Source organism: Herpailurus yagouaroundi, unplaced genomic scaffold (assembly GCF_014898765.1).
Source record: "Herpailurus yagouaroundi ecotype Mexico unplaced genomic scaffold, PumYag 182, whole genome shotgun sequence".
NCBI classification, from domain to species: Eukaryota; Metazoa; Chordata; class Mammalia; order Carnivora; family Felidae; genus Herpailurus; species Herpailurus yagouaroundi.
Window position 1 is genome coordinate 54,432,846 of NW_024412413.1, and position 144,179 is coordinate 54,577,024.

General features: G+C 34.4%; 1 protein-coding gene across 6 annotated transcripts; it reads right to left on the reverse strand.

Moving 5' to 3' along the window:
* Positions 1-1,094: 1,094 nt before the first annotated feature.
* Positions 1,095-120,778, reverse strand: USP15 (ubiquitin specific peptidase 15). Of its 6 annotated transcripts, XM_040491536.1 has the most exons (22): positions 120,617-120,768; positions 98,474-98,601; positions 90,712-90,842; positions 81,818-81,944; positions 75,412-75,557; positions 71,417-71,478; positions 51,249-51,335; positions 44,724-44,868; positions 22,476-22,649; positions 20,878-21,036; positions 20,574-20,798; positions 15,753-15,836; positions 15,568-15,662; positions 15,278-15,469; positions 14,020-14,135; positions 13,574-13,846; positions 13,122-13,192; positions 12,695-12,810; positions 11,925-12,074; positions 10,233-10,336; positions 6,137-6,225; positions 1,095-3,090 (listed from the first exon to the last, which is right to left on the reverse strand). In XM_040491536.1, exons 1-22 carry the CDS (start codon positions 120,703-120,705, stop codon positions 2,908-2,910), a joined length of 2,946 nt encoding a protein of 981 aa, XP_040347470.1. In that variant the 5' UTR covers positions 120,706-120,768; the 3' UTR covers positions 1,095-2,907. The 6 variants fall into 6 exon arrangements, with proteins under 6 accessions (XP_040347470.1, XP_040347471.1, XP_040347472.1 ...); XM_040491537.1 differs by lacking the exon at positions 51,249-51,335; XM_040491538.1 differs by lacking the exons at positions 51,249-51,335; positions 71,417-71,478; positions 75,412-75,557; ... (2 more) ...; positions 98,474-98,601; positions 120,617-120,768 and adding an exon at positions 45,091-45,539.
* Positions 120,779-144,179: the final 23,401 nt, after the last annotated feature.

A 144,179-nucleotide genomic window follows, 5' to 3' on the forward strand; every position in this document is an offset into this window, starting at 1 on the left:
AAGTCATGAAAATCAGGGCTGCATTTGCAGAAATACACAGAAGGGTGTACTTGAGTCAGATAAACAAGGAAAAAAATGCCATATTACACTTAAAATCAGTAATGAGTATACCACATAGTTTACAAAGCACCTTTCCATAAAATACATGATTTCATTTAGGATCTCAACAAGCCTGTGAGGCAGACACTGTAACAAAGTGGGAGGCAGTGCACATATCTGAGGGCAGAATATTGGCTCTATCACACAGTAATTGAATGAACTTGGGAATATCACTTAACTGCTTTGTACCTTGGTTTCTTCAAATGAAAAATGGTGATGATCAATGTCTGTCTCATAGCTACTGCGGGCATGAATGAGATAATACATATAACACTTTAATACACTATCCGGTCTGGAGTAAATGCTCAATGAATACTACCATTGTTATAATTTTACAGATGAAGAAAGATAGTTGGGGAGATTAACTTCAAAGTCATATGACTACCAAGTAGAAAAGCTAACAGAATTCTAGGTTGGCTGCATTATTACCACCTTTATTACCTATGAATATCTACTTTTAATTAGAGCATGGACTAGCCTTTTGCACTGCCTTTAGTTTTTTTGCAGCTGAAAATGTAATTTGAGTTTGACAAATCCCATGGTATTATTAACATCCTTTTCTATTTTAAAACACTTCTTTTAGTGGGAATAAAAGTTAATCGCAGGCATTAAAAAGGAATGGTCTCTATGGACAGTTAGGGTGGAGACTACAATTTAGGGCTGGAAAAGTTAATTTGGTTTTTCTTTAAACCTCAGAAAAATGGAAAGTCTATTAAGTGGTAGACAGCAGAAAGACTGCAAGCTCTGAGTGGAGGGAGGTTTGTTTACTGCTATATCTCAAGACTACAGAATAGTGATTAGTAGGTGCACAAATATATGTTTAATGCATATTTTTAAAAACTCAACTTTAAACACATCCTTAACAGGATTTGTTTAGCTGTGACATGCTTTCCTTTCTATTTTTTAACTATATGATAACTAAAAAGTCTATCATATAGTCACCTACCCACATAGAATTTTTATCAAGATTCAGAGTAAGAAATAAAAGACTTAAATAAGGCCTTAAATAGCTTTATTGAAATCTGTATAAATAAACATGCACATTTCAAATGTAAACTCAAGTGAACTCAAGTGCAGACAAAATTTTAACCTCTGTCATGCAGGAGGTTAGTTTACATTAAAAAAAAAAAAAAAAAGGAGAAAAGAAAAAGAAAAGAAAAAAGGAAAAAAAACAAAAAACAAAAAACAAAAAACAAAAAACAAACCCAAAGCAGCTTTTAAAATACCAGGATGAAAAACCAGCTTTAATATCAAGGTATAAAGCAAAGCCATGATCAACATACCTCATTTATCCTGGTCAAATGCATTTTTTTCTTTTTTACTTTTAAATGCTAACATAAATAAATAATTTACCAAAATGTGCACTCACAGAGTGAACTTTTATTTACAATACACAATTTATAATCTATTGTATTTGATTAGTTCAAGTGAAGAACATTATACTTTTTGCTTTAATAACAGTGGGACACAAAGCAATTTCTCAGGTAGTCGATATGTGAAATGTGCCCCAGCATTTAGATTTTTCTATTAAAGGCAGTATTGTATGCCAATCGACAATACATTCTTTCAACTAGATCAAAGGGAAAAAGCAGCAAATGAAAAATGTTTCAAATGTTCACACATATTTTTGGCATCCTGGATCCTTGAATGTGGTGAACTAAAAATCAAATTCAAGGTTTGTATACTTTATATACTATACAGGTTCTGACTCTAGAACATGCAAATGCCAATTCTCTTATAACAAGTTACCTTCTGAGAAAAGCTGTAAGGCTATGGTGAATTCCATCAGGAACACACAAAGAAAGTTAACAGACCTACCTTTAAAGCCAATTGTCCATTAATGATTTAAAGGCCAGTATATGAAAAAAAAATTCTCATCTAAGCTTGATGTAATTATTACTATGGACACAGAATACTATAAGTCTGTCCTTATATGTATTATAGCAATTGGAAGGGTTAAAGGTTGCCAAATTACAAAAAAATGGGGTAGAGAAAAACAGCAAAAATTTTAATTTTGGACCAACACCAGATTAAAGATATGCGTTTTAAAGCAAGTCAACAAAATTTGAATACTTAAGGAATAGATCTCAATAGCAGTAAAAAATACTTACATTTAACTGAAAAATGATTTTAGATGGAGTGTGAAATCTAGAACCTGTTTTTCACAGCGGCAGTAATATGAACATAACATTCTGGATTTTTAATGATTCTACAGAAGAAAATAACTTTTCCAAGATTGTTTCCTGTATCATGATTTGTTTGTTTAATAGGCCCATGTTGATTACCAGGGACAGATTTGAAAATTTGGTTTTCCAAGAATACTACTGCAGTATTTAAGCCACATTGATACCGCAGCTAAATATCATAGTAATATATGTGGCAGCCTAATGCACATGAACTAGATTATCCAAAAACTAAGTTCAGCCATAGTTTTCTTGCAGTATTATTAGAGCAAAATAAATGACCAACATCCACAAATTTAACATCTGTCATCAATTAACTCACATCCAAAAAATTAAAGAAAACATAATTCATCAAAACAGCAGCAAACTTAAAAGGGATTTATTTGTGATTTCCTATATATATTTAGCTTGTAATTACAAGACTGTAAATGTATTAAGAGACAATTTCTGTTAAAGTTTTCATTGTGTTTCACTTCAAGTACTGCACAAGTTAAAATCTGATAAAGGATTTACATTCGGTTATCTGAAACTCCCCATCTCAGACTTTTGTTTAATGTGGTGGTTAACCTCATCATTTCATACCACCAGCAGGAAAGTCTCTCTTTTATGGCTTCTAGGACTTTCATTAGTTAGTGTGCATACAGTTTTCGTTTTCTATATCATTGTCATTATCATTGCTATCTTCATCACTTTCTAACGGGATGCCTGTGGCAGCTGAAGCACCTTTAGTTTCTCGGTCAAGAGGAAAAAAGCCAGTTCCACTGAAAGTGTCTTGTCTCTGGTAGAACAGTACATATGCTGCTTTGGACTGTTGAAACAAACAAAGGATGTCAAAATGGGCATAAGTTTCAAAGATCATATTAAGCACAGTATGGATTTTTCACCTGGTAACTGATTTTGGAGACAGGGCATAAGTCAAATAGAAAAACTGTACATGGACAAACGAACTTATTTAAATTGGTTAAATACAAGATCACTGCTATATATAAAGGAATAAGAGTCACTAGAATGAATATTTTTATTCTTTTAAATTAGCTAAACAGATGAATAAATGCAACTCTATCACAGATTAACCTAGTTACTGCCACATGAAACAGTTCTATGTCTGCTTCCCTCCTGTGTCTAAGGAAAAGGGAAGCTTCTTTCTAATACTCATCCCTTCCCTCTCAGTTTGCTCCAGAGTCCAGCTTTTCCTGCTGCTTTCAGGGTACTGCTCCATTTGTCACCACTGCGTATATTTAGTGATTCCAATTGGACTTCTTGGCATAAAAAACACTCACGTCTCTTCCCATTATAAATCCCTCTCCACTCTACCACCTGCTCCAGCTGCCAGGCTATAGACAGAGCCACCAAATAATATCCATTTTTCACTCTCATGCAAACCCCTATATTCAGCATGATCTGTTGCGCCCATCATTCTACTGAAATTTCAGGCTTTCACTAGGGGCAATAACCTGCTGTAAACAAATTAAATGGATACTGTTTAAAGTTCTTTTATTCAGTCCAGCTGTAGCATTTAATGCTTTACTATTTTTCTTTCCTACATCAAACAATTTTTGGCTTTCATGACACTACTTTACCATAGATCTTCTATCTCCACGGTTCTGTCTGACTTTTTTGTGGGCTTAGTAAATCCCAACTTAAAAAAAAAAAAAAATCATGTTCTGTCCCCTGCCCACCACTCTTTCGTACTCTGTTATCTTCTCACCAGGTGACTCATTCAAACCTATGGCTTCAAGTATAAGACCAACAATGCAAAGTTATAACTTAGGCTGGTACTCACTCCTGAACTCATAATCTCATAAATCCATTTCCCTGTTGTTTATACCATACTACCACAACTTTATTTTTACTTGCTTACTTATTACTACTACCATGCTTTAAATTTAGAAATGTGTATTGCTGAAGTGACATGACAGCCTTGTTTTTGCTGGAGGCTGTAATAGCCTGCTTCTTGTCTCAAATTCCAAATTTAATAATGTTCTATTGCTTAACAATCACCTCTGATTCTCACAGTTTTTAAGAAAAGCTTTAAACTGTGAAGAATGTCATTTTCCTTGATCTGACTGCCACGTTTAGCTCTAGCCTAATTTCTGCCCCATATTCCTAACAGGTATTTCCTTTCAGTAATACCACATTGTTTGCTGTTTTGCTAAATACCATGTTTTATCATGCCTCCTTGCTTTTGTAGTACTGTTTTCTTTGCTTCTTTTGTTTAATTGTTCTATTTGTAGTTGCAGACTCAGGTCAAACACCACTTTATTATGCAAACTCCCCTACAATGGTCCTATCTCCTTACACCCCACATCAGCAGAGATAGCTGTCCTTTCTCCTTATAGCCAAGATATTTAATACTACTTATGATAAAATTGGTAATTTACTTCTCTCTCATCTCTGGACTGTAAGCCTCCTTAAGTTAGAGATAGCGGTCTTTTAATCTTGTTTAGAACTGAGTCCTACATGAAGAAGGTACTCAAATACTTGTTGACTAAATGAAGTATCATCATTGTTAAGATGTAAGGTAACATTAAATACACGTATTGTATAAAAATAAGATATATTGTTTATTTGAAGGCAAGATTAGGGCAGCACTGTCAAAGACATGTTGAAAGAGAATATAGGTAATTTCAGGATGTTCTGGCTGGGAGATTAAAGAGGAAAACACGATTGAAAAGTGACAGATGAGGGCTGAAATTAGAAGTCTAAATATAAACTGGAAATGTAATTAACTTAGGCACATACAGATTTTAAAAATATTAGCGTTCTAGTCTTTCTTTTATGTTATAGCTATAGGGAGATAAGCAACAGTACATAACACACACACACAAACACACGAACTTAAAATATCTGTAGAGAAACAAGTCAAAATTATTCCATATCTCTTCACCCAATGGTGAACTGAAACTATGCCAATAACAGAGCTCAGAAGTTTATTAATTTACTAAATTGAACAATATAAGTTGAAGACATTTAAGGCATTATGAACTCCAGAAAAAGCTGGTTTCTGCCCTCAACTGAAACTGGGAAATAAAGCAGTCAGTGCTCTGAACACCAAAAGAAAATCTCTATGTGGGAAATACGAGCTCTGTGCTCACAGGAGCAAATACTACATTTCTCACTCTTCATAATATTGTGGTCAAACAGTAAAATTCATAGAAGGCAAACTTTAATAGAAAAATAAACCTTTATCAAGTGAGTGTTAGCTTTCTTCTTAGAATCAACTCATCATCCCTTCACCAATCAATATTTGATAATAAAAATATGCTCTGATGGGAAGCAAAGCAAATGCCAATATTTTGGCTCCAGCTGTAGCTGGTTAACTGATGTAAATGTGAATAGATGTTACTTCCTCATTTTTCTACTATTCAGAAGATATCAAAGTAACAGATACACAAGGCTAATTAAAAAAAAAATCTCTAATTTGTTTTATCTAATCATGTAATTTTGAGTTTAAATGTTTAACTGTCATACAGGATAAGACTTTACTTTAAAAATCACAGGTATGGTAAGGAAGACCCTTAAAGGATTTTCTTGTTTTCTATATTAGTACTCTGATTTTAAATAGTCAATGTCCCAAAATATCTGAGCTCATTTCCCAAAGGAAGAATTTTAAATTCCAGTTTTCATGTTGAAAAGTCCCAGAAAAAATTTCATGTTGCAATTTATGTTTATGTTAGTGGGCAGATTTAGAAGACAAATTTCCATTTAGAGGACAATTTCACATTTCTTTAAATCAGAGCAAGTCTCTCTTAACAATTAGAATGGCTAGAATACAGACTAGAGTGTTCCATTCCATGGGCATCTTTAAAAAAAAATGGATCTTGTAATTTTCAGGAAGTAAAAGACACACTTACCACAATCTGGTCTTCAGATGCAGTTGAGACACTACTGTCATCAAAGTAGTACCATTTTCCATCATCTTTATTTTTTGCGAAAGCAGTATCTAATGAAAAATATAATCACTTCTGTGACTGGAATGATCTATGGTTTCTGGGGGGAACCTGCAAATCTTTACAATCATCTATATAAGGAATACATACTAAAGCTGCATGATAATCATGTACACAAGGCCTATATTTTACACATTCAACTGATTCCATCGATTATAGGTTTTAGCATAATTTCCTAAAATCTAAATACCTAAGATGGTTTTCAAAGAAGTTGAAATCTGTGACTTTTTTTTTTTAATCCCAAGGACAACAGAATAGATCTATTATTTTTTAGTGCACAGAATAACAATATAAATGACAATAAATGAGAATTAACATTTATGTAGTGCTTATTGCGGATCAGGCACAAAGCTCTGTACTTTACATGTATTATCTCATAGAGAAGGTATTATCTTATTCTTTTTCTAGTTTTAGAAATGGGGAAAGTGAAGCATGAAGAGAAATTTAATGTCCAAGGGTAAAGCTGTTAATTGGCTGAGTTAACATTTAAAGCCAGGTCTGTCCCTGACTACAGAGTTTGACATTTCAAACATAATTTAAATTTTGTATTTCAGTTATTTTTATAAATATTTACAATTTTTTTTTTCAATAATACTATCCCAGTAATTTGTAGTTTTTACATCAAAAAACAAAAGTACTAAGCAAGAGAAAAATAAAAAGTGATTAATCTGTAAAATTTTTAAAGATTCGCTTTATCAGGGCACCTGGCTGACTCAGTTGTTTAAGCATCCAACTCTTGATTTCAGCTGAGGTCATGATCTCACAGTTCGTGAGATCAAGCCCCATGTCAGGCTGTGTGCTGACATCACAGAGCTTGCTTGGGATTCTCTCTCTCCCTCTCTGCCCCTCCTTCACTCACACTGTCTTAAAATAAACTTAAAAAAAAGTAAAGATTTGCTTTAAAAGTTAAAAAAAAAAAATGCTCCCTCTCACATCCTAGGCTTTATATAAACTATCTAATAACCGAGGAAACAAAGTTACAAAATGTCCCCCAAACAATTATCTGCTGTCATAGCTTCTAAAAAGTGACACCTTACAGGTTGTATCTTCTGGATAATTCTACACCTCACAAAACAAAATTATTGCTCTTTTGGGTGGATCCTAATGTGGGTTGTAAGTTTGTCAACTGAACTGAATACCAATGCATCCACAAATTAAAAGAAACATATTGCCAGGCTGAATAAAAAGACAAGGTCTAAGAATAAAATGGTTTATAAGAGACAAATCCAACAAAAAGGCACACAGAGTTCGCAAGCCAACTGATACCAAAATAAAAAAAGTCAAATACTGGTAAAAGGAACGAAACAAAAAGAGCTACCCATTTTAAACATAAGTGCAACTAACAGTGCAAAACAACTAATAAAGTAAAAATAGATAAATCAACATTTTAGTAAGAATCCTGACAAATTCCTCCCAGAAATATAACAAATATATCAAAAATAACCAGAGATAGTAATGATTTGAATACAACTGATAAACAAGTTATTAGAAACATATAGAATTCTATGTCTGAATGAGAAATATATATATTTTTCCAAGCACACACACATTTAAGAAACAGACCCTGTATTAAGTTAAGGCACATGGAAGCTTTAATAAACTAATGATTAATATAATACAGGTAATATAACCAATTGTTCTGTAATAAAATTAAGACAAAAGGAGAGCTTTAAAAAAACTATGTTTTGAAAAGCAGACCATATGAAGTGCCTGGATGGCTCAGTCAGTAAACATCTGACTCTTGATTCTGGCTCAGGTCATGATCTCATGGTTTCTGAGTTCAAGCCCTGTATCAGGCTCTGTGTTCATGGTGTGGAACCTGCTTGGGATCCTCTCTCACCCTGTCTCTCTGACCCTCCCCTGCTTGTGCTCTTGCTCTCTCTCTCTCTCTCTCTCTCAAAATAAATAAACAAACCTTAAAAAAGTAAAAAGAAAAGCAGATGATTAAACGACCTCAGACTAACTGGAAATCATAAAGGAAATTAAAAAGATATATAGAATTTAAAGTCAATGAAAATACTACAACTCAAAATTTATGGAATAAAGCAGTATTTAGAGGGAAATTTAGAGCTTTAATTATAGCCTTCCAGAGAGCATGGAAAAAAGTGAAGCAAAAGGTAATAAAGTATTCAAACCAAAAGTTAAAAAAAGAGGAATGGAGCAAACTCAAAGTAACAAGAAGAAAATATAACAAAGTGGGGCGCCTGGATGGCTCAGTTAAGTGTCCAACTTTGGCACAGGTCATGATCTCGTGATTTGTGGGTTTGAGTGCCTCACTGGGCTCTGTGCTGACAACTCAAGAGCATGAAGCCTGCTTCGGATTCTGTATCTCCCTCTCTGTCCCTCCTCTGCTCATGCTCTCCATCTCTCTCAAAACAAATAAAAAAATAAACATTAAAAAAAGAAGAAGAAAATATAACAAAGAAATCAGTGAGAAAGAATACATTCACATAACAAAAAGAAAAATTTAATAAAGTGAAAAGCTAATTCTTTGAATAGATTAATAAGATAGACCTCTGGACCTAGAAAAAGAACGAAAAAGGGACAAAGACATCGCATAACTGTATTATATATAACGATTCTCAAATAAAGTGGAATACACAGATACGTTTTTAGAAAAGTAGAAAATGCCATAATGCATACATCTTGGGGAAAAGAAAAGTGAATAGACTTCAATAATCATGACATAAATAGAAAAAACTATGGCTATGTAAAAACTACATAAAACCAGATGGTTTTACAGGTGAATTCTACTAGACTTTCATGAATAGTTAATTCCTATACTATACTATCTGCTTTAGGATGGAGAAAAAAACTATCCCAGACTGTTTTATTAGGACAGACTGTAATCTTGATTCCAAAGAAAGAATATAAAAAAATTACAAGATCATTTCACTTATGAATGAAATCTTAACCACTCTAAATAAAATTAGTTAACCAAATTCAACTGTGAATTTAAACACAATTTTAAGTAAACAAAAATTAATTTCTAAACAAAACAAAACAAAACAAAACAAAAGGTTAAGTAGGAATGCAAAGATGGTCCAACAGAAAAATCTATCAGTTGGAGAGTGTGGACTAGTATAACTGTCCTGGAGAGCCATCTGGCAGTACCTAAATACTCTGTAACTCAGCAATCTCACTTCTGGGTATGTTGCTCAAAGAAATTCTCACAAAGGGGACCATAAACAACGATTTTTATCAGTCCTGTGGTGTTAGAAAGTTAAACGCAATTTGGATGTGGACCATGAAATGAGCACAGAGATAAAATATGGTAGATCTAAGTCCTAAGTGGTTAGAAGCAATTAACTAAATGGACACAAAGTAACATAGAGATGTCTTATGTGTTAAGAGAAAAATGTAAGATCTGTAACATACTGCACCAACCATGTAAAAACTAACAATGACACATGATTTATAACACATACATCAAGCATTTTAGAAAGGGGAAGAGAAGGAGAATGGAAATGGACACGAGTTCTGACCATGACGTCCCTTTACATTAAAGTGAAAGTATGATTAACTCAATACTTTACTCCTGATGTTAAAAAAGGTTCAAAAGCTAATTCATTCATTAGTCAAATTTACTGGACAACTACTGTATGTAAGACACGCTTTATATTTCCCCTTTAAAAAATTTTTATTTTAGAGAGAGAAAGGACACGAGTGGGGGAAAGACAGAGAGAGAGTCCTACGCAGGCTTCATGCCCAGTGCACAGCAGGGGGCAGAGATCATGCCCTGAGCCGGTATCAAGAGTCAGACACTTAACCAACTAAGCTACCCTGGCCTACTGCGCCCCCCCATCCCCGCTTTTTTTTTTAGAGGCTCCAGGTCCCAATGTGGAGCTTGAATTCATGATCCTAGATCAAGAATCACATGCTCTACCAACTGAGCCGCTAAGCACCCCATATTTTCCCTTTTAGTAGTAAATATCTTAAGAAAAAAAGTCTGCAGTTATCAAGCATCATAATTTTAGCAAAATGGTAACTGTCAACTTACAGTGTCCTCCTCCCATCCCTCCATAGTGGTTTGAAACAGCAATCAAATTATAGCGGCAAGGACCTGCATTTGGATTAATTAGGAATTCTGACATATCCAGGTCACTGTTTAACAAAGAGATCAAATTAGTTTTGTTTTCTCTAAATGTCATGAATTCTATTCTCTGTCAATGTTGCTTGACTCTCATTTATATAAAAAATAGCTCTTTCACTAAAGAAATCACTAAGAACCAAAGAACTGTAAAACAAATCACACAAACACACACCCTCTGAGATGTGAACATTTTGGCAAAATAATTCTTAAAAGGTTGGGAATTTCCAAATTCTCTACTGAATGCTGTTATTCAGATTAATGTTTTTGTGCTAATACATTTAACTTTCAGTATACTAGTAAAACAGTCATCACCCTTTACCATCTGGACCCTTTTAATTTTTTAGATTTTTGAAGTCATTTTTAGTAATTATTTATTTAAGGAAGAATAAAACAATAGTGAAAACAAACTTTCACAGAAATTTTATAATAATGTAGATATATCTAAACCCAATATTTATTCTATTTTCCTGGTTTTGATTATCTATATATCCTGAGTAGGCAACATTCTTTGAAATGCAACCAACTGTTTGTAATCTGTCATGCACAAAACTGTAACATGACCATTTTATAGCTTATCATTATTCATTTTTGGGTACTTGTGTCATCAAAAAGCAATAATGATCCTAAATTTCAAATATATCTCTCATAGATTCTAGATTATCATTACTGCTGGTTCTTCTTATACTTACACACTGTTAAAATGTTATATTTTTGAAAACTTTGATGATTCATAATTAAGGACAAAATTGCCATTGGTTTCTGGTAAAAAGCTGCAAAACATTTTTAACTTTGTAATCAACAATCAGAATAAGCAATCCAAAGAATGTTTTCAATATTACATCATCTATTTACTTCCAGTCATCTAGCACACACACCTGCCTACGGCAGTTGTCTACTTATTAACTGTCTCAAACTTGTGGTGCATAAATATCATAAAATATAGAAGAATACTATCGATTTTCTTTTAGCAAAATGGGAGAGTGCCAAGTTATTGCTGCAAAATGTTATGTGATGAAGTCCTTCCTGGACCACGTGAATGAGAATACACTATTTCATTTTTGTCCTTATGAATGCTCTATTAAATTTAGTGAAAGCTTAAAAAAAAAAAAAAGACTACAGAGATGCTGTCTCCAGACTTTTTAAAAAAGTGATGTAATACTCTGGACAATGTGATAAATAAACTGAAGTATGACACAATAGGAATGACTGATTACACTACTGTGTCATCTTTTTAAGCAATTACATTATTCTGTTTCACATTATTCCAGTCTTCTTTAAAAAGCATACCAAGGAATAACTGATGATTAATGATGAAATAATTCCTAGGAAAAACAAAATCACTAAGATCCCACAGAGTATGTTAGATATATAAACAGGGCTAATGAACCCGTATGATAACGTAACATAAAATTACTTTTATTTTGTTGTTCAAAAAGGTGTATTTTCTTTTTGTACTTTGAAAAATATCTAAAAACGAATAAAATTGCTACTGATCCTTACAAACTGCTAGAATGACTCACAAATACTGGATCTGATGCTACCTTATGTTTATAAAAACCTACAGCTGTCCAATGCTGATAAAGCACAATCAAAACTTACTTGATGGGAAAATCAACTAATGTATCCAATTTGTCTCTCATGTATCGACTATAAGAAAATCGTTTGAGATGTACCACAAGTACTGGAGGCAGGGACCATAAATCCAATTTCTTTGTGGCTTGCTGATGTTCTTTACAATTTGGACAATACCTAAAAATAAAGAGAAATCTTTAAAGCTTGATAGAGGTAATGAAAATAATAATTAAAAAATGCTTGGAAAGTTCTTTTATTCAGTACACCTAATATATACCAGACTGATAAACTCCTTTATCATTTTTATCTTCAAAAAAATCAGATAATGAGATAAATTAGTATGTAAATAGGTATCAAAGAAATGATGAAGGCTAGATTATTTACATTTTAGTATGCTAAAAGAACACAGAACTATGTTGAGAAATAAGCATTAGAAAATCTTAATACTTCTGGGCTCTAATGGAATTAAAGCACCACAAAACGTATGACTTTCCTAAAAAGGTTTCTATCAAAATGGCTGCACAGCAAAAAAACTCTTGGGAAAAAGTAACTAAAATTAATTATCCATTGTAAAACAGCTATTAGAGAGAATACAGTAATGAGATTAGAGCTTAACATTGTAATAATATTTTTAAAGACATTTTAATCACTTTTAACAGACTATTATCATATAAAGAAATGCTTATTATTTAAATTATCAAAGGGAATTTAGTACTTTTTCAACTTGATATATAGCACATACCTTAGTATAAATCCTTAAAACATAATTAGAAACATTTTTTAACTTTGTCTCTTACCAGGGATCTTCAGCACCTAGCTTTTCTTTTGTTGTAAAAAGCTCAATGCAATCTTTTAATTTCACAAAGGGTTTTTTAGGAGGTTTATATTCCACACTTTCATGTTTTTCAAAATCCTAAAGAGAAGTATTTCTTGAGTTAAGAGAACAAATGAAACAAAACTCATTTTAGTGATTCCATCTTACTATGAATAGTAATGAAAAACTCCTAAACTTTCTCTGAAGAATTATAAAGCTTTTTTCAGCTGAGATTTACACACGTCTAAAAAACTTATGATTACACACCTACATGGATGATTGAAACTGTTAATAGAAAGCATGTTCGAAACCAACAAGCCTTTTCTAGTCTATAACCAGCAAAATAAACACATCTCGTAGCAGCAAAGAGTGTAACAGTATGATCAACATGGGAATGAACGATGACTTACCTCAGCGGCATTTTCATCAAAATATCTTTTTTTCAAATCAGGATCCCAATCCAAAGCAAGAAAAGATCTTTCTAAGATGGAAAACATATTTCTCCTTTAAAACTTAATATGCTTTCATGTTAAAATCAACATATTTTAATATTAAGATATATGCCAGAATAAACAAATAGCCATCTTTTCTACTTGCACTAGGTGATCAGGATAAATTGCTATTTCCAAGGCATTAAAATATTTAAGCAGTTAAAGAAAAAAGATACAAGACTTAAGAATAAGTCCAACCCCCATTTAATAAACAGTGATGTGTTTAATATACTTAGAAATTAAGACTTTTCATTCAAGATTTTATACAGATAGGTAAAGGTTATTTCCCATGACTGTTGAATTTCATAGTTTTCACCTAAAAAAAACATGGTTTGCTCAAGTTCAGTGTTCAAGCCATTTTTCACACTTACCATCTAGTCTAAGCTGCCTCTCGTCAAATCTTATATGCCTGGTGTCATCTTTGATGTAGTTGATATCAGTATTGCCTAAATTGTTGAACTGGAATGTAAATAGTCTTTTTTTGTGTCCCGTGAGTTGACTTTTACAAGTTTCCTCAGTACATAATCCATTTTCAGAATCATTATCTCCTCCAACTGAATCTTCAGACTGACTGTTTTCATTCTCGGAGGGAAGTTCTTGATCCTGGCTGGATTCATCATCTGGTTCATCTGTTTCCATCTCACCTAATTTTAGACATTAGAAGTCTTTAAATAAACCCAATGCTACATTTCAAAATTAATATTAACATTATTTTTCCCAGCTTGAAGATATTTTTCAGTTCCTTAATCCCCATGTTCTTTTTTTCTGAGGCAATAATCCAAGTGAAAGGTGTTATAATTTAACAGGAAAGTCTTACTTGGTGAGCCTTCTTCATGTATGCCATTTGGGCCATTCCCATTAATATTTTGGTCCTTACAGCAGTGTAGGGATCCTTCGGTTTCTTCGGTTTCAGTAGATATTTTGACATACCGGCTTAAATAAAATCAGAAATCAAATTTAAGTTCTATGAAGGTAGAAACCTTAAAAAAACATTTTCCATTCCTTCAGTAAAACATAACTTTTTAATGGAGTAATGCTTGTCTTATACTACATTCAAGGATAAATTCAAACTCGGGATCTAGCACCATAAGTATAAGTGACTAATCATTTCTGTTTTGGTTGTCTATATAAAAAGAAAGACAGCAATTTGTTACTTCTAGGGTTTTAACATCTTTCTATGTTAAAAGTTTGTGGCAAATAATTTCTTGACTTAAAAAAATTATTATATAAATATCCACATTTAGATGATATGTATTATTGCCAAGATTACTTATAACTCTATAATATGATCTTTATGTATGGGTTCTGGGATTGCAACAATTCAAAGAGGTATGCAAGAAAGAATACTACATATGTCAGTTAAAAATGATAAAATAAAAGGGATCAAATGGAGTCTTGATTATATTATAATTCAAATCAAGGTTTTAGGAAGGCAAAAAAGGGGTTGCCTTAAAATACTATCAAGCATGAACGTTTATCCTTTTATTTTTTTTTTTATTTTTTTTTTCAACGTTTATTTTTATTTTTGGGACAGAGAGAGACAGAGCATGAACAGGGGAGGGGCAGAGAGAGAGGGAGACACAGAATCAGAAACAGGCTCCAAGCTCTGAGCCATCAGCCCAGAGTCGGACGCGGGGCTCAAACTCACGGACCGCGAGATCGTGACCTGGCTGAAGTCGGACGCTTAACCGACTGCACCACCCAGGCGCCCCACGTTTATCCTTTTAAATAAAACCATCAGTACGAGTTCTTAAACTAGCAATGTGTTTAACAAAACGAAATATCTGAAATTTGTTTTAATTTCACAGTGCTGATATGACAAGTTCCTATTTTCTTCCAACTGTAAACTTCCGGTGTAAAACAGCTAAAAGAATTCACTTTCAGGGTTTGACATTACCTCAGTAATGTGTTTTACATGATTAAGAGACAAAATTAAACTATAATTTGATTTTTTAAGTTGCTACCTGTTTAAACAAAGTTGAGATAATATAGGGTTATCAAATTATATTCTGATAGTATGCTGCATATTTTTTATTAACTATTTTATTGTCAATGAAGAACTGTCTGACACTTACCACATTCTCAAAAGCAGGAGATTATAAAGTTTATCTTCAGTGTTGTTTCGTGGTACAGCCATAAGAAAAGGCTGACCAAAAAGTGAGGAACCAGTATGGTGGGTATAACTTGAGTGTCTAAATTTTTCTCTTAGGCAAACAGGAATAATCACATGCTCTGTATCTTCTGTCCTATTGATATTAATTTCAAACCTGTAAGGACAAAACTGACCATAAACTCTGAAAACTTTTACGTTATTTCCTCTGAATTTTTCCCAAGTAATATTTTGCACAATGAATTTTATACTTACACATAAATATCATCCCGTTCCATAATACTACTAAGGTTTTCATCCATAGCGAATATTCTGTGAAATCTATGATTGTATATATCAGTAACTATCATCTAAAAGGAAATAAATTTCTATTAATCTGGTTTTACATCACTGAAAAACTCAACTCCAACTTACATACTTCAAACCCAGAAACATCTTACCTTATCTGCAGGTACTCCTGACAAAGCAGACAATGCTGTACAAAGATCAAGTATGTTTCCAATTTTGGGGACAACCACTTTGTACTAAAAAACAAAAAATTATATGAATTGATTACTTTGGAAAAAATATTCAGTAGTTGGAAATGACCTCATGTGACTTCCTCACATTCGCCTGGTACTTGGCTTACAGTGTCCGTCTCCAATCCTGCCGTCATCCTCGCCACCATTTTTCATTGGGATAATTTATCTTAGCCTTACTGTTTCTTGGCTCTTCGATACAAAGACCCACACTTACTTTCAACTGGAGTTCACTTCTTGCACCTTGTCATAAACTGGCTTCACCTCTGATATCTTAAACTCTTTTCATACTACTGACTAACCAACCACTACTTAATTTTCCTGGAAATTCATTTTTTCCTATTCTTGGCTTGCATTTAGAGCTCTAGTCCTTTTAATTCTCAATTTTCTCCAAGTTTACCAGCTTCCTAATGTCTTCATACACCTTCCATCCAGATCCCATATGATTGATTTATCACTTCAACTACTCTATTGCAAAACCTTTATTTTGTTATTCAGTTTTATTTTTGCTATACTTTCTTAGAGCTGTTTGGATATGCTGGAGGAACCTGACCAACTTTAGAGACTGGTTTGCTACAAATTCATAGTGCCCAAGTCTCAACAGATCCTTCAACAGTTGCCAGAAATTCTGTGCATCTCTTATTTGCTTTTTCTCTCATTTCTCTTACCATATAATTTACAAATCTCTCAAAAAAAAAAAAAAAAAAAAAAAGGAAACCAGTCTCTTATTGCTTTCCCTCTAAAAATTCCCCTCTAATTATCTTTCTCCTCTGCTTTCTAAATAACATTGTTAAAAGTAATGTCTACATGGACTATCTTAACTTCCTCACTTCCCATTCACTTATCAATCCATTCGTGGCTTTTGTCTTCATCTCTTTATTTAAACTGTAACCAAGGTTGTCAAACCCTGTTAGAGTTTGACCCTAGCCCTCTTCTGAATTCTATATGCTCTCTTTAAAGACTGTGATAATATATCCCAGTCTGCTTTGGCCAGTCCTGATTTAGTCCGCTGTCCTTGTATAATTATTAATAATGGCCCCTTTTATTTTTAAGAGTTCTGGTTTAGGTGACAGATTATAAGGTCATCCTAGCCTTGGGGACCTCATCCTTCTAAGATATTCACTATCATTTTCATAGACCTCACTACCCAATTTCTATCTCAAGAACAGACATCTCTTCTCTAGTCTAGATACATAAACTCAACACCTAATGAAAACTCTACCTAAATTTTCTTCATGCATTTCAGCATGTCCAGGACTACACATGATTTAAGTCATTATTAGGTCAACATATCCAATATTAAAACAGGTTTCTTCCTAAATCTTTCTTCCTATATATCCCATTAAAATAAATAACACCACTATTTCCTCAGTTTTACAACCCAGTAAGCTTGGCATCATCTTTGTATACTTGTAAACATTGTTATTTCTTATACTCAACTGGTTCTTCAAACTGCCATCCTGACACTAATATTAAGAGTTCAAGCGCTTTTCATTTGTCATCTGATCACTGCAAAAACCTCTTACATGGTCTTAGTACATCTGACCTAAGCTTTTCCAATTCAATCTTTGTACTAGCTTGAATCTTCTTTCTCTAATACAAATCTGTTTAGTAACCTTCGATGGGTGCCCTAGCTTTTAAGATGAAGTCCAACTTCCTATCATGGTGTCAAAATTCTTTGTGAGCACTTACCATATTATCTACTTATAATTTCCAGAAGTGGGACATGTCCTCTTTCGCCTTTAGCTCTTTGTATATCCAATCTCTTGGTCTACAATACCTTTATTTTCAGCTTTCACTTGTTTAAATCCTAATCATCCTTAAGGATTCAACACCGGCATTATTACCAGTTTGGGTATGTCACTCCTTCTATATACTCCTAAAGTACCTTATCATAGCACTTTTCACACTGCATGACAAACTTCTTGGGAACAAGAAACAGGAACACTTTTGTATTTCTAGGAACACTTTTGTATTTCTAGCACTTTGCAGAATCTTAAGTTCCAATACGTAATACATGTTCAATACAATTACTAATAAACTTCTATGACCTAAATCAACTTCGGTGATGGGAAAACTCATCAAGTAGGTTAACTCAGCTAATTTCCCTTTCCTCTCCAGCTGGTTAAAGCACATTGTTAATGAGGCTATCATTTTGTATTTGAGTTGTTACAGCCTCCAACTGGAAAAAAACCTCCCAATTCTTCTGTGCTGACCAGGACTCCAACCTCTACAAATCTGTACTTTTGGTGAGAAAAAAAAACCAAGTGAGAAAAGAGGTATACTAATGAAATTAATATTGCTGGAAAAATAATTTAAAATCCAAATCATGGGAGAATATTCAATACATGCCTCTGGGCTAATGTGTAATTTGAATGCAATCTGTCTCTACGTAATATAGATGATATTGTTGGCATGGGAGAATACGGTCTTTAACAAATGTACTGTGGAGAAACAGAGTATATTCTTTTGTTGTGATCAATTTTTACTTATTGTTTTATGCTGCTCTCTCATTCCACTATACTCTTTGGCATATACTTGTAAACTTACAAACTAGAGAGGTAAGGGTGTAGTTTAGCATTGCCATGATTTCCCTCCATTGAAAAGAATGTTAATTCTATACTTATTAAAGGATGTGATTTTAGAAATGTGAACACATCTCCCCCGGTCAAAAATAAAAGCGGGTCTTTACTGGCCTTCCTTAATATTCTTAGTACTACTGAATGAAATATTGACACGAGGGCATCAGGCTCATTGGCTTTAGGAAGAAAACATAAAAGCAGCAGCAAAAGAAATAGGGGGAATTTCTACAACTGAATACATGACTAGTCTCCACCACACTTTAATTACTTTGAATGAAAGGACTGTACTTTTATGGTGAACCTTCATTTACTGTGCCCTTGCTGACAATAAAACCAAACACTTTGACTAAATTAACGGTAAGATTGTAAATGCGTTAAAAGCAAATGTTTCATATTGATTTCATGACATTGTTATTAGCTGAATTGTGTCCCCTTAAAATTTATATGTTGAAGCCCTGACCACCAATGTAATAGCCTTTGGAGACGGGCTTTTAGAAAGTTTAGATGAGATCAAAAAGGTGGGTGCCCTTACAGATTACGTGCATACAGGCGGTCTCTCTATGTAAACACAGTGAGGACAAGACAGAGTCTGCACTAGAAACCAACCATGCTGGCACTCTTGATCGTTAAGACTTCTAGCCTCCAGAACCGTTTGCCAAACAGAGCTTTACACTCTCACTAGGCGTCCAACACATATTTGAATGAATAGAATTTTTGAATATTTCTCCATTAGGAATGCATTTCTGCAGTAGAACTCATGGTCTAGCAGAGAAATGATTAAGTAAACCAAAGTTATAGGGAAATTTGGTTAAGTGCGGGAAGAGAATTTTAGGGGAACTGAAGGTAGAAGAGTAAGGAACTACTTTTGTTAGGGTGGGTCATGTGTCAGAAAAGGATTAATAAAGGGAGGAAATATAGTGCTTTGCTTCACAAATTTTAAAAATAATCCTATAATACTAGGCAATGGAATCAGGCTGACAACTGATATTAAGGCCTTTTTCAGGGCTCTTGAATTGAATAACCAGTGTTTGATACTCCAAACTGTTAGAAGATTAGAACATTATTGAAGCAAGTATTTATAGCTGAACTAAATTTAATTTTTTTTTTAATGTTTACTTATTTTTGAGAGAGAGCATGAGTGGGGGAGGGGCAGAAAAAGAGAGAGAGACACAGAACTCAAAGCAGGTTCCAGGCTCCATGCTATCAGCACAGAGCCCAATGCAGGGCCTGAACTCGTGAACAGTGACATCAGGACCTGAGCTGAAGTCGGACGCTTAACCAACTGAGCCAGCCAGGTGCCCCCCTTTTTTAAAATTTTTAAATTTATTTATTTTTTTTGAGAGAGAGAAGGAGAGGGGTGAAAGGGGAAGGGAGAGAGAGAGAATCTTAAGCAGGCTCCATGTCCAGTATGGGGCCCGATGTGGTGCTCAATCTCATGACTGTGAGATCATGACTTGAGCCAAAATCAAGAGTTGGACGCTTACCCGACTGAGCCACCCAGGCATCCCAGCCCAACTAAATTTCTATTTCTCCTCCAAGTTGTTAAGATGCCTAAAAATTACAGGTATTTAAATATACCATTATCATAACATGAATCAAAATGTGTACTATTAGTTTTATTTTCAAAAGACACTAGAAAAAAATTACAATTAACATTAAAGTTGGAAAATAGGAAAAATATTTATCATAACATTGCAAAATTGAACCTCTCATTTTTTCTTTTGTAAGAAAAAGCCTTTGAGAATTTTATTTATACAAATGATACTTTACACATCCCTCAGCCTTTCACGATTCTAAAAAGGTGTATTAATTTCCAAAGTATTTAGCTTATAAAATCTCTTACATATATAAACTTAATTACTGAATTGTGCTTGAGACACAAGGTCTCAACACTTAAGATTTTGTTTTGTTTTTTTTAATTTTAGAGAGAGAGACAGAGTGCATGCGAGTGTGGAAGAGGGGCAGGATAGAAAGAGACAGAGTCTTAATCAGGCTCCAAGCTTAGCATAGAGTCTGACATGGGGCTTGATCCCACGACCCTGGGATCATGACCTGAACTGAAATCAAGAGTCAGACACTAGACCAACTGAGCCACCTAGGCACCCCTCGACACTAAGTTTTAATAAAAGCAACAAAGGCAAAGAAAATAATCATGACCTACCTGCATAGGTTTGGTAAGTGGATCCATTCTAACCAAATAAACTTCCAAAGTACGTTCTTTTTTCATGGGCAATGGAAGTGTCAAGTAACAAAAAGGATCAAATGTTACTGAAATCTTAGCACATTCAGGACAAACTAAAGTTGATTTGAAAAGGCCGTGAAATATATCTACTATGATAGAATCATTTCTTTTTAAATGGTTTTCCCAGGCTTCTTCAGCAACTATCTGTAAGAAAAACAGACACATATTACACAGAAATATCACATTATTGTAACAATGGTGACAATGATATTATTAAATTTACCTTATCTGGCCTTCCATCAGCATCTTTTAACTGTATATATGGTTTTTTCCTAATTCGATTCAAATCCTCATGCAGTCCATCTAATAGGAAAGCTAATAGCTCTTGACAGTCCTGCTGCTGGTATCCAGAGAACTGAGGTGCAAAACGTCCTACTTGCGTCTGTAAGAAAAGCAAAAATACAAAATCAGTTACGGGGACAAAATTGATTAAAACAAATATGATTCTCATTATTTATGGATTTTATATTTGTGAATTCACTGACTCTGTTACAATCTATTTGTAACCCTCAAAACAACTTGTGGCACTTTGGCAGTCATTTGCAGATATGGTAACTACAGACACATAAGTTCATACAGATAATTACATATCTAAAAATATTTTTAAAATTATAACTAATCTCTAATGTAGAAATGTTGACCTGAGGAAATAACAAGGAGAAAATGGTAGAGTTTTGTACAAAGGATTTGGAAATACTCAAACTTATTAAAATTCAATAATATTTCCGGGTCACTAGAAAAAATTACAACGTTCTCCTTTAGTTTCTGTGTATAAAAAAGAGGGTAAATTCCAGAGATAAAAGGAATGTTTGTGTTCATATATAATTTTCCTAGTCTTTGCAGTACTATTTTTTTATAAGACTGAAAAGAAATGTGAAAGGAAAAGTCAGATATCAAGAGCCTGTTTACACATAATTTTAAAAGAGAATAGCTGGCAAAATGAAACTAACTAGAATCCTGGGTAAGGATTGAGAAATAGTTTGTCTAAACTAGCTTGTTCAAAGCTTAGAAAGTTAAGATAAATACAGGAGTATTTTGATTTGTTGTTTTTATGGTTTAGGAACTAGTATACAGTTAATAAAATATGGCTTAGCAGATGTCCTATATGAGTGTCATTTGTGTATATTTAAAAATGGCTGAAAGCTGAGAGCTTCTTATTCTCTTTTAAGTTTAAAATTTCCCATAGATCTCACCTGTAAATAAATAGGAAAAATCTTTTAACTATATAAAACTAAATTTCATTCTTATTTGAATGACAAATTAAAGTTTTATTGGTTGTAAGAAACCACTTCACAAAAAAGAATGAACTTAAAAGTGTAAGGATTATATTGAAAGTAATTCATATTTAGCGCTGGCTATATAGACTAGTTTCATTTTAATAATTTTTCAAATTTACAAGGACTCTCAAAATAACCTGAGTGCTTAGACTTCAATGACATGCCCAAATTTAGCCTTTACATTTGTATAAATAAATTTATGTAGGTTTCTCATACATGTACTTATTATAAAGCAACCTGCCTATGCTCTGCTGTCTCTTTCTTGTCATTTTGTACCATAACAGTGTTTTCCAATCTTTATTTCAATATTTCCCTCCCCATCTCCCAGAGATTTTTTAGACATTTTAAAGTAATCGTCCACCACACCTCCCACCCAGAAAATTGAACAGCACTGATATACTGTGTATCTTTCTATTTGTGCTAGGTCCCTATGGAGTGCCATAAGCCAATGTAACAGCTATGATTTTTCAGGGCTTCCCCCAAAGAACACATTTTTGTTCTGGGGGTCATATAGCCCTAACAAAAATGTATTAACCATACTAACCTTAAAGGCTCTTGGTGTGACATAGCTAAATTTTCCAGACCACATTTGTTTGATCAATTCAGCGTAAGATTTAGCTATTTCACCTCTCATTCCTAAGGGATTGTCAAAATTGAGTTCTTCTTGATACTTATCATTGAGGAAATATTCAGTAAGTGGAGGAGTGTTGCTCAAACACTGCAAAGAATAAAACACATTTTCAAGTAAAAGTAACCACAGGTTAAACATGTAAAATGAAGAGAGAAACAAACGGACTTGCCATAATATATAGAGAAAAATTTAAATGATGGCCTCATGAACTAATAAATAACTGGTCAAATGAACACTCAAATGATGCACTCAACTATTCATTTCCCAAATTTCAAATCAATTACTTATAATAAATGAAAATGCTATTATTTGTTGCTGTAAAATCTGCATTAATTTTAACCACAGCAAACTACCTGTTAACTGGGAGAGAAGCTCAGAGTTTTCTTTCCTTCTTTTACTTGATTGGTAGAAATTATGGTTTGTCTACTCATCCCAGGCACCTGCAAATTAGCCTGAGTAGGTAAAAACTGAGATAGAGTGCAAGCAAGAAATTAACTTTAAAGAGGTATTTATTGCTTCCATTGTCAATTCCTTATGAAAGAGCGGCCTTTACATTTTCCATTTGGTCAACCAATTTTAGAAGGGACAGTACAGATTCGCTGAGCCTGAGGAAACTTAACTTTTGTTATGTGAACTCTGGCTAAGTGTGTTCCTACTTCCTCCAGTTCTTCAGTATCATGACAATTCAATTTTCCTTTTTGGCAAGATTAAAACTATGAATTAGTTAATTCTCCATCTCCTTTCTATTCAGAATGAAATAATTTAGGAGTTAAAATAAAATCGATGCCAGAAGTACAGTTTTTCCCTAACACTTTATCTCAAGATAGAATGATTTTAAGTTGATAATACCATATAATTTGAACCCAATGTTATTATTCTTTATTAAGAACCCAATATTACTTTATGAATTAGATGTCTAGAGTCATTAAATAGAATATGTAATGACTGACATATACTTTTCTTTTTTTTCTTTTTTTTTTTTTTTACTGCAGGAAGACATTGGTCTTGGGAGTCAAAGTTTTTCACAGCTTGCTTATCACTCAGTTAGGTTAATAGTCTGGGATTAAACAGTCTTGGTAGCTATGAAAAGTTCAACCTGCTGGGTTCATGCCAATAACTGGCATGCCATAAACTATGCCTATATACCATGTACTGTTTGACTAAAACTTCAAAATTAAGCATATTTGATTTTTTGAAATAAATTATGATGTTCTGTTTTGTGGTTTCAATTATGAATTAATTTAGGTTTACTTAAGTAACCATAACATCTATTTTGGTATTTTCAATGTAATAAAAATAATACTGCTCAAATTGGTAGTCTAGTACCTATAATAAGGCAAAAGGGAAATTGTTTATAATATCATGGAATTTGTTATTATATAATTAATTCTTAGGCAATGAAAGCAAATAAAAATGTTTAGAGTGGACTATGTGTCATTTACAAGCCATTTTCAGCAGATATCAAATTTTATGGGAGCAAGAGGAAGATAACGGTAGATTACAGTGTAGGAGGCGATTCAGGAAAGGATACTTTCCAACTTCTGAACTCCTTTTACATGTCAACCTCTCAAAATCTTACACAGCTTTTGAGATTCATTCTCTTTTCCTTTTGTATTATATGTTCTTTTAACTATAAATCCAGCACTAGAGGTAGGGTCAGGCAACCCAGAATGCACCATGGCTACACTAAATGCCACCACTTAGTAGTATCATCTGATTCAATACAAACAGGATGAACACTATATAGTCAATGAGGCAAAGGGGAGGTCAGACAGCATTTCCAACAATTATCAGTTAGTTTTCAAATCCTTGAATTTGATCAGTTCAGGGTTATACTAAGAATATGATATTCTACTAATGTAACACAATTATACAAAGAACCTAATTTATGGTTTTACCAAACTAAGAACCAAGTTGTACAGATGTGAATAATTTTTGAACTGTTTTCACTTAATTCTATGTATCCTTATCTTGCAAAGAACTTCCAAATATAATTTAAAATCTGTAGCTTTCCAGTAGCATCCGGAGTGATTTTTCTAAAATTTATATCACTTTCATGCTAAAAATAATAGCAATTTCAAATTGAAATCTCAATTTTTGAGAAGAGTCTGTCTTTTGCCCACCTATGTGGCCTCTTATCTTGCTAATACCTTTATGTGACTCTATCCTAGCCTCATTTAATTACTTGAGGTTCCTTGACCTCCATGTATTCTCTCACTCTTAAATTTGCAACATCAATCCATCTATGTGAAATATACCTTCTTTGTTCTATTAACTTCTACTAAACCATCAAGATTCAGGTATCCTGTCTGGGAAGTATTCCTAGATTTCCTTCTAATGTTTCCTTTGGTATGTTTCCATATTGCATAATGCTCACTTGTACTACACCACTTATTTTCTAATATACTGTAACTTTAATTTTTAGTTTATCTGTCTTGCCAAATGGACTGTGACCTTCATGAGAGCAGGAACCATAATATCAATTATATGTATATCTCCAGCACTCAGTATGTGTACAATAAACACACGTTTAATAAAACATGTTTTTGTCTACATATACAAATGTTTTTATCCTTTTGGCTTTTTAAATCTTTTCCTCCAATGTTTGGCACAGAGCAAATTTTTCTTGAATGAATTATTACTTAGGGAGGCAAAAATATATTAGCTGGTAATGGATAATCTCAAATCTTCATCAAGCACTCCCACCTGATTTAATGGTTTAAGTCACTTGGTTTAAATTATATAAACCAAAAGAAGGACAGCACCTATTAAAAACTTGCCCATGCTTTTGTGTGACTCTTGATCTCAGGGTTGTGAGCCTGAGCCCCACAGTAGAGATTATGTAAAATAAATAAACTGAAACATACAAACAAGCAAACACCAAAAAACTTTCCCATCCTTTTAACTTTCATTCAATTCACTATCTACTTTGTAGTGGGTCTCTGCTTAGATTTTTTTTTAGTCCTTGATACAGAGACCAATGATTATTTTCAAAGTGACACAAGCCATTTTGAAGATGACTATAATTGAACATTAACAAACTAAAAACAAAACACAGTTTTAATAAGTGCTTGTATTACTTATCAAGATATCATAATCAATATATTTTGAGGTAACCCTTATGTTTAAAATAAAAAAAAAACATTCTATTTGTTAAACATAATTTTTAAAAAATTTAAGTATAGTTGACACACAATGTTACATTAGTTTCAGATATACACCAGAACATACTGTGTTAAGAAACTCACAAGCTACATTTTTCTAAAAATTTATACAAACATATATAAATACAGAAATTCAATAGACAGTTTAAGTGTTCTACTAATGCACATATCACAGTAGTTTAAAAACTGAAACTGATGTCAGACTTTTCTTTCTCATATTGTAAAATACAATACTTTTCTCCCTCACCTTGAAATTATTATTCTGGGAATCATTATATTCTTGGACTAGTATAAAGACTACCTAAAATACTAAAAGTTCTCTTTTAATTTTTGGTATAAATTTCAAGGTATAATTAGAATACAGGTCAAACAACTAAAGTATTTCCATGCCTCAAGTGTTGTCAGTATTCAATGCCATCACCGTGGCAGAAGTAAGAAGGTAGTTTCTTAATATTGGTCATACTGCAGTTTGAGTTATAATTTATACAATTCATTCTATCTTTTAATATGGGGCTATCTTAGAAGAATGAACATCTTTGACAAATACAAGAAAACTGGACATTTGGACTAGTTGCCATTAAATACAATGTTTTAAAGAATAAAGATTTTGGTTAGTTCAATAATAAAAACAACAATAACCATAGTTCTGAAGCATCTCTCTCAAAGATTCCTCTGCTATAACAAGTATCACTTTTCCATCTGATTGGGACTGTCCCAAAACAACTCCTTTCTTAAGACATATACAGACAAAGGGAATTTCTCCTTTTAACCTGTAAGATACTTTATTGAGTGACATAATATGGACCTGAAATCACACGTTTTATGCACCTATGTGGATATATTTCTCACTCTCAATGATTCTTGAACTGCAGAACAGAACAAAACTCATCCTTTCCTAACATAAACGGTTTCTCCTAGCAAAACCTGAGAATACAGATGTAAATAAATCTATTGTAAAAACAAAAGGGATTACATAAATAGTATTAGTATGTTATTTTATGGCTACTTATGAGTTTTGTGATGTTCTACCAGTCATATGCCATTAACAAAGCTTCACCTTTGTTAATTCAGATTTCAACTACCTGACATTGACAGATACCAACACTTCAGTATTTCAAGGAGAGCTTCTCACCACCAAAAAAACTGAAGTTCAAGTATGAGGTGATGTGACTCATAATAAAACACAGATCTTAAGCCACATTTTACTTATATCAGAATGGTGCCTAGAGTGGTTCTTACAATTGGTAGAATTTTATCAAATACTATGTTAAAAATAAAGCAATAAACAGAATGAAGAGGATTTTGTACCAGTAGTCTCAATTCTTAATGTAAAAAGAAGTAAGTAAAAACTTACAGTAGTGAACAAGCAAAATTGCTTTAGTTAAAAAACTAAATTTCACATTTAGTAGATGTTAAAGAGTTTTGGCATTCATTAATTTAAATTAGTCTTTGTGATAAAACAACCAGTTGGTTAACTGGAAGGTCAGGACATAAGCTAGTATGAAAAACTGGTTTATCCATGAGAATGAGAATGCCTGGGTATGTGCAAGCCAGTCATTTTGTGAGCAGACATGACTACTAAGTATCTGTTCCTGAAAGTGGCTCTGTGTCTTAAGACATATTAGTCCTTAGTTTAATGTATTAAGATTGAACCTTAGCCATGTACTTCTTCCTCCCTTTCTTAGAATGTTCTTCCCCTGTAAGAAATTCCTATTCTTTAACACTCATGTCAGTATCTCTTACAACATTTTATCTTGCTCAGCACCTCAAGGAAGAACTAATATTACTTCTTCTGAGCAAACTCTATACCTTGAACTCACTTACACTGCGCTTATTTTGAAAGCAGCCTCCATGTCTATTTCACCTTTGTACCTCAGGGTCTACAGCACAATGCCTGACACCTACCTTAATAAAGGTGTGTTGAATGAATGAAAACTTGTATGACAGAAAGACTGGAAGCTGTCCTTACAGAAACTGAGAACAGTGGGAAAACACTAGACTAAAGAGACCTGAATTACACCCTGGGATATAACTATAACCTATCTAAAAGTTCTGTAAGTTCAAAAACAGAAGTCCCAGTAATGCCTAGGCAGGCTTTTCTAATGAAGAAAAACAGCTACTGTGAATGCCCCAAGCTATCAGGATAAATCCATATAAGTCAAAGACATGTGAAGGAAAAGTATTTGGAAATATATTTTTATCAAGACTCCTCACTAAATCTTCAACCTAGAATGAGGTATAAAAATTCTGAAGAGAGTTCTTCTAAATAATCGAATGTCTCAATCAGTGGACATTCTGCCATATGGTTCAATGTATATAGAACTTTAACCACTGCCACCATGAAGAACTATTTTTAAAAAGAATGCATATACCATTCAACTATTTTATAAAGTAATAATTCTCTATGAAAAACTCTCTGGTTACAAATTTCCATACATCTAAAATTGGAATATTATGTGAGGTTATGATTTTCTTTCATTATTTAATTAGCTGGAAAGGCTACAATGCTCTGTACATAAGTTTTCCTTATACACACATGCACAAATCCTATTGCTCTTACATTATTTTCAAAAAGTTCTTCCGTTAAATATGTTCTGATCAATAAGACTGATGTTTCTAGAGTTCTCTGGAAAAAATTAATGACTCATAAGAGTCTCAATTTTGTATTTCACTATAAATTTCTATATCATTTTTTAATTGATGAAGTGAAATAAAGTTCTACTATATAACCAAATCTCAAGTCTGTAATCAACATATTTTAGGAAATGAATAATTAATAGCCATCCCAATAACTTGTAATGAATCTGGAATTTCCCCAGTACCTGGAAAATAGCCAAAGTAATCCCCTTCAAAAAGAGAAAGTTGTCTTTTGTAATGCTGAATATGAACCACTCCCTTTCTGTTCAGGTGCTCCAGAAGCCCAATTTTCAAGTGATCATGTATGCTCACTATTTTAGTAAACCGGTAACTAGAACAGGAAAGAAAACAAACTTAATTTTTGATTACCTAAAGCTCTGAGTTGTGTAACTCATTCTGTAACTGATCAAAATGTAATGCCACTCACACCCTTTAAAAAAAAAAGTAGCTATACCTTCAAACTAACCAATACTAAAAATAAAAACCCAATCTAAAAAGAGGAAACCATTTTCTTTTCTTATAATTTAAAAAATTACACCTGAAGTGACCTTAGAATAATCCAATATTTTTTTCCTGGATTTTAATATTAGATGGATAAAGAATTTTCAGATTTGCCATGCTATCGTTTTTCACTTTGTCATGACAACAGTATAGACATTCTAAAAAGGTCTGAATTCTGAAGCATTTCTCTAAATACTGGGATATTGGCTCTAGTTCTGTAATGAAACAGTGGATGAGAAAGGAAAGTATGATGTAGATTTTTACAATGAAGAAGTATAAATATAAGCCTGCCCCTTCATCAAGTAAATTTTAAAAATGAGGTATTTTTAAGACACCTGATATTTTATTCTTCGTAACTTTTTCCCTTAGGAAAGGCCAATCTCGTTACATTTGAGAGATCAATTCTGAAGCTTCCCCACATATTTTGGGAAAGCATATACAATCATTCTATTTTGCTTTTCATTTCCAATCTCCCTCCAAGCTTTCTTTAAAAAATAACTTCAGGTAAGTAAAATATAAGTGGGAATAAATTTATTTATTTAAAAAAACCCCAAAAAACCAAAACTTCTGTTTTTCCCTCTCCCAACTAGTCAGAGAAGAGAGAACTGACATACACTCAACTTAAAATATTGGAACTTTACATAAAATAGTTTCAAAGGCTGCATTTTTGAATTGGACAAAGATAATGTTCTAACAATGTAATGTATGTTATTAACCTGGTCACTATGCTTAAGACATAAATTAAATTTCATTTAAGTTCCTGCTGTCACCCTTTCTTTCAAATTCTATGAAATTTCTTCTTCATACAATACTTAAATTCAATAAAGAATTATCATGAAAGCTCTGGGAAATAGGAGAACTAATGGGGAACATTTTGTGGGCTAACAAAGAAATAGTGTTATTTTTTTCTCTAATCTATAAAATTGAGGAAGGAGAATTCTAAGTTTGTGAAAAGGTCTACCCCGTTACTGGCAGTGAGTAAAGCTTATAACTAGAGATTTCAATGTTAAAAAAGCCATGATTATGTAAAGACCATTAATTTTCATACTAAAAGCTATCAGCAGAAACTAGACGGAAGATCTATTTTTAATATAAGTAAATTTGAAAGCTTCTGAGATGATTATACCAACAACAATACAGCAAGTTTCAGGCAGAATGTATTTTAGTGAGGTTTTCAAACTACTCAGCTATAGCATCAATTGTCTAGAAAAAAAATTTTTTTTTGGTAAGAGGCTATTTAATGAGTGATTTTATGTTTAATATTATTTATAGGAAGCAAGCTAAAATCAAATGGTTCTAATAATATTAATAAACTAGTATAAATTGCATTTGTTTTAAAGAACTAAAGCATATGAATTCAATTGTAATATTTAGTATTATTATCTGCTCTACACTGTTAATAATTCAAAACTGGCTCACAATGAAATGAATGTCACTATTTTAGGCAAGCAAGATGAAGGACTTTAGAAAAAGCAATGGTTCTTCATAATTTTGTGTGTGGTTCAGTGCCTTGCACATAATATTCAGTATAGAAACATTTTTGAAAAAATAAGTATCACAAATTTCTGATTCACTGATCTTTTAGTTTCCCTGTGAAGGCATACATGAAAGGATAGCAGAAATTTTTCACGAAGTTTAACTGAATTTTTACATTCTTTAAGGGAAATCACCAAGTCATGTACTTCTCTTCATTATATCATTACACTAGACCCCAAACTGACAATAAATACTTCAGCTGAGTTGAAAAAGAAGTTTAAGGACTATGTAATAGCATGAACTATGAAGGGTTTCTGATTATTTTCATAATCCAAAAGAACTTTAAATTTATCTAAATAATCACTCAACAGATATTTATTAGGAACAGAAGATTATTATTTGAAGAGTTTCTAGTAATATAAAAATAATGTTCCAAAAGGATTTTTTCCTATCATTCACTGTGCATTCATGGAACTAGCTGCGTGGGACTGGGGGTTGCTCTGCCAGGCTGGGGTTAACATAGCAGTCCGATGCAAGTGCCATCAGACTGGTTGCACCGGTGGAACGTAACGCTGTATTATTTCTTGAACTTTATATATAGCTGGGTTTCTGACTTACTTGGTTGCAAGAAGTAAATATATATATTATATGCTATTATTCTTTTTAAAATTAATGTGCTCTTTTGGAGTTAGACAGCTCCAGAAAGATCATTAACCTGGTCCAGGTGAAGTTCTAAACATTTCTGGTAAATTTTCTAATGCAGTATTTCTCTGTTTATGTGAAAGAACTAATTTCTTAACAATTTCCAAATCATCATAGACTGAGACTTTTATAAAGTACAGTAAAAATGAACCACTAGAAAAATGAAATAAAAAACGACATACAAAAAAACAAAGCCTCATCTTCTATTATGAGATTTAATAGATATAAAATACCCTGACCAAGTTGCTAGAAAAGTTTTAGACCACTTATACTTAATTTCTATGCTTATTTGTCAACCATGCTGTCTCATCCATAGACAGACTCTGAGAAATACTGTTCTAATCATTATCTGGCATTATGCTAAACATTGGGGATATAAAAGAAAACCAAAGACAGTCTCTACTTTCATGATTCTCACTGTGTAATAGGTATTTATCCAGAAGAAAGAGAGGAAAGGGGGGAGAGATAGAGATGTGGGAAAGGCAACGAGGGAAAAGGAAGGAGTATACACAAACAAGTTTGATACATAACAAATTCCAAGAATCTTTAGTTTTGGCTTAAGAGGTAGGAAAAGCCCCATTTGGGTTTTATCCTTTAGGTGATGAGAAGCAAGTTTTAAGCAAAGAGATAAATAATTATATTTGCATTTTAAAACAACGACTCTGAAAGCAATGCACTAAATGGAGAGGAAGAGGATAAATGAAGGAATAAAGATAGGAGTTAGAGATATATTTCAACAGGTCACATAAAAGATGCTCAAGTACTCAAATATTGTACTGACAGTAAAAGAGAAGATGGATGGAAGTGACACTAAGAGGTAGTGAAATGAACAGGATCTGGGGAGAGTCTCAAGTTTTTGACTTGGGTTAGTGGGTGGACAGTTGCAACTAAGGGAGTATGAGATAAAAGGATCAGGTTTCTTGGGCGAGTGTTTGGTCTTAGTAGCCAAGGTTAGTTTAAGTGTAATATTATCTAGACAGAAATGTCCATCTAATTGTTATATACTGGAAGGAAACTCAGGAGGGAGAATTATAGTGGAGACAGATTTGAGATTTGTCAGTTAAAGTGGATGTCAACATCTCAAAGGTAAAGAGTGACATCTCAAAGATAAAGAGGCTACAAACAACCCTGCAAACAGAAGGTCAAGAATGACTTTATCAAAAGCAATTTTTTGGGGGTGGTATGATGGTCACAGTGATGACATAACAATAGTTGATAACTGCATATTGTTTACCAGGTACCAAGCACTTGTTAAACAATTTATCTTCATTTAACAGATGAAGAAACTAAAAAGTTTCTTATTCAAGATCACACAACCAAGTGGCAGAACTAGGTTTTAAATCCAAGCAGTCAGGTTCCAAAACCTATGCTTGTAACTACTATGCTATGCTGCAGAGGACTACCGAATGGAAGATGAGAAAGTAGGAAGAAAGTACAAACCATTATTTTCAGTTTTCAAGGTTAAGAGTCCTCTTCACTCCTCACTTAGAAGAAGAAAAAAAAAAAAGACGATATATATATATGCTGAAAGGAACACAGTGAAAATGTGAGGTAAAAGGTACGTAACAAAGATATGATGATTAATGGAACAAGTTTTGGGAAGATAGCAGAGGTCCCAGGAAGATGGTGGTATAATCATGATGACACAGACACTTCAGGTATGGTACAATGAGAATAAGAGGAATCTTAAAATGTTCTAGCTTACTATTAAGAATTTCCTTATAAACAATTAGTAACATTTTGGTTAAAAATTTATAATTTCTTTTCAAAAGTTATTGAAAACTTTTTCTTGTCAAAGTATATAATAATTAGGTCCTGGGCAATTACCGAAGAATCATTCATAATACTTCAATTACATACCAAATCTGTAACAACTATATATATCTATTTATATTTACATATATGATATATATTTATATTCATATATACATAATGAATATACGTGTGTATATAGATTAGTGCATGTGTGTCAGTGATTCAGTTTATTTTCAAAGCAACATCTCTCTAAATGAAAGCCAGAGACAGACTTTCAATTTTTAATTATACACGACATGGTTATAAAGCAGTGATTTTCTAGTAAATCCTTCAAGTTCAAATGAACATCATCTTTGATGTAATCACTTTAGAAGGCTGTATGTTTTCTTGATACTGTCATTGCTCAAAATATTTTAGGTACTTTTCAATAGAGCCGGCACACATATGAATAAGCATTAATATCTAGCATACAGTGGGTGCCAATATGTGTTTCATGTGTGTATACTCAATGAGCTTTTTTGTATGGTAACATAGATTTGTTTTCATTTATTTTTTTAATGTTTATTTTTGATAGAGTGCGAGAAGGGGAGGCGCGGGGGGGGGGGGGGGGGAGGAGAGATACAGAATCTGAAGCAGGCCCCAGGCTCTGAGCTGTCGGCACAGAGACCAACATGGGGCTCAAACCCATGAACTGTGAGATCCTAACCTGAGCTCAAGTCAGACGCTAACTGAGTGAGTCACTCAGGCACCCCGTAGTATGGTAAAATAGATTTCTAATGTAGGGATTTTTGTGATAGAAAATTATGGGAACAAGCATGAGCTGTAATGTATTTGTACCTTTGGTAATTCAGTGTTATTTTTATGACCAGATGAATAAAAGAGAAGTCATTATGAATAGTGTACTTTATCAAATAAAATCAAGGCCTGACTCAAAAGTCACCTCCTTGGTGAAGCCTCACTTATTTCCCAGGGGCTCATTTTTCTTTGCTTCTGTAAATTTGGCTGATCACGCTTTCTATCATATCACATACTGTGTCTTATTTATTTATACGTCTATTTCATTCACAACACCAAGAACTTCTAAGAGCACAGGCAGTCTTTTTCAATTCTATTACTAATGGCTAGAATACTGTTTGGTACCCAGAGACTCAGCGGATGTTTGTTGGATTAGCTAAATAAATTACCCCGACAAAAACAAGACAACTAGTTTATCTGCTCTTAATTCCTTTGCCCTTTCTCTCTCCAACCCTAGATAAACCCAGTTACTTACTATATGAACCCAGTCATCTACTGTACGCACCATGTAGCTAAACACTGCTAGAGAAAATTTCAAGTGAATAAACCCACACCGTTCTAAATTGATCTCCAGACTCAAAGGAGATTTCAATACTGCCAAGCAATCTTACGCTTTCATTCTTTTTTTTTTTTTTTTTAATTTTTTTTTTTTCAACGTTTATTTATTTTTGGGACAGAGAGAGAGACAGAGCATGAACGGGGGAGGGGCAGAGAGAGAGGGACACAGAATCGGAAACAGGCTCCAGGCTCCGAGCCATCAGCCCAGAGCCTGACGCGGGGCTCGAACTCACGGACCGCGAGATCGTGACCTGGCTGAAGTCGGACGCTTAACCGACTGCGCCACCCAGGCGCCCCAATTACGCTTTCATTCTTAGCAAATAACCTGGTCTCGTATTTTTAGGATAATGAAAGTCAACACAAAATCTAGAAACTACAATCTTCTTTTCTCCTGTTGGCAACAGCAGTGTTTTTACTCCACTCAAATGTTACATTTTAAAGCTTAGTCTTGGGACCTCTTTTTCATAGATGCCCTCATTTAGATGCAACTATACCTGATATTAAATATCATCTATAAGCAGCCATATTTCCATTGCTAACCTAAGCCTCTGGTCTGTATTCCTTGTTAGAATATCCATCTGCCTATAATGTATCTAACTTGGGATGTTTCATGGTTGTCACAAACTGAATATGCCTAAAAAAATTAACTCATATTCTTCTCCCTACCTGAAATTTGCTCCTGCTACTGTGCCTCTCCTCCCATCACTCCAATTTCATTAAATGGCTATAATTATGATGCACAAGCCAGTACCTAGAGACAAACGTGACTTTCTTCACTTTTCATTAACTCGAGTTCCTTCTACATATCAAACATTGTTCTAGGTAACAGAAGTACAGCAGTGACTGAAAGCCCCTGTGTTAATGGAGGATGTATGTGAGAGAGAGGTAGGAGGAGGTAGACAGATATTTGGGGCTATAGCAGTGACTAAAACAAAGGCCCTGAGCTCATGGAGTGTGTGTGTGAGCATGCAACTCTGTGTGTGTGTGTGTGTGTGTGTGTGTGTGTGTGTGTGTGTGTGTGTGTGAAGTAGGCGAAGGCAGACAGACAACAAACCCAAATATGTAGAGAGCATATGAGGTGGTCATAGCTGATGTATGGAATGTGGAGAGGGTGGTTACTACTGCATATAAAGTGAGTGTGAAGGTTCTGACTGATAATAAGAGACCTAAGGAAGAGAGAGAACAAGGATATAATTATCTGGAGGAAGAAATTCCAGGGCTAGGAAATTCTAAGTTCAGAGATCCTGAGGCATGAACATTCTTGGCATCACAAGACTAGGGCTAATAAGGATGGAGAAAAGGGAACATGGAAGAAAGTGGAAGGAAATAAGATAGCATGCAGCCATATCATACAGCGCCTTGTATCTGTTTTAAGAACTTCACCTTGGTTGAGTGAAATACGAAAGCATTTAGTATTACAGACAAGGAGTAATGGAAATGCCTTAGGTTTGAACAGGATAGCTTTGGCTGCTCTTTTGAGGAAAGGTCATGAGGATGAAGAACGTAAGCAGATAAATCAGCTAGGAGATAACTGCAATAAATCAGATGAAATTACGGTAGCCTAACAATCTTTAATGCTTTCATAATACATTAAAATCCAAATTCCCCCTACATGATCTGGCTTTGCCTACTTCTTCAGACTCATTTTATACCACTCCCATTCAAATATTATTCCACAGGTTACTACTCATCTTTTGGCTCCTCAAACTTGCCTGTCCTAGAGGCTGTGCACACGTTATTGCTCTCCATCTAACTTCAACTCTCACCTAATTCACACCTAATTCATGAGTTCTTTGGTCATAACTCAAATGTTATTTATGGACAGTATGACATCCAAGATCAAGCAGGTATGCTCCAAGTTCTTGTTATTTTCTCAGAGCACCCCATTTTTCTTCTTCATGCTGCTTATCAGAATTCATGATTTATTTAACGTTTATCTTCTCTACTAGACTATGCTCCATGGAAACAAATACAGTTTTGTTCACAATGTTATAATTAGTGCCTACGAAAGGAACTTAGTAGGCCCTCAATAAATATGTGCTGAGTAAATGAATGGATGAATTCATAAGTATATTTGATTAAAAAGAATTACCCAGCTTGATCACCTACAATATTCTGAAGATAATGTTCTGAAAAACTTCAGGTTTTTGAAAATCAACCTCACCATCAAAGAAGAGAAATATCAATGATATTAAGAAAAAGGAAAGCAATTCCAAAAGGAGTTTTTAAAATGTTTTGAACACTCTATCAAATGAGTAAATGTGTATATAATCGCCTACAAAACTATTTTGATCTGTACAAAAGTAATACTACTTTTGGGGGACCATCTTGTATTAAGGGCACCATATACTTGGCCTAGATAAAAAACATTTTTAATGGCTGTACAATATGTATACTTAAGGCCACTGAACTGGACATTAAAAATGATTAAAATAGTAAATTTTATGTTATGTATATCTGACCACAATTAAGTATTTTTATGCATTTCTTACAAGTTGATTAGTATAATTTTGACAGATAACATTATCTCAGAATGTTTGGAATAACAACTGAGTTTTAACTTATTAACTTGTTCTAGACAAATCACTTAAACTTTCCTTGCCTCAATTTTCTCATCAGTGAAATAAGGATACCTTATGCCCTGACAGACCTCTGTGAGAGGAAATTAAGAAAGTGACAATAATATAAAAACCTGCACTCTGCAAAGAAGGGTACTGTTTTCAGAGGCTGTAGGTTCTTTACTGGGCTGTTAATTTTTAATATGAGTTTAGGGAAATGAGTAATTTATTTCAAATATTATTATTAAGTAATGGTTTTCAGTAACCAACTCACTGACCCTCTCCCTGCCCCGTATAGCATAGTTTACAAATCACTGTTAAGAATTTATTGATATTACTTAGCAACTGGTTTCCATACATGTATACACTACTAAAGGAATATGTAACTAAGCAATTATTTGTAAAGTGACTAATGAAGTGGTTCATGAGCAATAAGCATAATCACAAACTATTTCTACGCAAAAACTAAAATAGAAAGGTGATTTTAAGATAAAGGACATTAAAAAGAAAAAGAGTCCAGAAGATTAGGGAGGTTTTAGTAATAAATATAGCACAGCTTCAGTTGACTAGAGTTTATATGTATACATTAAAACAAATAGACAAAAGATAACAAAACAAGCCCTTAAGAGGGATTTAGAGGGGATTTAGTGTGCCTTTCCTTTTCTTAAGGCTCTATCAGTCCAATATCCTATATTTTCTAGTGACACTATTCCATAATAGCAATTTAGAATTTAGACTATAAGCTTGACACATTTTAGAATCTTCCAACTATAAAGTGTTGAATATTAGTGTATATTTAATAAAGGAGGAAATAGATCTTAGAAAACATTCTGCCATCAAGAAAATCAACTGTTTGATTTTTAGGTGATAGAAGTAAATCTGGAACCACTTCCACTTTGTTTTTTTTTCGGTTTTTATTTTTAGAGGGGAGGAAATTTGTAGTTATTGTTATAAATTATAGATTGACATTTCTTACATTTTCCTTTGATTACAAATAAACATCCTTTTTAAAAAAATGTTTATTTTTGAGAGAGTGAGTGAGCGAGGAGAGGGGCAGAGAGAGAGAGAGAGAGAATCTCAAGCAGGCTCCGTGCTGTCAGCATGAAGCCTGACGTGGGTCTCAAACTCATGAACTGAGAGATCACGACCTGAGCCAAAATCAAGAGTTAGATGCTCAACTGAGCCACCCAGGCACCCCATAAATACCTTTTTTGTTGTTTGTTTATTTCGAGAGAAAGAGAGCAGGAGCAGATTAGGATCAGAGAGATGAGACAGAGACTCCCAAGTAGGCTCTGTGCTGTCAGGACATAGCCTGGAACAGGGGCTCGATTTCACAAACTGAGATCATGACATGAGCCAAAATCAAGAGTCGGATGCTTAACTGACTGAGCCACCCAGGTGCCCCTACAAATAAATTCCCTTACAACAATTATTAAAATCATTACAAGAAGGGCACCTGGCTGGCTCACTCCATGGAGCATGTGGACCTTGAAACTGGGATTGTGAGTTTGAGCTTCATGTTGGGTATAGAGATTACTTAAAAATTAAAAAAAAAAAAAAAATCAATACAAGATATTTTAGTCTGATTGTATTAACCACTGCTATAAGGTGTGATCACTGTAAGTAATCCTACCTAGTGAGTATATGTAAATTGGTGTTGATCTTTTTATAGCCAGAATAATGTAGAAACAATTCTGTATTAGAATCAGTTGTAATTATTTACAACTCCTTGAAATCATCCCTCTATTTCTCCACAATCTATACTTAATGTCATTTCCTATTATAGAATTAGGGGCAGATAAAACATTTAAGTCTGTATTAATTCAGACGTTGAAGCATTAATCCTAGAGAAATTTGTATTTTCATTCAGAAAATGTGAAGAGCAGACAAATAAGTTTGATTGCTTCAGTATCTGGTTTTAAGAAAGGCAGCTTTTCTTAAGGAATCTACTCCTGAAATCATTGTTGCTAGCTAACTCGGATGTAAATTAAAAACTAAAAAAAAAATTTTTTTTAATTTTAAGAAGGCTTGTTTTCATGACAAAAAAATCACTATGAGCCAAGTTACACAGGCTCAAGTCATTCTTTTAAAGATACCATTTCTCCCCCAGTCATGAAAACTATATTCTTTCTTTTTTTTAATTTTTTTTTTTCAACGTTTATTTATTTTTGGGACAGAGACAGACAGAGCATGAATGGGGGAGGGGCAGAGAGAGAGGGAGACACAGAATCGGAAACAGGCTCCAGGCTCTGAGCCATCAGCCCAGAGCCCGACGCGGGGCTTGAACTCACGGACCGCGAGATCGTGACCTGAAGTCGGACGCCTAACCGACTGCACCACCCAGGCGCCCCTGAAAACTATATTCTTACAGAACTATGCTATATATATTCTTCCCCCAAATAAAATGCCTGACAAATCAGGTTTTCCTTTTCCACCCCCTTCTCTTTTTTTTTTCCAAGTTTATTTATTTTGAGAGAGAGAGAGAACGTGCAAACAGGGGAGGAGCTGAGCGAGAGAACTCCAAGCAGGCTCTGTGCTAACAGCGGGAACTCAAACTCACGAACCGTGACATCATGACCTGAACTGTAATCAAGAGTCAGACACTTAACTGACTGAACCACCCGGGTGCATCCCCCTTTCTCTTTCTGAAAGAAGGGGTGACTTCTCTCTTACCCTAGCTCAAACAAAGAGAAAAGTAAAAACATCGGTATCTGTGTTGAGAAAGTGAATGGTTCTAATATAAGTAAGGTCATTTCCATTTTACATCAAAATGGAAAGAAGACCCAAGTGAGCTGCCATTTAATAGATGATTCAACATATTTTTGATGATAGTGCCATGTAATTTTTGGCACATAATATGGGAGGAACTCAAATAACTGATTTTAATTTCCTGGATTAGATACGTCAAGTACAGCATACAGTTAATAATTTTGTAATAACTTTGCATGGTGACAGACAATTATTTTGTAATATATAAAAATATCAAATCATTATGTAGTACACATGAAACTAACATAATATTGTATGCCATTTATCATTTTTTAAAAATCTTCCCTACGAAGAAATATTTGAATTTTTAGCTATATTCTCTGTTTATTAGAAGAAGCCATTTCCTCAAGATCCTCAACTGTTTTTTTTAAATTCTTATGTCTCAGGGGTTAAATGATTCTTTTTTTGATGAAAACCATTTCATTTATTTAACTATAAATTTGGCTAAACAAAATTAGCTTCATGTTAAACCGGGCTTCTAAGAATTGGTGTTCCAATTAATGCAAAAAGAATGTCTCAGGGTGAGAGAAGAACAGCATTATACTTCATCATATGCAAAGCTATAAAGTACTACAACACAAAAATAATACCTTCAGTAATATCTTTTCCACTGTTTCACAGTATTATAGGATTTTAGTTTCTTAAAAAAAAGTTATTTCTGTGTATTACTCATTCTGTTTATTTGAAAAATAAACTTTAAGCTTTCTATTTAACATTCTTCTGAATTTATTGAATAGATTTTTTCCTAATCCAACAGATAATAATAATAAAAAAGTTGACTTTAAAAATGCTTGGAATCACAACTGATTTTACACTATATGACAGAACAGACCCTCGATTATTTTTTTTTCAATGACTTCCTACAGTAAGGAGCCCTATTACTTCCAAGTAAAGAGTTTGAAAACAATCCTCTTATGCCATGCTGCCTTCCAGTGGAAAAGACCATATCACTTCCCTGCTTCAAATCCATCTGAAGAGTTGCTTCTTCCAGGAAGCCAATCATGAGCTTCCTAGGCCTTGACAATGAAAAAGACAAGGGTTGGAGTGCTCCTGAATCTACTCAACTGATGCTAATTAAAATTACCTCCAATAATGCAAACTTTTATAACTAAACATTCTCTCAAAGATTTAGGACATTAGAAAACTATTTTGCTAACTTATTTGTACCACTGGGACATGGTGGTATATGCCTACAATCATAACTACTGAAGAGGCTGAGGCCAGGGATAACCTGATCTCAAGAATTTTGAGCTCTCTGAAGACTAAATATGCACAAAGAGTTCTTCATTATTATATTCCTTGCCTATCAGTTTGTGTAGGGAGAGTTAAACACAGTTCAGAAATGGAGCAGATGATAAATACCATTATTACAATAATACTGAGTGAAAAATAATTTAAAAATATAATTAATTCTTTCTTCATTCACTAGGTTCAACCCAAGTGGAATAAGACTTGTAGGAAAGGGGAATAAATACAGGGCTTATTGAAGGTAGACTTTTTTCCAGAGTCACTCTGCTTATTGAAAGAAAGAAAGAAAAAAGAAGATAAAATATTAACATAATGCCTACTCATTTATGATGTGCCAGTCACTATTCTAAGAGCTTTATATTCAACTCATTTAATCCTCATGAAATTCCTAAGATACAGGTACTATTATTTTCCTCAAGAGAAAAATGAGTTGTGGAAATAATGTAAACAGGGCAACACAGCTAATAAATAGGAGAGACATATTTTCAATCCAGACAGTGTAACTCTATAGTCTGTGCTCCTAATCTATATTATTAGTTTTTAATGTGTTCTTTTCTTTTTTTCTTGCTATAATATAGTTTTTAGACTGTTCCTTAGAGTCTTAGAATCCCATGAAAATGCTTCTGGGGCCATTAAGAAAAGAAAGTAAGAGAAAGCAGATGGGACTCCACATCCTTTACCCAAAACAACTTCACTGCATCTGTTTAAAAAGAGGATAGAATTAAACTTTTCATAGTAATAATTAAAAAAAAAAAAAGATTTTCATAATGAAATACAGAAAGTGTGAAAATCAAATTATCTAGACTATAATCTTCATGAGGTCAGGATTTATGTCCAAAAGTATCTCACATGTTTGATATTCAATAAATATTAACTTAAGAAATTAGAACTATATGGCAGTACTACTCTCATCAAAAAAATTTAATATTCATTCATACCATTACATCAGACAAAATCTTGAATACCAATATAATTAAATAACACTAATAATATTAAATTCATAATAAGATTGGTGCCACTTAGTTTTTAATAAGAAACCAAAAGATTTCATTACCTCAAGGCTACTGATAGCTTAATAAGCATAATCCATTCTCACAAAGAAAAAAAAAAAGGTACGCTTTCCACTCACATTTTTTAAAATATATCAGTAATTATACTGCCTGAGATACTAAAATGTCTATGCATTTTTTAGGATTGGTAAATATAAGAAGTTACAATGAAATTCAAATTATCAGGAGAAATATTGGAGTATTTCTGAAGCTCATGAATTGTCTTCAACTTCACAGGTATTACAAGAAAACTGGAAAAAAAGGATAATTGAGGAAATAGTATCTAAAAAAAATATTTAAAAAAATCTACTCTATTAGTTATCTTTTACCCCTTTCATCTGTAGACCTAACAACTTACATACGTGTTCATGAAACAGGGATAAAGGCTACCAACATTTTGTATTCCCTTTAATGGTGAGTTTTCAGGTTGAGAGTGGACAGCTAACCCATCAAAAATCACAAAAGCTTTAAGAAAATGAAACTAGTACTAGCTTTTCTAACTGTGGATTTAGATTAAAAGTCAAAAGTAGCAAAAATAAAAACTCATCTTTTTCTCTTACCCAAACTGATGTAGAGATTTTTATTTTAGAGAAAATACAATTTCCAGCCAAGACACAGACATGAAATAATATCCACTGCTTAAAAATTTTAAATCCCTTAAGTTTTCATCAAAAGTTTTCTTATTTTATGACTAGTACAAGAAAGTAACTATCACCCTAACAAACCTCACCCTCATGAATCTAATTTCAACTGAAATGAAATATGTGAAGGCGATATAACATTAAGAGACAGTCAGCAATAGACCTACCAACTTATTGTATTAACACTGCTTTAAAGGGAGGCAAAAACTAATAGAAATTTCTGATACCTTAAACATATACAAGAAAGTTCAACAAATGCCAAATCTAGCTCAACATAAGTGATTAGAAGATTTAATTTTAATACTCATTTTTGAGAAATTATAACCATCTGGAAACAAAACACTAAAGACTATATCAAAGGCAGAGGTAATTAGAATGTAATAATCCCTTCAAAGGAACTCAGTTTGAATGAAAGCCAGAGCTTTCTCTGAATGATAGCATGAACATGAACTCGTTCTCTTCTGAGAGACTCAAATTTTTTAGTGCCTATAGTGTTAAAATTATTTTCTTAATCCTTATGAGAAAGCATCAGGATTGGTTTTCTACACTATATTAAAAAGAAAACAAAAAAAATTTTCAAGTTTTCATCAAGTGCCTAGAACCAAAATAATTTTGGCAGTGCAAGGATAGGAGTTATACAAAAATTATGACCCGGTGACACAAGAACAGGGTTTTCTGGTACTGATGAAACCACCATTTATATAAAACATTTTCCAGAGATGGTATTAAAGATGATGTTCAGAGGTCAGGTAGAGTAGTCCAACAGATACCCAAATAAAATGAGAACCTGTCTGGCCTGTTCCTGTCTCTGCAAGCTCAGCACCCACACACTTTATCTAAATAGCTGTCAGGATAATAATATGTTTTGACTTGTTCTCAGATGATGTTCCCATTCTCCTCTCCCAGAAAAATAAAGGTAAATGTTTTAAAAAATTGCTAGGATCCCAGAAAAATAATTTTGAATAAAAAAATTCACATTAAAGTATAAGTAATATTACTCATCAAAGAGGGTTTAGGAAGAGTTTATTAACCTTACACAGTATATGCTTGAACAGAAAGGCTATTTCCTGAGTGGCTCAACTCTAAACCAAGAAATCAGAAATTAAGCATATTTATGTCCCCTATGCATTTCTAAAAGATTTCCAATTCCTGATCTAGAGAATTATGACAATTAAGTTCTAATTTTCCAAGAATGCTGCAAAGGCAATGGTTAATTTAGGAGACAAATTGATTAATGCCAAAGTACAAAAGGATTTATTTAGAAATTTGGGTGGTTAAGAGTCGTATACTATTCTTAGTGAAAAAGAATTTAATAATGTTCTTAATTAATCCATACTCTATATGTAATCTATATCTTTGTAGGATGACACGAGGGCATAGGAGATTTACTACTAAAATATGAATAGAGAACAAAAAATTCATATTTAAAAATAAAATTTCAGAATTTGCAAAACAAAAACAAAAAACACCCCAAACAAAGGACCAAAAGAAAAAAAAAAAAGGTTAAAATTGAAATATCAAAAATAGTATACCATTATTTTGGGCTTTTTGAAATACAGAATTCTATCAAAGGGGAATGAAACAACCAGCTCTAATTTTATAAACAGTGAGATATTAAAAAATATATAGATTATTGTCATTACTTCAAAGTCGATCAAAGACATAAATATTTAACAAGTTGGAAGAGGATATAGACAGAGCAGGAAGAAAAGGGGAGTTCCATGGAGACACAAAGGGAAAAAAGGGGCAGTGATCAATTATATCCCCAAATTAAAAGATCTTTAAGGGAAAGTGATTTGTTAAAATATGTACGCAAAAGGAGGTTCATAGAATTTTCTCATTAAAAAAAATCTTAATTTCATATTAAGTTTAAAAAAAAGATTTAAAAATAAATTTATTTAGAGTTAGAGGACTGGTGACCATAAAAGATTCATTCTCTAACATTCCCACAGATGTCCAAAAAACGCATGAAATTTCTACTGAATATGTAAAGGAGAGATCTCATGTGGTGTTTTTCTTTCTTTCTTTTATTTTAGGAGTCTAGGTTTTCTGTTTGAAATTATATTTTTGCATGAAGTGATAGTTAATCTTCCACCATGTGGTAATCAGTCATATGCCACCTAATTGAGGAACATGATAATGATACTAGTACTAGAATGAGTGAATCAAATATACATGCTTAAATCTTCCATGAAAACAAAAACTTTCAAAACATATATAATACTTATGTTTTGATATGTAAAAGTCTACTCTTCTTTTATTGCTGATTTCCATGAAACACATGAGTTTCACTTTGGAAAGGACCTACCTGAATAGCTGAGTTCATGAAACACGTATTTCCCAAGTTACTTAGGCCGCAGAGGCCTGGCTGTTCATTGTTTCTGCCAGGTTCTGAGTAATCATAGTTCTTATAAGCAGTATATGATGGGAGACAATAATTTGAATTTTTCACACTGGAAGAAAACAAAGAATATTTTTCATAATGCAGCTGATTATAATATAGTTATATGAACACAGTACTTTAAACATGAGATAGGTGGTCATTAAATTCTTTATAAAAAAAATTAACTCAGGTACTTTTAAAGATATGAATCTAAATCAAAAGAACCCCTCTAATCAAGATACATCCCATCAACAAAATCACTGCACACTATGCCACACCAACCAATACAAACCACTGTTATATCTTTCTACCCTTGATTAGCCGGAGCAGCTCCACAGCTTGCTCCATTCTTCATTGCTCCATCAAATTTAAAACATTCAGATTTTAAACACCACCCACAGCAATAAATCATCTCATTTATGTCCCTTTTACATCCTGTTACTGTAATTGAATGAGAACAGTAGAAACAGGAGTTGTGCTTTAGTTACAGGTGAGAGAAGAGATTTCCAAGGCCTCTGTGACATCACTGATCTGATGCACTGAAGATTCTATTTATAGTTTCTATGCTAGACCAGCAAAATCTAGTATTCAAATGCAGAAAAAAGCCTGGGCTGATCAAGGCTGCAAAATGAAATGATTCTACGCAAGAACATTCCAGTATTATTTGCCTTTTCTTTCTTCTGGCTTGTTAGAATAATGTAGTTTATTCAACTAGATGAATATAACCTTAGGATAATTTGGACTATCAGTAGAATAAGTATTAATCTTAAAAACAAAGAGCCAAAGTCATCTTCAACGTTAGGGAACCAGGGTAATTTTAGAAAGAACTAAGGAAAGTCAATCAATAAGTTAAATTGTCCTCTTTCTTTTTACATGTAATAAAAAATAATTCTGTGGAAAAGGATGGATTCTTCCTTAATTTTTAATAGGTTATTTTATAAAATATTTACAATGGACACTTTAGATTATTATTCAAAAGCATACTTTCAACCATAATTTTTTTTATTCATTAGAACAAACCTGAATGAGAATCAAGGTCATTGCTAAAAGCAAATGATGATTCAAATAAAAGTATACAGTGTTACAAATAAACATGATGAATCAGTAAACCTGACAATCCCAATTGGCTACACTTTATTCCTGGTATTCTTTTTTAAAAATAATTTTTACTTAAGATTTCAAATACTTTCTATTGTAGCTTCTATATTCTCACTTTTCTATTATAACACTTTAAGTGAACTATACTACTACCTGTTTTAACAAACCCTTTAGTAAAGACACATACACACACACAGACATACACACACACCCCAACAAGCTAAACAGTTTAAACAAAAGTACCTCAACCAAAAACTAAACATACGATGCTAACCAACTAATACTTTTGCATTTTTAAGAGCATATCCCCCCCCACCAAATAAAAAGACCAACTCCAAGACTCAAAAAAGCAATATATCCTAAGATTAAAAAAAAAAAAAAAAAAGAGGGCCCAAAGAAATGAAAACTTGATTAATTCAAATTCAGAATTTCTAGACTTATAACTATATTTACTTGTTTTAAACTAAAAAAAAGTATAAAACAAAAAACAAGCATCTTTTGGTTTTGTCAGATCACTAGCCTTATGATTCATATTTTATATGCCCAATAACTAATAAAGTACAAGACACCTATTAGCAATTCTTCAGTCAGTAACTGGTGATTGGATTATCAAATCTAACTTCTTCAAGGACATGTAACAAAAAGCTAAATTCTGTTTTTCTGTTAGTCCTATAAGTAGTGCTAAAAATCAAGGTCTCTACATACAAAAATGAAAGGCCTGTATTTTCTATACATTCTACATGTTCCAGATATAAAACTATAATAGAATTTGAGCTGAGTATATAGGGAAAGTATGCTCAAATGCATGCTCATGCTTAGGCGTGCGTGCGCGCGCGCGCACACACACACACACACACACACACACACACACGAAAAGACTAAAAACACATTTACATACATCTTCTTTAAGTATATATTCAGATATCTATCTCTGCCCACAAGTAACCTGAACGGATGCTGGAAGCTCTCCTCTTCGTAGTGGCAACAGGATGGAATTTGCTAGGATAGGGATTTTTATTTACTGAGAAATGAACAAAAAACTTACTTGCAGAACAATTTTTTGGTTTTGTCTTAAAAAAAATTTTTTTTAACGTTTACTTCTGAGAGAGCGAGAGAGAGACAGTGTGTGAGAAGGAGAGGGGCAGAGAGAGAGAGAGAGAGGGAGACACAGAATCCAAAGCAGGCTCCAGGCTCTGAGCTGTCAGCACAGAGCCCGATGCCGGGCTTGAACCCACAAACCAGGGGATCATGACCTGAGCTGAAGTCGGATGCTTAACCACTGAGCCACCCAGGCACCCCTTTTGTTTTGTCATTTAAAATTTGAATCCTTAAAGGATATCTACATTTTAGACTAAGTGACAGGATAAGTATAATTCTTGCTCAAAATCTGAAACAGTCTAGATGCTCAATGATAGTAATGAAAAGTGATAAATTTAAAATATGTTAATATTATATAGAGTGGCCAGTTATAATCCACATGTTATGTGCTTTGTGAATCAAATATTAAAGTCATGGAAAATACCAAAACTAGCAGTTCTTAAACACTTCAACAAAGTCCTGGAAACCTAGGCCTAAAGATAGCCTCTGTTATCTTTAATGACTATTTTTTTTCCTAGAAATTGTAAACTAATCCTTATCCTCTAAGGCTATGCTATTTTGCAAAAATAAATATGCCTGTAATCTTAATGGGAATTTTAGTACTTACTATACTATATAAATTCTGTATTATAAATTTATCACCCTAAATGAAGACACTGAAAAAAGTAAGTTGTTTTTTGGTAAAAGTGAGCTCTATCTATACAAATTTAAGACTGACTTTTCAATTAGCATTTACACTTGACATTATGAGCATTAAAAATCTATAATTTAATCCTCATAAGTACAATGATACCTATTTTGCAGTTAATGAATGATGCTTTCCAGAAGTAACTTGTAAAGAGCCATATGGCTGGCTAGCTCTGGCAGTCTCCAAAATCAAGTTCTTTTTCACAGTTTAATCTCTTACAGGGAGTCATTTCCATTTCAAATAAAAGAGCTTTAAATGAATTAACATAAAAATAGATATGTGTTCTGATGTGGAATGCCACGAGTTGGGACAACACACACATTAAAAAAATTTTTTTAAAGGCAGTATTCTATCAAGGCAAATGCAGCAAGACAGAAAAATGCAGTGAACAGCAAGAAACTGGTGCATATTAAAAATGTACTTAAATTATAATCGAGGCACAACCAAATACTGTATGTACGATCAGGCAAAATTACTACATCAGGGTGAACTGATTCTTCATAATACTAGTCTTTAGTAAAAGCTTTATTAAATTTATATGAAATAGTTCCAAGTATACTTTGTTACTATCTTTATGACCAGTATCCTTATTTCTGGTAGTGAAAAATTTTATTTTAGTAATGTATCCATTTAATTCAAATCTTGAAACTGTAGATAGCTTCATATAAACTTGTAAGTCATAACTACTGATTTTCATACATATTTTTGTTCTTGTAGAATATCTCCACATACCTGAAGTTTCAAAAATGCAATTTATCTAAAAAATGTCATTAGCCTTTTTACATACTTTTAATTAAATGAAGCATGCTATTTCCATATGAAGCCTTAAGCCACTACTTATTTCTACAAGCTGAATGGAAAGAAATCTTATGTGAAATAATTTAGATAATTATGACGATATTAATTTAAATTCAAATATTAATTTAAAATAACCAAAATACTAAGTCAAATTAATGTAAAACATTGTTTTCCATTTTATAAATTTTGTTCCACCTAAGAAAAGTAAACTTGACTTTTAAGCGTGGTGGTAACTCATTAGCTATTTGCTATAAAAATTTCCTAATATGAAGGACTATTTTAGTGTCTAAATTAAACAACTATAAATACCTAAAACTATAATCTATCCATGGGAGGAGAATCATTAGTTAATCATATTTTAAACTTAAGAAAATCCTCCAATTCCTCTCAGTATCTTCTGCAGTTAGAGGTTTTAAGATCCGATTGTAACATCATATTTTTACTACAGGAGGGAGATAAGACAAAAACAGAGACTCACCAGACCACATATACTAATAAGACGACTCCAGTCAAAAGGTCAAAATACAGTCTATGCTCAATACAGTCTACATACAATGTTAAAAGTCTCTCCAAAGAATAACTATAAACACATTATACCTGGAACTGCTTCTTTTACAGTAAATGTGTGAGCATCTCCAATTGGTAGAAATACAAGAAGTACTTTATCTCCTATGAAAAAATTACTTTGATGAATTTAATTAAAATATACCATATAAAATAATACAAACCAGATTATAAGGGTATTCCCTTTCACTTTTTTGCCTGTGGACATACATTTTTAAACAGAAAAGAGCATACTAAACTGCAATACTGGATATTCATAGAGTCTTTGATATTTCACTATTACAATACAATGTAATATTATTACACTATGGTACGTGTCTTTTTATAAACTACTAAAGGGGATGAATGTTTTAAATCTTGATACTCCAACCACGCCTTGCAAGAATAAGTATAATTACTTAATGTTTCCCAGTGAGACTGAGATGGAAAGAAGTGGATGGAGTTTTTTATGGTTTTAATTTGCACATTTCTAGTCAGTTGTGAATTTGAATATTTAAATGTTTATACATTTTACTTTATCTTATTTAATGTCTATTGATTTTTGAGACAGAGAGAGAGAGGGAGAGAATGAATGAGAATGAGCAGGGGATGGGCAGAGAGAGAGGGAGACACAGAATCTGAAGCAGGCTCTAGGCTCTTCTGAGCTGTCAGCACAGAGCCGGATGTGGGGCTCGAACTCAACAGCAGTGAGACGAACTGAGCTCAAATCGGACGCTCAACCAACTGAGCCACCCAGGCACCTCTAAATGTTTATATATTTTAATTATTTTCCTTTTATTGCCAGCTGCATCATTGCCCAGTTTTCTACTTATCTTAGAAAATTTCTCACTGATCTTTACAGCTTTGATATATTAAGAATATTTATCCTCTGCTATTTGTAGCAAGTATTTTTGCCATTTATTTGCCTTTCATTTTTTATATGCCTAACAATTTAAGTCAATTTAATATAAAGTTTTACAAAGAAATTCTCAATCGTGATCCAATTTTCCAAACAACATTTCCTGGATAATCTGCCCATTCCCCATTAGTCTACAATGTTTTCTGATCACATTAAATTCTTTTATGTATAAAGGGCTGTTTCTGGACTGTCTTTTCTATTTCATTGATTTGTAGATGTTATTCTTGGGTCACTATATGCTGCTTGAAACCTTATATCTTTATAACAGGTTGTCATTATTTAGTAGGGTTAATCCTTTCTCATTTTCCTTTCCAAAATTACTTTGGGTATTCTTTACACATTTATAATCTAGATGTACATTAAAATCTTTTTGTCAAGCCCTCTCCCCACCTTAAATATGAATTTTAAGGTCAAATGAATTTAACCTATAAATTCATTTAATGATGTTATTTTAAATATTATTTCACAAATAGCCTTATTCTTTTCAAATTAATTCTTTGGGAAACCAGATGCCCTTTATGAACTGGCCAAACAATGCAAATATTTAACTACATAAATACAGTCAACCTAAAAAATAAACGACAATGTAATGTATATATTCAAAAAATAAAACAAGGATAAAATTGTCTAGATTAAAGGTTTTCCCCTAATTTGACTGAGTCACAAACAATAAAAGGTTTCTTTTTATCCTTTTCTAGAAAACAGAAACCAAGCCAGTTTTCAAGGTAATACACTCATGTCAGATGTTATAGTGCAGTCCAAGTGATTTTTAACCTTTTTTCTTATGGCCATACAACACACACTTTCACGCAACTCTTACAAATTCCAAGATTGTGAATATTATTCATGATGGGGCAAAGGAATTGTTTCTCTAAACTTTTTAAAGAAAAAGTGATTGCCTGTTGATGAACGTGAAAATCTGTGTATGCTTTCCAGGTGAGAATCACTGATACACGCTTTTAAAAAATACTACATATTGTAGGTCAGTGACATCTGAAATTTACACTCTTCCTAAAAAATCGAGTTCTAACAGACTTCTATATAAATTTCAATAATTAGCGTTTAAAATGTAAAATTCTGAAAGTACTTTATTTCTTTTTGTGAATTACTATAGTGTATGTATTAAAGAAGTTTATAACTGCTTTCTTTCTTGTAAAGTTACTCCTAGAAGAAGTGATCTGTAATTTTTAAAAAAAATCAATTTTAATGCATTAAGACTTTATCCTAAATTTTAGATACAAGAGATTTTTTGCAACCACAATAGGGCGATCGATTAAACAAAGAGTTTTTAAGATTCAGTGCTTACTTTCTGTTGTTGATGTTGTTATAATTATTTGACAGAGATGAAGGAGAGATCTTTGGTAAAGCTGAAAAATTGGATGCACCTGGGGACCTTTAAAAATATGAAAATGTTAAATTAGATAAAAAATGCTGAATTTTGAAATTAATTATGAAATAAAGAAAAGACAGATGACAATGTATGTAGTAAATGAATGCTGGAAAACAGATTCATGAGCAAAATCACTGTATATCCTTTGTTTTTCTATTTCCTACGTACTCTTTCATATAAAAAATAATGGTACAAAAGGGAACTATTTTCAAAAGAAATTTACCAAATTAAATATACAACTTGATATTTATTATTCCTATATATCTATTGACTCAGTACACCCATTTCTGAGTTCAAGTAACCATTTTTAATATTTTACAATCAATAATTTCATTAAATGAGCAGAACTAAAATATCAGTTTTTTAAAGGAAGCACATAAAAGCAATCCAATTTGGGTCCCAGTGGGTACCATGGCATTCTAATTATACACAACAATGATACAGATATCTGAGAATTTAACAATTCTTTAACATCTAAGGCAATAGGGACAGAATAGCATAAAATAATTCAAAACTAAATCCCAAGAAGTAATTTTTGGCCAAAGTTATCTCTGCAAAAACTGAAAGGACATACATCTGACTATATATTACACACCTCATTAATTCAGAATCTTTTTGGAGAAATCTCAATTACTAATGGCTTTTAATCAACCAATATGCTTTAAAGGCATAACTTATAATCACAAATCCATTACATAGGAATGATTACTTTCTTAAAGATTTAATTTCCCTTGTAATTTTGTTAATAATTTTATTTTATGAGGTAACATCTAGTCTATGAGCTGTAAAAAGCTAACTTTCAGTTCAGCATCTCAGTCATCATAAATTCTAAATTAGTGAGGTCCAAAGTGAGTAGTTTTAAAAAATTATTTTATTTCCTTTACTTAGGTGCTAATGAACAATGAAATGGTCAATGGGCAGGAAAGTATATCTACAGAATCTGTTTGAAGTCTATAAATTTTAGGTGATTTGGATTTCACCCAATCTATATACTTGCAACATATTTTGGAGAATAAATTTTGGGCAAAAAAATGTCTTACACACAAAAATTTTATTTATCTTTTGAGGTTTTGTATATTATGAAATCTTGGTAAAGATTTTTTTCTTATTTTAAAGGTGCTTCTTTTTGTTGATACAGGTTGTATATAGGTAGATTACATTAAGTGAGACTTCTATTTAGAAGCCTTTCTGACAGAAGATCTTACAAGATACTATTTTACCGTGCTTAAGTTAAAAACATAAAAGACAATCAGCCAAGTTTTAACATAAAAGAGAGAACACATCTAAAATGTTATTTAATATTTTAAGGTACTAGTTTTTAAATATTAATAGAAATATAGAAGTATCCTGGCATTTTTGCTTTCGTGTTAAGAATGCTAAATTAGCGAAGTAAAAAAACCCCCGAGTTTATTAGAGATTGAGTTATAATGAATTAAAGGAAGTTAATTTTTCAAAATGTGATCCATTTACTGCATTTTAGTTTAATTCACTTCAATTTTTCAGAAACACAGAAATAAACTGAAATGTTCTCTTAAATTTTACTTGCAATAAAATTTTTGAAAATAAAGATTCATTACTGTATCCAATAAAGTGGCTGAGGCACATATATTTTTTTCCTTTTTCTGCCCATCTCTCCCCTTTTTTATTATTCATTAGCAACTCTATCCAAGGATAATATTAGAAGTTTCTATGAAATTCACTGAAACACTCAAAACATTTATTAAGTGACTACTATAAGCCTTGCTCTTGGTAAATACTAGGAATACAAGGAGAGACACAGTTTTTGACCTCAAATAGCTCACAATCTAATGGGAGAAAAAGACACATAAGCAAAGTAACTATAACATAGTGCAAGTCCTGTAACAAATTTCAAAATTATAACAAAATATAAAATTTTGTGGGTAGTAAAATGAAGTGATTAAAAATGATGTGCAGAGTTGGAGGGAAAGGTAGAAACTGGACGTGAGAGTCCTCCAGTAGAAAGAACAGCACATGCAAATGTATGGGACTATAGAAACCATGATGTGCTTAGGGAAGTATCAATAAATTCAGTTTGGCTTAAAGAACAGGAAGCAGGTAGTGACAGGAACAGAAGTTAATAAGGTAGGCATGATAATAAAAGACTTTTATATTCTATGAAGGAATTTATTTTATTTCATTATGCTGGGCACGTTAAAAGTTTGGAAGAATGTGTACCTACACAATCAGATTTGTATTTTAGATAGCTAATTCATGAGAAAAAGAAAGAAGACTGAGAGATCATTTAGGAAACCAGAGGTGATTAATAAAATTAATAAAGGATGGGGCTAAGACTATTGAGTGGGCAAGGGCAACATGTCTTGGATGTTTAGGAAGTGGTTCTCAATGGACCCTTAGAGGGTCGCACAATTCTTTCAGACTGTACATCTATGAAGTCAAAACTATTTTCATAATAACTTCAAGGTGCTATTTAAGTGTTATTTGACCTTTTTCACGGGTGGATATTTGCAATGATAGCACAAAAACAATGGTGGTGAAACTGCTGACACCTTAGCATGAGTTAAGGCAGCAGCACCAAATTATAGTCATTGTATTCTTCACTGCCCCTTGCAGTAGAAAATGGTCATTTTCACTTAAGAATATCCATGTTGAAAAAATAGAAAATACTGATTTTATTGAATCTTGACCCTTAAATACACTTCTTTTTACTATTATGTGACCAACTGGAAAGTTTGCAGAAAGCACAAAGGTTCTATACTGAAGTAACATGGTTGTCATGAAGAAAAAGACTTGCATAATTATTTGAATTTCAAGCAGAACTAGCAACTCTTTTCACAGCAACATTCTTTCACATAAAAGGCTATATGGTAGAACATCTTCTCAAAAATAAATGAAGGGAGCCTATCACTTCAAGGAAAACAAAGTATTTGTTGCCAGTGATAACATTCAAGTGATCATATAAAAAACAGAATTTTGTAAAACTTGACTTTGCCACCATGAGGCTTGACAGCTTCCCACTACTTGTAAGATTGGTAACGTTTTAACAAATGTGATTTAAAAATATTGTAGAATGAAATATGTCATTAATTTGGACTGTCTGCATAACTCAATTAGTATTTTCCAACTACATCAAGTTACACATGATAGATATTTCTTAAGTTTATGTATTTATTTAGAGAGAGAGGAGAGAGGAGAGAGGGAGAGAGATCATAAGCAGGGGAGGGATGGGGGGAGAGGGGGACAGAGAGAGAGAGAGAGAGAGACAGAGAGAGAGAAAATCCTAAACAGGCTCCACAATGTCAGCACAGAGTCAAATGTAGGGCTTGATCTCATGAATTGTGACATCATCACCTGAGCCTCAGATGCTTGACTGAGCCACCCAGGAGCCCCTACACGATAGATTTTTAAAATAACAGTATAAAAAGTTCACTGATAAGATTTCAGTTTCAGATTCCACATTGCGATTAAACTTTGACCATTAAACTACCACTGGTTGAGTTCAGATGTGGTAGCAATTATTTGAAATATTTCTCTCTGTTCTACCTGTGTGAGGCTCAGTATTCTCTGTGTACTTCAACCCAAACAATGTATCACAATAAACTGAATGCAGAAGCACATAGAATTTAGTTGTCCTCTATTCAGTCAGATATTAAATAAATTTGCAAAAATGTAAAACAATTCCACTCTTCTCAGTACAATTTTTTTGTTTTGAAAGTTATTTTTCATAAAAATATTACTTATGTAAAGATACAATAGTTTAGTATTACTATTTTTAAATAAATATTTAAAAATTTATTTTTTATTTCTAACCCATATAAAAGAAGTTCTTTGGGTCCTTAATAATTTTTAAGAATGTAAAGGGGTATTAAGATCAAAATATCTGATTTAGGAGGTAGAATGTGCAAGACTGCTAACTAATTAGATGAAAAGATTGAAGTTGAAGGAGGAATTCAAGATGGCTCTGAGATGGTACCTGAAGTAGGGAATACAGGACATGGATATAGATTAGGTTGAGGGAAGGGGAGAAGGTGGGGTAAAAAAGATTGTAGGTGAATCTTATATGGCGAAACCTATACCACATTTAGAAAAAGTCTGGAATTCAGAAGAGAGTTCTAGGCTAGAAATACAGAATGGGATGTTTGTGTGGGTTTGAGCTGAGGGACAGAATTAGCGTAGTCTTATCCACTGATTTTGAGAATCTATTATGGTATGAAAGGAGGGGTCATCTGATGGAAATTTGTGAAGTATCAATGCACTGAAGTTGTGAGCAGAGCTGCTGCATATAGACAAGCTGTACATTGCACAATTCCAAGGAGGTCCTTTCACAGAGAGATTACAATGTGGAAAATGCCCAAAAACTGTGCAGTACACAACCCACACAAGCAAACATGGCAGTTATGGAAAGGAAGAGCACCAGCCAGCCAGAGAATTGGTTAGAGAAAGTGAAAACACTCTTGAATCATAGACTCAAATTAAGAGAATTTCTTTAGGAGATAGTTAACAAAAAGAAGTATTACAGAAAGGTCAAATAAGATGAAACAAAATGAGAAAAAGTCAAATGAGAACTTTGTTACACTCTTATATGAGTGGCAAGGAATAATTAAGTACTACCTTTAAAAAGGTTTTTTTTAGGGGCGCCTGGGTGGCTCAGTCGGTTAAGCGTCCGACTTCGGCTCAGGTCATGAGCTCACGGTCCGTGAGTTCGAGCCCCGTGTCGGGCTCTGTGCTGACAGCTCGGAGCCTGGAGCCTGCTTCTGATTCTGTGTCTCCCTCTGTCTCTGACCCTCCCCCATTCATGCTCTGTCTCTCTCTGTCTCAAAAATAAATAAACGTTAAAAAAAAATTAAAAAAAAATTTTTTTTTAATGTTTATTTATTTTTGAGAGGAAAGAGAGAGAGACAGCATGAGCAGGGGAGGGGCAGAGAGAAAGAGGAAGACACAGAATCAGAAGCAGGCTCCAGGCTCTGAGCTGTCATCACAGAGCCCAATGTGGGGCTCAAACATACAGACCATGAGATTGTGACTGGAGCTGAAGTTGGATGCTTTAACTGACTGAACCACCCAGGCACCCTGTAAGTACTATTTTTTTTAAGTTGACCAACAAAGGAAAAAAAAAATAAAGAATGGTATTTGGAGTAAGTTTACGGTTTTCGTTTTTATTTTTGTTTTTAAAGAAAGGATAGATTTATATTTATAGGCTGGGGTGAAGATGACACTGGAAAAGAAAGAAAAGAATGAATTACTGTTACTTCTTACTATACATGTCTGCAGAGGCAAGGGAAATAAAAGCAAAAATGAACTATTGGGACTTCATCAAGAAAAAAACTTCTGCACAGCGAAGGAAACCATCAACAAAACTAAAAAGTAACTGACAGAATGGAAGATATTTGCAAATGACGCATAAAATAAAGGGTTAATATATAAAATCCATAAAGAACTTATCAAACTCAACACCACCAAAACAAATACTCCAGTTCAGAAATGGGCAAAAGACATGAACAGACACTTTCCCAAAGAAGACATCCAGATGGCTAACAGACACATGAAAAGATGCTCAACATCACTCATCATCAGGGAAATACAAATCAAAACCACAATGAGATACCATCTCATACCTGTCAGAATGGCTAAAATGAACAACTCAAGAAACAACAGATGTTGGTGAGGATTCAGAGAAAGGGGAACCCTTTTGCACTGTTGATGGACTGCAACTGGTGCAGCCACTCTGGAAAACAGTATGGAGAGTCCTCAAAAAATTAAAAAAAGAGAGGCGCCTGGGTGGCTCAGTCAGTTAAGCATCTGACTTTGGCTCAGGTCATGATCTCACGGTTTGTGGGTTCGAGCTCTGCATCGGGCTCTGTACTGACAGCTCAGAGCCTGGAGCTTACTTCGCATTCTGTGTCTCCCTCTCTCTCTTCCCCACCCCTACTCTCACTTCATCTCACTCTATCTCTCAAAAATAAATAAACGTAAAAAAAAAAATAAAAAAATTAAAAAGAGAGCTACCCTACAACCCAGCAATTGCACTACTAGGTATTTATCCAAAGGTTACAAAAATGCTGATTCGAAAAGGCACATGTGCCCTAATGTTTACAGCAGCACTCTCAACCACAGCCAAATTATGGAAAGAGCCCAAATGTCCATCGACTGATGAATGGATAAAGAAGATATGTGTGTGTGTGTGTGTGTGTGTATAATGGAATAGTACTTGGTGATCAAAAAGAATGAAATCGTTATTTGCAACAATGTGATGGCAATAGTCTATTATGCTAAGTGAAATAAGTCAGTGAGAGAAAGAAATATCATATGATTTCACTCATATGTGGACTTTAAGAAACAAAACAGACGAACTTATAAGGAAGGGAGTATAAGATAAAAACAGGGAGGTGAACCATAGGAGACTCTTAAATACAGAGAACTGAGGTTTGCTAGAGGGGTGTTTGTGGGGGGGATGGGCTAAATAGGTGATGGGCATTAAGAAAGGCACTTGTTGGGGATGAGCATGTCTACTCCTAAAACCAATACTACACTGTATGTTAACTTGAATTAAAAAAAATTTTTTTAATGTTTGTTTATTTTTGAGAGAGGGAGTATGAGTAGGGGAGGGGCAGAGAAAAAGGGAGACACAGAATCTGAAGTAGGCTCCAGGCTCTTAGCTATCAGCACAGAACCTGATGTGAATCTCGAACTCCCCAACTGTGAGATCGTGACCTGAGCTGAAGTTGGATGCTTAACTGACTGAGCCACCTAGGAACCCCTAACTAGATTGAATTTAAACAAATAAATTAAAAAAAAAATAAGAATGAATTACTGTTAACTGAGTGTCTACTATATGTGTGGTAGTATGGTAGACATTTATACATATGTAGAAGGGAGGAGACAGTGAAAGAAAAAGCAAGGTCTAGGAAGCATTGGGATATGCTCTATTTGGGATAAATAGCATTGGTAGAGAGATTGCTCTTAAAAAGCATAATGATCAGAAGAAAGAGAAGGATAGATGTGGTCCACAGGTAAAGCTAAAGTATATCAAGACTTTTAAAATGCCATTATAGACATTACTGATAAATGTTAACAGATCGCTTATTTATTCTGATTCCAGCTTCTGACATAAATTATACATAGCCCAATCTAGCTAACATTTGTGGAGTTAATTTAGGGGTTGACTAGCCAGTCTGTGGATTATAACCAGAGCTCTTGAGATCTATTTGTTTGAAGTAATTTAGAAATTACACCGTTGCTCAGCAACCCTGCTCTAGTGGATTTTTAAGGAGAACAGAGAGAAAAAAAAAGCACTTAGAATATCACTCATAGATTAGATACTAAGCCAGTAACCTAGTGTTAAACTAACTTTGGCTAATTTGGGCTAGGTATAATATAAAATAGGGATCCAAATCTTAAACAAGACAGAAAACAGTAAAACATCAATTTAACTGAAATTATTTCACGAAGACAGAAATTCAAACTTTATGCCTGAAAAACATAGTATCTGAACTGCCCTACTTCAAACTGGAGTTTCAACTAAAAGCATGCAATTCAAGGCTAAGTTGAACTTCTTCAACAGAAAAATACAACTCGATAAATTACCTGAATATTCTTGATAAATTAACTTAATAATTAAATTACATGAAAACCATGTAATTTAAAAAACCATTTTGAGAAACCAAAATATGGAGATGTTAAGTTTGAATGCTGACATGGCAAAACAATGAAAGATTTTATAGTTATTTTCAAATCTGACATAAAAGAACCCCATGTTGTAAAATCTAACATTGTAAAACAAAAATTATCTTATTAAGAAAAACAAGACCGATTTTAAACTTTCCCCATTTCTTTTAATTTCTTTTTTAGTGTTTATTTATTTTTGAGGGATAGAGCATCAGCAGGGGAGGGGCAGAGAGAGAGGCAGACACAGAATCCGAAGCAGGCTCCAGGCTCCAAGCTGTCAGCAGAGAGCCCAACGTGGGGCTCAAACTCATGATTCATGAGATCATGACCTGAGCTGAAGTCGGCTGCTTAACCCAACTGAGCCACCCAGGCACCCCTCCCCATTTCTAAAGATAAGTTCTTGGAGAAAAAGAAAAGTTTAAATCTCTCTAAAACACTTTTACTGTTGCAAGATACAGATTAATTCAGTTCAACAAGCATTTGCTGTGTGCCTCTCCTATGACAGGCAGGGTATTAGATATTTAAAGATAAATGGAAGAAAGTTTAAGGGAATTTATGTATAAATTGGTTCTCATAACTTTATTTTTGTTCCTTATTTTGACTACCAATGGTACTTACAACATAAAACATTCCACTTAAAAATAAAATTACAGTTACTTTCCTTTAGTCATTATGAATCCCAGTACCAAAACTGCAACCCATTTTTTTCAACTTATTATAGAAACTTCCAAATATATGCAAGTCCTCATGTGCCCAGTATCAGATCTCAGCTTCAAAAATTAACATTCTGCCACTTTTATCTGTATCCTCTCAGCCTCCTTTCCCCATGTTTTTGCTGGACTATTTTAAAGCAAATTCCAGACATTTATAATTTCACCTGTATATATATAATGGAATATTACTCAGCAATAAAGAATGAAAGCGTGCCATTTCTAACAACATGAATGGAGCTAGAGTGTTTTATGCGAAACAAAGAAAGTCACAGAAAGACAAATACTATATGATTTCACTCATATGTGCAATTTAAGAAACAAAACAGATGAACATAAGGGGAAAAAAAGAGAGGCAAACCATAAAACAAACTCTTAACTACACAGAACTATAGAGAACAAACCGAGGGTTGCTGGAGGAGAGGTGGGCAGTGATGGATATCAAGGAGGGCACTTGTTGAGATGAACACTGGGTGTTCTATGTAAGTGATCAATCTCTAAATTCTACTCCTGAAGCTAATATTACACTATATGATAACTAACTGTAATTTAAATACAAACTTAAAACAAACAAAAATTTATAGTATAGATCCCTAACCCACAAGAGATACGATACCAGTGCCAGTCCCAATTTAACAGTCAGTTCATGTTCACTTTTTTCTCCCCAGTTGGTTAGTTTGAATCGGGACCCAAATCAAGTCCATATATTTGCAGATCAATTTTGATAACTTCAAAAGCCCTTACTTGCTCCCGCCAGCTAACTTCTCCTCTGGCTTCACCTTACCGTGACTAAGTTTAGTTTACATTTGAGTGATTTCTGTATCCATTCAAATAGTTAACATTGACTTATACATGTTACCATAAATTGCTCAAATCTTTTTTGGAACAAACCAGGGAACAAAAAAGAATACATCCAATAATTATTTGTGAGTACCTGTGAATATTAAGCATCTATATGAGAACTGTAAACTTATTCATTTATGCATGAAATATACTAAATTTTCTAACTTCAATTAATGGCTTTTAAATAACTGGACACTAGGGGGCGCCCAGGTAGCTCAGCTGGGTGAACGATGGACTCTTAAATTTCTGTTCAGGTCATGATCTCGGGGTTCCTGAGTTCGAGCCTCATGCCAAGCTCTGCCCTGGCAGCATGGAGGGGATTCTCTCCCTCTATCTACCCCTCCCTTACTCATGCTGTCTCTCTCTCAAAATACATAAATAAATCTTTTAAAAATTTAAATAAATAAATATCTGGACACTAGTTAACATAAACTTGACTGTGACCATGCTGTTTGGCAAAACTTGGGAGACATGGTATTGGTACTAGGTTATATATTATTTTTCCAGAACAGGAAGCTGGTACAATGTCTAGAGGAAAGAAATATTTATTTAGTCCATGTGCATTTTCAGCATGTCAAAGGAGTGTATATATATACACTCAAGGGGCGCCTGGGTGGCGCAGTCGGTTAAGCATCCGACTTCAGCCAGGTCACGATCTCGCGGTCCGTGAGTTCGAGCCCCGCGTCAGGCTCTGGGCTGATGGCTCAGAGCCTGGAGCCTGTTTCCGATTCTGTGTCTCCCTCTCTCTCTGCTCCTCCCCCGTTCATGCTCTGTCTTTCTCTGTCCCAAAAATAAATAAACGCTGAAAAAAAAAATTTTATATACACTCAAGGTCTTAATGGGTGTTTTATTAAAATGAGAAACCTCAAAGTACAGTTATGAGGAGTGTATTTATGTGTAGGCACAAGCATTTCCAAAAAGAATTTAGAATTTGGACATCTAAAATAACCAGAAAAAAGCTGCTTATTGATAACCAGCAGCACACAGGAACTTCATTCTAACATCATTATGACGCCTATCTTTAGGTGACAAATACCTAAGAAAGATGTATATATTCAAATAACAAAAAGATTTATATATAGTTTCTCTTGGAACCCTGCCTTTCCAACCAATTTACCCTCTTAGTTATCTTTCTTTTGTCAGTACATTTCATGGTGAGTGATTTGATCTATACCAGCTGTTCCATTTTCTGACTATTCAATTCCTCTTTCCCTATCATCTATTTCTCATTCCCAACATACTGTTTCCACTTGTCAAATACACAGAATCTCTTTTGTTCCCCATCCCTCTCCCCAGTCTCTGCATCACTTAGCAATGCTGACCATTCGCTATCTTCTGAAAGTGTTTCCCCTTGTTCTCTTCGATATAATATGTTCCCAGTTTTCCTAAATGTTCAGGATTACTCTATTTGATCTTTTTGTTTTATATCATTTCTTAGGGACATCCTTTAAAATTCAGTATTTAGTTCTTTACATTTTTTATTAGATAATTCATATATGCTTATATTTCTCACTTCCAGGAATAGAACTCTGCACCTGCAGTTATTACTCTCCAAGCTTTGGTTCCTGATCTTTAACTGCATACTAGGCAGTTTTGTTTGGCTGTTCCATTATCTCAACTTAGAGTCTTGGAAAAAGTCACTGTATGTCTCTTACTGAAGGAGAACAAAATAGGAACAAAATAAAATGATATAAAGCATGTAAGAAAACTTACAAAAATTCAAAACGTCTTAAAAATGACAACAAACTGCAGATTTTGGAATACTACCCTAGATTTATGGCTCAGAGCTTACATTTTAAATAGAAGACACATTATTAATTTAAAATATGTGAATATAAATGAATGGACAAGGAATTGAAAGCTGGCTTATGAGCCATTCTCTCAACTCCCACAAACTCAAATCATTCAACCCCCTACTTTGTGTTTGAACAAGGTTAAGATTGGTAACAAGTTTGTATACTTTCATAGAAACTTTAAGGGTGCATTTTCTGTAAATGCTAATAAGTATAGCTTGTTTAGTACCCAAACAGAACTGTAATAACCAAATCTGTTTCAAATAAGCAGAACCTATCATGTACAAATACTTAAAAAGTCTCAGTACAATTTGTTAAAATGAAACCAATACTTTACGTGGTAGGAGTTTCCTAATATTTATTTTAATAATTTTCAGTCAAATAGGTCTATCCACCATTTCTGAATCCATTTATACAGTTAATGTTCTATTATTAAGCAAATTGGGCTTAATCACTCTCTAAAAAGTTCTAAAGAATTATGCATTTTTTGAATGTATTTAAGCGAATACAGATTTGAAAACGATAGTGTACAAAAACAAAAACAATACTGCAGAGTCACCTAGCTGTTTTTATTATTTATCTTGGGCAAAAAGTAGTATGCAATAGTTTTATTTATAAAATGCTCCCTCTCGCCAAGCAGAGCACTCAGGGACAGAGTGCTGTAAAAAAAAAAAAAAAAAAAAAACTAATATGGCACCAGATTAAGTTTATACTTAGTGTTTTGGTCACCAATTTGGAATTTGTTAATTAGAACAACACAGATGGCCGAAAGACAATGTATGAGTGAGAACTAACTTAGTTTTCCATTTGAGTATTTTTGGCCTTTCATGCATTATCTAGTTGATTTTGGATTCTTTCTCTGGATGTTTTCTTAGCCCATGAAAACTGCCTTTCACAATCATCAATAACACTTAACTTTTATTCACCCGATACTTAATCAACATGCCTTTTATCAATATTTGTGAGCAATTACTGAAAATACCTGAATTAAATCAGTTTCTTGGGCTGCTCTCACAAGAATTTTATTTCAGTAAAACCGTAAAATTTGGATCTTTTCATTTCTATAATATTAATAATCTCAAAACCATTCTTTGAAATAACTATACCTAAATAAAACCATAGAGAAAAAATTTGCATAATTTTTGAATGAATTCAAAATTTAATAAAGTTGTACTTCAGAAGCTATGGCTAAGGAAAAAAGTATTATGTTTAAACAAACTGGAAAGTAAGGGATCATCTGTTGGTCAGGTTTCTCTTCTTTTTAGGAACTTCTATACTTTTACAATTTATCTACTGTAAAATAATTTTTTAGAAATACAAGATTTAACTATACATCTCCACCTGAATAATTACACTATGTACCTGATGCCAACATCTTTAGAAAATAAATGGTCAAATTTAACAGAACAGAAAACTGTGGGTTAAAACTTCTCTAAGGTATTATTAGAAAAGATTGTGTTTTTAGAGGTTGTAAGAAATCAGCAAATCTAGATGAGAAGTGCAAGTTCTGAAGAAACTAAGCACTTAGTTTTTAAAAAATAATATAAATATGAAGTTGAAAATTTCAAATCACATGCTGGTATCTAGCAGAAAAATCCAGATGGAAAACTCCTGAGTATTTTTTAGGTAGGTTTAGATTTCTAACACGGATTTTGGGTTATTTTAGGGTATATGCATTTTTATAACTGCAGGACTACATATTTTAAACAAAATTATATTTTACCCTTAACATTTCTTAATATTTAGCATTTCTTCTCAATCAAGTAGCATAAAAATTTAGCTTCAGCTGAGGATATACAGGCTCAATTATGATAAAAATGGGCTCAGGACAATTTTAGGACATTCAGAGCACTTTAGTTCCTGTTTTCAGTGGTGTAGTAAAGTCAGACAATTAGATACTAACATGCTTTCTCTCAACAAACATATGCCTACTATAATGGTATTTTCTTGTTCATAAGCAGCACCTAAAATGAAGATTCCTGGGTCCACCATAAAGACTTATCTTCTGCTTATCTGGGGTGAAAACCTTGGAAGCTGCCACCTATGGTGTCCCACACAGTAAATATTAAGAAACATTACCTACAGAATATCTCAAAGTGTGATCCTTAGACAAACAGCATTAGAATCACCTGTGAGCTAATTAGAAATGTTAAATTCAGGAGCTCCACCCAACTCTACCAAATCAGAAATTCTGGGGATGGGGCCTAGGAAACCATATTTTAACAAATTTAACAGATGATTCTTCCTTCTATCACCCTATTACAACGTTAATGTTTTCCCCTCGACTTTTGATGCTCTATGTAGGAACCGGTTATGTGGTAAGCAATATGAGCACCAGAAAAATCCAGGTTAGTGATGTTTATTAGAACTAGCATCTTCACACCATCTTGAGGACTAGGAGTTGTCTCCTGACAGATATAATGGCAATAGAATGTTCTACACATTAATATGCTGAAATTTCTCTTGAGGGCCTAGGATTATAGGCTCTCTGCTGGAGCTGAATATGTTTAAGTTATATGTGCTTATAATGTGACTTCAATGAACACAAAGAATTCCCTTTTTAAAGCTGGCATTTGCCCAGAAAAAACAATGTGCATCCTTACTTTACTTATACATCTGTACTCCTATTTTCCTCTATACTAGGTGCTTTCTCTATGCTCTTAAATATTATAATTTTATGTAGTATGTTCTGCTTTGTTTTAAATTTATGTAAATGGTACTTAATTAAAATCTCATTTTGTTTTTTCTTTTCTCTCAACTGTATATTTATTTTAAACCTTACCCAGTTTTAAAGATCTTGTCATTGTGTACTTCTACCTGCCGCTCTCGTATTCCACAGCATACCATCACTCGTTTTAGCTAGGCTGCCTCCAAATCCCCACTACCAGCAACAATGCAGCTACAAAGCTTGTATCTTCAGGGACCTGCATAAAAATTCCCCTGAGTGCTGGGTCAGAGGGATTAAACAATTCCTGATTTCGGTGACACCGACTGGTTTATAGAATGGCAGTTCTAGTGAACACTCCCACCACTGGTTCATAACGCTTCTCCTACAACACTTCAAAACTCTGTATTAGCTATCTTTTACATTTTTGTCATTTTGGTGGCTGTTAGGTTGTACCTCGTGCGTCAAGCTTTCTGATTACAAGTGAGTTTGTATATCTCTTCATCTGCCTGTCAGCAATGGAGCTTCCCCTTCTTTAAACTATTCATATCTTTCAGTTATTTTTTAAAAGATTTTTGCTTTGTTTCTGTTCATTTATAAAAGTTCTTTGTACATTAAGGTATTATTCTCATGTAGGTTTTAGATATGAAAAAAACTGACACTTGACTTTTTACTTCATTTATGGTTCCTTTAACAGAAATACTTAATTTTGATGTAAGCAAACCCACTAATTTTCACATTATGTTCTCTGATTCTTAAAATATAGATATTTCCTGAAATTTCTTATTAGCTTTAAAGTTTTACATTTCATATTTGAGTATTCCTTCTGGAGTAGGTCTTTATAAATAATGTGTAAGCTGGTGATCCTGTTTTTCTCCAAACAGCTAGTTTTCCTAATAAAATCTAAGCATCTACCTGCTTTAAGCAACCTGTTTCTCATTGACTAGTGGTGCCACTTACCAAGTTCTCATATTTACATGAGCGTTTTTTTTGAGCTCATTAATTTATTCCAGTGTATTTGCCTTTCTTTTGTTAGCATCTTTTTGTTAGCATTATGGCTTTGTAGCAATTCTCACTATGTAGTAAGCTCAGAGCTTCCTTCCTCTTCTTTGTCAAAAGTGACTTAGCTAATCCTGGACCTTTACTGGGATATGTTAATTTTATTTTATTTATTTATTTATTTTTTTCAAATTTCATATCCTTTATTTCTGGATATCCATGGCACTCCCTATTTTTTTTTTTTTTTTGGCCATTCTCTCATGTGAGTTTTTTTTTTTTATTTATATATGAAATTTATTGTCAAATTGGTTTCCATACAACACCCAGTGCTCATCCCAAAAGGTGCCCTCCTCAATACCCATCACCCACCCTCTCCTCCCTCCCACCCCCCATCAACCCTCAGTTTGCTCTCAGTTCTCAACAGTCTCTTATGCTTTGGCTCTCTCCCACTCTAACCTCTTTTTTTTTTTTTTTTCCTTCCCCTCCCCCATGGGTTCCTGTTAAGTTTCTCAGGATCCACATAAGAGTGAAACCATATGGTATCTGTCTTTCTCTGTATGGCTTATTTCACTTAGCATCACACTCTCCAGTTCCATCCACGTTGCTACAAAAGGCCATATTTCATTTTTTCTCATTGCCACGTAGTATTCCATAGTGTATATAAACCACAATTTCTTTATCCATTCATCAGTTGATGGACATTTAGGCTCTTTCCATAATTTGGCTATTGTTGAGAGTGCTGCTATGAACATTGGGGTACAAGTGCCCCTATGCATCAGTACTCCTGTGTCCCTTGGATAAATTCCTAGCAGTGCTATTGCTGGGTCATAGGGTAGGTCTATTTTTAATTTTCTGAGGAACCTCCACACTGCTTTCCAGAGCGGCTGCACCAATTTGCATTCCCACCAACAGTGCAAGAGGGTTCCCGTTTCTCCACATCCTCTCCAGCATCTATAGTCTCCTGATTTGTTCATTTTGGCCACTCTGACTGGCGTGAGGTGATATCTGAGTGTGGTTTTGATTTGTATTTCCCTGATAAGGAGCGACGCTGAACATCTTTTCATGTGCCTGTTGGCCATCCGGATGTCTTCTTTAGAGAAGTGTCTATTCATGTTTTCTGCCCATTTCTTCACTGGGTTATTTGCTTTTCGGGTGTGGAGTTTGGTGAGCTCTTTATAGATTTTGGGACTAGCCCTTTGTCCGATATGTCATTTGCAAATATCTTTTCCCATTCCGTTGGTTGCCTTTTAGTTTTGTTGGTTGTTTCCTTTGCTGTGCAGAAGCTTTTTATCTTCATAAGGTCCCAGTAATTCACTTTTGCTTTTAATTCCCTTGCCTTTGGGGATGTGTCGAGGAAGAGATTGCTACGGCTGAGGTCAGAGAGGTCTTTTCCTGCTTTCTCCTCTAGGGTTTTGATGGTTTCCTGTCTCACATTCAGGTCCTTTATCCATTTTGAGTTTATTTTTGTGAATGGTGTGAGAAAGTGGTCTAGTTTCAACCTTCTGCATGTTGCTGTCCAGTTCTCCCAGCACCATTTGTTAAAGAGACTGTCTTTTTTCCATTGGATGTTCTTTCCTGCTTTGTCAAAGATGAGTTGGCCATACGTTTGTGGGTCTAGTTCTGGGGTTTCTATTCTATTCCATTGGTCTATGTGTCTGTTTTTGTGCCAGGGATATGTTAATTTTAGAATGAGTTTGTGAAGTTTCTCAAAAAACAAAACAAAACAAAACAAAACAAAACAAAACAAAACAAAACAAAACTCAGGATAGAATTTTTAACAGGAGTCAGTGACAGGATAGATTTCAAGAAACAGGCATCATCAGATTAAAACACATAGTACATGATAATCCTTTGTCTTCTAATAGGTTAGTTATTTACCATGAAGGTTTTATGCATTCCTAATTAGGTTAATTTTTGTTATACTATTTTCTGATTGGGTTACTTATGGAGTATATACTAATGATATTTGCAGGGGTCAGGAACCCATGGCTCACAAGCTAATTCAGTTTGCCAAATTTTTCTGTAAATAAAGTTTTACTGGAATACAGCCATAACCGTTTGTTGATATAATGTCTATGGCTGCTTTCAAGCTCTACTGGCAGAGTTATAGTTAAGTCAGAGACCATATGGCTCACAAGCTAAAATATCTAGTTCTTTATTAAAAAGATTGCTGACCTCTGGGTATAAAAAACACATTAATTTTTACAAATTAATCTTAAAGAATCTTGCTGAATTTTCTCAGTTCTAATAGTCTGCTGATGGGTTTTGGGTTTTACATAGATGACTGTATCATATGCAAATAGTGAATTTTTTCTTTCACTTTCAATCTTACTTGGTTTGTGTTCAAAATTTCTCAATATAATTTTTGCTACAGACTTTGGGTATACAGACTTTATTAAGTTAGGAGAATTTCCTTTTATTCTTAGTTTTCTGAGAGTCTTTTCCTACACTGATGCTAATTTCAAAAAACACATTTTTTTTTTTTTTTTTTTTGCATTCTAATGAACTATCATTGGGCAATTTAGGACATTCTGTTATATGGTATAAGGCATATTTTATAGTAAATGGATACTAGATCATAGGCTATAGTATATAATGGATACTATATAATATACAGTAATAGACACTATAATATATATATTATGTATATATGTGTATATATATATCATGTATATATACTATATATATATGTGTAATGTTTTCATGCTTTAACATTTGGGTTCTGTATTAAAATACTGGGTAATTCAGTGAAGAATGGAACTCTTAACTAAGCACATTTCTAGTATAGTACTTTCATTCACCAACACTTTTTATGTCTATGTTGTTAGATATTATATACGAGAAATTGTGTTTTCTCTTATAGAAGGACTGCAGCTGTTTAATAAAAATGGTATCGTGTGCTAGCAAATAGGGAAGAAAAGAAAATATATAGTTTTATCTTTCAAGTGAAAATCAATAATTTTAAGTAGAAAAGATCTCTAAATCCTTAGAACTCATGGTATTTCTTAAGGCACAAGCAACTTTGAAATTTCAAAAATTATTTAAAGCTGTTAAATACATAACAATCTAACAATAAGCTAGAAAAAAGAACATTTATCTTGATCTAAAGACTAAAAGTAAATATTCGCAAAGAAAACATTTCTAACTTCTAAGCTTCATCAATCAAGAAATTTACAATTATCTACCATGTGCTTTCAATATCTTCTTATTCTAAGTTCTACCCTTATATTACACCCTACTAAGTGGGAGTAATAATAAAATCTAATTAATATACTTAAGTGGTCTCATAAAAAATTTAAATAAAAAAACTTCACAAGATAAAAAGGACAGAGAGCCACTCATTAAAGATGCATTTTAGTTTTAAAGATAAAAATTAAGTACCAGATCATTTTTCTCTTTTATTTGCGAGGTTAACATTTAATAAATTACTTTTAATTTATTTAAGAATCATTATTTTAAGTATTTCAAACTATAAGTTTATAATCCCTTATGAAAATTCTGAAATTTCAAAAGCTCTGAAAATGTTTAAAATATTTCACAATTCACTTGAGGGAAACCTAACCTAAACTGATATTAAACTATTTACAGTCCTTTATCCTACTTAGTGTGAATATTTGCTAAGATTAATGTATTTGGTTAAGAGAGTCCCCTTGGATTCTACAGATATACTAAAATAATAGGCACCATATTATTTCTCAAAGGTTTGAAAAGTCTAAAATTGAAATACAACTGGCACTAAGTGTTTTCGATAATGTAGTATAAAACTGATCATTCTAAAACCTTTACAAATATTTTCTCCCAATTGGTTTGTTGTGTTTTCACTGTTTGTTTCCCTTACTGTGCATAAACTTTTTAGTTTGATGTAGTCCCATTTCTCTATTGTGTTTGTTGCTTATGCTTTGGTGTCATATTCAAGAAATCACTGCCTGGACAGATGTCATGATGCTTTCCCCCTAAGGTATCTTCTAGGAGTTTTATAGATTCACGTCTTATTTTTAAATCTTTAAACCACATATTTGCTAAGGGGATAATATCCAAGATATACAAGGAATTCCTACAATTCCATGGCAAAAAAACAAATAACCAGATTAAAATGTGGGCCTAGGACTTGCATAAACATTTCTCAAAAAGAAGGCATACAAATAGTCAATAAGTACAGATGTGCAACATCAGTAATTGTTGGGGAAATGCAGATCAAAACCACAATGAGATATTACCTCATACCTATTAGGATGGTTACTATCAAAAGAACAAATGATAACAAGTGCTCACAGGATGTACAGAAATTGAAACACTAGTATAGTGTTGGTAGAAACGTATAATGATACAGCTGCAATGGAAAACAGTACAAAGGTTCCTCAAAAAATTAAAAATAGAAGTATAATCTGATCCAGAAATCTCACTTCTGGGTATATATCCAAAAGAAACGAAATCATCTCAAAGAGATTCTCCATTCCCCTGTTCACTGCAGTACAATTCCTAAGACAGGAAAACAACCTGAATGTCTATAGATGGATGAATGGATAAAGAAAATGTGGCATATACTGCAATGAAATATTATCCAGACTTTTTTAAGGAAGACTGTGTTAAGTAAGGAAATCCTGCCATATATGATAACTTGGATGAACCTGGGGGACATTCTGTTAAGCCAATTCCAGAAAGACAAAAACTGCATGATTCCACTTACATGCGGTATCTAAACTTGGTCAAATACTCATAGAAACAGAGAGTACAAGGATGGTTGTCAGGGGCTGGGGGAAGGGAGAAATGGGAAATTACTGTGCAATAGAAATAAAGTTTCAGTTATACAAGATTAAGAAATTCTAGAGATTTACTACACAACTATGTGCTTACAGTTAACAATACTGTACTGTGCACTTAAAAAATTTGTTAAGAGGGTAGATCTCAAATTAAGGGTTCTTACCATGTTCAAACAAATGTTAAAACGATTTCTAATTCTTTCATCCTTCCTTCATTGACCATCAAAAGCAATTCTTATACTCCTCTATCTCTACTTGTGCTTTTATATTCTAAAACATTTAAATAAATAAAAATATTAACTTTATGTCAGACTCATTTTGATAGTGTTCTTTAACAGATACTTTTAAAAGAAATCACAAAAAGCTTGAAAAATAGTAAACAAAATGTTTAATAGTGATTTGATGTATTAGACAATTTAACAATATTTAGAACATATGTATATTGTACCTTATTCTAAAAGAGATCCGAACTGGAAGGCTTTTTAATTATAGCATATTAATTTAAATGCAAACTTAGAAAACGTCTATAATGGAATAAAATATTTAAATATAAAGTAGGAATATATACTTGCAATGTACAATTAGGTATCTTCTATCATTCTGGATTTTGTTATCTGAAATCAAAGGCTTTAAGATCATGCAATCAGCCATAAAAAGTGGGAGCACTTACTTAGGAGCAGAAGGACCCCTGGGCCACGTTCCATCTTCATTTTTCTGTTCTATCACTAACACCTGTAAATATGACACAATAAAAGAGTGTTTTTCCTTAACTCTGAAGTTAAGATAGCTTTAGAAGATTAGGTGAATACACTAAGAAACTACAGTCACTCTGGGATTAAAGGACATAGTAGACAAGGTGAAGAGGTATTTGAATTTTGATTCCAAAGCTGGGCAATATAAATAGAATATAAATTCCTTGAGTTTAGGGAGTATATTTTCTATTTCTTTTCTATTTATAGGTTGTGACATAGTAAGTACCATGCAAAAAAAACCCAGATGCTCAATAAAAGGTCAAAGTTGTTAAACATACTGATATATAAACTTAGCTATCATTACGCAAATCCTGGAAAATAGCCCCACAGATAATTCTAAATTACAGATCACACGTAATTTATTTGGGGCTTTAAAATTTGTCTTTATTTACGTTATCACTATGTAAATTATAGAATCTTTTAATGTGTAAATGATAGAGTCACATTTGTGAGATTCAGACTCAAGTTCTTTATTGCAGCATGGTAAAGGCAGACAGAAATCAATTCTAATAAATGTAAAGTACAGGGCAAGGGAACTATGCTTTATTCTAAAACATGTCAGAATCCTCCCCCTTATCTGCCAGTCTAAAAAGCCTTTCTTCCAGTTTTTGCTATGGGTAAATCTGTGCAAAGAAGAAAAACTAAGCAAAAATAACTAAATTAGCAAAAGAAATATGTGATATATCAATACGTTAATAACCAAATTTCCATGGGAGAACTATAACATAGAAAACATGTCTTCAAGTAAACTCAAGCATTACAAATTGTGAATACATCCTACATAATCACCTTCAACTCTTTTTCTTGAAATTGCAATTTTGTAACCTACTCTACATACTCTCAGTAAAATACTTTTGTGGACTGTATGTTTCAGGCCATTTGTAAGCTGGCATTTGGATCCTAATAATATAAAATGTAAGCCTGTTTCAGAGCACATACAACAAACAATAAAGAATCAATAAAAAAAAAAATTAATGGAACCAGGTTGTTGAGAGTATTCTAATTAAAATATAAAAGTTATCTTTAAGTGTTAATACTTCCTACATTCAAGGAACGTGTATGAAGTACATGTGTAGTATATAAAGAATAAAAGCACTCTACCTACTATCCTGATCTCTCCGTGATCATACTTTTCTCCCTTCCTATCATATACAATTTATCACTCTCCTCAATTTTCTGATATCATTCCGATATAATCATATATTCATATATTTTCACAGATTTATAAAACTGAATTTAGTAATTTTTAACTCCTGAAGTTTTTCTTTACTGCAACTTATAACTCTACAGACATCTATATATGAACTACACATAGAGAGAAAACATGTCTTGACATTACAAATTTGAATATATATATGTTTTGTTTTATATATATATATACACACACACACACACACATACACATACACATATGCACACACACACATATATATGTAAGCTTCAGTCATTTGGAAGACTTAAATTAGTTATAAAATGAAAGACTTCAGTTATAAAAATTCCAAAATTATGCATTTAGTTATCATTGTTTATGGTTTGCTTTCCAATGGAAGGCCCTACAACTGAAGAATCAAACAAATATTTAAAGGTGAACCATAATATTTTAATTCCTAATAGTGTGTGTAGTTAAAATTTCATGTTTTACAATCAGATATTAATTTTGAAGGCCATCAGAAATGTTAATGTTCACTCCTTTATTCAAATATATTATTTTCTGAATAAAGTTTTGCTCATGGTTAAAACTTTCAAGAAGAAAACTATTTCAGAAATATTTCAAAATTGAATTAAGCTGAATGTGTGCATGCACACGTGCACACACACGCACACACTCTTTTAAGGGAGAGAGATAAGAATCGCCCATTTTGGGAGGCAAACTCTTCAATTATGTATCTTTGTTTCACTTTCTGATGTTTCAGTTTACTTTCAATTTCGGTAAAAATTTTAAAAAGTCCAGGGCAATGTGAGTTCACTTATCATCAGTCAGAAAATAACTGTTTACAAAATCTGGAAAATTTAAAGCATGTTGTTTGAAACATCATTATTTCAAAAGATCAAATGTTCTTAAGGATATTTAAACTTGTTAAAATAATTTATCATCAGCTGCAAGCTGATAAGTGCATTCCTATCAGGAACATCAAATTATTTAAATTGTCTAAGTCTCAGTTTTCTAGTGTACGTGATGGATGGATAACAGCCATTACATGGGCTCAATCCTGGAAAACATTTAAAGAAATGATTCCATGTGTTTCAAATTGAACTCTTGGAGTTTAAGACTTATGGATGGTAACTCAGGAGTCAAAGAGGAAATTGGCCAAGGAGGGGAGTGTTGACTAACCAACAGAGTTCCAAATTCCTTATACCACCTTCAGTCAGGTTAACTCTGCTTTTAATTATAATACATGTTAGTTTCTGTAAGATTTCCCTTAAGACTATAGCTAAAATAAGTCTGAAAATTAATGTTTTTATAGCCCAATACATGACATACAGTAGACTTTTACTAAAAATTAATTTCTTCTGTTCTGAATTTTTTAACTTGGATCAAAATACCAATGTCAATAGTTATTTTTAATAAAACAGAACAAAATAAAACCCTCCATATATCAGAGCACCAGGCTCTGTGTTAGGTACTAAAAATAAAAACAAAAATAAATAGACACAAAGTCCAACTAAAACAAGGAACTCATAGTCTAGCTGGGAAGCTCAACATATAAATAAAGTACATAACAAATGACACAAAAGACCTATACATAAATCATTATAAAGTTAAGGGAATAATTTTTTCTCCAAAGTAGAAAACTCCTATACCTGAAATAGATACTGAGAAAAATAGACCAGGAAAGGCTGAAGAGATGACGTGACATTTGAATTGGAATCTGAAGGATGAAAGATTTGATCTGGTTAGACTACATGACAAAATGGAATGGTTAATTTGACTATTTTGATGTTTAAAAGGACTTTTTGCTGGATGGATGCAGGCATTGGGAAGAAGGGTATAACAGGCAGATGGAATAACACAAATGAAAACACAGGAGTTTGGAATAGGATAGTATGCTTAGAGAACTACAAGCAGTTCGGTTTGGTACTTGTCAGAGTACAAATCACAAGGCAAGGATAATGTAAGATGCTGGAAGACTAGCAAAAAGGTCAAACCTTGACTTGCATGCCGTGTTAAGTTGCCTGGACTTTATTTAATTGTTAAGGAACCAGGAAAGGTTTATAAAAGGGAAACACTGAGGTTTTACATTTCAGAAAGAGTATTCTAACAGAAATATGAAAGACTGAGAGTGGATATGCAAAAGATTGGATGCAGAGGGATCTGTTAAGACACTACTGATAGGGCTGAGAATGGAATAGAGAGATTAATTCAAGAAATATTTAGAGGGTAGAAGCAGTAGGACTTGTTGACTGTGTCTAAACATCTTCATTTTTCAACACATTCATTTCTTTGGATTGTATCATAAAGAAGGACCAAATTGGGGGTTGATACCTTAGCAGAGGTTGGCAAACTACAGTTCACTTAGCTCACTGACTGCTTTTGTAAATGAAGCTTGTTTACATATAGTCCATGACTACTTTGTTACTACAAAGGCAAAGTTGTAGTTGTGATAGAGACCATATGGCCTACTCAGCCAAAAATATTTACTATTTGATTCTTTATAGAAAGTTTGCTGACCTATATTTTTAGCTGTTTTTCGATGGAAAATCATTTCTTTTTAAAAAGTAGGTTATTCTCAAGCTCAAGGAGGGAAGCAAAAGCTATTGCCAATGAACAGCAGGACAGGGAAGAGATCAGTTAGAAAGAGGAAGCCAGAGAGAGTAGAACCCACTATAGATTGTCAAGATATTCATAAAGTTTGTGACTCCAAAAAGCTTCATGTATAGTATGCTTAAAATAAACAGTACTGCTAAACAATACCTGTCCTTGGTATAAACCAGCATCCTGAATGGTGCTGTCTGGTTTATTCAGTGGTTCAAATGTATTACTCATGTATTTGTTCCACAATCTGGTCTCCTTTTCATCTGGAATATTGAAGATTTTTCTTATTTCTTTTTCAATTGTATCTAGATTTAAGGAGGAAAGATATATAAATATAATACATATTTTAAAATATACCACATAGAGCTAAGTGCTCACCAGCATAAAAATCCTAAATTTAAAATACTGATATAATAGCAAGAATAGGTGAACAAATATGTAGGACATATATAAAGAACAAAAAAGATAAGACCGATGTGTTTTTTTACAAACAAAATGGTAATTATAATTCTGACAGATAATTACTTGGGAAAACAAAGATCTCACAAGGTAGAAAAATTTAATCATGTAACACTCCAGTATAATTTATATTATACAGGATGAAGTTTAAATTTTTACACATTATAAATTCAATGTATTTTTCTGATGATATGATGGACTCAGAAGAAGTATTAGTCACAGATACTACAGATAGAAAATTTTATTTTTAATTGTAACATAACCAATTTTAGGATAATTTATATTAAATTGAATATAACTTACAGTTTGAATAGTTCACTAAAATTAAACAGAATAAATGGACACAAAGGAAAGTGCCTTCTTGAAGGAATGTCTGTATTAGTAAAAATATCTTGTTTTCATAGTAAAGCCATATATTTTCCTTATTTCTAAATCAATTATGTGAGTAGAAAAAGTATTTTTAACCTGGAGCAGCTTAACCTGCTATACAACAGGAGTCCCCACATATGAGAGTAGAGATGTAATTAAATTTCAGTGCCATACAGTTAAATGAATCTTTAAAATTTTTAAACATGAGAGATTATTAGAAAATAGCATTAAAACTATTGAATTCTGGTCAGTAACTTGCCTACCTTAGACTCATGAAAAGTGTAAAATATCTTATGACATATGAAGAAATATATAATACTTCTACATTTTAGAGTACCTGGCTAGCTTTGGGAAGAAATTATTTATAAAACACTAAACCTATTAATACATGTTCTCTGAAGAACTATAAAAACCTATACCTATCCTACTTCATTAATTTTAGTCTAATAATATTGTTTATGTTCTACTTAGCTAAAATTCATTAATAGTCTTATAGTCAATGAGATTTTGATTAAGGCTTTAAATAAACAGGAAATCTTACAGTGTATCTGAAAACTTGGCGCAAATTAGCTAGAATATTTAAATAATTACACAAAATAAATATACTAACAGTACTGCTTTCTATTTTGGTGGGTTGGTCTTTTTCCTTTTTGTTCTTTTTATTGAAATATAAATATATAACAGAAAAATTCACAAGTCATCAGTATATAATGATAAATTTCCAAAGTGGATACACCCCGTAACTAGCATCCATATCAAGAAACAGAACATTACCTAGGAAGGAGGGTAGAGGAAGAAGCTGAGGAAGGGAGGTCATTTTCGTCTTTCTATAAAACTAAGTGCTCTTTTTCCTGATTGCATAAATAATTCTTGCTCATTGCAAAAATTCAGGAAATACAAACACCACTGTTAACATTTTGTTATTTCTTCTTTCAGACCTTTATCTGTTAATACACAGATACATAATACAATACATGGAGACACATATGGGAATTTCCTCTTCAATGAGTTCTGCAATCTACTCACATATAGGGGAAGAACATTAAAGACAGAAGAAAGGACTGCAAAGGCCCTGAGATAAGAATGCATTTGGCATGTTTCAGAATACTGTGGTGCAGCAGTGTGGCTGAAGTGAAATGAGCAAGGTGGAAATGGATTATATAGAATCTTGTGAGCTATGAGAATATACTATTTTATCTGAGTCAAGGGTAGGAGACTAGGCTACTGAAGCAATCAAAACCAAGGGAGAAGCAATGTTAAGTGGTCAGAATGAGAACAGATTCTGAAGGAACTGCTTAGAAGATACACTGCTTAGATTACATGCAGGGCATGAAACAAAAGAGAATCTGAATGATTCCAACGTTTTGAGCCTGAGCAATTGGAAGAATACAAATGGGGACTACTCAGATGGGGAAGAATGACAGGGTAGCAGGTTTTTTGGGGGGAAGGGACAGACTTTAGTTTTGTACATGTTATATCTTGAGATTCCTATCAGGCAGAAGTGAAGTTAGGGAATGATTAAAACTGGAATTAAGGGAGAGTTTTGGGTAGGAGATATAAATTCAAAAGATATTGATACACAGAAAGTATGTGAAGTCAGGGCACAGAAGGAAATCACCAAAGAAATGGGGAAATCCAAGGACTAAGCATGGCAATACCCTGATGTTTTGAGATCAGAAATATGAAGAGGATCTTTTCAGATTCTCTGAGAAGATGCAAGCAGTGAGAACTTGTGCCCTGGAAGCCATGTAAAAAGGAAATATTTGTAAATGGAAAAGTGAGTGAGTATGTATATTAATTTTTGCTGGCAGGTTAAGAAAATGGAAGACTGATATTACCATCAGATTTATCAATGTAGAAGTAGAGACCATCATAGCAGCAGTGCCAAGGGACTGGTAGGTCTGAAGGTCTGATTCAGCAGAGTCAAGTGAGAATGGGAACAGAGTAAGTGGTATCTAGAAAGCAGGATGCTCACATTGAGATTCACCAGGTGCAGCTACAGATAACGACAATCTAGGGTATAACTAGGGAATTAATGCCTCAAATTGGATACAGATTAAAGGTCACTTGAGAATGTCAAGGTATTGAGAGGGTGTGTAGACTTTTCCACATATGAATCTGACTGTGTCAGGCAGTTAATAAAAGCATAGAGGTAGAAAAATTATTACCTCATATAATAAAAACAAAATTGTTGTGACAAACATTTCTAGTAAGAATATTTAATAAAGTTAAGCAATTCTATTAATAAATTTTATAGAAACAAAGTACTTTTCAATAAATTTTATAACAAACATTGTTTTTTCCAGTGTATTCGTAAAGAAAAAATAAAAACCAACCTTTATGTTTCTTATTGGAACATTTTCTATATCCAAATATGTCAATTTAAGGAGAAAAATACTCAAAGGCAAGGCATTTTGGCTCTGAATGAGGTAAATTATTTAGATCCTGCCTGTGGCTACTATCATTATTATTATAAGTCAGTGTAAATAGTAGTAGCTGAAAATGAGTTTTGATTTGGCAAAACCAGAAAACAAATACTTCTATTTCTTAATTCTATTTACATAGCATATAGCTGTATTTTATGGACATAAATATTTGGATCATTTTTAATCAAGATGAGACCACAAGGGAAAAATATACATCCCATATTTCCTTTCTTATTATCCAAATTTTTTTATCATTTCAAAACTTACTTCCTTTAGAAAAACAAAATCAGCCCAATTAACCCTTGCACAGATTATATAACGCAATAATTAAGAGATGAGACTGTGTCCAGTTAGAATATTTTCACTTGGAACCAGGGTGATCCTAAATAAGTCTTTTAACCTTTCTTAGCCCCAACTTCGTCATCTATACAATGAAGATAAAGTATTGCTGAGGTTTAAAAAGAAATTTCCTACAAAGTGCCAAAAACATAGTCCCACAACTGCTAACTACTATGATAACTATTTTATCAGGTCTCTAAAATTCCCAGTTTAATTTTAATTTTTGTGAAGGTTTTACAAAATTTCAGTTTTTGTAAAACCTTTTGCTTAGAAAGCAAACTTGCTCAAGTACAGATTACTGAACTTTAAGACCTACAGTAAGAAATCGTGGCCCTATATACACGTGTTGTTTTCTATTGTGATATTTTCTGTTCCATTCTTTTCACTCCCAAACTACTTATACCACCCAGAGTATTGACAAACATGCTCTAATACAGTAAGAAACTTTGGCTGTACAAAAATTCAGGTCACTTACAATTTTAAGGTATATATCCAATGTATGCAGCATTTTAAAGTATTAGTATGTTGATTAAAATCTATACAAATCATAAACTTTTTGAAGTAGATTCTTTATAAATGATTTAACTCCATAAGACAAATTCTTATGTAGTACTTAATATGAGAACTCCCCACTGCTTGTACTGAAATCAGAAATTAAACCAGCTGATCTTCATATAATGAGCTTAAAAATATTATTCCGTGAACTAATGTTCTAAAATAAGATTTCTTTTATAAATATTTTTTTAATTTTAATTTTTAAAATGTTTATTTATTTTTGAGAGGGAGAGAGACAGAGCTTGAGCAGGGAAGGGGTAGAGAGAGGAAGACACAGAACCTGAAGCAGGCTCCAGGCTCTGAGCAGTCAGCCTAGGGGCCCGATATGGGGCTCCAACTCATGAACCACGACCATGACCTGAGCCGAAGTCAGATGCTTAATCAACTGAGCCACCCAGGTGCCTCTCTAAAAGTAAGATTTCTGATTGTCCCATATTTATACATAATTTTTCTACAGAAATAAGCTAAGGAGAAAAGGAAATACCAAACTCTAGTTTAAAATAACTAGAAAACATTATCTGTATAGTAGCTTCTCATTTATATTCCAACTAGCTGAACATTTCAGACATTATTTAATTTCAATAGACTACCCTTATTAGACTTTAGAGTCTTACTCTGCATATTTTAATATCATGATTAATGCAATTTTATATATATTGATAACTTAAAAAAATTTTTTTGAATGTTTTTATTTTTGAGAGACAGAGACAGAGCGTGAGTGGGCAGGAGCAGAGAGAGAGGGGAGACACAGAATCCAAAGCAGGGTCCAGGCTCTGAGCTGTCAGCACAGAGCCCGATGCAGGGCTTGAACCCATGAACTGTGAGATCATGACCTGAGCCGAAGTTGGTCGCTTAACTGACTGAGCCACCCAGGTGCCCCTATATTTGATAACTTTCAGTTTTTCGTATACAGAAGAAATGTTTTATTTTCCTGAATATGTTCCACAAATCTTGAAGTTCAAAAGTCAACTAACTGTACATATTAATATAATAAAATGACATTTACATATGGAATTCTTACTAAGTATTCATTGTATTTTTTTAAAGTTTGATTTTGAGAGAGAGAGAGCACATGCACATGCAAGCAAAGGAGGGGCAGAGAGAGAATCTCAAGCAGGCTCTGCACTGCAGCACAGAGCCCGACGCAAGGCTCAATCTCGCAAACCGTAAGATCATGACCTGAGCTAAAATCAAGAGTCAGATGCTTAACCAACTGAGCCACAGGCACCCCTTAAGCATTTATTTCAGAAAGATGACTTAATGAGTTTACTAAATTGCATCACAAGCTTATAAATGTTCTAGGTAAATAAAGAGGGGGAAAACAGAAAATCCATACATAATATCATATTTGTAAAAACATGAGGATTAACCAAGCACTAGGTATTGAAGAATGGTGTTATTTCATGGAAAATACAGTTTTAAAAGTATGTTCTGCTGTGAAATGGGTAAGTGGTGAAAGTCAAATATACTTGTGAAATTCAGAAATATTTTTATTTGCTTTTAACGAAAGTATACTTAATGACTGGTTTCAACAAAGAAAGCTATACATAAATTTGCAATTTTTTTTTTTTTTTGGCTGAGAAGTTCTGTTCATTAATTGCTATGTCTCCACTGTCTGTCTACATTTTCCAACAAGATCAATATTACCATTCATCTTGTTTTCCAATAACTTTATTATACAATAACTACCTTCTATAATTTTTATTTTGAGCTGTGTTCTATGAACTACAATTTTGTTATTAAATCCATAATCATTTATTTAAAAAATATCTTATTCAACATAGTCTGACCTTAAATTAAAATGTGACTTTAAAATACAATAAAAAATTGCATATATTTTAATATGCACTTATATGTGTAGATATATAAATATATAATGATATGTAGATATATAAATATACAGAGGGAGTTGGGTACACTCGAGACTATAATTTCCTAATCCACTCATTGTTAAACAAGAAAAAAATTAACGTATCATAAAAATGCTAACTCTACTAAGCCTACTGACTTATTTAAGTAGCTACTTAATTGTATTTAAAGTCCAAAGAATAAACAGGAAAAAAGAAAATAAACAGTTGTCATTTTCCATGTTAAGTAACAGTTTCCGTGTTACTTACAGTTCTCTACTTTAATTTATACTCATGTTACAAACATGGTATGTATTTTTTCAAATGCTAGATTAAAACAGTAATTATTTCATTTTTTTAAGTAAAATAACACAAATAATAAACTCATCTAATAATGTAAACTAGATCTAGACATGATAAATGATTCAACTCTAGGCTAAGGTTTGTTGCCTCAAGCTTGGAAATCTGTAATGTTTAAGTGTAAACCTTAAAAAAGTTATCATTCCAGAAGCATATAAGAAATAGAATTACAGTTAAATTTCTAATAGCAATGGACAGGATGTTGCATACCTATTGTGTCAGCTTTGCTAAATCTTCGAGTTACAACATTGTTCATGTTTCCATTTTCACAGAGCTTCAATTCTGTGAGATATACTTCTACTTTGCAGTGCTTTACAAACATACCCTGTTCAACCACCTAAAAACCAAAGGAAATCAGTTAGCCAAAGCTCAATATATTTCACTGTCTCTAACAGCAATCAATATATATCTCTAAAGAGGCTTTAGAAAAAAACTACGGATCTCCAATGAAAAACATCTATTAAGAACTGTCAATATAAAATAAAAGATACTAGATAGTTTGAAAAGCAAGAAACATATTTGGAAATTTTAATATTTAACAGAATATGAATAATCATTTTAGACATTAACTGGTAGTTTGGAAAGGCATTTACTGATCTATGAAGATATTTTGGTATACTATAAATAACAAATACATTCAATATTTATAATGAGAAAGTTTACCCCAAATGTAAATACAGCTCTGATTAATTATCCAGACCTACTTCTAGCTTTTAGTACTTGAGCTCTAGCAGAAAACCTTTAAATATGATAAGTTTTATAAAATCTCAGTTAGCAACAGCTAACTCTATATGTTAATTCACTCTATATGTTAAATCTTTTAAAATAACTCCAAATTACTGCTGCCAAAATATTCAGCTATGGTCTGTAACTGATACGTTAGTTTTCCATCCTAAGATGACTTTGTTTGACCTTTATATACGCCCTTAGTAATTCTATTCAACAAATGGAAAAAAAAAAAAAGCTGCTAAACATGCAAGCAACAAAGCAAAAAAGGAGTAAAAAAAAAAATATATATATATATATACATATATATTAGGGTCACCTTTTAAATAAGTATATTTCCTTTTGATCTTCTAAAGGTTAACTGTAGGATTTCAGTCATGAATACTGTTTCTGAAAATAGTAATTGGCCTGATATGTGATACATTAGACAAATATGGCAAAAGGGAGGCTCCAAAAGACTGTTGTACTCACAAGCTTAGCATCAGTTCAGTAAAGGACTTACAAATTTGTCTTTCACTTGCAGGGAAGTTGTTTTAGATCAACAAATTCAAATGTAGCTTAGCTAATATTTAATGTCCAATCCAACACTAATTTTTATGATACACTTTCATTTATATTCTCTTAATTATACTTGTTATATTCATATTTCTAAAACAGGCCAACAGCCTGCATCTCTCCATCTTTTAATTTCACAAACTTACAGTCTCTTAATTAATGAAATTTGTTTTAAATTCCTTTTGCTTATTTATTTTGAGGTTAAGAATGTAACAAAAGATACCATATCATTTAATTTTATAGGATTACTGGTAGCTATATTTAAGAGGAAAAATTAGAAATCAAATATTCCTGTCAATCAGAAATTTCCACTCTGGGACTCTAGTATCTGAGTGAGAATCCTAAAATAGTATTAATACTAACCATTGGCAGGTTGCTAAAACTGAGGTAGCTATAGGCCTCATTTTTAGGAGGGAAAAATGGAATGACCAATAATAGAATAGGGTAATAGGATAACAAAACAGGATAAAACTAACAAAAAAGAAAATCCCTCATTATGATTTATATTGAGATATATTTTCTTCTAAATAAGCCTATTCTTTAAAAAATGAGAATTAATTTTAGTAATACCAATAGATATTTTCCTGGAAAGAATCTGGTGATTCAACTATCAGAAACTCAATGTAAACAATGAAAACAAAACACCAAGATGATTTCAAAATCCACTTTATTGGGTTTCAGGATTTTTCTCGTCATTTTTTTTCTTTTCTCCAAAACTATCTTATATTATTAAAACCCTCATCATCAGTACTCAAAATACTACTGTTATATTTTACTTCCAAAAGTAGTGTAATAACAAGATGTTCTTTTAAATAAATGTCAGTTTGTCCTCTCAACTGTTTTTATTTGAAAGAACCATACTAGGGGCGCCTGGGTGGCGCAGTCGGTTAAGCGCCCGACTTCAGCCAGGTCACGATCTCGCGGTCCGTGAGTTCGAGCCCCGCGTCAGGCTCTGGGCTGATGGCTCAGAGCCTGGAGCCTGTTTCCGATTCTGTGTCTCCCTCTCTCTCTGCCCCTCCCCCGTTCATGCTCTGTCTCTCTCTCTGTCCCAAAAAAAATAAATTAAAAAAAAAAAAAAAAATGAAAGAACCATACTATATGAATAATTAAAGCTTGAATACAGTAGCTCCACGGCAGAGAAAAATAATTAACATATTTATGTATGTGTTATTACGGTTTTATGTAGATTATTTATTTACATAACATCTTATTTATATTTATTTATATAGTCTACTGCCTTATTAAAAATGCACAGAAAATAACCATTTAAAATAATGGTTATGAAGACTGTGCAACAGGAAGAAACAGTCTCATAAAAAACAAGGTATAAAGTTATATTTACCTCATTATTATAAACATTAAAATATATATTTGAAATTAAGACTGGAATGTGAATATTCAAAAGCAGTAGTTATGTTTCAGAATTAGAGATAACCACGGAAACATTTTTTTCTACGTGAATTATGTTATATTAATATGAATAAGAAGCAAATACAAGATGAAATCTGGCTCCCTGTCCAAAATTTAAAACTTATGGCTAAATAAAAGTAATTCCATTAATTGATATCCACAACAAAGGTAAAATCTCTTTACTAGTGAGGGAAATAAAAATTTATATTGAATTAAAATAAATATAATTTCTATTTGTTCATTTTGCTGTGAATATTAGCATTTTCCCCCCTTTGGAAACAGCAAGTGATTTCTAAGGAAATCTGGTATCTAAAACAAGTTGATAATACGGCCTAATGGACACATTTACTATTTTTGAGGAGTTGGCTGCATTCATTTTTGTAGCACTTACTGAGTACTATGCTTATCTAGTGGTAAAAACAGACAAGTAGTGAAGTCTAACAAAATTTCAAAATCATAGGTATTAATACATAAAAAAATCCTACATATGATATTCCATCCACAAATATTTCAGGACTTATTTGTTCAAAAACAAGAAAACAAGGACTCAGGACCATAATACCACATCACACCTAAAAAAAACTTTAAAACTAGGGGTGCCTGGGTGGCTCAGTTCGTTAAGCCTCCAACTTTGGCTCAGGTCATGATCTCATGGCTCATGAGTTCGAGCCCCACATTGGGCTTTGTGCTGACAGCCCACAGTCTGGAGCCTGCTTCCAATTCTGTGTTTCCCTCTCTCTGTCCCTCCTCTACTTAGGCTCTGCTTCACTCTCTCTCTCTCAAAATGAATAAACATTAAAAAAAAAAAACTTTAAAACGAATCTTTCATATCAAATATCCAGTCAATATTCAAACTGCCCCTACTGTTTCGTTTTTAATATACTGTTTGAATCAGGATCCAAATCAAGTCCATACACAAAAGTCTCTAAAATGTCTTTTAACTGCAAGTTCACCATGCATTTTTTTATTCTTGCAATTTTTAGTAAAACTACTTCATATTCTTGCAATATTCAGTAAAACTACTTCAATGAGATACATTCTAAATAAGATGCATAGTTATCTAGTTGCCCCTCTTTTTGTGATGTTGGTAGGCATTAATTAACCAGTGCTGAGATCAGGGATGGGGAAACTATGACCCCACAGGCTACATCTACATCTGACTTGCTATCTATTTTTGTATAACATTCTACTAGAACATAGTCATGCCCATTCACTTATATATCATCTATGAGTGCAACCAAAACAGCAGAGATGAATACCTTCCAGAGACTACCATGGCTTGCAAATATTTACTATCTGCTCTTTACAGAAAAAGTTTGGTGACACCACCCCCCACCCCAAGCATTATTTTATTTTTGATCAGTCTTGCCTGGACTCATCTTTATTTTACTGATCTAATTTTACTGTTCTTTATGAGCCAACTTTGTTCATTTAATATAGGTTTTTTTTCTATTTTATGTTATTATCTCTTGATTAGGCTTAATTTCCTTTTCATAACTCCTTGAGACAAAAGATTTTGACTTCTTTTCTAATATAAGTATTTAAGCTAGCACATTCTAAGAATGGCTTTAGTCATTCTTTCATGTTGTGTTATTATTATTCAGTTTAAAATGTTTAATTTTACTTTGTATTTCTTCTTTAAGGATTACTTTACAAGTACAATGTTCCATTTCTAGATAGCTAGGAGATTATCTAGTTACCTTTTTGTTACCAACTTCTAAATTCCACTGGGGACAGAAGTCACTGAATAATTTCTAACATTAGAAGTGCATTGGAATTTGCTTGATGGCCTCACATATGGTCAATTTTGGTAAAAATTCCACTCAGGAAGAATCTGTATTCTGCACTAAGTGCAATGCATGTCAATTAGGTCATGCTGTTTAACCACGTTGTTCAAATCTGCTTCCAAGCTCAATCATGTGGTTGCTGGCAGTTCTCAAAACCTCTCCAGCTGCTGGCAGAGAATTTAACTCCTCATTATGTGAGTGCCTCTATAGGCTGCATGGCAATATGGCTTCACTCAGAGTGACTGATCCGAGAGAGTGAGCGAACGAGCGAGGGAGGGAGGGAGAGAGTGACAGCACACGCGTGAGTGCACACACAAAAGAGCACTTCCCAAGTTAGAAACACCAGTTATCTTTTCTTTCAGAAACTAATCCCAGAAGTGACATACTATCACTTCTGCCATATTTTACTGGTCACACAGACTAACTTTGGTACTATCACTTCTGCCATATTTTACTGGTCACACAGACTAACTTTGGTACAACGTGGGAGATTACACAACAGTATATAAGTAACAGGAGGTGGCAGTCACTGGGAAGCTTTTTGAGGCTGGCTACCACAGTCCACTCTCTGGCTCCCAGTAAGTCACAGTCCCTCCCTACAACATGCAAAATACATTTACTCCCTGCAAAGCCCCCATTAGTATCACCTGATTATAATATCAACTCCAAGTTTAGAAACTTGTCATCTATATCGGATCCAGGTATGGATAAGGCCTTGGATATAGTTTCTTAAACATCTTGGGTATAGTTCCTTTTTATCTATAATCCTGTGAACTACGATATAAGTTTTCTGCCTACCATACACCCTAAATAAAATGGTGGGGCATACAGAAGACAATTTTTTAGATATTCCTGTTAAAAGGGATGGGGATGGGGTGGGGAGAAAAACAAAGGAGTCAACGGTCCATGGAAATTCTGAAATCCACCTGGGCAAATACTTAAAGTTCCTGATCAGGGCCTGAAAATGACTCTTTACAACATTGTTTGTTTCCTGAATCACACTTTTTTTCATGAAAGTTAGCACATGTGTGCAGTTGAGTAAATTCTTAGTCTGACCTCTGCTTGTAGAAGTCTCAGAGATCAAAGGCCTCTTTGATCTTAACACTGTTTCTGTAGTCCAAGATGGTAGCAGTTCGTGAAAACACCACAGGTCTCCAGTGGATCTCACTGGAGTCTCATTCCATTAGACAAAAGTCACATCCACAAACCCAGGACCACTACCAGAGGAGAAATCAAGAGTCAGACGTTCAACTGACTGAGCCACGCAGGCATCCCAGTTACTAGTTTTCTAGTGCTGCATAATATATCATCCCAAAATTCAGCAACTTAACATTAGTTCACATAGTTTCTGAGGGTCAAGAACCTGGAGCAGCTTAGCTAGGTTGGTCTGCTTGGGGTCTCTTATGAGATTAAGGTCAAACTGTAGGCTAAGGCTTCAATTATCTGAAAGCTGTAATGACACTGGAGGATTCACTTCTGAGGCCACTCACATGGTTGTTAACAGGTCTCCATTTCTCTCTATTGCCCAGAGATCTCAGTTCCTTACTATATGAGCCGTTCCACAGGCTGCCTGAGTATGCAGTTAAACTTCCCAGAATGAGAAATGACAGAGTGCAAGAGGGTGTGTGCACCCAAGATGGGAGCTGAGGTGTCTTCTATAATCTCATCTTTTCTATTTTAATGGGGTATTATTGAAATGTAACATTAGTTTCAAATGTAAAACAATGATTTGATATTTGTGTATGTTGTGAAACGGATCACTACAAAAAGTCTAGTCAATGTCTGTCACCCTACATAGTTAGAAACGTTTTTCTCTTGTGACAAGAACTTTTAGGTTTTCTCTCTTAGCAGCTTTCAAAAATGCAATACAGTACTATTAACTATAGTCACCATGCCATATATTACAACCCCATGACTTACCGATTTTATAACTGGAAGTCTGTACCTTCTGGATCCCTTTACCCTAAAATCTAATCTTGAAAGTGACACATCCACTTTAACTTCTGCCATGTTACTGCCACAAGGGACTACCCAAGGATATGGATATAAGGAGGTTGTCTTGGAGGCTACTGTCTTAACTTATATACTAATATGATGTATTTTAAGTTTATGTATATATTCATCCTAATAAGATATTACTACCATTTTAAATAGTCTGCCTTAAGATTTATTCACAATATTTACTTTTGTTAATCTACATTTTTTCCTGGGTCTCCAAGCTTCCATACGGAATAATTTTCTTACCATTCTGAAAACTGCTTTGTATTTCCTTTAGTGCAGGTCTGCTAGTAACAAATTCTATCAATTTGTTTATCTGAAAATAGCTTTCTTCACTACCCGAAGGATCCTTTTCTGAAGGATCCTTTCCTTGGATACACATTCTAGGTTGGCAGTGATTTTCTTTCATCATGTTGAAGATGGTTATTGTTATTTTTCAGATTTCATTTCTTCTGAGAAATAATTTCTTTGTTTATTCTTACTTTGAAGGTAAATAGACCTCTTTTTTGGCTGTAAGAGGAATATCTTTCTGCTTTTGCTATTGAACATTTTTATTGGGTATGGTTTTGTTTGTATTTTTTTGAGCATGGGTTTGTTTCACAGCATTTGATTCTGTAGCATGTTACCTTCCACTGGTTTTAGAAAATTCTCAGCTATTATCCCCAGCATTACTTCTTAAAATTTTGTTGTTGTTATTTATTTTCGAGAGAGAGTGTGAGCAGTAGAGGAACAGAGAGAGAGGGGGACAGAGGATCCAAAGTGAGCTCCAAACTGACAGCAGTGAGACTGACGCAAAGCTCAAACTCACAAACCACGAGATCATGACCCGAGCCGAAGTGGGACACTCAACTGACTGAGCCACCCAGGTGTCCCACCTCCAATGTTACTTCTATGCTGTTCTGCTTTTTCTCTCCTTCTAAGAGTCCACTTGTATGTATATTAAACTAATGCACTTTGCTCAAAGTGCCTTTGCTTATTTCTGTATATTCCATCATTCAGTGTCTCTAAGCTTCAATCTGTATATATTTTTTAAAGTTTATTTTGAGACAGGGAGGAAGCAAGAGCATGAGTGGGGCAGGGCAGAGAGAGAGACAAAGAATGTCAAGCAGGCTCTGTGCTGTCAGCACAGAGCCCGACGCAGGGCTCAATCTCACAAAACCTGAGATAATGACCTGACAGAAGTCAAGAGTTGGACGCATAACCAATTGAGCCACCCAGGTGCCCCAAGTCTATTTATTTCTACTGATGTTATCAGTTAGTTTACAAATTTTCTCTTTGGTTCTGCTTACTGTTTTACCCAAATACTGATTACTTACTTCTTAATTTTTTTCATATTATTTTAGAATTACAAATTTTATTTGGTTCTTAATAGTTTTAGAATTATATTTAATTCTTAACAGTTTTGAAGTCCTTCAACGGTCTTATTTTTAAACATAATAAGCACAGTATTTATTTATTCATATTTATTTTAGAGGGAGAGTGTGCGCATGTATGCACAAGTGATGAAGGGATGGCGGCAGGGTGGAGAATCTCAAGCAGGCTCCACGTCCAGCATACAGCTGGACTACGGGCTCGTTGTCATGACCATAAGATCATGACCTGAGCTGAAATCAAGAGTCAGATGCTTAAGTGACTGAGTCATCCAGGCTCCCTATAAGCACAGTATTTTAAAATTTCTGTCTGATAATTCCAGGGACAGAGAGAGAGACGGAGAATCCCAAGCAGGCTCCGTACTGTCAGCGCAGGGCCCGATCCCACAAACTATGAGATCATGACCTGAGCCTAAATCAAGAGCCAGACGGTTAACCAACTAGGCCACCAGGCACCCCAAGATTTAATTCTATACCTAAACCACCAATATACACATACAAATTGTTAACATAGCAACTCTGTAGCAGTTCCAAATAAATCCATGTATGGTTTGGTCTACTACAGGTCTATACGCTTGTGTTACCTAATTTGTTTTTTTAATTGTTTCTGGGTTGAAAAAAAAAAAAGATAAATAATTATATGCTCAGAGATTCTGGTCCCCAAACTCTTCCTTCCTCTCTTCCCCCTCCCTGCCTGATACACTATTAAATACTTGTGTAAGACTGGCAGACCTACTTTAAACATTCGGTATTCTGTTAAATGACAACACCCTTACTTTCATAAATGACTTTTTAGTTCCAAAAAGTAAAAACAATGGGTCTTTTTTTTTTTTTTTTTTTTTGACAGAGACTGAGAGAGAGAGAGGGAAGGGAAGAGGGAGAGGGACAGAATTTTCAGCAGGCTCCATAACCCAGCATGGAACCTGACACAGGGTTCAATCTCACGAATGTAAAATCATGACCTAAGCCGAAATCAAGAGCTGGAGGCTTAACCAACTGAGCCACACAGGTACCCTGATAATGCATCATTTTTAATGTTTCTAAACTCTAACTGTAAAACTTGCAGCATAGTGGTTAAGAAAACAGGCTGCCTAAGTTTTTAAACTGATGTGACTTTCTAAAAGACCCTGAATCTATCTCTGTCCTCATTTCCTCATCTATAAAATGAAGGTAAGAATACGTACCCTACAGAGCTTCCTAAACAAAAATGTGAACTGTTGGAGAAAAATATTTTTATTCAGTTATGCTTAATACATACCTTTCGTGCTATTGGTTCCTGACCTTCCATCAACGTGTACCAGCTGACAAGTTTATTCCAGCCCTCAGTTGGCAACAGTATGTAATCCAATTCATCAATAAGATGTTCCTTAAGTGACTGGGCATCACCATCTGCAAAAGAAAATAGTAAACTTGATATGCAAAAAGAAACAACAGTACATATATCTAATACTATATAGTGTAACTATGATAGGTTACTTAAATTCATGGAGACTAATTTAAATATTTAACCAATGAGTTCTGAAGAAAGCTCTGAAGAAATTCACATATAAATCTACATGTTTCAAAATAAACTGTTGCTTTAAAAAGTTTCAATGTGTACCAGTAGTCAATGAACAGCATTTAAAGACATAATTTTTTTATTAAGCTCTTAAAAAAAATACTAAGGTGTAATCTTAAAAAAAATACCAAGAGATCTGAAAGAAAAGTGTTTCCCCAATATTTCAAGTAGCAGATATTCCTCACGTGGTAAAAGTGATCATTCTAGCATTAGGTGATGAAGGAAATTCAGAAGCAAATCAATAACCTTTTACAATGACTCCAAAGCATACGGGCTGGGAACCATGATGGAAATCAAAAAAGGGCACCTTGAAAACCAAATCATTACTCCAGAAGGCCCATGATGTACGTTCCTCCCAAAATCTAAAGTAGAGGTAGTTGTTCTGATGTGGTTCTAATTCTATAATCATTTTCAAAATTCTGGTTAAATTAAAAACTTACTGCAGGGCAGACCAGATATCTAGAAGCAAGAGCATGAGTTACACCTGTATGACAGTTCTAATCTTAGACTCATTTTTTATTATCTGGTCCTGTTACCTGAATTTTCAAAGTGCAGAAACAAACACATATAGTTCATTGAATTACACACAACATAAAGATTTTCTCAATCTGAGCCAGTCTTAAACTAACAAACATGGAAAGCAAAATTGTTGTTAGTAGTATCTCAGTGAGAACACATATTCTTAATTAGACATTACAATATAAAACAAGAAGCAGGAAAAATTCTGAAAAGATTAAAAGAAAGTTATTTATTCCATCTAGCATCAATCTATGGTCAGAGAATCACACTGAACTTTGAGAAAACTTTCATGTAGAGAAGAAATGGTAAAACTCTAAGTTCTATAATACAAACTTCAATCGCAGATGCAAACTAAGCATTAATTTTTAAAACCTTAGTTGTAATTCTAAATTCTTTATGGAAACTGATCATTTGGAACATATTTTCAGAACCTGCTGAAGGTGAAAGAGACTTACACATTGTAAACACCTCTATGCATCATATCCTATGAGACATACTACAGGAGACAACCATGTTATCTCAGTTCTCAAAGCAATCCTGTAAGATAGGTATCTCCATTTTAGATTAGAAAATATTTTCAGGGAAACTCAGTAACTTTCCCAAGATCATACATACAGAAAACTGCAGGTACTATGAAAGGTGTTACTATAGAAAACACTGTTACGTGACTTTTCAAAACAGTATCATGAGGTAGATATCTCCAAATTAATGAGTAAACAGATTCCAGTACTGATTAACTCGCCAAAGGTTACACATACAGAAGACTGTACAAATTGGACTCAAATAGATTGGTTTACTTAAACATCCATTTTCTTTCTACTATTGACAGATTGCCCTCCAGAAAACTTAGGAAAAGAAAGAAAAGTTTAAAAATTAAGACTTATAAGCTGTTTTCCACAATAATTCAAGAGTTTGAGTAAATGATTTTACTATGTACCAGAATCAAATAGTAACTTTACATGTAGTGGACAATATTTGTTACTTCTGCAATTACTGACTCATAATTGATACACAATAAATTGCACATATTTAAGGTGAACTATTTGGTCAATTTTGACAGATCAATACAAATGTGAAACCACCACCATGACCAAAATGATGGATAGATTCCTCCCCATTAAAGGATTCCTAAGAGTCCTTTGTAATCTCTACTTTCTGTTAATCTAAGTCTACTGTCCTGTCCCCCAAAAATCACTTACCTGTTTATCCATATTTTGCAACTATAGACTAATGTGCACTTTGTAGTTTTATATGAAAACTGTCTTTTGTTACTACAGGCATTTTCTAGAATCTCATGTAAAAATTATATATAGTGTTTTTGTTTGGCTTTCTTTACACTGTGTAATTATCTTAAGAGCCATCTATGTTTCTACATATTAATACTTCACTGCCAGCACAGAGCCTGACATGGGGCTCAAACTCATGTAACTGTGAGATCATGACCTGTGCCAAAACCCAGAGTTGGACGCTTAACCAACTGAACCACCCAGGCATCCCTACACTTCATTCCTTTTAATTGTTGAGTAGGATTTCATTATATGGATATACTATAATTTGTTTATCCAGTTAGCTATTGATGGGCATTTGGGGTTGTTTCCAATTTTCTCTATTACAAATAACATTGCTATGCACATCTGTGTATAAGTTTTCATATGGATATATATTCTCATTTCTTTTGGGTAAATATGTAGGAGTGGAATGACTGGTTTCTACGGTAAACATGGGTTTAGGTTTTTAAGAAATTTCCTATTTCCAAAAATAGTGTATAGAAGCTCCACTTATTTCACATCCTTGTCAACACTTGGGTATCATTCTTTTAAATTTTAATCATTTTGATACACGTATCAAACAAACATACACATACACATTTGAAACCTCATTTCTCTAATGACTAATGATGCTGATAATCTATGCAATTATGCAGTTTTTGAAAACTCCATTTTCTTTTGTGAATCATCTGTTCAAATCTTTTGCCTGTTTTCCACTAGGTTTTGCTGTATTAATATAGTTTCAAGAATTCTTTATTCTGCATACAAGTCTTTTATCAGTTAGGTGATCTGCAAATACTTCTCCCACACTGTGGTTTGTTTTTTCATTCTTAACATTTATCATTTGAAGAAGATTTTATTACTGAGCACAGGTTTTTTTTTCTTTTATCAGTTTGCTTTTTGTATCACATTTAAGAAATCTGCCTAACACAATGTCACAAAGATTTTCTCCTATTTTTTACAATTTATACGATCTGTTTTATTTTGTATATAATGCCAGGTATGGATCCAAGTTCAGTTTCTTGTTTTTTTTTTTTGCGAACAGATACCTAAAGCTCAAGCAGTATGTTTAAAGACTATCCTCTCTTTACTGAAATCCTCTTACATCTTTGTTTAAAATCAATTGACCACATATGTGTGCATCTACTTTTGGATTCTCTAATCTGTTCAATTGATCCTTGTCTCACACCGTATACGAATATTAACTTAAAATTGATCAAAGTCATAAATGTAACAGCTAAAACTATAAAATTCTTAGAAGACAACATAGGTGTAAATCTTTTATGACCCTGGATTAGGGAATGCATTCTGACACCAAAACCACAACAAGAAAAAAATATAAACTGGATTTAATCAAAATTAAAAACTAGTGTGCTTCAAAGACACAAGAAAGTAAAAGACAATTTACAGACTGGGAGACAATTTTTGGAGATCATATATCTGATAAGGGGCTAGTATCCAGAATATATAAATAACACTTAAAACAGAAAAATAAAAAGCCCAATTAAAAAATAAGAACAGGATCTGAACTAACATTTCTCCAAAAGAGATACATAGACAGCACAGATAAGATACTTAACAGCATTACTCACTAGAGAAATACAAATCAAAATCACAATGAGGTATCACTTCACACCCAGCAGGACGGCTTTAATAAAAGGACAATGTGTTGGCAAGGATATGTCTGACTCTAGATTTCAGCTCAGGTCATGATCCAAGGTTATGGGATCGGGCCCGTGTGAGGCTCCATGCTGAGCATGATATTTTCTCTCTCTCCCCCTCTGCCTCTCTTGCTGTCTAAAATAAAATAAAAATTAAAAAGATACAATTGGGTTTTTAAATAATCGTCTTATATCCTATAAACCAATCTCATTTATTACTCCTTAGAAACTTTGTTTTTTGTAGATTCAATCAAATTTTCTGGACAACTAGGCATAGTAACCTGTGAATAAAAGCAGATTTATTACTTCTTCCTGTACAATCTGTATGCTTTTTACCTCTTTTTCTTGCCTTACTGCACTGGGTGGAACCTCTAAGGTCAGCTGAAGACCTAAATGGACACTCTTGCTTTTTTCATGTTACCTGTAGATTTTTTGTAGAAGCCCTTTATGAGGCTGAGGACACTTCCTTCATTTTATTCTTTTATCTTACATATTATCTTTAATTTTTTTTAATGTTTATTTATTTTTGAGTGAGAGAGAGAGACACAATCTGAAGCAGGCTCCAGTCTCTGAGCTGTCAGCACAGAGCCCAATGTGGGGCTTGAACTCACAAAGTGAGATCATGAACTGAGCTGAAGTTGGACGTTTAACCAACTGAGCCACCCTGGAGCCCTGATGTATTATCTTTTAAATATATTTTTCTATATGATACATATATATATAAAAAATATATATATATGTATGTGTGTGTGTGTATATATATATATATCTTACACATACATACCCATTTCATTGTTGGACTTTATTTACTAAACTTCTGTTCAGACAACATACGTAGACAAGAGTTTTCTTTGGATGTCTGTAAGATTTTGGTATCAGGGTAATGATGGTTTCATAGCATGAGTTGGAAAGTATTAGCTTCCAATTTTGGAAGAGTTTTGTAAAACAGGTATATATAAATATGTGGTGGAATTCACCAGTGGCACCATTTGGATCTGATGGGTTTTTCTGTGAAAAATTTTAAGCTACAAATTCATTTTCTGTAATTGATACAGGGCTATTCAGGCAATCTATTCTTTTGGAATGAGCTTTGGCAGTTTCACTTTTTTTCATCTGGTTTGTTGAATTTAACGACATAAAGTTCATAATAATTCTTTATTGCCCTTTTAATAGTTGTTGATTCCGAACTGGTGTTACCTCTCATGTTCTGATATTGGCAATTGTGCCTTTTCTTTTTTCTTTTTTTTTTTTATGTTTGTTTATTTTGAGAGAGATACAGTGTGCATGTGTATACATAAGAGTAGGAGAGGGGCAGTGAGAGAGGGAGACAGAGAATCCTAAGCAGGCTCCTGCTGTCAGCAGAGTCTGACACAGGGCTCAATCTCTCAATTTCACGAACTGTGAGACCATTACCTAAGATGAAATTAAGACTCAGATGCTAGTCAGAAACTAGATATGGACCCATTTTATTATTTCACAAAAAACGAGTTTATTTTTCCTTTTTTATAATTGACATATCATATTATATTTGTTTTGAGAAGAACCGATTTTGGGTTCATTGATTTTTTTCTTTATTTTTCTATTCTCTAATTTCTGTTCTGAAATTGCTTTCTTTCTTCTAAGTTTAATCTGTTCTTTTTTAGTTTCTTAAAAACTGTCACTGATTTGAGAGTCTCATTTTCTTTACTGATATATTATTTATGTATTATATATTAATACAGTCACTCCAGCTTTCTTTGGATTAGTGTTAGCACAGGTATTACTTTTCTATATGCTGTATAACAAACTAATGCAGCGGCTGAAAACCATAACCCATTTACTATCTCATAGTTCTGTGAGTTACAAGTTCGGGGGGCTCAACAGACTTCTCTATTTAGGGTCTCATAAGGCAGAAATCAAGACGTCAGATGGGCTGATCTCCTAACTAGAGACTCTGGGGAAGAATTTGCTTCCAAGCCCATCCAGACTGTTGGCAGTATTCAGTTCTTCATGATGCCAGGACTGAGGTGGTCTGCTTCTTTGCTGGCTGTGAGCCAGGGTCTCTCTCTGTTCCTAAAGGATCCCCTGCCTTCCTTCTCACATGGCCCCTTCCATTTTTAACCAGCAATGATGTACTGAGTAATTCTCATGCTTTGAATCTCTGACTTCTACCAGCCAGAGAAAAGTCTCTGCTTTTAAAGAGCACTTGTTGTTAGATTAAACTTGGTGGGATAATCTCCCTTTTGCCATACAACATAAATAATCCTGGGAATGGTATCTCATCCTAATTCACATGCTCTACCCATACTCAAAGGGGAGATGATTATATAAGAGAGAGAGCAGTCACTGGGAGTCAGTCTTAGAATTCTGCTTACCATAACATGCCATACTTTTTCAATTCTTTTAATCCATTTGTATCTTTATATCAAAAGAGGGGTTTCTTATAGACAGTACATAGTTAGGTCTTATTTCTTATCCAATCTCTACCTCTAATTAGGGGTATTTACATTTAATGTGATTATTCATAGAGAAGAGTTTGAATCTACCACGTTGCTAATTTGTTTTGTATGTTCCATTTGTTAATTTTTTCTACTTAAAAACTTTTTTAAACATTGATATTTCTCCTCATTATGCATATTTTCCTGCTTCTTTGCCTACCAGGTAATATATTGTTAGATCCAAGACATTATAAATTTTATCCTGTTGGATGCTGAATATTTCTGAATTTCTCTAAGTACTCTTGCATTTTGTTCTAAGATACAAAGTTTGATGCTTTCAGGATAAAAGGACAGGACGATTAATTTTGCCCTATTACAGTGGCAAAACTGTTCGCAGTATACTCCATGAATTATAAGGCTTTCCACTCTGTTATGAACACTTTATTCTTGGTCCTATATGAGCCCCAATAGATTGTTCCCTCTAATTCTTTTGGGCGCTTCTTTCCTTGGCCTTGGGTACCCCCTTCACATACATGAGCTAATCAACACTCAGTTGGAGATATGAGAGAGACTCTGTATATCTCTAGGTCTCTGTCTCTTTTTGCTGGTCATTCCTATCTGGTACTCTAAACTGAAAAGTCTGGTGGCCTGGGTCTCCCTGAATCCCAAACTCTTTCCTCAACTGGGGGGAGTGCCAGGCTCTACATGGGTTTCCTCTTTTGTGCCTTGTTTTGAAAACTGGTATCAATGCAGTAAGCTGAGGTAATCATAGGGCTTACCACATTTGTTTCCTATATCTCAAGGATCACTGTTCTTTGCTGCCTGGTATCCAATGTTTTGAGAACCACTGATTTGTATATTTTGTCAAGGTTTTAGTTTGCTCAGGTGGAAGAGTAAATCTAGTCCCTGTTACTCCATCTTGGCCAGAAATGGAAGCTCTGGTACTTGTGTTTTATACCCTTTAAATGTAATGAGAGGTACAGAAAACTGGTAAGTAGCAAGGGTTGGAGAAGATTGATGCAAAAATCCAAGAATGTAAACATTTATCAGCGCTCCCCAACTAAATAAAGAATCATGTGTCCATTAGGAATAATGTAGCACTATAGTGCTTTAAGATAGTGCTTTCTAACTTACATTCTTCATTTAAAGATGTGAATAATAAACATTTCTTACATAATAAATGAAAACAATCTGTCATAATACACAGTAATAACTAATTATGATAGAATAATCTGAGTTCATTAGGTCAAATCTATTATACAAAGAAAATTTTTTTTTAACATTTATTCATTTTTTTGAGAGACAGAGAGAGACAGAGCATGAGCAGGGGAGGGGCAGAGAGAGAGAGAGAGAGAGAGAGAGAGAGAGAGAGGGAATCTGAAGCAGGCTCCAGGCTCTGAGCTGTCAGCACAAAGCTTGACACGGGGCTCGAACTCATGAACTGCGAGATCATGACCTGAGCTGAGCTTAACCAACTGAGTCCCAAAGAAATTTCTAATATATCTATTTACATTAACATTTTCCATATTACGTACATTTACTATAACATATTCAAATGAACACATTTACAACCTAACTGAAGAAAAGAAATAATGACCTTTGAGAAGTCCAGAGTTATCAATGGGTCCAGGATATACATTTTGATCTCCCATCTGGTATTTGTCCCAGCTGTCAAAGCCAACATATTTTTTCCACTGTTTGAACCAGCGACTATCGACTAGGTACCTACAAAAGAAAAGAAATCAGTAAAGGAACTATAGGAATAGCAAAGAAGCTATTTTTGATACTTCATTTTATACTACAGTATATGCCTACTTCAAAGGATTATTGAGAATAACTGTAATGTGACTCAGTATCTGGAAAAAGAATATTTCATTTGTGTAAAGTGTTATTTCTACTGTTCTATAAATATCTACTATTTGAGGACAAGTATTGACATACATGTTAAAAAAAATCCTTAACAGTACCTCTTAAAAAATGCAGTAACTATTCAATAAAATATTTGACAATTGAACCAATTCAAATGGTAATCTTAAGAATCAATCAAAACAAACTTTAAAATATAACATGGTAAACAACATGAAAATGGTTCTTCTGCAAAAAACTTACAAACACAGTATGTTAATTTTATATATTTTACTCTATGTTTTTGGGGATAAGGAAAATGGATTATTAAAAGTTTGTAAGATCGATTATAATAACTATAATAACACCTTTTTTAAAACTATAAAAACAATTAGTTTCTTCACTAACAAAGTTAATAACAATAATACTGTCTCCATCTGTTTTTCATACAGTAGTAAAATCTGCTGGGGCAAGCAGAATTGTTTTTCTTTTTCTTTTTTCTTTTTTGGTGGTTTCAAAAGTGTGGTACCCAAGCACTATAAGCTTTACTTTATTGAAACTGTATTCATCTTATTTTCAAATATCTAGAATTGGCCTCTCATCAGATGGCCAGTGACAGAAGAAGTCAAATAATGGTGTTCTAGCAAAGAAAATATAAAAAAAATCATAAACGTAAAAAAGTTTACGAATTAATTCTGATTATATCTATAATGAAATACCACTTTGCCATGGACTCATAATTATTTTAAATTCTTTACCATAAATATTTTCCCCACACTTAATTAGGTTTAATCACAAACAAAATCAGGAGTAAAGGTCAACAAGATGTTTAAAGCCCACATGTGTACTAACACAGGTAGCCAAGTTTATTTGGAGACCATCATTATTATGTATCTGTGCTTACCACATGCAGCACTAAGTATAGGAATGAAATCCTACAGTTATATCTGAAAATATCTGAAGCAAATTCCTAGAAAATATTCATCAGCAGTTTAATTCCCTAAAAATGGGTTTTGTAGAATTATCTATACACTAGTACCCCAAACCTATAGTCAGAACTATGTAACAGAAAGTCCTCAAACTGCAGAACTTGAGACTTATGTGGAGAAAAAGTTCAGAGACTAAGTCCTAAGAAAACCCTGTCTCTAAAATAAATAGATTAGCAATAACTTTACATGTTAAATAATAAAGAAAATTATACTTAATTGTACCTCATTCACTAAACATCTTTTAGAGTGTCTCCTATATCTAAATAAAATTATTCAGATGTTTCATTTGCTTTGCAAATTAATGTCACACTAAATGGCCTTTCCTCTGTTTCATCTATTTTTTTGTTAATCACTGTGCCAATTTCATAGTATCTTTATTACTTTAATCTTAATCTTTATTTTTTTAGGGCAAGTTCCCTCAGCTTGCTGATTTTGCAAATTGCCTAAACTATCCTTGGCCATTTGCTCCTCCACATGAATTTTAGAGTCAGTTTACCAAGTTCCACAAAAACTATGATTAAGATTTTGATTGGAATCACACTGAATTTATAGATTAACAGTAATACTATAAATAACAAGCGATTTATAAAACTTACATTAAAGCTACTTGGGAAATACTACCAAATTCTACTTATATTTAAAAGATACTTCTAAAAGATGGCATTTTATCTGCCAAAGTATTTAATAAATCCTTTACTGTTATAGTGTAAGTTTGTACTGGGTAGTATTCATCTCATCTTTTGCCATAATATTTCTAGTTCAACTCTCAGATCATGAAGTGACTACTTTCTGTATAATACTACTACTGTAAGAGGATACTCTCCCATTTGATGGATATTTATCTGCTTTCAACACTACTTTCAATTAAAAAGTCCACCATATTTCTATTATAGGCTACCTATATCTTATTTGTGGAATTTTGTGGTAATGAAAGATGAAGGAAATGTAGGAAAAAACAGGAACATCTATTATAGAAATAATATGCAGACTTCTCCACTCTGGAAAAGAGTAAGAAGGTTCCTCAAAAAATTAAAAATAGAAGAACACTACAACCCAGCAATTGCACTACCGGGTATTTATCCAAGGGATACAGGTGTGCTGTTTCAAAGGGGCACATGTACCGCAATGTTCATAGCAGTGCTACTGACAATAGCCAAAGTATGGAAAGAGCACAAATGTCCATCGATGGATGAGTGGATAAAGAAGATGTGCGTGCGTGTGCGTGTGTGTGTGTATATATATATATACGTATATATATATATATATATACACACACACATACATACTTTCTTGTATACACACATACATACATACAATTGAGTATTACTTGGCAATCAAAAAGAATGAAATCTTGCCATCTGCAACTATGTGGATGGAACTGGAGGGTATTATGCTGAGTGAAATTAGTCAGAGAAAGACAAATATCATATGACTTCACTCATATGAGGACTTTAAGAGACAAAACAGATGAACATAAGGGAAGGGAAGCAAAAATAATATAAAAACAGGGAGGAGGACAAAACGTAAGAGCCTCTTAAATATAAACAACAGAGGGTTGCTGGAGGGGTTGTGGGAGGGGGGATGGGCCAATAAGGGGCATTAAGTAATCTACTCCTGAAATCACTGTTGTACTATATGCTAACTCACTTGGATGTAAATTAAAAAATTAATTAATTTAAAAAAAAGGAGGGCACTTATTGGGATGAGCACGGGGTATTAAATGTAAATGATGAATCACTAAATTCTGTTCCTGAAACCATTATTACACTATATGTTAACTTGGATTTAAATTGAAAAAAATAAAGAAATAGTTCAAAATTTAAAAAAAGTATGTAGACTTCTCAAGTATACTCAAGAAAGATAATAGTATTAGATGAAGTTGACAACTAAAAAAAAAATATTTCAAGACATATACATAGATGTGTTATACTATACAAACTTAACCCCTAATCTGCGTATCTGCCAAAATTTAAGACTCCTCAATGTGAACTGATTAAAGCCTACAACAGAATCAGTACCTCTCAACGATTACAAATAAGTGAACAAAGACAGGACTTAGACATTCTCAACAGCACTCATTTTTCTTTCTTTTTTTTTTTTTTAATTTTTTAATGTTTATTTATTTTTGAGAGAGAGAAGAGAGCATGAGCAGGGGAGGGGCAGAGAGAGGAAGAGACACAGAATTTGAAGCAGGCTCCAGGCTCTGAGTTGTCAGCACAGAGCCCGACATGGGGCTCTAACTCACCAGTCTTGAGATCATGACCTGAGCTGAAGTTGGATGCTTAACTGACTGAGCCACCCAGGTGCCTTTCTCAACAGCACTCTTAATCCTTGGTGTACTATTAGGATCCAGATGGACCAATTTCAGTTTCTGAGGATTTTTTTTTTTTTTTGAATAGCTAGAACCATTTGTAAAGATTTTTTCATGACTTTTATTCTTACACCGCTAAAAAAGAATAAAAGTCATGAAATAATAATCTTTATAAACTGTTATAACTTTGATTTTAAGATGAAGTCTAAAATCCTTAACATTGCCTACTAGGGCTTGCCTGATCTATCTACTCCTGCCTACCTATCTAGTCTCAACTGGTACTAATTTTCTTTGTGCTGAGATCTAACTACAAGAACTTTCTTTCAGTTGCTAGATACTCCATTTTTTGCCTTACAGCTCCATCTGCCTAGAATATTCTCCTATTGCTCCCAACATCTATTTAGTTCCTATCATCTTTCAGATACTCTACATGTCACTTTCTCAGGGAATCCTTCCATAAGCCTTTCCCATTTCCTCTCAGTTTAGATTAGGAAAAACAAGATGGCAATATCAGCCTACTAGTTATCAAGACTCTTTATTAAGTTAAAGAAATTATTTTAATAACAAAATAATTAACATTTGAGCTTTATTCTTGGGCCAGGTGCATATTTCTAAGCACTTTAATATATTCGTTCATTTATTCCTTTAACTACCCAATAATGTAGGTACTATTATAATTTCATAGGCACACAGAAATAACTTGCCCAAGGTTACAAAGTTAGTGCCAGATCTGTGGGTAAAAAATGTGATCATGGCATAGAGAGAAGCAAAGACACCAATGAAAACAGCACAAAGAAACAAGAATTGGACTCGTGTATGTGGAACTATGATATATGCCAAAACATGATTATGAATAGTGGGGAAAGATCCGGTTAAAAGTGTGGGGGAAAAAATTAGAGCTTTACCTCACATATGCAGTCTGTTCTACTCTAATGTTTGTTTTGAAAACTTGAAAATGTTAAATGTATTTATATACTAAACATGATTAATATATTTGAGGACAATAGCACAAATTTCAGTATATGTTAAAGCACTACTTTAATACACAAGCAGGGCTGGGACTAGGGTAAGGCAGGTAAGATGCCTAGAAACCCTAATAGGAAGCTTCTTCAATTCTGCCCCATAAATGCCTAGACTGCTTTACCATAGTCCTAATACTGAAACACACACAAGGTGACGTAGAAAACTACTCAGCTGCACTGAACGGCTTAGGAATGCACAAAGCACACACACTTCAAACCTTCATGTGTGTTATGAGTCACATTTGCCACATCTGCTGTTAAAACTTCTTGGCAGATTCCAGGGGCGCCTGGCTGGCTCAATTGGAATAATATGTGACTCTTGATCTCAGGGTCGTGAGTTCTAGCCCCATGTTGGGTGTAGAGATTACTTAAATAAATAAAATTAAAAAACAAAAACAAAAAATCCCACAACTTCTTGGCAGGTTTCAGAAAACTTTCCTTCCAACTCTCCACAATAACTCACAAGCTGCAACCCTTTAAATCCTACTTCCGCAAGTCAACTTCATCATTTTCAAAAGAAAAATGTCATATTTATTATGGTAGTTCTATATTTCTTAACAATTTAACATATGTAAAACTGTGCTATCACTTTTATTATATATATATTTTTAACTTTAACGTTTATTTATTATTGAGAGACAGAGCATGAGCAGGGAATGGGCAGAGAGTGGGGGAGACACAGAATCCAAAGCAGGCTCCAGGCTCTGAGCTGTCAGCACAGAGTCCAACATGGGGCTTGAACCCACAAACCGTGAGATCATAACCTAAGCTGAAGTCGGACTCTCAACCAACTGAGCCACCCAGGCGCACCTATTATGTTTTTTAATGTGTCACTGACAAAAATTTTATGAGTGCTGTGTCCCAGACCCATTTTTCCCATATGCTGTGTTTTTTATTGCATGATTTTGCATATTACACAGTGATTTTTAGGAACACATGCCGTGTTACAACAGAACTAACTGTACAAAAATAAGTTATAGTTGGATTAAAAATGTAAATGTGAAAGTAAAAGTATAATTTAAAAAAAAAGATAGGAGAAAATCCTCATTACCTTAGAATATAGAAGAGTTAAGACAAAAAGCAAAAAAAGACTGATAAACTTGCCAAGGTTAAAATGAAAAGCTACCATTCAACAACAAAGACACCATTAAGTAAAGAGATAACATACAGACTGGGGAAGATACTTATATTCCACATAACCGACCAAGGATTACAATACATGAAAAAGTCCTTTAAGTTAGTAAATAAAAAAAATTCTTTTAACAGAAAAAGGGAAAAAAAAAGCAACTCACAGAAGAGAAAGTCATAATGGCCTCTATACATATGAGAAGATACTCAATTTCATCAGCAACGGAAAAAAAAAGAAACTAACACCATACCATATTGTTCTGAACCATATCATGAAGCTGGTGAACACAAGCATGTGCACATGTGTCAACAATATTAAGTTGTGGAGAACATGTAGGGTAACAGGAACTTGTATACTGCCACGGGGGAGTAAACTAGAACCTGCTAGTTCCTTCCAACTAGTTTGGATGGTAGTTTGGCAATATCTACTAAAGATGAAGGTGTACATACCACACGATCATGTATTGTCATTACTAAGTTTTACCCTACAGAAACTCTGGCACATATTTATAAAAATACAACTGTAAGAATATATACTGCAGCATAATTTGTCAAGAATGAAAAAGGGGGAAAAAACCTAATATCCACTTTTCATACCAAATATATTACACAAGAATTCTAATGAAAAATACAACTACATGTATTAATAAGGATAAATCTCAAAACTACAATGTTGAACCAAAAAAATAAGACACATGCAACAAAGCACAAGTACATAAAGATAACAGATATGCACACACAGAGCAACTACAGAAAACTTAAAAACATGCCCCAAACAGTACATACTATTTAATGATCCATGCATATATTAAAATATATATAAGATAATTTTAATAATTATAAAACTAAATAAAATATAGAATTTAAAGTAATAACAATAACCTAATTCAGGACAGTGGCTCCCTCTGACAAGGGAGGGAAGGGGATGGGACTAGGGAAACATACACAGGGACATTCAACTGTTTCTGTAATGTTTTATTTACTTGCTTATTTATTTATTTTTAAAGTTTATTTATTTTGAAAGAGAGAGCATGTGCATCAACAAGTGGGGGAGGAGTAGAGAGAATCCCAGGCAGGCTCTGCACTGAGGGTGCAGAGCTCAATGCGGGGCTCGACCTCACAAAAGAAGCCGAAGTCAGATGCTTAACCAACTGAGCCACCTGGGTGCCCAATGTTTTATTTTTTTAAACTAAGAGATGTGTACACAAGTGTTTTGTTATATTTTCCTTTATACTCTTCTGTCTTCCTGAAATAGGACATTACACATGGCTAATATTTTCTATTTAAGATAGAATAACAGTTTATATATATGGTATACATATACACACACAAAAAGGGAGTCAAATGTATAGACTGAATAATTTTGAGGTCAAAACTGGTAAGAGTTAAGTGACAGTCAATAAATGAAAAGACATTTCCACCATAAAAATAAGAAAATTATAAATACAACTTAGGTTTTTTTTTTTTAATTGGGATAGAAATATGTACAACAAAATGTATAAAATGCAGTTTGTTTTACTATTTATTTTTGAAATTGTAGGTTTATGTTATCTCTTATACTAATCTCATATCTTATATGATCTTTTCCAAATAGATAAATTCACATTTGAATTTTAATAAAAAGTTTACATAAGTTTTGGAGAATTTTCTTTGGAAAAAGCATGATTTACTTATTTCTAAATTTATCAAATTATGCTTCTGACACATATTAATGTATTCATTCTCAAGAAATTATTTCCTTTGGTAACTAGAGCAACCAGTAAGTAAGCCAGAAAAGTAGAAATGATTGGGTGATATCTCAAAAGAAAAGAAAAGCACATAAAATATAGAAAGTACAGATTATAACCCTTGATATCTGGGAAGATGATATAAGCTAAACAATCAAAAATCCTAAAATTGACACATATACTGATTTTAAGCTGGTTTAAGTTTTAGTACGAAGTATTACTTTATAGATTTGCAACCATCTAAAATTCATCTAAATACCAATCTGCAAATATCCAGAGAGTCCAAAGTGTAGAAGGGTAATAATAAATTGCTTTGTGATGAATGCACTAATTTAAGTTTCTTGCACAACAGACTCTATACCTTATAGATGAGACCAAAGGTGAAATCTATAGAGTCCTTTTTTAATAATCTGAAGACATCTGGCTGTGCTCCCATATAAAATGCCATGAGGAACATGCACCAAAATATGATCAAAATCACTTTATTTATGATTGAGGCCTCTGGCTGTAGCTTAATCACTACCATTTCCCTCTGTTTCAGTGGGTTACAAGGAACTTCATGAGTGTCTCACCCTTGCACTACCCATGATTCTCCACACTAGTACGCTAATATGAAAATATTTTTATCATTATGTTATTATCTGGGTTCAAAAATTAGTAAAGAAAATCTCGTGGAGATTAAAGATCTATGGTCTTCAGTCTCTCAAATCCTTCAGAGATAACCCACAATCCTCCAGCATATCTTCAGATAGCCTTCTCTATTTCCAAAAATTTCAACTTTGCCAGTCTAACTCTCTCATCCATTAGGCTGAACAGACAATCTTGCTTCCCTACTTTCTGAGGAAGTTAGATGCCTCTACTTTCTGTCCAACTCTCTCGCTTCACATCTTAATCTTATCTGATTCTGTTACAGTTTGGTGAAGGATGTAACCCTCTTTAAATCCAAGGTAATTATTTTTGATCCTAAGCTTTGGATTTAATTTCCTTCTGCCTTGTTGGAGACTTACCCCATTAAGAACCCCTACTCTCTTGTTTCTCCTTGTATCTTATCTTTTTTTTTTTCCCACTCAGCATGTAAAAAGGGCCAATTCTTTCACCCTTTTCCCCCACATCACCTCCCAACTTTTACACTCATTTCCTTCTGTATCTACTTCCATTCTTCTGATCTGTCCTTGCAATTAAGCTTAAGTTTCTACTCCTCAATCCTCACTTACTCTTCACTCTTGCACAAGTCTTCCTACCCCAAAGAGCCCTCAAAAAGTTTCTTAAAAATTCAAAGGATTCATAGTATTATGTACCTTATCAAGCCTTTCTAAAGTTAAACTATGTGAGGGGCACCCACGTGGCTCAGTCAGTTAAGCTTGTGACTTTGGCTCAGGTCATGATCTCACGATTTGTGAGTTCGAGCCCTACGTTGGGCTCTGTGCTGACAGCTTAGAGTCTGGAGCCTGCTTTGGATTCTGTCTCGCCTTCTCAAAAATAAGCAAAAAAAATTTTAAGTTAAACTATGTGATACTACCTTTTGTTTTTTGCAACTTTCGCTTCCTCTGATCAAATGTTACTACTTCACAGAGTTGCTAATTTCTTCTTCACTCACTGTTCATACTCTCCAATGATATTGTACTTCATACCAATGATTCCAAAATCTGCATCCCAGGGCCAGTCCTCACATCCTTAAATCATATTTCCAATTCCTACTAGTCCATGTTAACTTGGTTTTTTCATACATTTCAACCTCCAGTCATTAATCATTTTCACACCTTCATGTTTACTCCTTCACTAAGGGTCCTTTAATAAATGTCATCAATAATTTAATTTCCCAAGCCAGAAACCAGAATACTACCCTGTATTCCTCCTTTCCTTACCCCATAACATCTAGTAACCAAGTAACTTCAGAAAAGTACCTTATTTCTGTACCTCCCCTCCGCTATCATTTTTGAGTGGCATAGATAATTGCAATAGCTGCCCAACTTGTCTTTCCACTTTAAGTTTACTGCTTCCAATTTCCCTTCCATTCTGCTGCCACAGACATTTTAAAGACACAAATATGATCATGTTGCTCATTGCTTAAATCAGAATTCTACCACATAACAAAATATAAAAGCCTTATATTTATAAAAAGTTTTGTATAAAGTGCTTTCATGTTAATTAGTTTATAGTTAGAGTAACCTTTCCTTTCTTTTTTTATTTAGTTGATGGGGAAACCAAAACTCAGAAAATGTGACTTACTAATGAAATACAACTCTACTTGCATACATGAGTAATGCAAGGCCTGTTTTCATTAAGCACTCTAGTTTTCAGACTCTAAAGTTCAATGCTTTTTTTTAATACATTAAACTTGATTACAAGTCCCATTTAATAAAGACCTAAAGATGTAATAGATGCTTAGTAAAACCACGTACCATTCCCCTCTTTACGAAACAGTAAGCGTTGTCCTAGAACTGAAATAGTAGAGGGACATCATAATGTTATTACCAAGCTATAAATAAAAGGCATATCAAAAGGCATAGTTTAACAACTATTAGCCATTTTACGTATGAAGAAAGTAAGTATTTTCAAAGTGGGGCATCTTTGGTAAATGTTAGATCTTTGCCTATCAAGAATTTAGTAGAAAAAGCCTGAGTGTTCACACTACGCCTATATGAGAGTCACACTTTCATGTCAATTAAGGCTACACAAAAAGTGAACACCATCTTTCTTTTAGGAGGTTTTCCAGAATGGTAGGTGAATACTAAATCATGGGTGAATTTTTTTTTCACATCCAATCTCAATTTGTTTTCATGCTTAGTTTTGCTTACAAATCTTCCTACCTCCTGAAATCAGACTGGAATATATATAATTTCTAAATTTAGAAGAGAGAAAGAACTAGGCTATAGAGGGTATTATGTTAGGTGAAATAAGTCAGACTAAGAAAGACAAATACGGTATGATGTCACTTACATGTGGAATCTAAAAAACAAAACATGAATAAAAAAACAAACAAAATGCAGAATCAGACATATAAATTCAGAGAATGAAGTGATGGCTGCCAGAGGGAAGTACTAAGATTAATTCTCTCATTTAATGACATACTATTGATAGTATCTGGAGGTTGTGTGATGTAGAAAATGGGTGAAGGTAAGTGGGAGATACAGGCTTCCAGTTACGGAATAAATAAATCCTGGGAATAAAAGGTACAGCAGAGGGAATACAGTCAATAACATCACAATAGTGTTGTATGGTGACAGATGTTAGCCACACTTGTGGTAAGCAGAGCATCATGTATAGAGTTGTCAACCACACTAGAAAGAAAAAGGACTAGGCCAAAATCTTCTAACATTACTTGCTGTGAGATCTTAAAGAGGTTAGTGCTAAAACCTTTAGATTGTTCAACTTAGAAATGGCAATTCATTTATTCACTCAATAAATACTAAACGTCTACTACATATATACTATTCCATATTGAATAGACAGCTAGCAAAATAGCCAAGGTCCCTATATTCACAGAATTCAGAGTCCAGTGGAGGACACTAATTAAGTAATTAACATATGTAGTAAAATACTATAAGTGCTGTAAAGGGAAAGTACTGGAAATTATGAAAATATATAAGGGCTCCCTATTCAGATCAAAGGAAAGCCTCTTTGAAAAAGTAACATTTTAGCATATGAATAGAAGTTATTTCAGAAAGAGTAAGAAAAAAAGCTATCTAGACAAGAGGAACAGTATGTGCTAGGACCAGAACTTTGGGAGTCTGGTATGTTGGAGGAACTGACTAAATGATGTTGGAGTTTATAAGGGGGTGGGGGGGGGGGTGGGGAGAGAAATGCTAGTCAAGGCTAGAGATGTAGAATGGACTCAAACTGTACAATGCCTTTAGGGTAATAATAAGGATTTTATCCTAAGTGTAACAGAAAGCCGCTGTAAGATTTTTAGCAGGGAAAAGATATGATCTGATTTACATTTCATGAAGACCACTGGAAATACCTCACAAGATTACTGGGAGGATCAAATACAAATCAAATCTTTAGTGAGTAAAAAACTTACATAAAGCTTTAAGTACTTCAAAAAGGTCTATATTATATCATGCTAAATATCTGAATGCGTCAAGAAAAACAAATTGTATTGTGGTCTGGACGGAATAGGTTTCAGTGGCTCCAAAGTAGCTGCGTCAGTTTTAGGACCCAAAATAAAGTTAATTTTAAGACAGTCGTCAAATGTTGAAAACCTACTATAAGAACTAAAATGGCCAAGTTTCTTTCTTCTTCTTCTTATTTCTTTTTTTGGTGGTGGCAGGGTAAAGACAGAACTCTAAAAGTTGTTTAGTGTTTTTATGCACGCTGGAAGCAAATTTAAGGAAAGATATATAGGGGCCAATAAATGAGAAATAGTCTTAGACACAAAGAAGTTTAAAAGCAGTATGGGGCAATGAGGGAATCTCAGTAGCTGCATTTAGGAAATCATAGAGCTAATGAATGCATAGTTCTTTCTTTTCTTTTCTCCATTAGTATGTTTATACTTACAACTTTTAGATAAGCAGTTCCTCTTTGTCTATACTGACATAAATATGTCATTTATTTTCTAAAAAACCCACCTTTTTCTCTGCAACGTATACATAAAATAGTAATTCTTTTACCACTTAGAAAATACACAAATATTTCAGTCTAATTCAACGTAGCACACAATTTCAGAAAAAAAATGTATAACTACGCAGAATTAGCAGAATAAACAATTCTCGATGCTAATTCACTCTAAGATTCATTCTCTAATTTAATGATATACTATTTAGATTACATTTACATAGCAAGAACATAAAACCATTTTTAAGACTAAAGGAGGTATCGATAATATCTAGCATTTAAGCCATTATAAACCAGATAATGTACAGGCTTTTTAAAAAAGTACCAAACTATAACTCAGGATTTCATTGTTTCAGTTAAACTTAACCAAAGAAAGCTATGAAGTCCTTTCAAATAAAACAATGGCTAGGGGCGCCTGGGTGGCGCAGTCGGTTAAGCGTCCGGCTTCAGCCAGGTCACGATCTCACGATCTCGCGGTCCGTGAGTTCGAGCCCCGCGTCAGGCTCTGGGCTGATGGCTCAGAGCCTGGAGCCTGTTTCCGATTCTATGTCTCCCTCTCTCTGCCCCTCCCCTGTTCATGCTCTGTCTCTCTCTGTCCCAAAAATAAATAAACGTTGAAAAAAAAATTTAAAATAAAAAAATAAAACAATGGCTTGATTAATCTCTTTATATCTTCATTTTAAATTTCAAGCATGTCCAACTGATTTTCTGCTTTGCACATTAAATTCATCAGTTAGCAAGAACTAATTTTTATGACCTCTTTTTACATCTAAACTAAGATTAAAAAAGGAACTCAGGAAGGAGGCCAAGTAAAATTGTGAAAGTGAAAAGAAAACCTAGAGAATGGAAGAAAATTTTGCAAATCATTTCTCTAATGAGGGATTTGTATCTATAACACATAAATTCTCAAAACTCAGTAATACAAAGACAAATAATCTAATTTAAAAATGGGCAAAGGATCTAGATAAACATTTTGCCAAAGAAGGTATACAAATGGTCAATATCCATATGAAAAGATGTGCAACATCATTAATCATTAGGAAAATGCAAATAAAAACTACAATGAGATACGACTTTATATCCACTAAGATGGCTGTAATCAAAAAAAGACATTAACAAGTGCTGACAATGATGTGGAAAAATTGGAACCCTCATATACTGCTGATGGCAATGTAAAATGCGGCATCCACTTTGGAAAAGAGCCTGTCAGTTCCTCAAAAATTAAACATAGACACCCAGCAATTCCACTTCTAGGTCTATACTCAAGAGAAATCAGTTACATCTACCCAAAAATGTGCACATGAATGTTCACAGCAGGATTACTCATAAGAGTCAAAAATATGAACTCAAATTTCATCAACTGATGAAGGAATAAGTTCAATGTGGTACATTATCTATACGATGGAATACTATTCAGTAATAAAAGGAAATGAAGTACTAATACTTCAAGGAAGAAGCCAGACACAAATATCACGTATATGATTCCAAAATATCCAAAATAGGCAAATCTATAGAACAAAAAGCACATTAGTAGCTGCCTAGAGCAGGGGGATTTGAGGAGAAACGGGGGGAAGAAGGGAGCTGCTAATAGTTACAGAGGATTTGAGGAGGGGTGATATTCCAATACTAATTAAGGTAATGGTTGCACAATTCTAAGAGAATACTGAAACCCAGTAAGATGTAAGTTTTAAGTGGGCAAACTGTATGATATATGAATTACATCACAATAAAGCTGTTATTTACTATTAAAAAACGTTTTAAAATTTTTTTTTTTTTTTTTTTTTTGAGAGAGAGTGCAAGTGGTGGAGGGGCTGAGAGAGAGGGAGACACAGAACTGGAAGCATGCTCCAGGTTCTGAGCTGCCAGGATAGAGCCCGACATGGGCTTGAACTCACGAACCATGAGATCATGACCAGAGCCAAAGTTGGATGCTCAATGGACTGAGCCAACAAGGCACCCTTTTCTTTTCCTTCCTTCCTTCCTTCCTTCCTTCCTTCCTCCCTTCCTCCCTCCCTCCCTCCCTCCCTCCCTCCCTCCATGGACTGAGCCAACAAGGCACCCTTTTCCCTTCCTCCCTCCCTCCCTCCCTCCCTCCCTTCCTTCCTTCCTTCGAGTGGAAGGGTCATATATGTGGACAGGATTATTAGGGATGATTCTACAGAAACTGGTGTTGAGCTAGGTTTTGAAGAAAGTCAATGTCAAGAATTAGTAAAATGTACTTGAAACAATATCAATGATGTGTAAAGCCCTATGATGCAGAAATCAGTAAGTAATTTGCAGGAAATGGGAAACACCATCAGTACCAAAGCAGAGCTATGTAAGTTAGAAATGAGACTGCTAAGAGACTAGAAAGCTAAACCAAGGAGAGAGCCACAGAATATCCTACAGGTTCCTCAGATGGAAAACAGATGAAAGTGCTATTTTGATAAAGCTATCGCTTCCTGATTTTAAAACTTCAAAGTATTCTTCTTTCAAAAAGCTGCTTCCATAATATGAGTATATGGCTCAGTTTTAAATGAGCATCATGCACTCAGTTTAAAATGTGGGCTTTCGAGTTGACTATCTAGCTTGGGAATCTTTGCTCTACCACTGATCCAAGTGTGACTATGTGCATATAACTCTGTACCTCAGTTTCTCTATCTGCAAAATGAGAACAGGTATAAAGCTCTTAACACGGTAAATGAGTGATAATTTTTGTAACCATCACCATAACTATATGATACATGTAACTATTCAGCTGTACTTCTCCAGAGAATTAAGCTTCTGCAGCTTGAAACCCATTCAAATTTATGAATATAAATTTTCCATCTATATCAAACATAAATCTCCTGTGATTAAACTGTTAAACTTGGTCAATCTTTTTAAACATAGTTAAATAATATAAAACAACCGAAATCTTCATATTTCTTTTACTATGATCATTTCACTTCATCATTTTTAATCTTTTTTTTGGTAACATTTTACTCAAGGAACTTCATGCTCTTTTGACTCGGGTAATTAATTTGTTCTTTAATGCTCCAGGTTTTGATTTAACTGGCTCTCTAAAATTTAGAATAGCCTGAGCCACTCTTGGACTTGCTTGTGAAAGTCTTTGACTTCTTTCACGAAGGAGGTCCTTTCTATGGCTGCTTCTGCTACATGATTTTTCCTAACAGTAAGGAATTATCACATTACTATTTGGGTCTTCTCAAAACTAAAAGGAGAGAAGGGACAGCTAGTTCTCCTCCTCAGGGAGAAGAAAAGGTAGTCATTACCCTCCTTTTCAGGGGGAGGGCTATAAAGAAACCATGCAGAATCTTACTGACGGAAGTAGTAAAAAGTGTTGTAGGCATAACCAAATACAGGTTAATCATACAGAGGTTTTCTGCCTCCTATTAAAATCTCACCTTCTTTTCTTCTTTTTGAGGAGTTATTCATTAGGCCTTCAGATATGTCATTTAAACTGTATCCAAAACTGAGGTTACTTACTACCATTCTTATTCTATGTTTCTTTAGTAGTGACTTCTGTGTAAACTGGATGATAAAACTGAAAGGAGCTCCTTCCTTTCCCTTGTTTAAAGAATAGATGGGAAAAGAGTGTGGAGAGATGACTTCGATGGAAAAAATATAAGATATAGAGTATGAATTACAGTGGAAACTAGGGAAATGAAAATAAAAGGCACAAACTGAACTGAGTCAAGAAGAAAAACAACTGTTTTAGTAACTGTTGAAAAACTCTATAAAGGAGCTAAGGAGGAATAATGATTTAATGAAATACTATTTGCAATATATTTGAGTAGTGACAGCATGAGGACGTTCCTAATACTAAAGAGATATTTTAAATCATTATAAACCAGGTATTTTAAATCATTATAAACCAGGTATTTAAACCAGCTCTGAACTCTTCAAAGCATCTATAAAACGAGGTAAATAAGAAAACTTACTCTAAGTATAAAGCATTTGCAACAGTGAACGACACAGTGTTAGCATTCAATAAATGTTCACTAGTGGTGGCATTACCACCTGTGAACCACATGCAAATCAATTGATTTCTCTGAGCTCAGTTTCCTTACCTATAAGAAAGGAATATAAATACATACTTGATCCTTATTTTAAGGACTAAATCAGACAATGCAAGTAAACACCTTCATTGGTTGTTCTTAACCTTCCCATTATCTCCTTGTTAATATGTCTGATGGCTTCAATTCACTTTTATCAATAATCATGGCTTATTAATGAAGTGATTCTCAAAGTGAGGAATAGAAAAATCACATTAAACTCATATAATAAAATGGATATATCTAATGACCAATATGGCAAAACTGATTGTTCTCTTTGCAGTAATGCTACTTGAACCATCAGTTTTCAGGAAGATGTTAAAGAGGTATCAATATTTTCACTGTCTTAATTCAAAAGTCTTTTGACTTTGAAAATTCATGAAGAGTTGTGTTTGAAAAACAAAATCACTTGGTAAATATGGAACATAAAATACCAAACTTTCATATTTGCATTTCTGGGCTGGGCTGTTCCTATGGATTCATAGTCCAAAAAGGGATCCTTATGTGTTTGTGGTTTACTATAAGCCAACACTTTTAAAATACAGGCAAGGTAACTAAAACAAAAATATCCTACAAGTTCTTCCTGTCTGCTTGATGTGTTATTTCTGTAAAACTGTATGAGAAGGAGCCATACAGCCTCTAATAAAATGTTACAATTACTGATAAACAATTTAAATTCAAAGTTTCAGCAATAAATCATCTCAATTTATTTTAAATAAACTTCTGGATCAAAATAACATTTATTCTACATACTGAGTTAATCACCCATTAAACTTTAAATGAATTAAATTTTCAATTTCCAGGAGAAAGACATTACAATTTTTCTAAATACTACATATCTAAACTGAACAGTCGGAAAAGACAAGTTGGCAATAAAATGGTAGAATTCTGCTGCTAAATATAAAATAGATTCCATTTAAAAAGAAAACATGTCCTTTTTTTTTTTTTGCCTTTTTAAAGTGGGACATTTTAAAATGCATCTTCAAAATAAGAGGCAGTATAGTACAGTGATTTTAGGGCCTGAATTAAAGCCCCAGACCACTTGGGTTCAAATCCCAAACTGAAAGGTATTTGCTGAATGAAATAAGTCAGCCAGAGAAGGACAGATATCATATGCTTTTACTCATACGTGGATCTTGAGAACTTTAACAAAAGACCATGGGGGAAAGGAAAGGGGGAAAAATAGTTACAAACAGAGAGGGAGGGAGGCAAACCACAAGAGACTCTTAAATACAAAGAACAAACTGAGGGTGGATGGGGGTGGGGGAGAGGGAAAGTGGGTGATGGGCACTGAGGTGGGCACTTGTTGGGATGAGCACTGGGTGTTGTATATAAGCCAATTTGACAATAAATTATATTTAAAAAAACAAACAAAAAAACAAATCCCAAATATATCTCTGTGTGAATACTCTGAGCCTAAGATTCCTACAGCACTTTCACATTCTAGTGCCCTAGAATCGTAGCAGAGTAAACAAGTTAACATATGTAAGTACTTAAAACAGTACCTAGCAGGTGGTTTTTAAATGTAATATAGGGGCACCTGGGTAGCTCAATCAGTTAAGCAACCGATTTCAGCTCTGGTCATGATCTCACAGTTCATGGGTTTGAGCCCTGTGTTGGGATCTGTGCGGACAGCTCAGAGCCTGGAGTCTGTTTCTGGTTCTCTCTGCCCCTCCCCCACTTGTGCTCTGTCTCTCTCTTTCAAAAATAAACATTAAAAAAATTTTTAAAAAATGTAATATTATACATCGTGGCCCGACACTAATTTCTTATTATACTTATGTACAAGCAAGATTAATACTTGTCACAAAACTATTTTGTAAAAAGAACATTTAATATTTTACATGTGCTAATGGGGCAAAAAGGATAGGATTTGGGGGGAAAAGCCTAAATGTCACTAAACAGATAAATGAAATCACTGACTAAAAAGCTCTGGATCTTCCTGGCAAATGAGGTACATTAATTTTGGACTAAGAACTTAGAAGTGATTTAAAAACTTCTAAGAAGGCTTAAATTAGGAAAAATTCCCTTTCTGGATTTTAAGCAACCAAAATGTAAAAAATATGCTTTCATAATGTCACTATTTCTGCCCTTATTTTCACCAATTTACCAACACTAAAAAAACAGTTTTGCTTTCTGGTTTCATTTCCTGAAAATGATGTGACATGTACCCTAATTTAGTGGTTAACACTTTGGCACAACTAAAATTAACATTTACAGTAATAGTAATGAAAAGAAATTTTTAGCAAGCATTTAGTAAACAATCTGGAGGTTACACTGATTAATAGTGCTCTTCTACATTATAAACTGATTTGTCATTTTAAGGTATTTTCTGTCAGTGTCAAAGTTGCAGAAACATAAGAGACCATATAAAATAAAGCCTCAAAGATTTCTAAGTAAAAAGAGTAGGAATGCAAGGAAAACTCTAAAACTGAATGTCTCCTAATGTGAAAACCTTGATCTGATGGGCCACTCCTTGCCAGCGTATTTAAACAAAAATATCATACATATCATATGCAATAACTCCAAATACAAATTAAAGTTACTCTCTGAAGTATCTTAAACCTACTATAGTTATTAGGGTGTATACAAGAGTGACACACAGGGACACCTGGGTGGCTCAGCTGGTGACTCCTAATTTAGGCTCAGGTCATGATCCCAGTGTCCTGGGATCAAGCCCTGAGTCAGGCTCCATGCCTGCTAAAGATTCTCTATCTCCCCCTCCTACCCTCTCTCCCCTGGCTTGCCCACGCTCTCTCTCATTAAAGTAAAATAAAAAAAATGACGCAAAATTTATATTTGTAAGTTAGCTATGCATTTCCATAGACTGTACATAAAAGTTAAAATCACACATAAAAATAAGTGAAAACGACTGGTAGAGAAATAAAATTTCATAAAAATGGGGAAATAATGCGATGATTTTGATGATATGTAGTTATCTGTTTATTTACTTATATCTCCAAAGAGAGTAGTCCATAACCCACAAATTGTCTTAGTAAGTCATTTATTTAACTACCTATCCCCCTTGAATAGGTTCCTTTATCCCTAATATACTTAACATGTAACATACTTTAAACAAAATTTCCTCTTCTCTCCATGTCATGAGAAGCCACCAAGTATTTGAAGGTTATCTTTCATTCAATCTAAACAATTTTAGTTTCTTTATCCTTAGTTCTATAGTTACTAAATTCTAACAACCTTGTTCATGGTTTTCTGAATATCTCCTTTGAGCTAAAATACAGATTAAGAAATAGCATTATAAGACTACTTCTTTACTCCTTCTAATGCAGATCAGTGTCACTTTTATACCTCACTTTTTTAAGAGGTATAATTCTGCATCAATTTTGAGTTGTCACTATAAAATCTAGTATCAAAGTTATAAAATTTGTTCTTCCTCATTTCAACTTGTGCAACTTATTTTCATCTATAGAAAGTCAGTCTGCAAATTAAAAAAATCATTCACTATTTACAAATAAACAGAAACTCTAGTTTTCAAGCAGAATCAAATCTGTACCCATGCTTAAGTGTTAGTTACCGAGCAGACTACTATGAAACCCGTCCTTATCCAAAAGTGCTCACAAACTACTTAATGAAATTTATTCATTTTAATTCCCTTGACCATAACATCAAACATGAGTATTAAACTTTTAAGAATAAACTTATGGTAAATCTTCCATTTTTTCTCATTAACCCAGTTTTTCCAAGATGGTTCCACACATATATGAAGACAACGTTCCATCTACATATAATCCATTTCAGTTATAAAATACCAGACTGGATTTGCCCCAATAAGCAAAAATGACTAATCTAAAGATCTTTTAAAAAGACATCAAAAAGAAATAACTTTTTAACAAGTTAAAAATAAGTTTGAAAGAGTCCCAAAAACATGAGCCCAAGTAACAACTAAATTATTAAATATCTTTACCAGTTCTGTAATCATGTGTACATAATCAAATTTGTACTTACCAAATTATTCTCCTTAAAGCTCTGAATCAAACTGAATCTGAGCTATTTCCTTTTTTGACAGGTTTCACCTAATTGCAAATTAACTGCCTTACATATAAACCAAACTGGTTTTTGCAAATCCCCAGTACTATCCTGTTCCTGCATTCTTTTTCCCTTTAACTAAGGAGGGTAATGAATTTGAGAATAAAATTTTTCACATTCTGCTGTTACCTAAAAATACGGGCATCAGTTTCCTTTTCTTTAAAATGAAAGCTTTGAAAAGACAGAAATTTTGGACTTCCTGTATTCTTTTAGATCTTTAAAATGTTTTATAATAACTTTGCTAAAAAGCAAAAATACTTTTATGTGAGAAACATTAAACTTTAAAAAGTTTAATGCCCACAATACTCATACTGTTCCTATCACCCTATGGTGTCAACACCACCAATTATTACTCAGTATACCAAAAACACACATTAAAGAGAAGTAATAGCCACATGAATAAGTGGCATATTTAAATTTTAGATTTCTATTTCATGGAAGTCCACATTTATCTTCCTATGAGGTGGTAATTGGCTAGGTGAATCAAGAATTTTTAAGCGTAGGAAGCAAGAATTACCTTCAATAATCCACAGACTAAGGTAAACTTGTGTCTCAGGAAATACCCAACTTCCACACAAGAATAAACATGCTACAAGCACTCCAATATGAACAATAATGACGATTAAATCATCCAAAGAGCGTATTTTCTGTTGTACTGCAACAAGTGTATGTTTACACCCTCAGGGATTTTTATCATATAAGCACAGAATGTAGCCTCACAAAGTAGGAAAACAGTACCAAGACTTAGATCAAAGTACTAAAATTCAAGTCCCAAGACTGCCATCTACTAGCTTAACTTGAAAATGTCCTAATACTACAGCATTTTATTAGAAGTAAATGGCGGTGACAAGAAAGTAACTAAAATTTAATGCTATCGCATAAACATAATATTTCAGAGCATTTCATTGAATCAGGACAAAAACCCCATAATGACATTATTATTGCCCATTTTTCATAGATGAAGATACTGAGGTACAACGATTTAAATTAACTTTCCTCAAAGTCACACCGCAGGTTAAGTGGTGAAAACAGTGACCTAACTAGGTCTAAATCTTATGTTCCTTCCAATAAGTCATAGAGGAGGTGAAAAAACACTCTAAATAATATACCAGCGATATGGTGACAATGGGACACGAAAATAATGGTTACCACTGTGAAGGGGAACATCATCCTTCTTAATAAACAGAGCACTTGCTCTTCACGCTACACATTCCCGTATCTAAGTTATTCTGAACGCCACTTGCAATGGCCGACAAGTATTAGAATGTATACACACTTCCTTCAGTTGTTTTAAGGATATCCTTTGGTATTTCATAAGTCTGACTATTAGCAAGCGACTTAAGCCTCAAGTGGACTTATCTACTTTTTGCAGGCCTGCGTTATCCTTCAAACGAGGAGAGGGCTGCGCTTCTAAGAGAAATGCTGCCGGTTTCCACCAAGCCTCCCCGAAAGCACAAGACCACGTGGTACTCCTCATTAGCCTAAGGATCTGTACTCCTATCCCTCCTTTTGACAAGGACCTGGAAACTAGGGTTTCTTTCTCTTAAGTGGCGCCCTGACACATGCCACCTGTGTAGTAGGAACCGCAAACATCCTGCAGCCCGCCTCCCGGAAGAATACGAGCAACAGAATAACGAGGAACTTGAATGCCGACAATGCCGGGAAAAGGAAACGACTGGAGGAGGAAAGAGGGTGAGCTCTTGATCAGCCGCGGGACCTGGACCTGTCAAAAATTCGGAGACTTACGCCGAAGGACTGTAACCTATCATTCGGGAAGGCCTGAGGTGGGAGCGGCACTACGGAAGGAAGGAGGACGGAAAGGAAAAGAACTGAGTGAGTCGCTGTCGCCGCTCCTCGCACACCTCTCAGCGCGCCCCGACAAGCCACGAACCCTGGCCCTCATCTCGGGTCCAATCTTTGCCCCAGCATTTCGGGAGCAGCCCAATTCTTGCTGCCCAGCGCGGCGGCCGCCGGACCTGCCCGCACCTGTCACTAGCGAAAGACACCGGCCCGCAGTTCCCGCCCAGTTCTCCCCCATCCTCCCGCAACCACGGCCACCTCAACGCCTTTCTCTCACCAGGTGTCCCCTTTCCGGAGGGAGGTTTTGAGCAGCGTCGCGATGTCAGACCGCTGGATGTCCAGATCCGCCGCTCCGCCTTCCGCCATCTTCTTCCACTAGCGGTAGCGGAGGCGGCAGCGACGGCGGCGGCACGCCCCAGAGCATTGTGGGAATGGCGTCCCGCGGCCCCGCCCAGTCGGCAGGTCGAAACCAAAAGAGACGTAATGGGGGGAGGCACCTCGGGACAAGAGTTGGTCCCGGGGGCGGACCGAGTGCGCCGCCGTGGTCTGCTGCCCCCCATCGGCCCCCGCCCGTTCAGCATCTCGTCTTGGCCTCCTGTGGCCCGGACCGCCAGGTTTTATGTCTTCTCTGTGGGACCCTGGGTCCTCTGTCTCTAGAGCGGTGCCACCGCCCCGTCCATCCTCGACTTCTGCCTTCCCCTCCCTCTTTCTCACAGACGGCTGAAAACCCTTATTTGCGCATTCAATCACGCTGGAGGGTGGGGTGGGGCGGGGGGCGTGGGGACGGCTAAGATACGGCAGGCAGAGAATTTTAACCATTCTGAGACACACTAGTCTTTAGGTTGCTAGTCGCAGAACCTAAGCTCGGTGAAGTTTGGCCCAAACAAAGAGCAATCCGAAACCGAACACTTGGCCTCGATGCCCTTCTTGGACTCCTTCCTGCCCTCCTACTCCTGTTGTAGGTGGAAACCTTTTATAGGCTCTTTGTGACGCCTCCCCAGGCACACCCAGACGCCAAACTGCAGTGAAAAACATGTTCCGATTCCTCGGTGAACAGGGTGTGAAATATGTATCAAATAATGCCAGATACTACAGAGGAAGAAAACGTGCAAGAAAGCCTGTATCTCCGATGTTATAAAGTAACATTTTCTTGACCACACCTTTCCAATGTGTGTATATCTGAAATATGTAGTAATAGCAGCTTTAATTATAGACAATTATGTTACAAATGGGGAAATCGAGTATCAAAAATCAAATGCCAAGGTCACACGGTAAGTGGAGAGGTAAGTTCATAACCGAGGTTCCAAGGCCCACGTGCTATCTGTCCACTAGAGCACACCGATTACCTCTTTTTTTGAAATCCCGACCTGAAATATAAACTGAGCTGCACTGGGTTCGTGTGTGTGTGTGTGTGTGTGTGTATTTTAAACCTCTGAACACCTAGTGGCTAGCATAGTGCTACCTAACATGTAAGAACCACCTAAATATTTGTTTCAAATGAATTGTGGCAAAACTGCTTGAGTGTTTCCAAGCATGAGGTCCAGAAATTTGACTTTAGGATAATGTAAATGATCTGAAAAGTCTAGAAGATGGATAAGAATTCCTGCATGATCTCCCCTTTCCCATTCTTAATGTCTACCCTAACTCATTTGGTGGGAATATAATAAAGATGAATGCAGTTATGCTCATAAGAAGTACTGAGCCCTTCCAAATTAACGTAGTGTATACTGGAATTATGATGTGTGTGTATCAGCATTATGATTGTTTATTTTCTTCATAATACTATGTTGCATTATCATGGCATCCTTGATTTGAGAGTCTTCAGACTTTGAAGCTTCCAGTTACTGCTATTTCTTATATTATTTGACTTTCTTTATGAAGGTTAAAAAAAAAGTTTCCCTACCCATGAGTACCATCTAAGGGTCACATTTCCCCCCTCCCCGCCAACCCCTAAAAGACAACAAAGTAATTTTCCAAGGGGAGGCAGCATGATATAGGAATATTGGAGTCATGAATAGGAGTTAAAACCTCACCTCAACCTCTAGCTCCAAAGTACTCAACTTTTCATTTAATCATAAAATTAGGAATAATAATACCTATCTTAAAGGATTTTTATGAAGATTAAATGGAACATTTTTATTGCCTGGGACATAATAGCTAATCAGTAAACACTAATGTTTACCAGTGACAGTATGAATTGTGTAGTATATAAATTATATCTCAATAAAGCTGTTGAAAAAAATTTCACAGGCTTTGAAATCAAAACCATGCTATCATTGTATAAACGTAGCTTCCATTGATTATTATTTTTATTATTTATTTATTTTTGAGAGACAGAGACAGCATGAACGTTATTTTATAAACATAGCATAATTGAGAAGTGATGCCTCATGCACACTATTCAGTTTTCTTTCAAAGAAAATGCATATTTGAAATATTGAAGCCTATAACCATGCAGCAAAGTAAAATAATCTTTCCATTTGCACCATGTTCAAGGCAATGAGTTAACTGGAACATACATATGTAAGTTAAATGTTAATTTGAATTATACATCAGATTTATGAGGTCATTGTAGCCCTAATTAGTTGCCTTTGGAGGCAGGAAAGAAATAACAATTACAGTATTTTATTTAATAAGCACTTATAGAGTTCCAAGACCAGTTCTAAGCACTTTAAAATATTAACTCATTCCTCATAGCAACCCTGTGACATAGGTATTATTATTATTATTTCCATTCTGTAGAGAAGGAATTGAGGCAATTGACAGAACTAAAATTTGAAACCAGTCTAGCTCCAAAATCTAGAAGTTTTGGGTAAGTTTTAATTTTTCTACCAATCTTTACAATCTCTCCCCCCCCACCCCGCTTTTTATTGAGAAACAACTGACTTGTATCACTGTGTAAGTTTAAGGAGTATAGCATGATGGTTGACTTACACGTATTGTGAAATGATGATCTTAATTATAGCAGTCAACTTTCTAACACCTCAGTTTACTAATTTATGGAAATTCTGCTTGTTTTACTTATGCTTCTATTTTAAATTATGAAGAGAAATAAGATATTATTCATAAACATTGAATTGGTTAAAGACCACTTCCTTTCTGAATGAGTAGTAATTGATGAGAAATGTAACTTTCTCTTGAATCATACAGATAAATGAATATAAGCCAGGACTTACATTGCTTATTTGGAATCAGTGTCTTGATGTTTCCCTTAGTCAACTTTGTAAGAGTGTACTATTTGCTTGGTGATTATCATTACATCTTCAGACTCTCTGCACTTTTCTTGTCCACTAAAACCTTAACCTAGGGCTTTGAGAAGGGGAGAGGAGTATGCTGAGAACTTAAGAAATGAGGCTTGATACGAACCAAGTGTACCTTACATAAAGGCAGAGTAGGCTTTGAAATTAGAGATACTGTAGGAAAGGTTCCTTGATCTTCTGAATAATTCCCCTCTCTACTCACTGATGTTTATATGATCCCTTTCAGAGAGTTTCTTATACACGCCAATTAAGAGATAGGACTTCAAATGTAAGCCTTTGGGAGAGAGTGAGGTTTAAACCTGAGGTTTCAAGTGAGAACCAGTTTTCAGCCTGGGATGCACCAGAAAGAGAAGAAAAATCACTGTGTTTTTAAATAAAGTGGAATGGAAGAAAATACTGAGAAGTCCAAGACAAGTTTTGCCTACTTCACAGTATTGTTTGGTGCTGGCTACATGAGCCTAAGGAAGAATCTTCCAGAATGAGCACATCCCTGAAGAGAACAGTGATTGATACCTTGCTGTCTTTATTTCTCAAGTCTTACTATCTTTAGTCTTCAATAAGCAGTGTTTCACTTTTTCTTTCTACCTTGTTCTTCCTCTACAGTTATTTCCTCTGATAACTCCCTTTCCCTCCAATTTTATTCACTACTCTAAACCCTTCATTCTTTTCTCTTTTGTAATTTTATAGTTCCCTTCTCCCTTTACTGGCTCTCTAAATAGCTAAAAGGCAGTGGAAAGGCGGGGGAGTAGTGCAAACACCAAAACAGCATGTAGTAAAGTGCTTAATCTGTTAATGATGTTGTGAAACTTGAGATATGAGTAAAAATTGTTAAGTGCCATTATAGTTTTTAAAACTTAAAAAAAGAGAGTCTCCTTATTTCAGACAAACGTTAGATCCTGATAAAGAGAAAGAAAAAGTAGTGAAATGAATACACCGTCTTGTACAAAGGGCTAGTATACATGAATTTTGAGTTTGGCTCAGTGCCACTAATTAGCTGGGTAACCCTGGTCAAGTCATTTAATCTCTTTAAACATTAGTTTTCTCATTATAAAATAAGGTGATTAGACTCTTCCAGGACTAAAACTCAAATGCTTTCAAGGGTTAGACTATGTAACTATAAATGGGTGAAGCAAATCTGTTGTAAGATGGTATGAAGTTGTGGGAATTCTAATGAACTGTCTGCTCCAATGAAAGTTATTTAAATTAAAAAAAATTAGAAAAAACAAAATTATATCTCCTACCCTAAAAGATCTGGAAAGTCACATTTTAACATCAGCATGAAGTTTAGGAATTTGATTATCTGAGTTGCTGCTTGATATTCTCTTTTTGGAAGCACACACAAAATGCTCTGAAAGCTGACACTACCCTGAAGGTTGATGTCAGTCTACTCCATAGTAGATACTCACTGAATGGTAATAGAACTAAACTGAATGATATCAATAAACAAATCAGATAGTCTAATCAGTCTAGAATTCTATCATCAACAACAAAACATCCTTAATACACATAGTACATTCTATGGTTTGTAGGAATTTTTAAATGAAATGTACTTGCATGGTGGGAAACTATTCCAAGAAAGAATTGGGTTATCCTATCCAAGAAAGAGTGATATAGATCGAATCAAGGTTGCTAGTAGGGATAATCTGCCTGTTTTATACTTTGTTATTTATATTTACTGACAGATTTCAAGGTTGATAAAGAACCACTTCATGGAAAAAAAAAAAAAAAAAGAAACATTAAACAGCCTCTGAGTCCTTTCCCCAACTTCATAATAATGACTGAACTTTAGAAAGCAAAATTATTTTAGACATGCTGATTTTTTTGTCTTAAAAGACAAGTTAAATCACAACAAAATATTGATCTTTATATACTTGATTGTTTTTACTTTATATCAGTTTTGTGCAAGAGTTTAAAAATGTTTTCTTTTATGCTTATGGATTTTGGAAGTCTACACATCCAAAGTGAAGGAGATAGTTGTGTAATGATCTACTGATTCTGTAAGTATATAGATTCCAGAGAGATTAACTTTGTTTTCTCCCATGAGAGGACTGAATTATTCAGATTTTCTATTTGGTCAGTCCTTCTCTTCATTTTGGCATAGATAGCAAAAAGATTTAAACTGCTTACAAAGAGTCTTAGAACAATATAATGGCAGGTCTTAAAGAATGCATCTATGTTCCAGGAGTGATGTAAACATTAAATAAGGCATTTTTCATGATATTGTCTTCCAGGTCTCTAAGCAATAGGGCACTACAGACCCTATTAAGGGTCTGTTAGAAGACCTCAATGAGGAAGATAAAACAAGTCTAGTGATTTTATAAAATATTTACCATTGCTTTTTGTTGCTAGCCAGTATACTTCCGTCTAGGCCCTTTTGAACTATGTCAGTTATGGATTTCTAAAATTATTAGTGGCTGAATGCTACTATATAATATGTTTGACATGATTTCTATAGTATGGAGGAAAGGAAAACTTTTCCTTTTCATGAGATGTGTAGGAAATAGTAATACACCTCCATACACATTTTAACTTAATGTTTATGGAAATGTTTATAGAATAGAGTGGAAAGATTATACATTTTGGAATTGGAAAGACCTATATGTGAATGGCCCACTCTGCCACTTGCTAGTTCTGTAACACTGAAAACTTTAGTTTCCTCATCTGTAAAATGGGAATAATAGACTTATTTCATAGGATTCAGTAAAATGGTAATGAAATCAGAAATGTGAAACTTTAAAAAATTTTTTAATGTTTATTTTATTATTTTTGAGCGAGAGAGAGATAGAGCGTGAGTTGGGGAGGAACAAAGAGCAAGAGGGAGACACAGAATCTGAAACAGGATTCAGGCTCTGAGCTGTTAGTACAGAGCCCAACATGGTGCTTGAACTCGGTAACAGCGAGATCATGACCTGAGCCGAAGTAGGGTGCTTAACTGACTGAGCCACCCAGAAGCCCCTTGAATGTGAAACTCTTAATAGTGCTCAATGTATAGTACCATTTACACATGAAATATTTGTCCCTCTTTGACTGGGACAGTTTGTCTAGTAGGACACATGTCTAAACAAGTTCATTAAGATCACAAAGCTGCTATGCAATAATTAAAATGATTAGGCAGTTGTGTTAAAATTAATAGTACCCCATATCAAAGAAACCTAATCACTAAAGGGGTAAGAAAGATAATATTAAAATTCCAGCTTTACTCACAGTCTTTTCTGTGAAGGTATTCTGAAGGATAAAACAATGTACTTGGAAGCAATATAACAGAAAAATATTACTATTGTTATGAAGTTCTCTAATTACAAAATAGGTACCTAACATATCAAAGACATGTGTCACAGTCATCTTACCCATGGAATGACAACACCGAAGGCAGAATAACGGCTCCCCAAAGATGTCAGTGTCCTAATCCCAGAACCTGTGAGTATGTTACCTTACATGACACAAAGGACTTTGCAGATTTGATTTAGGTTAAGGACCTTGAGATGGGAAAATTATCTTCCATTATCCATTATCCATTATCCATTAATATAATCCCAAGAATCTTTAAAAGTGGAGAAACTTTCCTGGCTGCAGTCAAAGGTAAATATGACAACCGAGAAATCGCTTTGAAGATAAAGGGGCCATGAGCTAAGGAATGTGAATGGCTTCTAGAAACGGATGAATTCTCTTCTAAACCCTCCAAAAAGGAACAGTGTTGCCAATGCCTTGATTTCAGTCCTGTGAGACCTGTATTGAACTTCTAACCTATAGAAATATATAAGATTATACATTTATATTATCTCAAATCGCTAAGTTATGGTAATTTGTTATAGTAGTAATAGAAAACTAAAGTAGTAGAACAGCCTACCCTAAGGAAGTTGAGACAAAATCATTTTAGACCCAAAATGACCAATTTGTCTGTCTACTATAGCAGTACACAGATATGTCTTGGATAACAATTATAAGAAATTGGGCTCGATAAGATATATTTTCCGAACTACTAGTTGACGAAAGTATGGAAGACATTTTTAGAGATGAGCTCTAAAACTGATACAATACAGTGAGCACCTGGGTGGCTCGCTCAGTTAAGTGGCAGATTTGATTTAGGCTCAGGTCATGATCTCGGGATTCACAAGATTGAGCACCCTGTTGGGCTCTGCCCTGACAGTGGGGAGCCTGCTTGGGATTCTCTCCTTCCTAGCTCTCTTCCCCTCCCCACCCCCTCAAAATAAATAAGCATTTAAAAGTAATAAGACTGATACAATACATAAAATAATAGCCATACCAAAGTCGTCAGCAATTATGAGATTATTTTAACTCTTCAGGTAATGTCACCAAATTCTTAACATCAAATTATAATAAATACCCATCAAAGGTGAGGACCTGGAGCTTATAAATGTGCGGATTACACTTCAACTGGCCAGATATCAGCCAAGGATAGAAAATAGTAGATCCTCAAACAGCTTCTAGACATGTTGCAGTGGAATAATTATTGACTATGCAAAAGAAATGCTATCCAGACTTACTAACAGAGACTGAATCAGTTCAGGGAAGCTAAAGCAGCTGTTAGCCAACTTCATGATTACAATCAGAGGAAATTGAGTCAAGCTGACTTATGAGAAATAGAGCTGTAAGTATATATAGAGCTAGATAGTGCTTATGACTACTAACCAAACTACAAATCAATACATATAGCCAAAAATTTCCTTCCTTCCTCCCTTCTTTCCTTCCTTCCTTCTTTCCTCCCTCCCTCCTTTCCTTCCCCCTTCCTCCCTTACTTCCTTTCTCCTCTCTCTCCTTCAGTTGCTCCCTCCCTTTCTTTCTGCCTGTGTCCTCAGGCATTTATAAAACCTTATGTGGACAGTGGTTCCCTTGTAAGTACTTACTGAATGAAATGTCTTTGTGGGCAGGTTAAAACTAAGAGTAACCCTCAGCTCTACTGACTACTTAAAGTGGTTAATAGGAAATAGAAGTAGACCAAGGTAAGAAGACAAAAACCCTGCTTTTAGTAGGGCAAGGGCTGAGTGCTTTTAAGTAATGCCCTTTAGACTCTATATCCTGTAACTGCTTTTCAATGGCTCATGTAAATGGCATTGTACCGTGAGTTTTCAGCCTTTTCAGAGAAAAATGAATTTCAAACTTTTTTCTCTTGAAGTAAATTAAAGGAAATTAGAAAATTAAAACTTCAGAACTGTCAGCCTTCTAAAATAATTTCCCCCCAAATGCTTCTACTGTTAAAAAGGTTTGCATTTTCTAGCTTTCTATTTTCATGTTGTGCAAATTAATTCAGAAAACAATAAAATTTTATAAAGATGTGAACACTTTTTCCAAGTTTGGAAGAAGTTTAAAACTATGTTAAAGAGAATAAGTCAGTTTTTAAAAATGCAGAAAGATTCTTCAATGGGAAACTGTAGGAAGGAAATTTTTACCAATGTTGAGTCTATTACATATTTGCTATGATGACATCCAAGAAAATTTATGATAAAATCAATTGAGGAATTTTTTAAGATATTTCCTTAAAAGCTAGAGAAATAGTATTCTCTGATTAAGAATAGACTTGGGCACCCCAAATTAAATTCTAGTGCTCTTTGCCTCAAAAAAGAGAACTCTTAAATTAGGAAGCAGTGTATCTATCTGGCAACAGAATGCTACTCTTCATCTGAACTTAAGAAAAGGATGATGGAACTCAGTTGGAATTTTCTCTTCCTTTTGGCTGCCTAGAGGTATCACTTATCCAATGGATTGTTAATGGCTGGAGGGTTAAAAAAGGAAATCATCTTAGCCTAAGGTAGTGTTTCTAAGGTAGTGTTTCTAAAAGTGGAATCTCTAGATAAGCTGTGTCACAAAGAGTTGAGGTGCATTTTAATATATGGATTATTCGGCTCAACTCCAGAGCTGAATCAGAATCTCTGGTAGATAAAGTTTAGATTTCTGCCTTTTAACAAGTTCACTGGTGGTTCTTGTGCCTTCCAAAGTTTGGGAAGCATTAGTCTAAGGAGATAAGTTGGCTTCTTCAATTAATTTTGCCCAGATTCAGGCAATGGCCTGTGACAAGAGTGAAATTATATCATAGCTGCAGGGCTGGATTGTTCATTCTTGATAGAATGATCTCTCCCTAGCCCTCTAGGATTATTTAATCTCAGTAAATTAAATGAACAGCTCTAGTATAACTCACATACTGTAACTGTTATCGTTTCAAATAGGATTTTTTCTTTTTTAAAATATATTTTCAATAAAGATGTTGGCTTATCTCAGTGGACTGATTTAATATTCAATAATTTCTTCTATTTGATGTGTCTACATTAACCATGTATAGTCCCTATCAGTTAAAACACAATAAACTGTTAAGAATTGTGTATTCAGTTGGTGACAAATATTTTCAGTAAAAATGTAGAAGTAATTAGTTTTTATAGTAAAAGAGAAGTACTGTATAAAAAGACCTAACTTACGATTTAGGCCATAAATAGTTAAATATAAACATAATACAAATATACTATACCACATAGATATTTATAATTAGAGATCATTTTTAGCAGAGGGAATGAAATACTTGTATATTGAACCACACATTTTTCTCTATGACAATTTAAATGTGTAATAAGTTACAGATTCTGTACCAAAACCTTGGTAGCTTTACATTTTTAAGGATCATAGTCTTTGTTACTGCATAAGGATTACCACAGTAGAAACTCTTATTATTAAAAGGTGATTTCATTCTGGAAGCACTGAAAAGAGACTTTTCTATAGGCTGCTGTCATCCCAAAACTTTAGATTCTTCTTGACCTAAAAATCATGTAGGGGATATGTAAAAATGACACATTCTTTAGTACTTTAGTACTTGATTTCTACAGAAAAAGAGTGCAACAAAAATGAAAATGAGCAATTATTCTTTTTATTGCTAAACATTCTCCATTTTATATTGTGGCAGTGGATACCCCACCCCTATCCTACCCACCCTACCTCAAAATGAGCTTAAGTGATCTTTTCTTCCTGGGCCCATTTCTCTTCTCATGAGTACAGCATACTTAGGAGCAGTTTAGGGAACATGACTTCCCTAAAAAGTACTGAACGTTCCTATGTATTGGTTTATGGAACTAACTCCTTCCTTCGGACTCTCCTATTTTAACAGGTAAGAAGGAACATAAAATGAGAACCAAAGGAGTCTTGAATAAAAAACCAGTTATTAGATAACACACAGAGACGATGACAATGTAAACATGGCTTTTAAAATAAGAATAATTAAATATAATTAAGTTTAGGAGCAAAACATCTAGAAAAATATTATTTAGAGATGTACTTTCCTTAATTGGAAACAGATGGAATTGAAGGATTTGTGTTAATTACAACAGAGATTTCTTATTTAGAAATTACTGCTGAATAATTTGGGGAATCTCCTTTATTAATGATATTTAAAACTGTAGTTGAGTGTTTCCCTGTTTAAAGTCAGGACTTTGGGGGCACCTGGGTGGCTCAGTGGCTTAAGCATCTGACTTCACCACGATCTCACAGCTTACGAGTTCAAGCCCCACATTGAGCTCTCTGCTCTTAGCGCAGATCAGCACTCTCCAGATCTTTTGTCCCCCCACCCCTCCCCTGCTTGTACTCTCTCTCTGTCTCTCTCAAAATAAATAAAGCAACTTTAAAAAATTAAAAAAGAATAAAGTCAGTCCTTTGGATTTGTTACCCTGATGTCAAGTTCAGCTCTAGGAATCTATAATAAATATTGAGGCAAAAACTTGAGGTACATTAGTACCTCAAATAGTAAAATACAAACTTGGAAAGTACAAAGAAAATTCAAGATCAACTATTTGAGAATGAGAAGTAAATATTATTTAAACAATATTTAAAGTGGGCGATATACATGAAGGTCACTCAAGGGAACACTCTAAACAAGTGCGTGCCTCGAAATGACACATGGGAGGAAACAATCTGTGAAAAGGTCAATTTGTAGTTGGAACCAAATGATCTTAGAACTTAATGGACCTGTAGCAATCATCTGGTTTAATTTTTACCTTTTCAGTGAGAGAGGTTGTGACTTAACAAGATAATAAAGCTAGTGAATGTAGAGCCAGGACTAGCATCCAAATAACTGCTTACTTCAATCCCCTTGCTGTAGTATCACAATAATTCAATAAATCACTGTGTTGGTGCTGGGGATTCTTACATTTTTTTTTTCAAGTTCATTTATTTTTGAGAGATGGAGAGAACAGAGTGTGAGCGGGGGAGGGGCAGAGAGCAAGGGAAACAGAATCCAAAGCAGGCTCCAGGCTCTGAGCTGTCAGCTCAGAGCCCGATGCAGGGCTTGAACTCACTGACCCTGAGATCATGACCTGAGCCGAAGTCAGACGCTCAACTGACTGAGCCACCCAGGCGCCGCTCCTTTGCTGGGCATTCCTAATATAATATGACTCGACACTAAATTGGAAACTTACCAACAATGCCAAAAGTCACAATACTCCCTATGTCAGAGATTGCTTACTGTCCCCTAGTATACACATATATATTCTGCTTTTCTTCCATAGCAATAGAAGTTTCAACTGAACACATGGCCACACAAAGAAACTATGGATTTTTTTTCTTTAAAACACTGACCCATAATTCCCATGCTATACATTGGACCCATTTAAAGTACAATGCAATAGTTTTTAGTATATTCACAGAGTTGTACATCTAACACCAAATCAATTTTAAAATATTGTCATTACCTTCTGCCGAAACCCCATATCCTTTAGCTGTCACTTCAACTCCTCATCCTTCAGCCCTAAGCATCCACGAATCTATTTTCTGTGTTTATAGATTTGCTTATTCTGGACACTTCTCATAAAACCAAACAATATGTGTACCTTTGTGACTGGCCTCTTCGATTTAGCATAATGTTTTCAAGGTTTATCTATGTTGTAGCATGTATTGGTAGTTCATTATTTTATTGCTGAATAATATTCCATTGTATGGATATACACATTAATTTATCCATTCATAGTTGATTGACAATTGGATTTCCTTTTTTGGACTACCATGAATAATGCTGCTATGAACATTCACATATAAGTATTTGTGTGAATGTACGTTTTCATTTTTTTTGGGTAAGTACCTAAAAGTGGGATTGCTGGGTCAAATGGCCACTCAGCATTTAAAGAAAGTCAGACTGTTTTCCAAAGTGGCTGCATCATTTTACATTTGCTACTAGTAATCCAATTTCTGCACATCCTCAGCAATACTTGTTATTATATGTCTTTTTTCGTTATTGACACCCTAGTGGGTGTGAGGTGTTATCTTACTCGGATTTTGATTTCTATTTATTTATTTTTGAGAGAGAGAGAGAGAGAGAGAGAGAGAGAGAGAGAGAGAGAGAACACAAGCAAAGGAGGGGCAGAGAGAGGGAGAAGAGAATCCCAAGCAGGCTCCATTCTGTGAGACAGAGCTCCATGTGGGGCTAGAACTCATGAACCTTGAGATCATGACTGGAGTCGAAATCAGGAGTTGGAGGCTTAACTGACTGAGCCACCCAGGTGCCCCTTGATTTCTATTTCTTTAATGGCTAATGATGTGGAGAATCTTTTCATTTGCTTATTGGTCATTTGTATATCGTCTTTGGAGAAATATCTATCCAGATCCATCCTTTGCCCATTTTTTAGTCAGGTAATTTGTCTTTTTATTATGGAGTTGTAAGTGTTCTTTAAATATTATACATACTAGACCTTTATTGGGTAGATAATTTCCCTCAAATTTCTCCCATCGGTTATCTTTTCACTTTTTTTGTTGGTTCCTTTGAAGCAAAAGAGTTTTGATTTTTGTCATGTTAAGTTTTATCTGTTTTTTCTCTATTTTTTTTTCTTTTGTTTCTTATCCTTTTGGTGTTCTAAGAAATTGTTGCTTAATCCAATGTCCTAAAGACTTACACCTTTCTTTTATTCTTAGATTTTTATAGTTTGTGAACTTACATTTAGTGTCTGGATCCATTTTAAGTTACTTTTTGTATGTGGTATGAGGAAAGGGTCCAATTTAGTTCTTTTTTAAATTTTTAAAAAATTTACTTATTTATTTTTGAGAGAGAGAGAGAAAGAGAGAGAGAGAGAGCATGAGCAGGGGAGGGGCAGAGAGAGACGGAGACACAGAATCTGAAGCAGGATCCTGGCTCTGAGCTGTCAGCACAGAGCCCGACATGGGGCTTGAACCCATGAGCCGAGCCATGAGATCATGACCTGAGCTGAAGTCAGCCGCTTAACTGACTGAGCCGCCCAGGTGCCCCCGCCAGTTTAGTTCTTTTACATGTGGATATCTAATTGTCCTATCACCATTTGTTAATAACTATTATTCTTTCCCCCTTTTAACTGTCTTGGAACCCTTTTTCTAACTGACCATAACTGTGAAGGCTCAATTCTATTCCATTCATCTCTATGTCTATCCTTATGGCAGTAACACATTGCCTTGATTAATATAGCTCTGTAAAAAGTTGTGAAATTAAGAAGTGTGAGTCCACCAACTTTGTTCTTCTCTCTCAACATTGCTGTGGTTATTCTGAGTCCCTTGAAATTCCCTATGAGTAGTAGGATTCACTTTTCAATTCTTATAGAGAAGTCAGTTGGGATTTTGATAAATATTGCTCGGAATCTGCAGATCAATTTGGGGATTATCATGTTAATGATATTGTCTTCCAATTTATGAACATGTGATCACATCATGGGCTTTAAGTCTCCCTCGCAAATACATGTGGTTATATTCTAGGTTGTATTCAATGGGACATGAGCACAAGTGATGTGTGAAACTTCTCATATATGCTCTTTCAAGAAAGGGTCTTGTTTATCACTCCCCCCTTTCCTTTCTTCCTTTCTGCTGGCTGAAAATCAGAGATGTTAGCGGGAGCTAGAGTTACCACCTTTCCCCACATATTGGAAGCCATCTATTGAGGATGGCAGAGCAAAAAGATACAGAGTCTGGTACTCCATCATTAAGCCATTATATCAGCCTTGGACTGTCTATATAGACTTCTAGGTGAGAGAGAAATTTCTATCTTGCTTAAGATACTGTACTTTTGGGTCACTTTGTTACCATAGCTTAACCTTAAAGGAAAAGTCTTTGCTGTAAGAGGGTCTCATTTTCATGTTTTCTTATTTCAGTGCAAATAATATTTTTTAACAGCATAGTAAGTAGTTTATGATTTTCAAAATGCTTTTGTGTATATTCATCTGATTTTATTCCAACTGTAACTTTGTAAAGTGTAAAGATATTTTTGCCTTATGTATGAGGAAAATGGGGTGCAGAGAGGGTAAGTGTCCTCCTCTAATCATAAAGGCATTACATGCAGAGCAATAGAATCTACATTTTCTACTATTTCAGTGCACTTTCACCCCACCATACTGATTTGCTTTTATATAACACCTATATTACATACAAAAAAGAAACATTTATTCATTCACTAATTCAATCAACAAATATTTCTGAATACCTAATACTCACTTTGAGTCCCAAGTCAACCACATAGGACATGCTAGTATGCTCTTAGATAAAATTCCTCAGATACAGAATTCCAAAGTAATATTGAAGTAGATGAACATCGGGGTGGGGGTGGGGAAGTGACAAGCAAACCATGAAACACTCTAAACTATAGGGAACAAACTGAGGGTTGCTGGAAAGGAGATGGGCAGAGGGGATGGGTTAAATGGGTGATGAGTATTAAGGAGGGCACTTGTGATGAGCAATGGGTGTTGTATGTGGGTAATGAATCACTAAATTCTACTCCAGAAACTGATATTGCACTATATGTTAGCTAACTGGAATTTAAATAAAAACTTGAAAGAAAACAAAGCAAAACAAAAATAAGAGAAAATAAAATAATTAAAGCCAACCCCCCAGACCCCAAGTAATATTTTTAAAAAATATTCTTTAATGTTTATTTTATTTTTGAGAGAGAGTGTATTGTGTGAGAAAGAGAGAGAGAGGGAGAGAGAGCAAGAGCATGAGTGGGGAAGGGCAGAGAGAGGGGGAGATACAGAATCTGAAGTAGGCTACAGGCTCTGAGCTGTCCACACAAAGCCTGATGCGGGGCTCGAACTCATGAACTGTGAGATCATCATCTGAGCCAAAGTCGGATGCTTAACCACCTAAGCCTCCCAGGCACCCCAGACCCCCAAAGTAATATTAAAGTAATCTGCAGTATAATCTATTCTACAGTGATCTTAGTATTTGTTACCTCTGCAGTGTTAACTTTACTTTTCAATTAGACCACTTTAATAGATCTTTATACTTATAATTTATGCTTAGATCACCAGTTATCTGTTTGCAAGTAACTAAGTCAACTTTTTTTTTTTCAATCAGTCATTCTACAGAAGCTCTATTATCTTCAAAACACTCATTTATAGAGTTAAAGCAATCTTTTAAATCACAGTGTGGATGCAGTACCATAGGCATAAAAGATCTGATGAAATAAACATGATTCTTTTACAAGAATTTGGGAATCTGGAAACTTGTCAACATGGTTTATCTAATCCCTCTTGAACCTATAGAAATGGTAGATATTATATCAAAAATTAATCAAGAATTAAAAAAATTCTCCAGGTATCATAGATAAAAACAAAAACAAGATTTAAAGAATAGTAGGTATAAACTCTCACCAAACATTACTAGGATACGTGTATGGGGAAAGAATACATTCAGAATGTAGAACGTGCTGAATAGAGGCTATTGATCCAAGGATGTTGAAACCCCTCGATATGGGAAATAATCAAATGAACACTTCCCAGTAGAAACATTATTCTATTTTAGGTTTCATGGACTACCATAGAAAAGTATCATATACAGAAGATAACATAAAAATTTACAAGATGCACTAGAAAACAAACTACCATTTAAGTGTCAACATATGCACCAAAAAGAGAAAATTAAAAAACCATAAGTAATGGAAAAATCTGTGTTAAAAATAAGTAAATTTCATATGGCCGTAAACATAAAAAATAGAAACTAAGGAAAGAACAGTAAAATGTGCAAAAACGAAAAGGCAAATTGAAAAATGAACCAGTTAGACCTTCTATGAATATATAAGATGGTTATTGAAATTAAAATCTAAATGGATAGGGATCTTAGTCACCTTGGGTTGCTATAACAAAAATACCACAGACTGGGTGGCTTAAACAATGGAAATTTCTTACAGTTCTGGAGGCTAGAAGTGTAAGATCGGGGTGTGGACATGATTGTGTTCTGGTGAGAGCCCTTTTTAGGTTTGCAGGTGACTGCCTTCCAGGCAGTGTGCTCACTTGGTGGAGATAGATCTCCTGTTTCCTCCTCTTTTTATAAGGGCATTCATCCCATCATGAGAGAGCCACCTTCATGACCTAATCTAACCCTAATTACTTCCTAAAGGCTTCACCTCTAAATATCATCACATTGGGGATTAGGGCTTCAACATTTGAATTTGGGGGGTGGGGCACAAACATTCAGTCCATAGCATTCTGCCATCGCTCCTTCTCAAATGTATATCCTTACATTGCAAAGTATATTCATTCCATCTGAACATCCCTTAAAGTCTCCATTCTTTCCACCACCAACTCTAAACTCCAAAGGCCAAAGTCTCATGTAGCTATTACCTAAGTCAGATATGGATGAGACTTGAAGTATGATTCATCCCAAGACAAAATTCCTCTCTAGCTGTGAACCTGTGAAACCAGACACGTTGTGTGCTTGCATCTAAAATACAACGGTATTTTAGACATAGGGTAGACAATTCTATTCCAAAAGGGAGAAATCGGGAGAGGAGGGGGTCCCAAGTAAGTCCGAAATCTAGCAAGGCAAATCCCATTTGACCTTAAAGTGGGAGAATAGTCTTCTTTCGTTTGGTGCTCTGCCGTCCAGATCCACTGGGCTGGCAGCTTCATCCCCATGGCTCAGTGGGAAGCTGCAGTCTACCTCACAGCTCGGCCAGTGACTGTGAATCCCCCACAGCTCCTGGCAGCTTCACCCCCATAGTTTGGATTAAGAGCTGTCTGGACTGCTGAATGTGAGTTGGCGACTCTCATGATCTCCGAATCAGCAGCAGGGTCATGCTTCCCTTGTCTTGAAGAATGTCACATATTTGTAGCCTAAGACTCAATGGTCTGGGTCCTCTAGGATCTAAGAAACCCAAAAGCCTTCCTTTATTTTGTCCTATCTCTGTTCCTTTTGGTTCAAACTGGCAACGCCCCTGCTGGGGTCATCGATTAGGTCCGTGGTTCACACCCATGTTAATCTCTTAATTAAATGGCAAGTCAGCCACACCCTTAACATTCTTTTCCCAACACAGTTTCTCCTATTTGGTATGGACAGGCTAAAAATTTCCACAATATTTAAGATCTGGTCTCTTTTTGCTCAACAGTTCTATTTTAATTAATTTCTTTTTTGAAATTTACTTTATGTATTCAGGGGGAACCTAGCTTTTCCTTCAGCATTTTGTTTAGAAAACTTCTCAGCTAAATATCCCCTCTCATCACTTGGAAGTTCTACCTTCCACAAAACACTACGACACAAACACAATTCAGCCAAATTCTTTGCCGCTTTTCTCCAGTTTCCTGTGATCTCATCAGATGGCTGGTACCATCCACATTTCTACTCCCATTCCATTCAGGATTATTCATGTCTTTTCGAGGAAGACAGAGGCACTCTCTCTTCAGCTCTCTTCTTTTTCTTCCTGAGCTCTCTCACTAGAATCACCTTCATAGCAATACCAGATTTTTCTAGAATGTGCTTCAAAATTCTTCCAGCTTTTACCCATTACCCCCAGTTCTAAAACTACTTCCTCATTTTTAGGTATTTGTTGCAGCAGCACCCTACTTCTCAGTACCAAATTCTGTATTCTCCAGAGAAACAAATATACATATATATATACATATACATATATACATAGATATACATATACATACACATACAAATGTGTGTGTATATATATATATATATATATATATTTATTTATTTATTCATACAATTTATAGAAGCCGAGAAGTCTCACAATCTGCTGTCTGGAAGCTAGAGATCCAGGAAAGCCCCTGGTTTAATTTCTAGTCCAAGTCTGAAGACCTGAGACCTAGCAGAAGGTTCAGATGAGATCAGTCCCAGGCCAAAGACAGGGGAAGACAGATGTTTCTGTCCAAGCAGTCAGAGAGCCATTTTATGTCTCTTCCTCTTTTTATAGGGCCATTAATTCCATTATGAGGTCCCCACCCTCATAACCTAATTTAATCGTAACTACCTCCCAAAGGCCTACCTCCAAATACCATGGTATGGGGGATTAGGGTTTCAACATATGAATTGGGGTGAGGGTGGGGGTGCCCCTCACCCCCCCTCAACAAATATTCATAGTAACAGGTTAAGTTACCAATATGATGCAAACGAGGAAACAGTTCATAAATTCTTAATCCAAGAAAATTTCCCTGTATTAATTGGCTTCTGCTTTGTAACCAACCACCCACATACTCAGTGGTATACAACAAATATACTTTCATTTACTTCCCATACATTTACTACCATTAGGATTTGGCAAATCTAGTTTAGACTCAAGTGACCTTGGCTCTAAGCTGCAAGTTGAGCCCAAGTATATTGTACATTTCTGTCATCATAAGGACTTGTGGCTACCTGAGGCATGTTCTTCTGATGGGAAAAGCTGGAGGGCAAGAGAGAAAGTCCAGCCACACAAGCACATTGTAAGCCTTTGGTCCTGTTGTGTTCATTAATATCCCATTTGCCAGAGGATGTTATATGACTAAGCCATAAATCAAATAGTGGGAAAGTATACTCCTGCCTGGAAGAGAAGGGAAGGAATGACTATATGTTGGACAGAGTTTTAAATATACTTTACTACAGTCTGCCCTTTTAGTCACAAATATTCATTCACTAACCATATGTACTCAGTCATTTCAAAACACGCCAAAAATCTCATTCAAGCATGACATTAGGCTTAAAGTCTAGGATCACATGATTTATATAAGGTGTAGAGTGTCTCCTTGTGATTCAAAGCCCTGAATACTTAAAAGATAAGGTATCTGCTCTCACACATTCAATACATGATGGTAGAACAAAGGTAGGATAACTATAGTCAACAGTTATGTTTGACAAGAAGAAGAATGAGATACGTATGGGAGTCACTGGTCCACAGCAATTCTTAAATCTTGCTAGGCAACTATTTCCAAGTCCCTCCACCTTGGGGATGTGGAATATTCCTTGATGAAGTCTTACTTCTGTTTCTTGAAAAACACTTCCCATCTATGCTTCTTCAGGGCACTTTGCTCTGCTCCTCTGGTGAGGAGGGAGAATTTATCCTTTTCCATCACCCTCCTTAGCCACTTCTGAGGAGGGTTCTTCTTGGTGGCTAAGAGACTCGTGGTCTGTCCCCTGTGTGTAGAACACTGGCGCGCAAGGTTCTTTTTATATCTGAAGACTCTCAGTGACTTTTAGTCCAAGCCTGTGATACTTTCAGTCGTTATGGATTTTCTATGTATTTGATGCTAGTCAATACTACATGCCAAAAGCTACATCCACAATTCTTTTTGAGATATGATCACCTCACTTTATAGCCTTAATTACAGATACCTCCATCAACATTCTGTTAGGCCATATTCTTAATCTTTCTTAGTTCCCTTCCCCCCCTCCCCCCACCCCAGCTGAAGAGATCTAGTAGGTAATATGTGTAGTAGACAGTCCACCTAAGCTCATACATCTGGCTGCATGATGACTACCTTATGACTAGTTTACAATAAAGGGGACAAGTTGAGGTTTTATTTAGAAATGGTTCAGCTCAGTATGTGGGTATAAGCCAAAAAATGATGGCTTCTGCACTATAGATCCATTCATGAGTGGACTTGAAAGCAAGTAGTGAGGGGAAGTTCTCCCAGTGAACAGAGCTTTGGATGGTACACTTGGTCATCCACTTTGCATGAAAAGACAAGTTTGGTCAGGGTCCTGAAAAGAGAAATATTGTTAGATTGAGCACCAGGAAATTTAAGGAAAAGTTATGTGGCTGGACTTAGAGGAGTGGGTAAAAGTGTCAAGATTTTAGTGTTACCTGTGAACACCAATCATAAAGGATACACCATTACAGGTATTGAACAAACAGACTGAATGACACCAACAGTTGACATCAAATAGCCTCCATCCCCAGAGCCAGAGCAATGAGCACATGAATGCATAACCATAGTGTCTATACAACAGCACCAAATGGGTTCCCTTTTACCAAGGCTGATCTAACCCTTACTGCTACCACATGTGTAACCTGCCAGGAACAGAGACCAATGGTGAGCCTGTGATATGGAATCAACCCCAGAAGAGAAACAAACGGTGGTAAGTTAAATACATTGGATCCTACCCTGGAAGAAGGCAGTGATTCATATTGATTGGAATTGACATTACAGGTATTATTTTCCTTTCCTGCCAACAGTGCCTCAACCATTTCTACCATCAAAGGACTTACAGAGGGTTTGATCTCATGACATAGGATCTTTCATAAAATATCAAACAAGGAGCTACCATGCCTAGGTCATGCTCACTTCCAGGGGACAATCAGTATGTAATGACTGGTTGATGTGGGATTATAAAGGCTTGACACCTTTGCCTCAGTTTGGAACAACTCTGAGGAGCCATCTAAATTCAGCAGATTGAAGACTTTTTGTAAATGTAGTAGAGCTCACCTTCTTTCTCTGCCCAGTCTTGCTTGCTTCCTTTTCTTTCAGAGGTGTTGATTCTGAGAACATTTTTGTGCAGGCTAATTTCCATGTCAAGCTTTGCTTTCATGGTACTCTGACCTGCAGTACCACCTTTATCTTTTCTGAGGTTTTACTAAAGGATGTTGCAGTTACAGCCTTGATTTTGCCTTTACCCAAGGGTCATGTGTTACTGGTAGCAACCTAGATTTGCCTTCTCTCTTAGGTTGGGATTTCATGATAAATAGTTTCATTTTCAACCCTACAAATTCCAGAATTTCTGGACTCTTAAATTCCTTCTCAATTCTGTTTGTAATCCAGGCAGTTCTTTTTCAGTTCACCTCTTATGTCTCATTTTTTCTTTTAAGTTTTTATTTAAATTCCAGTTAGTTAACATACAGTGTAATATTAGTTTCAGGTGTAGAATTTAGTGATTCAACACTTACATGCAACACCCGGTGTTCATCACAGCTTATCCTTTTTAAATGCAGTGTAGCTAAGCAGCAGCTAGTTTTTTTTTTTTAATTAACATTCTGCTTTGAAATCACCTCACCCAACTTAATAAGTATATTAAGTACATACTCTGACTTTTGTGTTATCGCAGGTAACAATTTTCCCAAATGTTTTGCTACTACATAAGACCGCTGCCATTTTCCCACTCTCTTATGATAATTGCATCGCTGCCTACTCCCCATTCCCACGGCCAATTCCACATATTTTAAGTTTTTGTTATGGCAGCACTCCACTCTAAATACAAAATTCTATAGGGGCACCTAGGTGGCTCAATCGGTTAAGCATCCGACCTAGGCTCAGGTCATGATCTCAAAGTTTGTGGGTTCGAACCCCACGTCGGGCTCTGTGCTGACTGCCCAGAGCCTGGAGCCTGCTTTGGATTCTGTGTCTCCCCCTCTCTCTCTGCCCGTTCCCTACTTGTGCTCTATCTCTTTCTCTCAAAAAATAAATAAACATTAAAAAAATTAAATATAAAATTCTGTATCAGTCAACTTTTTCTGCCTTGCAAAACACCTCAGATCCTAGTGGCATATGATAATATACATATATTTCTTAGTCATGCCCTTGTGGGTTGGCTGAAGTTTAGCTGATCCTGGCAAGCTCAGCTGGCCTGCAACCTGCAGGGTGGACTAAAGTGTGTTCCACATACATCTCATGCTCCTCAAGCCAGAAGACACTTGAGTCACGTTCTCATGCAAAAAGCAGGTGATGGAGAGAGAAGCCCAACTTTGCAAGCTTAAAATCTGTGGCAGAGAAAGCATATTCCTCCTATAGGGAGAGGTGAAGGGAGGGATCATTTGCTAAAAAAAAAAATCCTTTAATCTACTGTATTACCAGAATGCAGGATAGAGATAAAAGTATGAAAAATCAGAAAGAATGATTAAGACACGTGGAGAATAGACAAAACCCAACATATTTCTATTAGGAGTTCCAGAATGAAAAATAAGCAATATTCAAAGTGATAATGCCTACACTTCCCCTGCCCCCTTAAACGACTCAGAAATCTTCAGGTTCAGATTTGGAAATTAAAATGAATTTCATGAAAACAAAATAAAACAAAAAATAATTCTCTATATACACACATACACACAGTCTCTATACACGCACATACATACCCATACACACAGAAATTACAATGAGTTTGATGGGAATGATAAAAATAAAAAAAATCAATGCACATACATGCATACCTATAAGTACGTAGACCCATTTTCATGAACATAAAAATACGGATCTCATAGAAAATCTTAAATACAAAAAAGAAGATTTCTCTGTTAAAGAAATGCCGTTTAGATGGAAACTTGTCAGTTGCAGTATGTGCAAGGAGACATTGGAATAATATCTTCAAAGTGCTGAGGGAAAAATTAAAACCAACTTAAAATTCTGTACTCAGTTAAACTATTCAAGATGAAGGGAAATAAAGAGATTTATAGGAAAGGATTGAATTTACAACATACTGACTTCTCGCAGTTTCTCACACAATGTACTTCAGGAAGATGAAATTTGAACCTAGAAGTGAGAGGAATATAAGGAGCACTGGTGAGCGAGGAAATAAAAACAATACATTAGACTGACTTGAGGGAGGGGTGTTTTAAAAAGAAGTTGTATGAATGAACCTTAGGACTTCATGCTAAGTGAAAAAGGCCAGTCACAAAAAGACATATATACTATAGGATTCCATGTACACAAGGTGCCTAGAGTGGTCAAATTCATAGAGACAGAAAATGTCCTGGTAGTTGCAAAAGGCGGGGGAAAGCAGGGAATGAGGATTTGCTGTTTAATTAGTATAGATTTTTTTGTTTTTTTTTTAATTTAAAAAAAAATTTTTTTTTCCAACGTTTATTTATTTTTGGGACAGAGAGAGACAGAGCATGAACGGGCGAGGGGCAGAGAGAGAGGGAGACACAGAATTGGAAACAGGCTCCAGGCTCTGAGCCATCAGCCCAGAGCCTGACGCGGGGCTCGAACTCACGGACCGCGAGATCGTGACCTGGCTGAAGTCGGACGCTTAACCGACTGCGCCACCCAGGCGCCCCTAATTAGTATAGAGTTTTAATTTTATAAGATGAAAAGAGTTCTGGAGATTGGATACATAATGATGTGAATGTACGTAACATTACTGAACTGTACACTAAAAAATGGTTAAGATAGTAGATTTTTGGTGTATATTTTACCACAGTTAAATTAAGAAAAAAAAGAAGTTGAAGCGAAATAATTTTAACAAATACAATAAATGACAGAAGTATAGAAATATCAATTAACTTTAGACCTTTTTAAGACAACTATGTTAAAGATTTAAGAGTCACTATTTAAAAAAAAAAAAAAAAGAAAGAAAAAGAATGGAGCGCCCGGGTGGCTGAGTTAGTTGAACATCCGATTCTTGACTTTGGCTCAGGTCATGTTCTCACCGTCTCTCTCCCTCTGTCTCTGT

Excerpts from the sequence above, each read along its gene's own strand:
- USP15 (XM_040491536.1), bottom strand. The coding sequence starts at position 120,705 with ATGGCGGAAGGCGGAGCGGCGGATCTGGACATCCAGCGGTCTGACATC. Across the intron at positions 90,843-98,473 it reads TAACTCTGGACTTCTCAAAG|ATGGTGATGCCCAGTCACTT; the intron begins GTCATTATTTCT and ends TTTCTTTTGCAG. Across the intron at positions 44,869-51,248 it reads AACAACATCAACAACAGAAA|TGTGAAAAATTCAAATTATT; the intron begins GTAAGCACTGAA and ends GTTTTCTTCCAG.